The 135,409-nt window shown below is 41.7% G+C and overlaps 20 protein-coding genes, 3 long non-coding RNA genes and 2 pseudogenes across 33 annotated transcripts; 12 read left to right on the top strand and 13 right to left on the bottom strand.

The window, feature by feature from the left end:
* Positions 1-16,183: 16,183 nt before the first annotated feature.
* LOC115678889 (dual specificity protein phosphatase PHS1) lies at positions 16,184-22,622 on the bottom strand. Its single transcript, XM_030602370.2, has 11 exons — positions 22,372-22,622; positions 22,188-22,286; positions 21,957-22,105; positions 21,591-21,795; positions 20,436-20,612; positions 20,155-20,315; positions 18,752-19,829; positions 18,373-18,519; positions 18,043-18,270; positions 17,433-17,590; positions 16,184-16,876 (listed from the first exon to the last, which is right to left on the bottom strand). The coding sequence occupies exons 1-11, from the start codon at positions 22,417-22,419 to the stop codon at positions 16,516-16,518; spliced, it is 2,811 nt and encodes a 936-aa protein (XP_030458230.1). The 5' UTR covers positions 22,420-22,622; the 3' UTR covers positions 16,184-16,515.
* Positions 22,623-25,665: 3,043 nt separating this feature from the next.
* LOC115678852 (coiled-coil domain-containing protein SCD2-like) lies at positions 25,666-34,029 on the top strand. The gene is made up of 17 exons (XM_030602319.2): positions 25,666-26,081; positions 26,226-26,398; positions 27,666-27,741; positions 27,845-27,886; positions 27,972-28,034; positions 29,219-29,268; positions 29,346-29,373; positions 29,459-29,533; positions 29,633-29,743; positions 29,817-29,877; positions 30,530-30,643; positions 30,731-30,849; positions 31,114-31,174; positions 31,311-31,352; positions 31,888-31,928; positions 32,481-32,607; positions 33,617-34,029. Exons 1-17 carry the CDS (start codon positions 25,713-25,715, stop codon positions 33,757-33,759), a joined length of 1,695 nt encoding a protein of 564 aa, XP_030458179.1. The 5' UTR covers positions 25,666-25,712; the 3' UTR covers positions 33,760-34,029.
* A 432-nt stretch (positions 34,030-34,461) lies between these two features.
* On the bottom strand, positions 34,462-35,492 carry LOC130140254 (uncharacterized). The gene is made up of 3 exons (XR_008818292.1): positions 35,189-35,492; positions 34,957-35,081; positions 34,462-34,843 (listed from the first exon to the last, which is right to left on the bottom strand). It is a non-coding gene; the product is annotated as an uncharacterized LOC130140254 (long non-coding RNA).
* Positions 35,493-36,725: 1,233 nt separating this feature from the next.
* LOC115678977 (uncharacterized) lies at positions 36,726-38,866 on the bottom strand. Its single transcript, XM_056319395.1, has 3 exons — positions 37,858-38,866; positions 37,583-37,671; positions 36,726-37,457 (listed from the first exon to the last, which is right to left on the bottom strand). The coding sequence occupies exons 1-3, from the start codon at positions 38,423-38,425 to the stop codon at positions 37,188-37,190; spliced, it is 927 nt and encodes a 308-aa protein (XP_056175370.1). The 5' UTR covers positions 38,426-38,866; the 3' UTR covers positions 36,726-37,187.
* A 209-nt stretch (positions 38,867-39,075) lies between these two features.
* On the top strand, positions 39,076-40,849 carry LOC115678724 (mitochondrial import inner membrane translocase subunit TIM8). The gene is made up of 2 exons (XM_030602138.2): positions 39,076-39,236; positions 40,320-40,849. The coding sequence occupies exons 1-2, from the start codon at positions 39,189-39,191 to the stop codon at positions 40,506-40,508; spliced, it is 237 nt and encodes a 78-aa protein (XP_030457998.1). The 5' UTR covers positions 39,076-39,188; the 3' UTR covers positions 40,509-40,849.
* A 7,139-nt stretch (positions 40,850-47,988) lies between these two features.
* Positions 47,989-49,950, top strand: LOC115678850 (bidirectional sugar transporter SWEET10-like). The gene is made up of 6 exons (XM_030602316.2): positions 47,989-48,172; positions 48,562-48,598; positions 48,702-48,909; positions 48,988-49,149; positions 49,475-49,594; positions 49,684-49,950. The coding sequence occupies exons 1-6, from the start codon at positions 48,124-48,126 to the stop codon at positions 49,948-49,950; spliced, it is 843 nt and encodes a 280-aa protein (XP_030458176.1). The 5' UTR covers positions 47,989-48,123.
* Positions 49,951-50,744: 794 nt separating this feature from the next.
* On the bottom strand, positions 50,745-55,805 carry LOC115678849 (RNA pseudouridine synthase 7-like; annotated as a pseudogene).
* A 3,497-nt stretch (positions 55,806-59,302) lies between these two features.
* LOC115678847 (omega-hydroxypalmitate O-feruloyl transferase-like) lies at positions 59,303-61,399 on the bottom strand. Its single transcript, XM_030602311.2, has 3 exons — positions 61,244-61,399; positions 60,595-61,060; positions 59,303-60,331 (listed from the first exon to the last, which is right to left on the bottom strand). Exons 1-3 carry the CDS (start codon positions 61,384-61,386, stop codon positions 59,471-59,473), a joined length of 1,470 nt encoding a protein of 489 aa, XP_030458171.2. The 5' UTR covers positions 61,387-61,399; the 3' UTR covers positions 59,303-59,470.
* Positions 61,400-63,005: 1,606 nt separating this feature from the next.
* LOC115664910 (uncharacterized) lies at positions 63,006-64,787 on the bottom strand. Of its 2 annotated transcripts, none has more exons than XR_008818334.1 (4): positions 64,635-64,786; positions 64,024-64,077; positions 63,186-63,259; positions 63,006-63,072 (listed from the first exon to the last, which is right to left on the bottom strand). It is a non-coding gene; the product is annotated as an uncharacterized LOC115664910 (long non-coding RNA). The 2 variants fall into 2 exon arrangements; XR_008818333.1 differs by having other exon boundaries at positions 63,007-63,108; positions 64,635-64,787.
* Positions 64,788-75,107: 10,320 nt separating this feature from the next.
* On the bottom strand, positions 75,108-77,335 carry LOC115678848 (omega-hydroxypalmitate O-feruloyl transferase-like). The gene is made up of 3 exons (XM_056319276.1): positions 77,062-77,335; positions 76,411-76,876; positions 75,108-76,220 (listed from the first exon to the last, which is right to left on the bottom strand). Exons 2-3 carry the CDS (start codon positions 76,855-76,857, stop codon positions 75,360-75,362), a joined length of 1,308 nt encoding a protein of 435 aa, XP_056175251.1. The 5' UTR covers positions 76,858-76,876; positions 77,062-77,335; the 3' UTR covers positions 75,108-75,359.
* Positions 77,336-78,791: 1,456 nt separating this feature from the next.
* On the bottom strand, positions 78,792-79,803 carry LOC115678976 (pentatricopeptide repeat-containing protein At4g21065-like). Its single transcript, XM_030602483.1, has 2 exons — positions 79,121-79,803; positions 78,792-79,023 (listed from the first exon to the last, which is right to left on the bottom strand). Exons 1-2 carry the CDS (start codon positions 79,801-79,803, stop codon positions 78,792-78,794), a joined length of 915 nt encoding a protein of 304 aa, XP_030458343.1.
* A 1,274-nt stretch (positions 79,804-81,077) lies between these two features.
* Positions 81,078-86,329, top strand: LOC115678900 (recQ-mediated genome instability protein 1). Of its 3 annotated transcripts, XM_030602386.2 has the most exons (8): positions 81,079-81,689; positions 81,775-81,945; positions 82,228-82,373; positions 82,721-82,851; positions 83,434-83,927; positions 84,713-84,823; positions 84,919-85,047; positions 85,138-86,329. In XM_030602386.2, the coding sequence occupies exons 1-8, from the start codon at positions 81,216-81,218 to the stop codon at positions 85,267-85,269; spliced, it is 1,788 nt and encodes a 595-aa protein (XP_030458246.1). In that variant the 5' UTR covers positions 81,079-81,215; the 3' UTR covers positions 85,270-86,329. The 3 variants fall into 3 exon arrangements, with proteins under 3 accessions (XP_030458248.1, XP_030458249.1, XP_030458246.1); XM_030602388.2 differs by lacking the exon at positions 84,713-84,823 and having other exon boundaries at positions 81,078-81,689; XM_030602389.2 differs by lacking the exons at positions 84,919-85,047; positions 85,138-86,329 and having other exon boundaries at positions 81,078-81,689; positions 84,032-84,752.
* A 1,045-nt stretch (positions 86,330-87,374) lies between these two features.
* On the bottom strand, positions 87,375-93,221 carry LOC115678985 (11-beta-hydroxysteroid dehydrogenase A-like). Its single transcript, XM_030602497.2, is given in 8 exon segments — positions 87,375-87,835; positions 87,922-88,086; positions 88,170-88,263; positions 88,265-88,290; positions 88,553-88,638; positions 88,739-88,931; positions 89,023-89,112; positions 92,988-93,221. Coding segments are annotated over 8 exon segments (1,044 nt in total). The 5' UTR covers positions 93,087-93,221; the 3' UTR covers positions 87,375-87,544.
* On the bottom strand, positions 91,014-92,068 carry LOC115678983 (HVA22-like protein e). Of its 4 annotated transcripts, none has more exons than XM_056319194.1 (5): positions 91,906-92,068; positions 91,792-91,818; positions 91,574-91,696; positions 91,303-91,476; positions 91,014-91,166 (listed from the first exon to the last, which is right to left on the bottom strand). In XM_056319194.1, coding segments are annotated over exons 1-5 (372 nt in total). In that variant the 5' UTR covers positions 91,953-92,068; the 3' UTR covers positions 91,014-91,165. The 4 variants fall into 4 exon arrangements, with proteins under 4 accessions (XP_056175169.1, XP_056175168.1, XP_030458354.1 ...); XM_056319193.1 differs by having other exon boundaries at positions 91,269-91,476; positions 91,906-92,067; XM_030602494.2 differs by having other exon boundaries at positions 91,275-91,476; positions 91,906-92,067.
* Positions 93,222-94,098: 877 nt separating the features above from the next.
* Positions 94,099-95,761, bottom strand: LOC115678982 (HVA22-like protein e). Of its 2 annotated transcripts, none has more exons than XM_056318987.1 (5): positions 95,584-95,761; positions 95,447-95,473; positions 95,227-95,349; positions 94,929-95,135; positions 94,099-94,824 (listed from the first exon to the last, which is right to left on the bottom strand). In XM_056318987.1, exons 1-5 carry the CDS (start codon positions 95,628-95,630, stop codon positions 94,506-94,508), a joined length of 723 nt encoding a protein of 240 aa, XP_056174962.1. In that variant the 5' UTR covers positions 95,631-95,761; the 3' UTR covers positions 94,099-94,505. The 2 variants fall into 2 exon arrangements, with proteins under 2 accessions (XP_056174962.1, XP_030458351.1); XM_030602491.2 differs by having other exon boundaries at positions 94,679-94,830; positions 94,934-95,135; positions 95,584-95,757.
* Positions 95,762-97,498: 1,737 nt separating this feature from the next.
* On the top strand, positions 97,499-100,169 carry LOC115678980 (palmitoyl-acyl carrier protein thioesterase, chloroplastic-like). The gene is made up of 6 exons (XM_030602488.2): positions 97,499-98,278; positions 98,531-98,664; positions 98,942-99,055; positions 99,143-99,320; positions 99,396-99,464; positions 99,790-100,169. Exons 1-6 carry the CDS (start codon positions 97,826-97,828, stop codon positions 100,042-100,044), a joined length of 1,203 nt encoding a protein of 400 aa, XP_030458348.1. The 5' UTR covers positions 97,499-97,825; the 3' UTR covers positions 100,045-100,169.
* A 1,106-nt stretch (positions 100,170-101,275) lies between these two features.
* LOC115678978 (F-box/LRR-repeat protein At5g63520) lies at positions 101,276-107,063 on the top strand. Of its 2 annotated transcripts, none has more exons than XM_030602486.2 (10): positions 101,276-101,517; positions 101,632-101,739; positions 101,825-101,917; positions 102,033-102,158; positions 102,386-102,481; positions 102,579-102,618; positions 103,457-103,612; positions 104,546-104,721; positions 105,785-105,903; positions 106,464-107,063. In XM_030602486.2, the coding sequence occupies exons 1-10, from the start codon at positions 101,326-101,328 to the stop codon at positions 106,933-106,935; spliced, it is 1,578 nt and encodes a 525-aa protein (XP_030458346.2). In that variant the 5' UTR covers positions 101,276-101,325; the 3' UTR covers positions 106,936-107,063. The 2 variants fall into 2 exon arrangements, with proteins under 2 accessions (XP_030458346.2, XP_056175404.1); XM_056319429.1 differs by having other exon boundaries at positions 102,579-102,622; positions 103,461-103,612.
* Positions 107,064-107,340: 277 nt separating this feature from the next.
* On the bottom strand, positions 107,341-107,903 carry LOC115678984 (uncharacterized). The gene has a single exon (XM_030602496.2). The coding sequence runs from the start codon at positions 107,735-107,737 to the stop codon at positions 107,528-107,530; it is 210 nt and encodes a 69-aa protein (XP_030458356.1). The 5' UTR covers positions 107,738-107,903; the 3' UTR covers positions 107,341-107,527.
* A 630-nt stretch (positions 107,904-108,533) lies between these two features.
* LOC115678979 (non-specific phospholipase C6-like) lies at positions 108,534-111,358 on the top strand. The gene is made up of 3 exons (XM_030602487.2): positions 108,534-110,301; positions 110,543-110,719; positions 110,964-111,358. The coding sequence occupies exons 1-3, from the start codon at positions 109,218-109,220 to the stop codon at positions 111,260-111,262; spliced, it is 1,560 nt and encodes a 519-aa protein (XP_030458347.1). The 5' UTR covers positions 108,534-109,217; the 3' UTR covers positions 111,263-111,358.
* A 234-nt stretch (positions 111,359-111,592) lies between these two features.
* Positions 111,593-113,876, bottom strand: LOC115678981 (mediator of RNA polymerase II transcription subunit 30). Its single transcript, XM_030602489.2, has 3 exons — positions 113,360-113,876; positions 112,260-112,349; positions 111,593-111,947 (listed from the first exon to the last, which is right to left on the bottom strand). Exons 1-3 carry the CDS (start codon positions 113,717-113,719, stop codon positions 111,849-111,851), a joined length of 549 nt encoding a protein of 182 aa, XP_030458349.1. The 5' UTR covers positions 113,720-113,876; the 3' UTR covers positions 111,593-111,848.
* A 1,088-nt stretch (positions 113,877-114,964) lies between these two features.
* Positions 114,965-116,490, top strand: LOC115678736 (thylakoid lumenal 17.9 kDa protein, chloroplastic). Of its 2 annotated transcripts, none has more exons than XM_056319465.1 (4): positions 114,965-115,359; positions 115,439-115,589; positions 115,686-115,755; positions 115,921-116,490. In XM_056319465.1, exons 1-4 carry the CDS (start codon positions 115,043-115,045, stop codon positions 116,139-116,141), a joined length of 759 nt encoding a protein of 252 aa, XP_056175440.1. In that variant the 5' UTR covers positions 114,965-115,042; the 3' UTR covers positions 116,142-116,490. The 2 variants fall into 2 exon arrangements, with proteins under 2 accessions (XP_056175440.1, XP_030458015.1); XM_030602155.2 differs by having other exon boundaries at positions 114,966-115,359; positions 115,475-115,589; positions 115,921-116,367.
* Positions 116,491-118,885: 2,395 nt separating this feature from the next.
* Positions 118,886-123,260, top strand: LOC115678806 (protein NUCLEAR FUSION DEFECTIVE 4-like). Of its 2 annotated transcripts, XM_030602248.2 has the most exons (4): positions 118,886-119,142; positions 119,247-119,722; positions 121,374-122,305; positions 122,397-123,260. In XM_030602248.2, exons 2-4 carry the CDS (start codon positions 119,387-119,389, stop codon positions 122,893-122,895), a joined length of 1,767 nt encoding a protein of 588 aa, XP_030458108.1. In that variant the 5' UTR covers positions 118,886-119,142; positions 119,247-119,386; the 3' UTR covers positions 122,896-123,260. The 2 variants fall into 2 exon arrangements, with proteins under 2 accessions (XP_030458108.1, XP_030458107.1); XM_030602247.2 differs by having other exon boundaries at positions 118,886-119,722.
* Positions 123,261-123,406: 146 nt separating this feature from the next.
* Positions 123,407-127,572, top strand: LOC115678805 (uncharacterized). Its single transcript, XM_030602246.2, has 2 exons — positions 123,407-124,272; positions 124,472-127,572. The coding sequence occupies exon 2, from the start codon at positions 124,540-124,542 to the stop codon at positions 127,024-127,026; it is 2,487 nt and encodes an 828-aa protein (XP_030458106.1). The 5' UTR covers positions 123,407-124,272; positions 124,472-124,539; the 3' UTR covers positions 127,027-127,572.
* Positions 127,573-127,708: 136 nt separating this feature from the next.
* LOC115678808 (uncharacterized) lies at positions 127,709-130,452 on the top strand (annotated as a pseudogene).
* A 1,595-nt stretch (positions 130,453-132,047) lies between these two features.
* Positions 132,048-135,016, top strand: LOC130140229 (uncharacterized). Its single transcript, XR_008818247.1, has 3 exons — positions 132,048-132,938; positions 134,399-134,782; positions 134,886-135,016. It is a non-coding gene; the product is annotated as an uncharacterized LOC130140229 (long non-coding RNA).
* Positions 135,017-135,409: the final 393 nt, after the last annotated feature.

Below are 135,409 nucleotides of genomic sequence, written 5' to 3'. Positions count from 1 at the left end.
AGGATTCACCACCACAGAGCTTTTCGTTATGAGATTAAGACCAAAAACTACACAAAAGTTAAAGACTTATTTCAACTCTTGCAACTGGAATGCCAAATACTTTGAAAAAGAACCGAACAAAAACCAACAAATGACCATTTGCCACTCCAAAGAATACATCATCTATCTCAAGCAATCCCGATACTACTCCCACTCATGAGTCATAAATCATCTATCCAACACTCATCGGTATTCCACCACCCAAAAGCTTTCGTTAGGGAACCAACAAGAGAAATACATATCAATGAAGAGGAAAAGATCGAGTAACTGACTTTCAGTGACCCATCGTGGCGCAAGCATGCTTCCTCCTTTTGATTGAGGATGCCTCCATTACAATACCATTAGTGAATCAAGGGATTTTGACTGCAAAAAAAAATTGCTAACAGGTAAAGCACATATAACCATGAAAATTTCTCGGCATGTCTGACAACTGACCCCCTGACAAAACAATGAGCACTACGACAAACAGTGCCTTCGGCAATTTGAAAGCCTCTTTGATTTCCTAACTAAAAACAAAATGAAGGGGGGCGGGAGCACGTTCCACTCAATCAAGTAACCGTTTAACCTGTAGGAATTTCTTTGACCTTGCGGTCTATGCCATTTAGCGTCAAAATCACTTACCAGCGTGAATCAAGGTTTAGTGAAAGTGATAACATTCTGCAGAGTGTTACAACAAGTCCTCTGTGCATTTACTCATGCAAAAAAGTTTACTGTAAGCGCTAGCAAATATTAGTAATTTGTCCAGCAAACAGAATCCATCAGTATAAGAAACGCGAGTGTCACGAACATTTAATGCAGCAAGCCCATTAAAGATACACAAGAAAAGTATAATGCATTCATTGCTCATAAAATAAAATAAAATAACCACTCGAGTTGATATTACATATCGAGAATGCAAACTTGGTCCTCCAATTGTATATTGTGAGGAACCAAAGAGAACAAGAGGGAACAAAAAAACAAAGTTAAGACTTATCGGCATCCAGTCCACCAAATCAGAGCTAACGCAAACTAGAGAGACCACGAACACAAATACAAGCCGAAATGTCATGACCCTTTTCCCGGTGAACCACAATTATTTAAACTCCAAATTTCGTGGCAAATAACACCATTCTAGGCCAAAGGAGCGAGCTTTGGAATCGGGTGCGAATAAATGCTTCATGTGCAGAGTTTGCTTGGTTAAAACTACGTGAAGCTCACCAACATGTTAATAGCAGAGCAAGGAAAGACTGAAGAAAGACTGAAAAAACAAAGTTAAGACTCACCATCATCACAGTCCACCAAACCATAGCTGATGCAAACCAGAGAGACCACAAACACAAATACAAGCCGAAATGTCATGACCCTTTTCCCAGTGAACCACAACTATTTAAACTCCAAAATTCGTGGCAAATAACACCATTCTAGGCGAAAGGAGCGAGCTTTGGAAGCGGGTGTGAACAAATGCTTCATACGCAAAGCTTGCTTGGTCAGAACTATGTGAAGATCACCGACATGTTAATGGCAGAGCAAGGAGAGACTGAAGAAAGACTTAAAAAACAAAGTTAAGAGTCGCCATCTTCACAGTCCACCAAATCATGAACCCATCAAGCGTCAGCATGTTACAGATTTAAACGGCTCAAAATGAGAAGATCGTTTAAATTTAAGAAGAATAATGGCTACAGTACACAAATTCCGACTCAGATCCATCAATGAACCCATTCCAGTAGAGAAGTGCGAGCATTCACGCAAATGGAAACTCAAGAGGTCTAACCGAAGCCGAAAGCATAACCACCAGCCGACCTGAGCTGCTTGTTGGCCATGATGATGCCGACGGAGCTTATCACGTTCATGGCCCACGTTCCGGCATCTTCTTCTCGCTCTCCATTGTCGCACTCCTCCGTCGCGATTCTCCGATCGGGTAGGGGTGAAAAAACAAACGAGGCAGAACCGAACCGGGATAGAAGAAAAAAATTCAAACTCCAGTTGTAACTACATGGCAGCACGGAAAACGCCAACAAAGTGACGACGAAGAGGAGGAAGAAGACGAAGACGGAGACGAAATTGGTAACGCCTTCAAACTTGGACGGGCACCATCCGTCAAGCCAGAGCTGACGCAAAACAGAGAGACCACAAACACAAATACAAGCCGAAATGCCAAAACCGTTTTCCCAGTGAACCACAATGTTTTCGACTCCAAAATTCCGGCAACACCATTCTAGGCCAAAGGAGCGAACTTTGAACTCAGAGAATTAACGAATGCTCCGGAAGCAAAGCTTGGTTGGTCGACTCTACTGAAGCCCGCCGACGTGTTAATAGCAGGCGAGGAGAGAGAACAGTCTTTGTTATTCGGCGGGTCTTTGCTTTGGTGGTCATTTTGAAATAGACAGAATAAATTTTTTGGGATTTACCTTTTTCCACTAGGATATTGTGACATCTGCATACCTGAGACTGCTTCCTTTTACTCGTTCGTCTCTCTCGGCTCTCTCCATACAGAGATGGGTGCCGCTTTTCTTTTCATCGATTTTTTTCCTTTTACTGAGCATATATAATCCTTCTACTCGTTCCATCACATATTTTAGGCAGTTCCCCTACCTCTGCAGAGAGAAATTCGGTACACTGCATTTCTTTCTAATCTTTTTTTTTTCTTTTGCTGAGTGTGTAATGCTCATTACTCGCTAGCAAGTACTCCCTGATCGTTCTAGCAAAATAAAGTACTCCCTGATCGGGGATATTGTGACAGCCTCTAGTCTGACATTAGCTTTCTTTTACTCGTTCCATCACATCAATCTGGGACATTGGCCTGTACAGAGAGATGGAGTCGACTGCATACCTTTTTATCTGTACTTTCTATTTTGCTGAGCATATAATTCTCGTTACTCACGGTATGCGTTAATATCACGAAAAATATCAAATTGATATAATTATAAAAAATTTATTTCAAATTAATTTTTTGATCACAAAAAATATCAAACCAGCATAAATGTGACCAATTTACCCTCCATTAAATTTTACTATCAAACTACTAAGTTTAGCAATTGACGAATGTACCAATTTGGAGTTTTACCCTCGGTTTGTCACAAGTGAACTAATTTGTGATTTTTCGTGGTATTAATCCAATTTAACAAAAATTAACGGAGAGAAAATTTATCGCAAATTAAATTATTTTTGGGTAAATTTATCACATGTAGGTCTTTTTGCGGTCAAAAAAATATTTTGGAGTAAATTTATCATGCTTGTACTACTTTTGAATTTTCCATGGTATAAACATTATAGATAAGTCCTTACCCAAAAAAAAACATTATAGATAAGTACATTAGAATCAAACTAAAATATGGAGAGATGGAGATGGGGGAGTGCGAGAGAGAAATATTTTCGAGAGAAAAGATTAAAGTACCATGCATATTCACACCGAGGCCTCTCATCCTATTTTTGTTTTGTATGTATGTGTTGTATATGAAGCTCATATGAATTGATTATGTAAATATTCTAGAATTTGCAACAACAAAAATGAGAGGGAATCAATAAAGATTACATTGTTGCTCAGTTGGCTTTACTTTACACGTTATTAGAGGGGGCATTTATACTCTAACAACATGCATATCAAAGGAAATTAGCTATTTTAGAGAATAAAAAAATATCAACTAATAGCTTTAATATCTTACGCGTCATTGGTTGACACGTAATAGTTAACTGGCAGACCAATTTAGGTTTTACCTTCTGTTTGTCACAAGTGTATCGGTTTGTGATTTTTCGTAATATTAATCCAATTCAACACAAATTATCTGAAGTTAAATTTATCATAAATGTATCAGTTTAGAATTTTTTATAATCAAAAATTATTTTGAGGCAAAATTATCATAAATGTACCAGTTTTGGGTACTTGATAATTGAAAAATTAGTTTTAGATAAATTGTCACATATGTATCCTTTTGAGTTTTTTGTGAGATTAACTTTTCAAATTTTTTTTGTGAGATTAACTTTTCCACGTGTGCGGTTGCGGATTAGGAAATTTTCCTAATCGATCACATCTTGAAAAAATTTAGATATCTTAAATATTTTGGATATATTCAAAAGATTTTTGAAAATTCTAAATTCTATCCAAATTTGAAAAGTAATAGATATCCAAGATTTCAAAAAAAGGAAATAAAATCCTAATTGGAATAATGCTTATTATCCAAATATGCAAAATTAGATATCAATAAGCACAAATTAGGCAACCAAATATTCGAATCAAATCGGGATATGATAATTACCTGATTTGCAGATTTCTTTCCTAATTTGAATCTGCAGCGGATCGGGATTGCAGATCGGCGGTGCGTCGTGAGCGGCGGTGCGACGTCGGGAACAGTGGCGGCTAGCGACGGTGACACGACGGGAACGGCGGCGCGGCGGGCGTCTCCGGGCAGCGGCCAACAGGCGGGGACGGGCGGCTCTCCGGCGATGCGGCGGGACTCACGGCAAGTGATGGTGCCCACCGGAAATCACGACAATGGATGGATCCTTGTTGGACGTGATAGCAAGCTGGTCTTCGTGCCGAGGACGCTGATGCCGTAAGATCCTTGCTGAATTGTTGCTAGAAAGAGTGCCAAGATCGCTGAGAAACCTGAAAAAGAATAAACCAAAAGCTCGTAGGATTCGCCGGGACTTCAAGACCTCGCCAGGACGTTGAACTGGAGCTGTTGGTGGCTGCGATGGCCTTGCCTAGAACACCACAAAGTGCCGTAGTGGCACACTCGCTGGTACGAGAAGAGAGATGGCTCACTTCTCCCCTCTCTCCACGTTTTATCTCTTTTCTCTCTATTCTCTGCCGTGGCCTCTCTCTATGTAGCCAGGTCTCTCAATTGTGGCCGTGTATTTCAATATGTGTGGCTCCTCTCTCTGTGTTCTCTCTCTCTTGCTCTCGCTATTTCTCTTCTTGAAAATTGTCCCAACTCCTTTTTTCTTTTGGCTTTTCTGTGAGTGCAGAACGTGGAGACCTTTTGCTCTCCTCCTTCACTCTCGTGAGTTGAGCCTCCTGCGAAAAGAACAGAGACAATCTCTCTCTCTGACTTTTCTTTTTTGCTTTCCTATTCTCTCGATTGTGTGAAGTGAAGCCCCCTTTAATTATGACACATAACGATGTATTTATAATGTAAACTTAAGTCAATTAGCCGGGCTTTCTAGTCCTAATGGGCTTAGGCTTTAATTATCATTTAATTTCAAGTGGGCTGAATTAATGTGGGCTTTTATTTAATTAAGCATAATGGGCTAATTTAAGCTCAAATTAAGACAACCAAGCCCTTCTGACTTGTAATTTTCGGCCCTTGCCTTCCGAGTGAGCCGAGTCTCGTTCGATGTCCGAGCTCAATTTACATGACGAATTTTAAGCTCGCTTGCCACCGCCAATCCGATGCGGAATGCAATTAATCTATATGAACCTAAACTATATGGTATGCAATTTTAATATTTTTGTTTAGGGGTTAAAATTTAATCCCTAATTTTCTATGCAATTAACCACTAAATGATGCGCCGAAATTTAGGTGTCAACAGCTGCCCCTCTTTGAGTGGAAGTTCGCAGAGGTTTCGCTCAAAGACTGAGACCTAAATTTAAACTATGCAAAATGATGAATGATTTTTTTTTAAAATGTAATGATGCATGATATGTAAACAATAAGGAACATATGCTAAGGCTTCTCACTTCGTGCGGAGCGGTGAAAGAGCCTTAGATACGGATCGCACAAAAAGCGTCCGAGTGACGGAATACTTTATAATGCTTTCAATTCCCTTGATCTCCAAACTTCTAGTCAACCGGAAGTAAGGTTTTCGAGGTACTGGATTGCCTATCTCATACCGTAGTTTCCTGCGATGCGAAATAACGCATGATATGAAGAAAGAATGGGGTGTGTTGCCTATACCACTGGGCAATCACGAAAAGGGTCATGAAATGGGATGTGCTTCGTACTCCGCTTAGCAACACCAAATGAGAAACCGTACCGCCGCGTACTCCACTTGGCAACATCAAATGAGAAATTATGCCGCCGCGTACTCCACTTGGCGAACATGAAATGGGGTGTGCCGCGTACTCCACTTGGCAACACCAAATGAGAAATTATGCTGCCGCGTACTCCACTTGGCAATATAAAATGAGAAATTATGCTGCCGCGTACTCCACTTGGCAACATAAAATGGGGTGTGCCGCGTACTCCACTTGGCAACACCAAGAGATAGGGTGTGCTTCGTACTCCACTTAGCAACACCAAGAGATGAGGTATGCTTCGTACTCCACTTAGCAACACCATAAGGTGGGGTGTGCTTCGTACTCCACTTAGCAACACCAAGAGATATGTCACCTGTTCCACTTGGTAAACATATGAGAGAGATAATTTCTCCTGTTCCGGAGAGAGAAACAATGAAGAATAATTAGCAGACATACCTGAATTTTTCTTATGACGGAGCCAATGGCATCGCTCCTGTTTTTACCTGAGAAAAGGTTAAAATAACACATGCGCAGAGGCAGAGAAAACATAATTCATGAATCTGCTTGCATTACCAAGCTTCACCGGGGGATTTATCAATAAGAACAACCATCTCGTCCTTTTGACAATTTGATTACATTAGCATTACAAAGCTTCACTGGGGAGTTTATCAATAAGAACATCCATTTCGTCCTTTCGACAATTTGATCACATTAAATGAGAGATTTTTAATCAGAAAGGACTTTCCACTCACTCTCAATGAAAGGCTTTTGACCCGACCTTTGATGCGGGTATAAGAATCACTCAAACTCTCTTCGTCGTGCTTGACAAGGGTTTGGATATTCTCAAAATCAGTATAACTTAGCCAATCTGAAAGGTCTTTATAAGGACTGAAACGTGGGTTTGGTCAATGGCTTAGCAAAAGGGACTCTTCGAGTCGAGGCTATTGAAAAAATTGATATCACCAGCTGCTCCGGGTTTACAAGTCAGGAATGCTGCAAAAATGAGATAGAAAAATCTTGCTCGCACTTCTTCGAGCAACATTTATAAGCATTTGAAAGTCTACGTTAACTCAAGTGCCCTATTCTGAAGAGACTCGGTAAGGGTTGTAACGTAGGTTCGGGTAGGCTTGAAATGAATGGCTTATTTTATCAAAGGGGAGTATTATGAACATGGAGATTGGTGATCATCCAATTATGCTACTAGTACCATTGATCTATCTCTAGCAATTGCTCCACAAATGAACCTTCAAACGGTCTTTTCCTTGAAGACTGATCTTGTATGTCGACTCAGTTCTTGCTGAAGCTTTTCTTTCTCTCCTTTTTCTCTCTCTTTTTTTTTAGAGAGATTTTCTTTTCGAGAGATTTTTCCGAGAGAGAGAACTTCGATTTAATGGAGTCCTTTTGCGTCCTTTCTGACGAATTTTCTTTCGAGCTCCCATTTGCCTTGAACTTGCTTTGAGATGATTTCATTTGTTTATCACAAGGATGATCACCAATCGGGTTGAAATGAATTCACCGTTCAAATTGGGTATGCAAAGGGTATAATATGTAAGGATATAGAAAGAAATGCTCTTCGTCATATCTAAGGCACTCGAGCTAACACAGAACTTGCATGCAATAAATATACTTGAAGATTGATGCAAGTGAAAGCAAGAAAATTATAACCATTTTGAACTTTCTAAGAAATTGCCCCGGTATGGGGTTGTTCCTAACAGGGGTAAGAAATGAAACTTCGTTCAAAGGGGTTAAGCAAATGATAACCTGTAGTGTTTAGATAGAGGAAATGAATGCCTCTCATCATTTTGGTCGTCATACTTTTCGTGAGATAATCCTTTACCTTGTCAGCACGAAATTTTCACTCAACTCGCACTAGGGATTATTATTCAGAACACGTATGGAAATGTCTTGCCTTTCGTCATCTTGAAGTCTCTCATGCAATATGATCGCTTCATTAGGATAGAAACAGATTGCCAAATCAAAAGCCTTCCTCAAACAAAACTTGGTAACATAAATTGATTCATGAAATTCAACTTGATACTTGATAGAAACAAAGTCAGAATGAGTACAAATCAAGTGTAATACTTCTTCACAGAATCAGAATTAACTGGATTGGAAAAAACATGACCATCCATCTCTGCCAAAATCAAAGCACCTCCTGGAAGGACTTTCTTCACAATGTACGGGCCGCCATAATTTGGGGCGAATTTTCCTCCTGCAAGAGGAACTATTGGCAATAACTTCCGCAGGACAAGGTCACCTACCTGAAAATGTTGAGGCTTGACTTTCTTGTTGAAAGATTTAGCAACTCGTTGTTGATAGCACTGGCCATGACATAGAGCTCTAAGCCTTATTTCATCAATCATGTTCAACTGGTCCAACCTCTACTGGATCCAATCTGCTTCTGACAATTGTATCTGTGAAAGAATACGTAATAAAGGAATTTCAACCTCAACAGGTAGAACTGCTTCCATACCGTACACAAGAGAATATGGAGTTGCCCCTGTAGATGTCCGGATAGAAGTCCGATGTGCCATAAGTGCAAAAGGTAATCTCTCATGCCAATCACATATATGAGGGTCCACGATTCCCGTCCCTTCGCATGCCTCGAGATTAGTCCTGAAACATGAAAGAAAGGGATCAAAAAGACAAGACGGGGCTTAACTACATGCAATTTTTGAAAATTGTTCTTTGCTTTCGAAGACCTCGAAACGAGAATTCTTGAGAAGCCCAACCCTCAGTTCTTACCGAAGATGACAAATTTTTCAATCGTTGGTTATCGTCATCGGGTTGGTTTGGGACACTTCAACAAGATTCAAAATGCTAAAAAACGCTGTAATTTTATTGATATTGAACCAATGAATTACATCTTATTGGATTGAAAAACCTAAGTGCAACATGAATAGGAATGACAATCGAAAAGAGCAATAAAGATTCCCACGCAGGGGAGATACGAAAACTAGAAATGATTACTCTTGAGGGCTAGTGCCCATCCCTTCAAGTGGTCCTTCAGTGATTGCACCAATGAGCATGTTATTGAACAGAGCAGTGATTCCCTCCATCGCATCATCAGGATCTTTTATCACTGGAGGTGTTAGATCATCCATACCTCCCCATCCATCGGGGACGATATCACGCGGGTCAATATAGAAGCTCGGGGGAGCCGAATATTTCACGTAGTAGTCGAACTTGCCGCTCGGTTGCCCCAGGGTGTCGATCACCTCCTTCTCTTCATGTATCGTTCTTGCAGGACTCGGGGATGTGGTCTGGATGTTTGGAACTATGAGAAGATCATCTCGGCCTTGGCAGAGCCACGAAGCACGAAATGTTGATGCCCCAGTATCAAAGAGGTCCTGAACCTTGTGCTTTAGATCAACGTCGTACGACCATGGAACCATCTTGTTACTTTCATAAGCGTAGGGCTGAGGTGATGCCAGGACCAATACTTCCGAAGCATCAGGTATAATGATCCCGAGGTCATCGTCAGAGGCGTCCTCGAGAGGGGGCATGTCAGGATCCAACTTAACTTGTTCATCGGTCATCATTGCGAGTTCTTCATTCCAGTCAATGATGACTTGAGATATAGCGGCCACTACCCCGAATTCATCTGCTGTCCCAATCATCCCCTCTCTCACCAACTCATCCACTTTCTTTCTTATGTCACCGAGTGACACCACCTCACCGGTCGAAACATAACCAGCCCGGACTAAAGCATCAAACATATCTTCGAGAGGGACCCTGAAGCCTCGAACCTGCTTGACTCCCGGGCCAAGGACAACATTTGTACTGCTCGAATGATCAGGGAGTGGATTGTTCTGCACATTGGGCTTACCGGCTGGCTGTAGTGCAAACGCTCCAGTCTCGAGTAGATCCTGCACTCGATGTTTGAGCACTTGGCAATCATCTGTCGAATGCCCAACCTCACCTCTATGGTAATCGCATTTCTTCGACGGATCATACTTTGCATAGCCGGCAGCGTTAGATCTTTGTGGCTCTGAATTCAGCAAGTTCTTCTTCCTTAGCACCGCCAGTACCTGAGATAACGTCCCGGGAAGTGGAGTAAACTGGCGGGATTTGCGCTGTTGGCGTGGGTCTTGCTGGCCTTGTCGTCCATAAGAGGTCGTCTGCTGGGTGCTAAATTATAGCTTCGGGGCCTGAGCTGGCGTCTTCTGCACATAGGTCATGCTCTTTGTCCTTCTTACTAGTAAATCTCTTGCTTGATGAACTTGACTCACTGTACCATCCTTTCTTGAGCCCGGTCTCAATCTCCTCACCCATGGCTATCAGCTGGCCAAAAGATTGGGCGGCCGTTACTAACATTCGTGAACGAACCGGCTGCGGTAGAGTGGACACGAACAACTTCATTAAGTCATGTTCTGAGGGTTCAGGCATGATCTGTCCTGCCATGTTCCTCCAACGAGTGGCATACTCCTTCAGAGTCTCGCCTTTTTTCTGCTCAGCTCTCTCCAGGTCTTCCCTTGTAATAGTGACGTCAAGATTGAACTTGAAGTGCTTGACGAAAAGGTTTGCCACCTCTTCCCACGAGTCTTTCCGGTTGATCTGGTGGTTGGTATACCACCTTATTGCAGCATCCTTCAAGCTTGCTTGGAAGGTTTGGATCATTAGGGGTCCGTTAGACACATATCTTGAATTCAGGTACATATCGATGTGCTGAATTGGGTTCGAGGTGCCGTCGTACTTCTCAAAGGCTCGGCATCTTGAATTTATCGGCACTTGGACCCGGTAAAAATGGACAAATCAACAGGAACACTTTGAGTTCCCTCCACTTCACGTAACCTCGGTCGAGCTTGGCCAACAACTTGGCATTCTCATCGTTGGGGGGTGAATGAGGAACAGGGACCGACGGAGAAACACTAGTGTCGATCAAAATAGCATCATCCAGCTGAAGGGTTGGATTAGTGTTTACTGCAGGAGATTTGTCAAGGCGGAGGCCTTGACGGGTTGGAGGTGGAATCTCCGATTGGGAGGCAACATTGATCCGTCAGCTTGGCCATGAGATCACTCATCATTTTGGACATGGCACCGTGATCCGCTCATTGATTGTATTCATGTGTTCTTTCAGCTTTTCGTCAATCATGGCTGCAATCTCGGCTTGATTGGCCATCCTTCTTTTAGTCACCGATCGAGTATTATGAGGATGAGGAGGATCCGTGGCAAATTACCTGCAAAAAAGCAACGGTGGAATAAATACGAGAAGTAAGAATAACGAGTCGGTCCATGACATCCTCTAGACCCTCAAGATGAAATTTCTTTTGAATGACCGATTCGTCCAGTAAATCTCGAAATTCCAAATTGCTTTATTCAATAAAAACCTGGACTGATTCCAAAATTTACAAATTATAGCTCAACGTTTTTCATTGAATTGCTCAAAATGGAAAATGTCTCAAAAGAATTATTATAAAAATCGTTCAGCAACATTTATTACCAAAAAACATCAATAGCATGAAGTGCAAATGTAAGATAACATTCCATCCTAAAAAGAAAGGAAAACTCCCTAAACCAAACTAGAAATCAGATAATCTTCGTCTTTTTAGAGGCTACGTGATCTATAGACGAATGGGCCTTCAAGGCGCGCCGTAATCGTGCATTCTCTTCAGCTAGAGCATCTGCCTTATCCTGGGCCTTCATCGCCTTTTCTTCGCTGATTTTGATTTGGGTCTGAAGAGTATTCCGTACTGTCACGACCGGGATCTTCAGGAGTATCTCAGCCGGGATGGTATGATGCTGAATATACCGGGCCGTGGCAAAGTAACTCTTCATCCTTCCGGTGGGCTCATCCGCGGGCCAAATCAGCTTCTAAGGGGAACAATTCTGCCAAGCATCAAAATGACGCCTAAGCTCGACTCTGTAGGACTCGCCCTTCTCGAACTGGACTTGAAATTCATTGGGCCTGAGTGGAGGTGGGACATCCTACAGAACTCGAAATTGACGTGTAACCCGAAGGGGTTGATAGCAGGTTGCCCCATAAATGCCCATCAAAGGTACGGGCTTCTGATCGCCATGGTATAGTCGAGCTTCCACCTCCCGAAACCATACAGCTTGCCAAAGGAAAATCTTAGAGCTTGGATCCTTGAACAGATGGACCCATTGTGTATAGTGCAAATTCTTAGTTTGGTCTTGTATTTGCTTGAACCTTAAAATAGGGTTATCAATCATGTTCATTTCAAATACAGTCATATTTTCCCCAAATTGAGAAAGGTGTGAGAAAAACCAGATTTGTAAAAGCTCAATTGGGGCTCGAAAAACTCTATCTTTTCCTTTCTTGAATCGTGTCAATGACATGAAAGTCTCTGCCAGAATTGTGTTTATAAAACTAACTCCACCACATATTAGTTTTACCGTCCAAGCTATCATCGGGTCAATAGCATTTTAACGGAATGGAAAAACGATAAGCCCGAAAAAAGCTAAGATAAAAATCTTAGACCTCATGAGGATGGAGTTATTTTCAAAACATTCGATAAGAAAAGATAGCGGGCATGCTTGACAATTATCCTTTAACACTTTTTCAATTTCCTTTTTGGTCAAATTCAAAAATTCAGCAAGCACTACCACAGGATCTACCTTAATGGGTGGTTCGACTATATCTAACTCAATCGATTTCCCAATGGCAAAACTGTATTCTTCCAGAGTCGGTGTGAGCTCAAACTTACCTCCCAACACAAATGTGGTCGTCTCGGGGCACCAAAAATGAGCGAGTGCCTGCATGATCCCGCTCTGAACATCTATGTCCAGGATTGGCAGCATGAATCCAATGCGTTTGAGAACGTACTGCTGACTATCTGGCTTCAACTGGCTCCATAACTTCTTGAGCTCTAGCTTCGGAGTAGGCACGAAACGGATATCAAGGCGACCCATTCTTATATAGACCACGTGCCAAATGACTCAACCTAAATTCATGGACCGACTCAAAATAAGATCAAAGATAATCAAAGATAAAGCTCGAGAAATTACCGTCTTTGGGGAGAAAATGTCAATCACAGAGACATGCACATGGATCGTGAGTTTAAACCTTAATCTATCTATCCTAAAGGCTTTGGCAAAATGAAATGATGAACGGAACGACATGTCGCAGCCTCGCGCACAATCATCATGACTAGTCGCAGCCTCGCATACAATAGTCATGACTAGTCGGGTCCAATCACTTCGGCTCGGTTCGGTCGACAAGGTTAACCTCCATGCATTGTAGCCTCACGTGCATGAGGGTGACCCTTGAGACATTTTTTGAAAAATTTTCGGGATCCAAATGAGATAACCTTTAGCGAAGTCTTACCGCCAAGGTTAAAGAACCATCCAAATACCATCTTAAAACTATGGGTGTGACCCAGGTCCAGTCACAGGTTGTGTGTGGTGTAGTGCAAATACTGTAAATCATGCACAATAATTATATGCAAACACCACTTCAATAGTACAAAAATTAAATCATAATTCCACTCCACCAAGCCTGCAAAACAAAGGGTTAGCCAATCACTACTCCCCTTATAACTCCCATCCTGCAAAACCATTTAACACCTAAGAATGAGAATTCAATCAAATTTTGTTAAATCGAGTGATTTTTCCATAAAAAATTTTTGGCCTAAGTCCTCCTTAAATTTTTTTTTTAAAAAAAATTCAAGTTAATATCCCCAGCGGAGTCGCCAAGCTGTCGCGACCTAAAAAAAATCGGGTTTTCGATCTTAGGCTAATGGATTACTAGATTAATTAAATTAACTAACCTGGCTCGAGTTCTCCCAAACTCTACCAAATCGCAACTTAGATCCAATTGTGAGCATGCAAATATTTTCAACGGGAGTCGCCACTAATCATTTATGGTAGGTTGATTAGAAACCTAAATAAAATAGCGGGAGTACTATTTTATTCCTACGAACCAGAAATTATAGATTCGGGGACTTGGTTACGCTAAATTCCTTAACGCCCTTTCGGTACCAATTTCAGGAAAATACTCAATTTGACAATTTTGATAAATCTTGGCTTAGAGTTCAAAGGTGCAGAAATTTCTTTTTTTGATTTTCTTTTATTTAAATGAAAGCTAACCTATATGTAATGGCGTGCAAAAATTGACTTGCGATTAATGCAACCTATCATGCAAACTATATGTCATGCGACGACGTGACCTATTTCTAATGACGGGCATATTATTTTTTGTATTTTTTCTTTAATGAAATTCGGAATTAAAAATGCCAATTATCTAAACATGCAATTTTAAACTAAAGAAATTAACCTATTCTAGAGTAATCTTTTTGGTATTTTTTTATCGAAATTCGAAATTAAAATCAATTAAAAATATAACCGCTAAATCTTTCGAATTAAGTTTCGATCTGAAGCCTGACATATTGATCCTAAAATTCGAAATACCCGCTATGGAAATAACTCTATCTAAAGCCCGATAGATAGATTTATTTCCACGTGTGCGGTTGCGGATTAGGAAATTTTCCTAATCGATCACATCTTGAAAAAATTTAGATATCTTAAATATTTTGGATATATTCAAAAGATTTTTGAAAATTCTAAATTCTATCCAAATTTGAAAAGTAATAGATATCCAAGATTTCAAAAAAAGGAAATAAAATCCTAATTGGAATAATGCTTATTATCCAAATATGCAAAATTAGATATCAATAAGCACAAATTAGGCAACCAAATATTCGAATCAAATCGGGATATGATAATTACCTGATTTGCAGATTTCTTTCCTAATTTGAATCTGCAGCGGATCGGGATTGCAGATCGGCGGTGCGTCGTGAGCGGCGGTGCGACGTCGGGAACAGTGGCGGCTAGCGACGGTGACACGACGGGAACGGCGGCGCGGCGGGCGTCTCCGGGCAGCGGCCAACAGGCGGGGACGGGCGGCTCTCCGGCGATGCGGCGGGACTCACGGCAAGTGATGGTGCCCACCGGAAATCACGACAATGGATGGATCCTTGTTGGACGTGATAGCAAGCTGGTCTTCGTGCCGAGGACGCTGATGCCGTAAGATCCTTGCTGAATTGTTGCTAGAAAGAGTGCCAAGATCGCTGAGAAACCTGAAAAAGAATAAACCAAAAGCTCGTAGGATTCGCCGGGACTTCAAGACCTCGCCAGGACGTTGAACTGGAGCTGTTGGTGGCTGCGATGGCCTTGCCTAGAACACCACAAAGTGCCGTAGTGGCACACTCGCTGGTACGAGAAGAGAGATGGCTCACTTCTCCCCTCTCTCCACGTTTTATCTCTTTTCTCTCTATTCTCTGCCGTGGCCTCTCTCTATGTAGCCAGGTCTCTCAATTGTGGCCGTGTATTTCAATATGTGTGGCTCCTCTCTCTGTGTTCTCTCTCTCTTGCTCTCGCTATTTCTCTTCTTGAAAATTGTCCCAACTCCTTTTTTCTTTTGGCTTTTCTGTGAGTGCAGAACGTGGAGACCTTTTGCTCTCCTCCTTCACTCTCGTGAGTTGAGCCTCCTGCGAAAAGAACAGAGACAATCTCTCTCTCTGACTTTTCTTTTTTGCTTTCCTATTCTCTCGATTGTGTGAAGTGAAGCCCCCCTTTAATTATGACACATAACGATGTATTTATAATATAAACTTAGGTCAATTAGCCGGGCTTTCTAGTCCTAATGGGCTTAGGCTTTAATTATCATTTAATTTCAAGTGGGCTGAATTAATGTGGGCTTTTATTTAATTAAGCATAATGGGCTAATTTAAGCTCAAATTAAGACAACCAAGCCCTTCTGACTTGTAATTTTCGGCCCTTGCCTTCCGAGTGAGCCGAGTCTCGTTCGATGTCCGAGCTCAATTTACATGACGAATTTTAAGCTCGCTTGCCACCGCCAATCCGATGCGGAATGCAATTAATCTATATGAACCTAAACTATATGGTATGCAATTTTAATATTTTTGTTTAGGGGTTAAAATTTAATCCCTAATTTTCTATGCAATTAACCACTAAATGATGCGCCGAAATTTAGGTGTCAACAACCGCGTGTTAAAACAACACAAAATAAGGGTAAGTAAAGCCCAAGAAAATGTTAGGGGACGATCTAGTCAAGTCTTCCCTAACGACGCTGCTCCGAGCATGTCAAGGCAGAACTCTTTAAATCGTCCCAAATAAACGGCGTTAAACCTTATCTCACCATTAATCTGGAGTTCACCCTACAGAGGTTGTGTAGGGTTCAGGTTGCATGAAGCATACCTACAGTAGATCTTTGGTATAAGCCTTCCATAGTAAATTTGGAAAATTATAAGGAAGAATAATGTAGATATATACATGATAAAAATAAACATCTATAGATACTATACGCAAAGGATAAGGCACCGGTCCAATGACGGTTCCAGAAGCATGCTTCAATTGCCAATGCATCGCTTCAAGAGTACCACAATATAACCATTTGGCAGGTACATAAAAAATATAAAAAATATAAAAAAATAAAAAGAGATGCAAGCATCTATTTCAAAAATGATACTTTCATGATTTTAATTTAAGTAGTGAGAGACCTTTGAGAGAAGCAAAAGGAGTGGGCATAATCTTGGTGAGCATGTAGGAGCGTGCTTTTACTACTCATCCATTACTGCACGAGATCGTCTGCTTGTGGGGCTGACACTTCCACTTCGACTTATTTTAAGTGCTGTCAGCGCTTTTTGTATTTCCATTGTCATTGCACTATCCACACTCCCAGACGATAGCTTCTTGTGAGACTTTTGCAAATGCAGTTTGAGGGAGCTGCTGCTGAGGCCGGCATTCTTCCCACAGATGGAGCAAACTTTCATGACCGGTTTTCTTTGTTGCCATTCCATAGAGACCTTCCCATGCAACTTCCTGTCAAGATCCAGAAGGATTCTAGCAAACCCATCATTCGGTTGTGCTCGCCGATGAGCTCGTTTAAGGATATTCCATGCTTCTAACAGAGTGAAATTTCTACATAACGAGAGAATTTGCATGAGCATTCCCCTTTAAGACAATGAACACAAGCATAGAAACAAATGCTGAAAGCTTGATCATTTGCTATTGTTGGGATTCTAAAAGACCTGTACCACATTGTGCAAAAGTGAAAATATATTCACAGTAGAGATTTACGTTTGTCTTTAATAAACATGTTAATTTGTATATTCCTAAAGTTATAGACCTCACATATGAACCTAGACTTGTAAACCGAACGAGAATTGTAATAGTTAACTAGTCTGTTAGTTAAGCACTAAGATACCAGTAAAGTAGTGTCGAAAGAAGTGTAAATTGCACTGAAAAAGAAAAAGCTTGTGACTTGACTGGTTTCCAGTTTCAAATAAATGTCTATTTCACACCATGTAAACTAATGTCTGTGTTAAAAAGTTAAGATTTCTAGACTACAATCACCTCCATTTAAGATACGGATATTCTTTAATTCATTCCTGAGTCAGATCCTGATATGACTACACTTGACAAAGACAATAGTTTCATGTTCCCCTATTCCACTGTGTTAAAAGACACCACTTACTTCCTGAGCATCAAGTAAGCAATCACCATCGTGGCACTTCTGCTTCTGCCTTCAAAGCAATGAACAAGCACCTTCCCACCTATCTGCTCTACATGATCAATGAAATCGCACGCTTCAACGAAAATACTGCTGATATTGGTCTCTTCATCATCACTTATCTGTTGAAGTAGGGTAAGCAGTGTGTCATGAGAAGGCACTATGTGGACAAGAAATCCAAAACTCATGAGAAATCCAAAGGCATGCATACAGAAGCAAGCATCATGATGAAAAGTGCTTGTCCTCAGTGCTTGTGATCGTGTGTAGGAACAACATTCATCGTCCTGCAGTTGAACCACAGGCAAATACTGCCAGAAAGAAGAAAGCTTAACAGAAAAGAACGCTTTAGACTTCTGTCATTTTTTCTTGTAAAAGGAACAGAGAGTATGATAAATTAAGCAAAAAGTTTATGAGATAACTTGATACAGTGCATGAAGTAAACTTCTCAGGCTATGATAACCACTTGCCAGTAGGAAATTAAGCAATTTGATTATAAGTGATAATATCACAGTGGAGTAGTGACCCAGAGATGAAATGTCCACTCAGACTTCAAGTAAACAATTTATGTACTCACAGAGAAGTTCTTGTACTTAAACAGATCGAGATACTGAGAATCTGATTGTCCAATTTCATTGGAACACAAACATAAAACGTTGGTGATGTCTAAATGTTGCAGTGTAAAAATTGATCTTGCTGCCAAAGCCCCACCAATAAACAAGCTACTTGTAATTGAAGATGGCCTCTCCGTATTTGCTGCTTCAGAAATTAATGCTATCCTTTCAAGAATGTGTTCCAGTCTAACCTATGAGCACAACTGAGTGTATTAGAAAGAATATATGCATCAGAAAATTGATTGGAATTGAAGTACATCTCTGCGGAGGAATAAGGTGATTGTTCGTTGTACCTTCAATTCATAAGCATCAACAACACTATTATTATCATTCCCCTCAAAAAATCCTGTGTTGAAATTGTTTTCCTGACAGAGTTTTACAGCATCATTCTTAAGCATCTCATTCCAGTGCTCCAAATCCTTACTTGATTCGGCATCAACCTGAAAGACTGTGACTTGTGAGCTCAATGTTTTGCAATAGTAGAGGTGGTAATAAGAGAAGATCAATCCATTTAGCCACAGAGTGTGGACCTACTAAACATTACTGGCCGATGGTATTCATGAATTAAGATCAATTTTATCCCATTGAGAAATTGAACATTTCAGCAGAAGCTAAAGAACTGTCACCATTGTGCTTGGCCAAGTTCAACGACAAGGTTAAATGCAAACCAACCTTAGCATACTTATGAAAGTCACGTAATTTTGCCGTCAAGCGCAGGCTACGAAAGGGCTCTCCACTCCCTTTGCAAAATTTTCCATGCCAATTTTCTCGCGAAAGAGGAGAACTAGAATCCAAGCTTTCTTTATTTCCTGAAGATGACCTCAGTGCGGTTCTCTGCAACTCTGAATCACTTAAATCTGTATGGTGAGAAGTACCCCGTTCCTTATTAGACGAAGAGCTAGGAACACCAGCAGCTCCTGAGGGTGACTCAGGGACCACCAGGTCATCTTTGTCAGAATCCCCCAAAGATGTCTTGTTAATTATGTTAAAAAACGATCGTGATAAGGAATCCAGTTTTTGGTGAAGAGCAAGTAAAAAAATATGAAAACCTTGCAGGTCCCTCAGAGCAGCACGGAATCCATTGCGAAATACATGGACAACAGAGGCAACCTCAGCCAGACACATCTCGTCCATATTTTCACCATCCTGCAAAGGAGGTGACCCTAACCTGCCGCCACTTATTTCATGCAACATGTTCGAAGCGTACTCACAACTATTGAGAAGCAGCTCAACCAACTTGGGATAATTTGCTTGGTCATTTGCCCGTTTTCCATGTGGAGGTCGACGTGGCACACCAGAGTCAATTGCCACAATGTGAAAAGCAGATGATGTTGACTCATTTGACATCCCACTCTTTTGGCTCATATTGCCAGATTTTGGTGATTCAGTGATGTCAGAAAGGTCGGAAGTCTGTGATATGAGAGCAGAATTATGAGCACTCAATCTACTGTCAACAGATGTTGCCCTCCTTTCATTCTGAAGAGCTCTAAGGACCCTTGGTCTATACCTCTGGACCGCAGAATCAAAAGCCTCCTCCAATGCATCTGCCCCTGTCGAAGCCATCTTGTCAGCACATAATAGATTGGCAGGATTTCCACGCCACCGTAGCTGACGACAAGGAAGCCTGTCTTCATTTCTGATGACAAGGTCCAGCATCAAGACCCTGCCAAGAGCTGCTGCTGTCTTTTCTGCAGCTTCCCGAGACTCAAATGCAGCTGAACTCTCCAATAACGGAGACCCGTGCACATAACTGTTCAAAACAACCATCTACATCAATTTAAGGGGAAAAAATTTAATGCTGGAGGCATTCCGGAGAAATTTCATGTTATCTCATGCTTTCTCTTGTGGCCATGGGGAGGATCAAAGAAGCACATTGTGCAACTGCCATGGTATGATGGAGACCATAATCTGGTGTGATAAGATAATGAAGAACCAAAACAACTGAGACTCATATGATAAAACATATGCCCAATCTACCAAAATATCCAATAATGTGAGGTAAGCCAATAAAAGAATATTCCATAGTACAGTATGGAGGAACCTGATTAAAGATTCAAATTCAGTGTAAGGCACACCTCATCAGAAGAAGGCATCGACTGAGCTCAAGAGCTTCCAAGAGTTCTGCACATGTCACTTCACCAATTTCGTCTCCCTCTGAAATTGCTGTCGTTTTTGCTTTCTCTGCAGCTTCCTTTATTTGAAGCCATTCAGGGCTAGAATTATGAACGACTCTGGCCTGCAATACTATGATACGGTAAATTCTAGCAAGAACAGAGGTTATAAAAGATAAAGCTGCCTAGAGATCGGGAGAGATGGACTCAATGCCTAGGTGATATGTTTCATCCTACAAAACAACCTGTGGAGTTTGGATGCCCAACCACTTTGCAAATTCATAGCCAAGGCGTTCGGATTGTGTGGCCATCCTAGACGATGATATCTTTATAACAGCAACAGCTTCCTTCGCAAATGCATCACCAATACTAGGCAGATTAAATAGCCCAAAGAAGACAACTCCCCCGGAATTGACAGTCACCTGCCGCGACAAGTATTAAATTTTGAGAATAACATACAATAGAGCAAGGGAGCAGGTTAACTTTTACAAAGAGAAAAGAAGGATCCGTTCACTGTGAAAAGGCTCAAAAAGGTTCTCCTAAACATTAATAAATTTCCCAGTTCTGCATTGTTTATCATCAACTGCATTGACTAGAGGATTATGTTGAAACAAAGCCAGGAAGAAGGCATGAATGCATCCATAGTTCAACATATAAGAAACAGACAGAGGAACTCTGTAGTTTCACTAATGTATCCCACGGATGCAATTCGCATATGCCTAACAAAGGGCACTCCAATGTGAAAGGTCTATCAAGGAAGACATGACTATGTCTTGGAAATTGCTAAAAGAGCCCTGAAGACAGCGAAGTAAAATATCTACCATTGAAAACACTACTCATGAAGAGTAGCACAGCTTGTGCTCATCACGTGCTTTAGACAATAACCACTCAGAGTAAGAAGTGCGGATGATCCTTAAGCTAATCTCCAAACTTCTGTCAATTGGAAATTGATAATGGATCCTTACTGTCGAATTAACCACAGATCATGCGAAAACTGTCCAACTTTATTTATTCCAAACATCTCGTTTCTCACTATTAAAGGCATGAGATATCCGTCTGCCCACAGGGCCCACCCACAACCCATATCAAATTGTTCGTCCAGACTATAAACAGAAATACCCGGTAAAGTTTGCCACCTCACCCTGAAGACATTACACAAATCTATAATCACCGAAAGTTGCATTCTTCATAAGTAATTGTTGCAATGAAGCAACTTTCATAGCACGGTAGAACCATTCTCAGGGACTCATCTCTTTCAAACTGAAAATCAAGTAACTCAGGCATTTAGTTTAAATGTCGGCAAGTACTAGTAATCATCCTGTCATGCGTACCATACCGATATTGCAACAAAGACAACATCCATTATAACAGAACATCTCTCAATACGAGGAAGGCAGTACCTCGAGAGCTTTATTCATTTCATCCTCGGAATGTTCAGTGCTACTGCTGTGTTCAGTGTGGTGAAGAGAGGACAACATGTCCCATGAGAAAGAGCTCGACTCAATATTAAGCATTGCAGCTTTCCCTAGTCTTTCCCACAAACTAATTTCTGAGAACTGCTCGGGGGATAGACTAGAATTTGAGTCAACAGTCGAAGCTTCCGTCCTGCATGATCTAGCAGTTTGTTACTTAACACATCGGACGCTCTCGGTTTGAGACTGATACCCACTGGTAATGCACTCATATTCGTCCCTACATGTTAGCAAGAAACACTTGTTCGTCCATTAATGGAGAGATACATAAGAGAAAGGGGGTAATACGAATACCCAGATTGTGGCACGGTATCATGGATACGGTGGGGACGATGGGGGAAGCCAGAAGATGGGTAACGGCCACTGCGCTTGCGCACCAATTCCAGCCACTGGCTGAACCTGTGAGCCGGACCCGTCGTAATATCGCCCAACATATACAAAAACTGCAAGGACATAACCGGGTTGGGCATTGGGTGGAATTGGATTTAGCTTTCTTGGGAATGCGGAGTGATGAAGAAGAGTTACCCGAGAAGCGACGGTAAGGGGTGGCGGAGCCTCAGCCTCCTCCAAAGTTCCCAGATCCAACTCCTTGTCTTCCTCTTTATCCTCCGAATCCCGCACGGGCTGACAGAGCAAGATCAAAGCCACCACCACCTAAGTTTCTCGGGTATATGCATCAGAGGAAGAGGAATGTGAAGTGAGTACATACCTGGACCTGTGGTCGATGAAGATGGTCTTCCGTCTGCTCTTTAGACATCCTTCGGCTTCAGTCCCACCACCACCACCACTTTTTGCTCAGTTGAGGTCGCTGCTGAAGATGGTTTTCCTTCTGCGGGGTCTTTGGAACGAGAGAGACAACGAGGCACTCCACCTTTCTTTATTGGAAATGATGATGAAATCACGTTGCTGCGTATGTAGTACGGTTTTGCACACGACTGATGGACATGGACTCACGGTGTGCTGCTGCTTGCCCCCGTCTCCTCCTTTCTTCTCTGATTTTCGCCCCTCGGTAGCTTCATATAAAATAAAATAAAATAGTAAGGCGAGTACATATAGAGATTAATTTGCATATCTCGATAACAACTTTCTTGCTGATAACCTTCATTTAACCTCGAAGATGGCTAAAATGGAAAATTAGAAAAATTAAATCAAACTTTAAATTAAGTTTAGAGTCTTCTAACAATGAAATTAAATCGAATTAAATTAACTTCTCAAAAGCTTTAGGTTTACATAAAAATTCGGGTATTACCACGCAAAAACCCGAAACTTCTTTTATTTGTTGTCAAATGATTGAGAGATGGCCAAATGCATTGCCTTTGTATCGATAGATTTACCGAATCATAGCAAGGAATTCTTTAGGAGAAAGAAATTTAAAAGTCAGCATAATGGCGTCTAGTTGCTGGTAAAGTACCGAAGTATTTTATTGCAATGAGAAGATGAGTATTCTTACTATATACAATCCTAGTGGTATTCTTAAAGGAGGCCCTATCAGTGTTTTTCCCCTTTTGCGATGTGTAACTCCACATTCTGTGGTCCTATAGCATAAGATATGAGATCCATAAATATTGTTATATCTTATTCATTGTTTTGTGAATCACAATAATATAGCCAAATATTTTCATATCTTATCATATCCATTATTTGGCATGAACAATGTATCGATGTAAATGAACCTGCAAATTAAAAATGAAGATTGATAAGAATTTCTCATGAGTCATTGTTAAAGAAATCACAAATATACAACTAGAGTTAACCTCCATCAATCAATTCATTCAACAATAACAAGAAATGTATGTCGAATCTAGTAAAATAGAGAAAAATGATTATTCACCTTTGTGATTTCGAAATGTGTAGTACTTTTACTCTCTCGTCACTTATGTAAAACTCAAAATAAATTACCGATAAGAAGAGCTTCGGCTGTTTTGCAACTTTCGTGGACTTTTAACGTGAACTAGAGAATCATGGAGCAAAAAGAGCTTCAACTCTCTTGCTTTTTTAGTGAAGCGTTGAACAAAGAACCATGGAAGAGTCGTGAAACTTCAACATAAACTAGAGATATGTAGAAAAAGGAGACGAAGTGAATTAGAAAGATTAGTTTCAAATTTGAATTTGTTCATTTAAAATTAGGATTCTTCTACATTATTTTTATTTACTTTTCTCTAGTTATTTTTCCTCTCTTTTTTGTTTTTTTATTCCCTTCCATCACTCGTCAATAAAATTTTTATCAAATAATAAACTATACTAATTTACCTAAAATATGTAATAGATATAGATACTAAATAAATACGCATATGTAGAATATATATATATATATATATATATATTATAGAATAGAAATTCAAATATATAAATAAAAATATGAAAATAAAAAAATTTTGTTCATTATTTTTTTATTATTTTGAATTTCCGTTTTTAAATTAAAATCTAAATATTATTTTATATTTAAATATTTTTTTAAATTTAGGGTTAATATCACGAAAAATCTTAAATTGGTACGCTTGTGACAAATTACCCCAAATTAGCATTTTGACCACCAAAAACCCTAAACGGTTACACTTATGACAAATTTACTTGCTGAGTTTGATGACACGTAGCAGTTGATAAGTGTATCAATTTGAGATTTTACCCTCTGTTTGCCATAGGTATATCAGATTGTGATTTTTCATGGTATTAATACAATTTAACGGAAACTAACGGAGGGTAAATTTGTCACAAATATACCAATTTAGGGTTTTTCATGGTTAAAAAATTAATTTGGGATAAAATTGTCACAAATGTACCGATTTGAGATTTTTGGTGATAAAAAAATTAGTTTGGGGTAAATTTGTTATAAACATACAAGTTTGGAGTTTTTCGTGCTATTAACCTTTTAATATAATAAATTTGTTATTCAAGAGAAATAGATTTTATGTCATGGATATAAAAAATCCTGCCCACCTTTATTCTACCTCCCCATGAAATATTTTTACCCAAGCTATATTTCATTTATAGCCGACTTCATCCTATCTTAAACAAGAACCGAATATAATTTTTGACAAATTTTATCCTATCTCGACTTGTATCCTAGCTATCCAACATGGCCTCATCGTTTTTACTCCAAATAATCATTAGGGAAAATACCACCAAAAACCCCAAACTATGTCACTTGTGACACATTTACCCTGAACTTTTTTTTGTAACACGAAAAATCCCAAACTATGCCACTTGTGATAAATTTACCCCATAATATTTTGACCCATGGACATTTTCGTCTTTTTCCTTTGACCCATGCCGGCGAGAGCTGCCCTCGCCGGCGTCGGGCGAGGGTCACCCACGCCGGCGTCGGGCAAGGGTCACCCACGCCTGGGCGGGCAAGGGCGACCCTCGCCGGCGTTGGGCAAGGCTGCCCTCACTCGCCCAGGCGAGGGCGACCCTCGCCAAATCCGGTAAGGGCAGCCCTCCCCAACCCACCGCCGGCAAGGACTGCCCTCGCCAGCTTCCCTCGCCAGAGAAGAAAGAAAAAAAAAGGAAAAAAAAAACAGAAAAAGGAAAAAGACGAAAATGCTTATGGGTCAAAGTATTATGGGGTAAATGTGTCACAAGTGGCATAATTTGAGATTTTTCGTGTCACAAAAAAAAATTCAGGGTAAATTTGTCACAAGTGGCATAGTTTGGGGGTTTTCCGTGTTACAAAAAAAAGTTTAGAGTAAATGTGTCACAAATGGCATAGTTTATGATTTTTTGTGGTATTTTCCCAAGTCATTATGACATCTTCTTTTCTCTTTGATAATAATCCTTTATCGAAAAAAAAAAAGGGAAAAGAAGAAAAAAGGATTCGGTGCACCCAAGAGTAGCCCTCATCATGCCATCACTTATCAATCCAACGGCATTTCTCGGCCCATCATCGGATTGAGGGGTTCAGACGTGGGTCTGACTCCTAGAAGAAGAAGAGGGAAAAGCAATCGACACGGCGTCGTCTCATTGTCAACGCCGCCACCCATTTTTAACCGAATTCCACGCTCCCGCTGCCGGAGACCAGCAAGGAACCCACGACCCACCCACCCATCTCGGATGGATCGGCGGAGGACGGAGAGCCCCGTCTACTCCCGGCAGTGGAGCGGCGGCTCCAGCAGCACCGGCTCCTCCTCCCCCGCCATGTCCCCGGCGCATCCCCACTCCCGCTTCCCCCACTCTCACTCCACCATCAAGCGCACCCAGAACGTCGCCGCCAAGGCCGCTGCCCAGCGCCTCGCCCAGGTCATGGCCTCTCAATCCGTCTCCGGCGGCGATGACGACGACGACGACGACGACGACGAGGACCTCGGCATTCGGTTCAGAGCTCCCCCGCCTCCTGCTCCCTACTCCAGCAACAACAACAACGCCGCCGCCTCCTTCCCTGCGATTTCCGTCGCCAGGCCTAATAGATCTCCTTCCCCTGCGGTATGTATTTCCCCTCCGATTCCGCCCGTCTGCATCCATCCAGTCCCTGCTTCCTCGCGTCAGTTGATCTGCCTCTCTTCCGTTCCGATTGCTCGGCGAGCTTCGGAGGCGCTGATCACATTTTTCTTTTTCTGTCCTACTTAGTTAGGTCGGAACTTTGTAGATCATGCCACCTCAGTCAGGTCCACTTCAGCTGGAAGACCGTCCATGTCTGTTCGTTCCACTCCGTTGGTGCCGCCTAGCAAACCGACCCTCAGGACTCCCGTTTCCATTCCTCCTATCGAACCCCCTACCAGAAATAGCAGAGAGGGCAGAAGGTAAAGCAAATCCTTCGTATCTTACAGACTCGGATCTCTTGAGGGTAATCCAGCTCACAGTAGCTTCTCTTAATCGTGCTGTTTAAACGTGTCCTGCGCTGCGTTGTCGCTTTGTTGAAGTTATATGCAAAAGGCTCCTCCACATCTGCCATTTGCATTTGTTGTTTAGTCCTATTTGGGCTTTTGGTTCCAAAAGAATGCTATGTTATATTCATGGACTTCTTGTACTTGAAAACATTGCTGTAGTAACCTTGCACGCCCTTAATTGTGATAAGAAATCGTTATCCTAGGAATTGCTGCTTCGACCATCTTGTGCGTGTAGTCAAAACCCACAATGTTTGCCTCTACATGATATACCTTGCTGGAATCTGCTGTCCGACCCACAATGCACGAGATGACATCACGAGGAAGAATGGATTTCCTTATATTCATCAATGGCCAAATGTGTGTAGCTTATAATCTTAACATCAACCCTCACCGCGGGAACCAGAGGTCCTCTGTCTAGATCTTTCTTCAAAGTGAGACGTCAGGGTACCTAATGATGTCCTGAAACCATAAAGAAGTAACATTATGTATTGCTTACCACTATAGATGAACTGTTCGAGAGTCTCTATGAATTACTGCATAACTGTTTCCTCTTAATGTGCTTTCTGGTGTCTTTTACGGCATTGTGGTTACAGCAGTTTTGAGGTTCATCCGTTTGATTACAAAATCTCTGGAGGATGATCAATTTCTTGTTAAATTTTACCATTTCAAAAAGGGGTTATGGTGGTGAAATTCATCTTGTTGTTTTAAATGAGCAATTATTTTCTATCACCGAATGAAAGCTAATTTGCAAAAGAAGTCATCTATGACCATGTATTGCCAGTTCTTTCACCTCAAGAACTAGGGTCTGGCTTGGTGGTACAACCCAATAGGACTTGGATTCATTCCCTATCGCACTCCCCCTATGCATGCATACAAAAGAGTTCTCTCCCCTGCAAATATCTCGTCCCGTGCCATATTAAACAAAGTTCTCTCAGCTGCATGTCTCTCTCTAAGTCAAATTAGGAGGGAGTCAATTCTGAACCACTTCCTGCTCTGCATACATTTTCCCAGGGCATTGTCGATGTTGTAGAAATTTTTTCAGATAAATGTGATCCTCAATAAGTTGCCGTGTCAATAAAGCCAGTTATTCTGCAGCTAGCTAAAAGCATGTTACCATTGATTGTATTGGTTTGGTTATATGAGTTTTGTTTTTGTTTTTTGCTTTGGACTATGATTGCAGGTTTGCTTCTGATGTGGGACAAAAGAACTTAAAGGACACGGGAGATCAGCATGAAGCTTCTGCTCTTCGAGATGAAGTACATCATCTCCATCAATTTCTGTCTTTTTATGGATCAACTGCATTTTAGAAGTTATGAGATGATCTGCTTAAAGCTGATACATACTACTTTCTTTTTACAGCTCGATATATTACAAGAAGAAAATGAAATGATAGTCGACAAGGTTTTCTCTTAATCAAAATAAAATTAACCTTTTCACACTATTTCATATTTTTTATTTTCATATCGAGGCTCTCTGCTGCTTGCAGCTACGGCGTGCTGAAGAGAGACGTGAGGAAGCAGAGGCCAGAGCTAGGGAACTTGAGAAACAGGTTGCCAATGATTCTTCTTTCTTGTTTCATAGTAATTTGGTGGTTTACATGGTGAGATCATTACATCGTATCCTGCTGCCACTAAGTGCAAGTCCAAACCAACCTTATGTGAGTTTAGTAGAGTGACACACTGTCGTCAACTCTACGTAGGGAGATTAGACTTGGTGTCTATAATTGCTGAAATTATGGGTTTGCCTACAACCTTTTGGATTGACTAGAGCTATCTAGATAACATCTATAGCATTTCTTCTTCCTGGTTATGGTTGATCTGTTCATTCGTTGTTATGGGGGAAATGGGAAGGTAGAAGGAGAGACTCTTCCCAAAATGACGTTCTTAAAATCAGACAGGAGTGGCTGGTTCTGCCAGTTGAATCTGTCCCCTGTGCAGTCATAAAAACCAGTTTGGTAAAAAATTTCGGACTGAACTGTTTTGACCAAAGGTTGAATCCGTGAACCTGAAGCTTGGGCTAACTATACAAACTTTTCTCAAAATAATTGGGGCTGGACCTGGACCAGTCAAGCTCCAGCCCTTTTGGTCTAGTAGTAGCAGTCTCAAGCAAAAATCAGAACTTGAAGCAATATGATTGTCAAACCCATGACCTTGCATGGAATCAGAATGGGACTTGGGATTTGTCATGACAACTATTATGGTCATTACATGAATTGAACATGTGATGTGAGCTAGCATTGACCCGGCTGTACAATTGGACTAAGCCGTTGAAACGTGACCTGGACACTAAGCTGGTTGTTTGACATGTCCAGTTTTGAAAACATTGCCCCAGCACATGCGTAAGTGTATTTAAATGCCTTTGTAAAATGTGACTGGTGTGGAGTCTAAAGTGGTGAGTACTATTACTCACAAAATGGTGGCAAGTAGGACTGAAATAGAGGAACATAGCAGTAAGCTCTTTTCCTTTCTGTAGGTTCAATATATTAATTGGTAAGAATTAGATAGGTCAAACTTCAGATAGATGGCTTGGAGATCTTGAACAAAAACCAGCTATGCAATTTTGGCAGGCATCAAGTAGCTCTCTCCTACTCTGTCATGTGATCGGTTCGAACAGTAGCTGGTCGTTCACTGGGGCAGAGATCTGTTGTTGTAGCATCCTATGGTTGCTTTGGTGAATGCGCTGATAATTATTTTTCGAGTATGTATAGTTAATGAAATAAATCCACATTCTCAGGTTGCTGCCTTGGGTGAAGGTGTATCCCTTGAAGCTAAACTGTTGAGCAGGTATATTTTGCTCTCTTGGCTGTGTTGTTTTTGAGACACATAAGCTTCTTTTTTACTGTTTTTTAATTTGATTGTAGGAAAGAAGCAGCATTACGACAAAGAGAGGTAAGTGTTGAATATTCCAGTTCTGGGACAAACAGATCTGTTGTGCAATGTTATACCACAATCCCCCCTCTCTACAATTTTACAGGCTGCACTCAAGGCTGCAAAGCAGACAAAGGACGGAAGAGATGAGGATATTGCATCCCTTCGTTCAGAAATAGAGGCAAAAATCTCTGAGCTCTGATGGTTATAAAGTTTTTATTTTGTAAGTTTTTGATTGGTTTTAAAATTGAAATTAGTGTTAAAATGTTCATCTATGTAGAGCTTAAAAGATGAGGCAGTAGCATCTGTCGAACAACTCCGAGAAGCAGAATCTGAGGCCAAGGCTTTACGTTCAATGACTCACAGGATGGTTTTGACTCAAGAAGAGATGGTATGTTCTGCAAAGTAGTCTGCTAGATGAATGATCAAATGTTTGTACCTGATCAATTGTCTATTTCTCTCAGGAGGAAGTTGTTTTGAAAAGGTGTTGGCTAGCTCGATATTGGGGTCTAGCAGTGCAGCATGGTAATCATTTAGAGTTCCATAATTCTCCTTCCAAAAAGAATTTTCACATACATTCCAGAATCTGAATGAGTTTCTTGGTTGCGTGAAGTGAATACATCACCAGGCAGCTCAAATGTATACATTGAATTGTTTTCCAGCTCTACTGCTTAGCCATATCCTTTTATGAAGCCACCCTTGATTATGGTTAATAGTGTTCTGGTATATTGATATGGTTGAGGAGCGATAAGATATCTGTCAGGGAGAGTTTATGTCATTGTTCAATGTTCAATAAGGAAGTGGGCAGAGATCTTATAGTAGAATCTCTATATGCACCTTAAAGTTTTTTGTTAGTCTTCATATGAGGCTTGATTTAACAGTATACTCAGCTGTAGTAATATTGCTACTGCCCTGGTTCCGTACTGTTGACATGATCGTTTGTTAGTGAGGAAGAATAATGGCCAATACTATAAGAACTCTTTAATAAAATGTTCTTCGTACCAATGCCGTCGTTAGAGCACAAGCTACTGTCAATTAGTTTCCCATGAGAGACTGATATGTTCTACTTAATTCAAAAGATTTTAATCTAGATATTCTTTTATCCTTCTTTGTCATCTTCTTTTGAATGAACAACACTACATTCGGGCCCTTTTTCTCTTGGTTTATGCTTTCCCAGGTGTTTGTGCTGATATTGCACCATCAAAGCATGAGCATTGGTCATCTTTTGCCCCTCTTCCATTTGAAGTCGTCATTTCTGCAGGACAAAAGGCTAAGGAGTCTTGGAATGAAAGTTCGTCTTATTTTTTTTTAATTAGTCTATCTGGAGGTTTTAGTTGTTTCCTAGTCGTTATTTTTTTGTTCTGATGCCATTGAACAGGAGGCAGCGATCAAGAAAGGAGTAAGCATGTTCGAGATTTGAGTGATCTAACTGGAGAAGGGAATATTGAGAGCATGCTTTCTGTTGAAATGGCTTTGCGTGAACTTGCTTCTTTAAAGGTAACCCTCTAGTTTTTCAAATTATGGCTTTGTTAACTTTCTATTTATTTACATAGAGTTCTCTTGTTTCCTTCTATTAAGTTTCTGGACGCTTTCCTTGTTACAATGGATATGGATGATCTACTGCTTCATAACTTGTTTGGACAGAGTTTTGTCAAAAACGGATCCACGTAGATGACTGTTACTTTCGTGGTGGTGGAGTCTATTGATCTAAGTTAGAGGAATTTTAATAATTGCTTATATATTTTGAATGGATGTCTCAAGGTTGAGGATGCAGTCGTTCTTGCACTGGCGCGACACAGACGACCCAATTTGGTTCGTTCAGGTATGTTGGATGAGCAATCTTCTATGTACTTCATTACTTGTTTGCATTTTTGAGCTTCCTACTTTATTTGGTCCTTTTTGGTTAATCTTCTCTTCTCAGATTAGTGGGATGACATGTGGTATCTTGCGATTTTCAGATTCAAAATCTAATGTTGATCCCAAGTTTGTTGAGGCTTATGGTAAGGAGGATATTGTCCTCTTTCAGTACTCACCAATTCATCATTCACTATCATATGTTGTCTGATGATGAAATTTGAAGAATACTACCATCATGTATTATGTAGTGCTGGTGCCTTATGTGCTCCAACAGACATCCCGATCACATATGTTTTTGGTTTTCTTTACTATTTGAAGATAGAGTCTTGAGATACTAACACGTCAGCTTTTTGGTTTTCTTTCATTTGATGTGTAAATAAGACACGATGAACTGGAAAGTTTTGAGGATTTATCATTTAAGACCTTATTTTAAATACTCTCGTCATTTTTCCTACATCATTAAAAGCCTCTCTACTCTTGCACTAATAGGTGCATTTCTGTTCAATAACCCTAGTTCATCTGAGCTGTTTCCTAGTGGCTTTGTGGCTCAGTGCGCCTTGTCAAATTGATTTTAGATGACCTTGCAAAGGGAAAACAGATAATCTGCATCTGTAGATGTGCATGGATCTACGTTGATTTGTCAGTGCTTGATGAGTAATTTTTTATCCTCTTTTGCAGAACTAAGCGAGGAAGAGGCTGAGGATGTTCTTTTCAAAGAAGTACGCTATTTTCTTTTACCTTCTTTCTACTTGATTAACCATTGTTTTGGCTTTCTGATTTACTTCTTATCCGTTTGTTTTCCCTCCCTTTCTGGATCTTTGTTATAGTGGGAAGAATGGGAAGGTTCTATTATAATTTATAGCAAACTTCGTTCATGAAATAATAAAGGCAGATATCGTCTCAAGAAGCTGTAAATACCTAGGAAGCACGGACACTCTCCGGGGGCCTCCGTGTCGTGTCGGACATGTGTCGGACACCAACACTCGTCTGACACTCTTTTATTTATTATTTATTTATTTGTGGATTTGAATCAAATTAATTTGATTGAAATAATAATAAAAATGATAATTTATCATGTATATATAAAAATATACACGTAATATACAACATGTCCCAATGTGTCAAAATGCTCATTTTTTGAGAAATGACGTGTCGGCGAGTTGTGTCATGTCATGTCGCGTGTCGCGTGTCGGTGTCGGTACTACTTAGGTAAATACAATATCAGCAAGAATTCAGTAAATCCTGTCTTACAAATTTACATTGACATGCAGGCTTGGCTTACATACTTTTGGAGAAGAGCATTGACACATTGTGTTGAGGAGGATATTGCAGAAGAAAGGCTTCAGTTTTGGATCGGCCGTAGTGGGCAGTCAGCAACCTCACATGATGCTGTGGATGGTAAATTGTTCTCTCTCTCTCTCTCTCTCTCTCTCTCTCTCTCTCTCCACATGCGAGTACACTTGGGTGCGCGTTGAATCCATTTGAAGATTCTTTGATAGTTATGGAGAAGATTCATGTGATTGGATCTTGTTCACTTAATGTGATCGGTTTTTTAAGTGATTACCTATATCTGATTCAGCACAGATGATATTAGCCTTTCTTGTGAATGTATTTCCTGCCAATGTCATCGCAAGACCTCCATTGGGTGTTGCACTGCGTTGAATATCAGCACACTTACAATAATGTTGTGCTTAAACACAGTCTCGCTGTTTGACAGCATGTGATCACATGCGGTAGATTTAAATTTAATCTAATGGCAATATACAGAGGTGATATGGATGTGATATTGCACCATGTTTTTAAGGTGATATATAGTATTGGCACTTACTAGTTCTCATCAAAAGTTTTAATCTACTAGATCATAGCTTTCAACGATATAAATTTGAAATATTTAATACTTATGGGGGAGAAATTCACCTATGTAGTATGGAATAATTAACTATGTTAAGTCAAAATAGCATGAAGTATAGTGCAACAATTTTCTAATCTCTTACTGTACATTTCTTGATATACTATGGAATATACTGTACATTTGTTAGCTCATGATATGCTTCTGCGGGCAATATCTTATGATAAAGTATGCACATTTCTTGTCTAGGAAAAAAAGGGAAAAAAAGTAGGCACTGCAACAGTGTTTCGTCTCTTCATGTAATTGATGGATTTAGGTTTGAATTCTACTGAAATGTATTAGCATTTGGACATTGACCCGTGGGGGATCCTTGAGGAGATTTCTTACGTGGTAGCATAAGAAAGAACTTTTCGAGTCTGGAGATGAAAAGGATAGTGTATGAGAGGCATTCGTAGGAAATATACCGAATTGTAGAGTTTAGAAAAGAACTTTCCGAGACTGGTGTTGCAATCATCAGCAATGTGAAAGTTAAATTTTTTCCTTCTTGTTACGAGACAGTTGAACGGGGACTGTTGGAGCTTAGAAAACTGGGCATAGAGCAGCAACTTTGGGAAGCTTCTCGCAAAGAAATTGACAATCCCTCTTCCCTATCAGCAGGCAACCACAACCAGGGAACAGACTCAGAGATCTCTCATGAGTAATGTAATGAGTTCTCATGACCCATTTGTCAATTAGTTTTTCATTTGTTGTTGATTTATAGTTCTTTCGAGTTCAGCTTTCTTTTGTTTATATTGATTCGCCACATGAAGTGCCATTCTTGTGTATCTGCAAGATATTCGAATTTTGTAGTATCAAGAGCTGTGAAAACTGTACAATACCGAAAGAAAATTCATTGTAAGATGTCAAAGCTTTCTTTGATGGCTGTTGGGTTCTGTATCGATGTGATATAAATGAAAGTATTTTGTCCCTCATTATTGCATATAAGTTGAACTTGTAAAAGCGAAGAGCTTGAGGAGGGTCTTCCTAGATCTCATGGTCAGACAAGATTTGCCTGTGGTAGTTAGTGCGCATTGGCAGTACTCTCTGCTTTTCTCACTTGCAGAGGGAGCTTGGCTTCGGTGATCTGGCCTGGATATAGAGAATTGCAGGGTTGTTCTATCTTTTAAGTCACAATTTAGACTGAGCTGCTGCTGGTAATTGACCCGCCCCCGGTAATAGTCATCATCCTGTCTGTTGTCTTGAGGCATGAAAGACTGATTGAATTTAACTTTCTGAATTACGGCAGGGTGACCCGCTGTTTAAGAATCCAACTTCTGTGAGAAGGTTATATCTCTTGTAGTGTCGCTATTACAACATGTGAAGACTCACAATGTAACAGCAACATGAGGAAATGGAGGAAAAAGTAGCAATCTATGTTATGTTGGTTAACACCAAAGAAAGAAAGCGCTTTAAAAAAGTTGGCTTATTAAACTTGACGGATGACATCAACTATTATTATCCCTAAGCAGTGCATTTGAATTTGCACAACACAGGCTAACAAGTGAATGTTTAACTAGTAAGGGCTATGCTTGAGTGTTGCCGGATGTTCCATGCGGAGAGGATGGCAAGCAACATAAATAGGAACAGCGACGCATAAGCGAATGCCATGGAAGTTGTGGCTTTGCTACAGAACTTCCCCAGGTGGTCGCATATTGGCATCCAACTAGTGTGGTTGTTTCCATACTTCCCAACATATCCAACTGCCGTCGCAGCCGCACATCCCGCCAGTACTAGTGACATCATCCACTGTTATTGAAATTTTTTCGGCAAATGTAAAAATTCTTGTCCTGTCCGCAAAAACGTAATAAACAAGAGTTTGTCGAAAGAGCTTGACGAATGTGGATCCAAACAGAACATACCAAGTCGTGGAGGAACAAGAAGAAGAAGTTGGAAGGTTTCCGTGGGCCTCGAGGATGAGTGAAGACGATGAGAAGGAACAGGGGACATCATGGAGAAAGCACCCGCAATCGCAAAAGCAAAGAACCTGTTGATAGATCTATCGTCGTTAGCTTCAACAGTTTAGGACTTTAAGAGTGAAGGTATTATCTTACACTAAATGCTACTAGCTAGCACGATCGATTGAGTGGTTACTTGAAAGCCGAAGGATAGCTGTATCGGGCGCCAATCCTGATGCCAAATACTGTGATAGACTGCCGGCATGTGACCATCGCCAAAGTTGCAGCCAGTGTAGTTGCAATTGAGAAAATCCTCGAGCAAATCTGGGCAACGTAGCTCACGTTTGATGATTTACCGGCTAAATTCTGCTCGTTGACTTGATCTCTGGGATCGCCATGCTGGTTAATATGGAAATTGGATGGTGAGGTCCAGGGGGAATCCTGGCGGGCTCATTTATAGGACAAAAAGGGTTGAGGAGGCATCTTCCCAGAAATGAAGGGACGCAAAGTCATCTCTTTTTTCACCACCTTTTGACTCTCGATCCCACCGTTATAAGTGAAAGAGCTGGATAAGGATGGCATGCTGAAATCAAGCAAGGGAAACTTGGGAAATCACATGTTAACTACACTGACAAAGACTCCGGTTATGCCTAATTCATGGCGTTTGTGCATAACTTCAAGCTCGCGATTTCTTGAAATTAGAGTAGAAGCTATACTTAAAAGTGTCTGTTCCTCATTATTTAGGTGCCCATGTGATAGCATTAGACGAAAAAAGTTCGATATCTGACTTTTGATCTTGGTTATGATAAAAAGCTGTGTTAGAACCCCGCAATTTCGTATTTCTATAAAGCAATCAGATGAAACTGACTCTCGATTTGGGTTCTATCTGTGAAATAACAGACTAAAATGGGAACAAGAAATCTATTAATGACATGCTGACTTCCATGACTCTGCCATTGGCCGAACGTGAGTGCTCTTCAACTTCATCTTCTGTTGAGGTTGGCGACTATTTGAGGAGAACGGCTCCTCCATGGCCATCTCACGTAATTACATAGCTCCAAATTAAACTTTGGCATTTTCTTCATGCAGTCGTTGACTCCTTTTCAATTACTTCTCCGAAACTATCCTATTTTTTACCTCAAAATATGGGATTTTCCCGGGATTACATGACATCATTTTTGTCCGGTGCAAAATTTCTTTCTTCCAAACTACTCATGTCGAGTTTTCTCTAAGTTTAGGGAGCTCATCCACCAAATAAAATATCAGCAATCCAATAGAGAATTTAGATTAGAGGAGACTATCCCACATATATTGGCCTTTTACATGGTCCCACCTTCTTCCATCTCTCGATCCATGGTTGAGCCAAGGTGGGCAGATTTGAACTTGCAACCTCCAAATATGTCAGGAGCTCCACACAGACGCACAGATGCAGCAGAGGGGCAACATGACGAGGGTGGGAAGATGAGGTTGTTGGCGTCGGCAGGGGTTGAAGGCATGTCGATGGGGGCTTGTGGTGGTGACGAGTAGGTGTATAGGGGGCTTTGCTATCGCCACAGGGAGGAGGAACGGAGCAGGGAAAAAGAGAGAAGAAAAATGGTGAAAAAGAAATACAAAGGAAACGAAAAGAAAGTGGAAAAATAAGAATAGAATAACAAATTTGATATGTAAGTTGATCCCATGAATTTAGAGGAACATAAGAAGAGGAAGGATTCGAAACCAACAGCATTAATATATTCAAATGCTAATATGTCAGTTTGATCAATGTAATATTTCAATCCACAAATGAAATTAAGTCTACCTCACTGACTTAAAGTTCTCCCCCAGTTAACCATATACTACTAAACATCACAAAATCATGCTGTGGCATTTCTTTTCCTGGTAAATACTCGGCATATAGTGAAAGGAGGACTGTACAAAGACGCCGGTGAAAAGGCCTTCCGCCAATTGGAATTCTGCTGTCCCTAGAGATTATGCTTGGGCTTGGGATGAGCTTGACTGCCGGCTGTGGCCTTTTTTCTTTTTCTGGTGGTGGGTGGGTCTACCTGGTGCCTATACATATGCACGCAGATCATGCATCTACATGGTAAATATTGAACAGGAAACGTTAATGTAAGTGGTTCTACAGGAGGTGCAACGCGTTTCCCTCCCTGTGGAAACAATAATGTGTGACAAAACGGAGAACATGTATAAGAAGATCAAGAAGGATGTGGGGGTGCTGTGTTGGGATTCTTGGGAAGGAGACGAGTGCTATGATCAATTTGTGTGGTGGCGCAAGTCGGGATGTAGCAGCATCTAACGTTCAATGACAAGAACTGCTTCACACTCATCCCTCCCGACCCCACTTTCTTCCCAATCACTTTCCTCTGTTGCCTCCCCGTCCCTGATGACCCCCTTTTCCTGCCTCTTATTGCCACAACCTTCTTCATCTTGTTCCTCCTCTTGCCCTTGCCACCCGTGCCTCCGCCCTGATCATGTCCACATTACCAAGAGTTATACAATCATCGTTCTGCTACACATTAGTCCTCTTACTCATCATGTATATATAGTTTAGTATGGGAGACAAGCTGGTAGTTTTTTCCATATAATATACCTCCTCGCTGATACTGTTGATTGAAGTCTCCTTAGCATTACCATCACCGCCCTGAGATGTTGTGTCCTTATCCTTTTCTTCATCCTTAGCTGCATGCGTGCAAAAACAGTTAATGCATATGAGAACAATACGATATCAGCAGGGTTCAATTACGATAATGATTTGTACTGTTCAAAACCCAAGAACCGTGCATTTAGCTAAAATGGATGTTTTTGGTTGTCCCTTGTTTCGCAATGCATAGCATATAAGATGTACATTTTATCCACCAAACTTACATTGCTCAATGTCATCTTCCGATATTGACGAGATACAGTAGATTCGAAAACTTGGAGAGCCAGGATAGGCATCGAGCTCTGCATAGCCGATGAGACTTCCTCTTTCTTCTTCAAGTACCTCAATGATGTAATCATCCTCCTCCAGCTCCACCTCCGCCTCCACCAAGATGGCCTCCTCTATGGCTGCAGTCACTGCCTCCACCACCATCTTGTCTTCTGTCATGTCTTCTTCTTCACTACTCGTTAATGTTGTACTTGAAATGTTGACGCCATTCACGTTCGCAACATTGTCGTGGTAATTGGCTTCAGCTACCATCTTATCTTCTACCGCATGATGATGATGATCATGAGTGTCGGTATGTGAAGAATCGGGGGAAGAAGTTTCCTCCGAGGATTCTAAGCAACCCTTGGGAAGGAGCTGCATTGTGGAGAGGGTGGAGCAGTGTTCACTCCGTCGTTTCCTGATCCTAATGTTATTGCGTATCCGATGTCGAAGCAGGGGACGGATCCCCGAAGGCACCAAACGATCCCCGTCATCAATCCCAACTTTCGATCTCCCACATCCCATTTCAGGTCTTTTCTTCTTGAAAGGAGCAGTAGAAGGACGAGAAATGAGGAATTGTAGGCCTGGGAATTTTGGAAAGGGGAAGCAGAACGTGCATAGACAACACCCGACAGAGGAGGAAACATCCCCTTTTGTTTTTCTTGGTTGGTTTAAATTTAGCAGTCTAAAGGATCAACTCAACGCCCATTTCATAGCAACAACGATGTGCATTCAGGCGTACACATATCTTCACCAGAACCAGGCTATCCGTCGGTTGCCTTACACCTATATTTGGTGGCAATGTGGCAACCAACAGTTTCCCCCAACTTCCAGTCCCAGGTTGTTGCTTTGACGATGTCCTACTCCATCCCAACACATTGAACCTATCTGTGTTTTTCACTTTTAAGTTGTATGAAACTGCTTTGACCAACAAAAATGAAGTTGTACGAAACAACAAAGACGAAGTGTTTTTCACTTTTAAGTTGTATGAAACTGCTTTGACCAACTATTGGGAGAGCACGAGGGCATTTAAGCAATAGGACTCCGTATTCAATCTGGCTTGAAAGATTTCGGCCCTGATTGCTCAAAATTCTAGGCTTGGGCTTTTGGCCCGTCTCCCAATGTCTGGGCTTCCCGGAGTCTGATGCTGCCTCCCCCTCTTTTCCTTAAACCCTTTCCTCCTCCTTCTTCTCCTACTCTTCCTCCTTTTCTAGGGTTTTGATTTCACGGAGACATTCCGTTCACCGATTTCCACCCTCCTTTCGTTCCGGTCAACAACAAATACTCCATGGACGGCTCGGCTCTCAATTCTGCTGAATTGCAACGACTCATCTCTGTAAGGCCTTTTCCTTTCTGTCACTCTATCTGGGTCTCTCCCCTTTTGTTTCTTGGCGCTGTTTAATCTGATGTTCGAGCAGAATCGCTGCCTAATTATTTGACAGTGTCGAAGAAATCAGGAACCCTTTTCGGTGCGTATGGATATAATCTGGAAGTCGCGTGCTTTTTGTTTATTTTGTTTCCGGCCATGGAGTTTGCGCTTGCAAGTGTTGAGGGTTTAGTGCCGTAATTCCAGCTGCTTCCTATTTCCCTTGTCTGAGCTCAATTGTCTTAGGACAAAGTTCTTGAATTGTAATGTGAATGGTAACTTGAATTGTAATGTGAATGCTGTCTCTTTGGCCTATATCTCTCACGCGTGATCACTTTGTGTGTTCTCCCATTTGCACTTATTCAAGATATACAGGTCGGTCTTTGTTTAAGTGAAGAGATTTTAACTGAAGTGTCTCCCTAAACGGCAGCAGGATGGTTGTGTCTGTAACCTTTGGTTTGGTTTAGAACGTTGACAAGAAAAATGAATTATTTGAATCAAGTGATGGTAAGAATCAATTTTACCATCTTCCTCGATTAGAAAAGTTTCAACCTTTATCCAAATCCGCTTGATCAAATCATGACATGCTGAACATCTGCTCTGGCTATTGTTGGGTGCAGAATTGTTGCATTCTATCCGTTTGTCATGTTTAGTGAACTGCCATTTCTGGTCGTTTCTCTATTTTTTTCCTCCTTCGGTGAAGAGCATCTGGTACCATGAAGTTCCGCAGCTGTATATGTTATGTAAATATATGCATTGCACGAAGCTTTATTAAGTTTTTGCGTATTAATTATTGTAATCACATCAGCTTCCTCCAGATCGAAGTTGTGATCTTCTTTAGGCAATATTGTTGGTCCTATCATTCTATTAACCTGGGTAAAACCATGTAGTCGTCAATGCATTGACTCTTCTTACGTCATGTGTCATCGGTGCTTTGAAATGTTGAATTATCTTAATTAAGTGTAATTGTGCCTAATAAGTGCCGTGATAGTTAACATGACCCTTTTATGATTTATAAATCTTACTTTAGAAATCTTGTGTGGTCATTTGCAGCAAGAGAAGGAAAGGGCCATGGTCAATGAGATGGTGGCTAAGCTTACTAGTGCATGCTGGGACAAATGCATCACTGGGACACCTGGAAGTAAGTTCAGTTCTAGTGAATCAACTTGCCTCGCTAACTGTGCTCAGCGCTACATGGATATGAGCATAATTATCATGAAACGCTTTCAGTCAATGCAGTAAAATCGCGGACGTGGAAGAGGAAATTGCAGTATAATCCACAATGTCATAGCGACTCTGTTATTTTAGCAATTGTTGATTGAGAGTATCAGCATTTTTGGAATTGAGCAATGCTATCTTGTGAAGTTCTGATGAGCCATTCTCTTGAATTTTAGAAGCGTCTGTTTTTTTACCTCATTCGCAGTCCCCTCCTTTGAAGTATGCCTGTGTGCTTTCGTCCTGGTATTTTTTTCCTGCTTTCAAAAAGAATTTTCCCTTGTTACTGCAAACCCCTCTTTCCCTTTGTCCCTTGAAAATTCCGTTCTGTTCTGGTGTTTAGTAATCTGAAAGTCACCTTAAGACTAGTTACAGGCATGTGGCTAATTATCTCGTGTTCGTGTATAATGATGCCTCCAAGCCATCATCAGATAATGTAAATGGACATCTCCCCCCACGGTTGGTGCTTATAGTCCAAGATCTTACCAGGTAGACCTAATAGAGTGGCCATCTTTGAAAGCTTCTTAATGAAATGGACTAGCCTCTAGCAACGGGAAATACATTGCTTGTGGAATGAGGTGATACCTATTTCAAAAGATTGGAAAGCTCCGTTTGTAATTTACTTTAAATATTGTCTGAGCAGTCATAGATTCATGGCTGTCTTGTTGAGCTTGATATGAGTCAATTCTGTGATATTTCTAAGACATTTCAAGTCAACTTCATGGTAGTGGAGGCGTCAGAATATTAATGAGCTTAAGTGCAATTAGATGTAGTACTTGATATGTAAAACCATAAATCAACTTGATTTGATAATTGAAGATTCAGATGAAACATTCAAGCTTGAGTTGAGCTGGGTTTGGACTTGAGGGTGTGTGGGAAACCAATTGATTAGGACAATGGCCACCCGTAGTGGTTATCCATGTACGAGTACGTACTTTTTCATAATTAAAATGGTGGGGAACGGTTATATGATCAAATTGCTACAGGATATTTTGTCAGAATTATAACTTTATGGTCAACCAGGAACATAAGATTTGAGGTTGACGAGTTCATTACCGTAACTCTCGGGGTAACTCTCGGGGTGACAAAAGCCAGAAAACCTGTGAATATGAGGTAAAGAACGCTCAATGTACAAGCTGATAAAGGGTTCGCTCCAACTTAACTCGAACTTGTGGCTTTATGGATCATCCTAGGCCATCAACTATCAAGCTTGGTGGTCGATTGTACTTAACTTTGATCAGTCGGCATATAGCAAAATTACCTCAGCTGGATGTGATTTGCTTAGTCGTACGCAACTAGCGATGTGTACTTTCACATGTTCTAAAAACTTTAAGAGCTGAGAGATTGATGATGCAAACAAACTCGCTATAAATGGGTGGAAAAGAGATCACAAAAACTCGCTTGCACTAAAGATGGTGAGTTAGAGATTCTTATAATTTTGTATTCGACACTCCCGCTTGAGAGTGTCAATAGGATGATAAAGCCTCAAGCATATAAATGGCTACTACTTATAAAAGCGAAGCATGAGAATCGAATTTCAGATTGTCGGATCTGCTGGCATCTTGAAGGAACCAACTCAAAAGCCTTTGTTAGGCTGGGGCTTGTACATAAAGTCGAAATAAATCCATGAACAAACAATAGTTGCAGCTATTACATCCTCTTTCACATCCAAATTGGAATAGAAATGATTGGAAAGAGGATATGAAATTGAATGATAAGATTTCTGAGATTTCACAAGGAAAACGAGATACTGATATGATAATGTTTGCCTCCATCTAGTAGAGGTGGCAATATGAGTTGTAGGCCCACTTTTGAACTCATTATCGGTCAGGCGGTTTTGAGTTTGCTGAATTATTTATTATAGGTCTGAAAGAACTAAGAAAATGAAGCCCACTTGTATTTCGGCTAAATTGGGTCTTCTATTTTTTTTGGTCGAAAACTAAATTGGGTCTAAAGCAAACCCATTTAAGTAAAAAGAGTGAAATGGGGATCCGTTTGTCGTCATTCAAGAAAGGAAGAAGGCCCCCACACGATTTTGACCACGACCCTTTTTCTTTTCTTTGTTCAACTTTCTATTTGTTAAAATATTCGGAAATTGCTTTTAGAATTACTAATTTTATTTGCAGATCTTTCCCAAATTTATTAATTTTACTCGAACACTCGAGCTCCCTCACCGACTCGGGGAGGTGGTCCATGGAGTCGCCCATTCTTTAGTGGCGACAATTTAAGGAGAAAAATTGTTCAAATTGAAACCGGATTAGGTCAAGTCGAATCGGATATGACTTGCTAAAATTGTATTTCATAAAATGGGTCAATTATAAGCCATACCATTTTCGACCTAACTCAATGATAACTCTATTTTAGATAGAGCAATTTTACTAATTTAAGCTTGATATTTGCTAAATTTTGATAAATTTTGGGTGAATTTATTTGCTACTCATGTAATTTTATTGAATTTTGCAGGAAATATAACTTTCGGAGGCTAAAGGACCATGAGCACTATTTGTCGAACACGCCAGGACTATATGTGTAATTTTCCCATGTGTTTGTGTTGGAATTGCAAATCAGTCCCTGCGTCTTAGCATCTTCCATAATATCTCAATATCTTCCGGAATATTTTGTCTTGAAGAAAAAGCCAATTAAGACCAGAAATTTGGAGGATTTGACCATAATTGAGGTTAGGTTCAAAGAAAATCAAGAATAGGAATCTTAAGAAGGAAAATTCTTAATTTGGCGAGGAATCATGTTCAAGACCTAATGGGGGCTGACTTAGGGTAGATTTTTGGAGGCAAAATAAACCTCTCTTGTGCCGCATATTTCAGTATCCGGAGGAGTATTGGAGCCGCCACCTCTGAGGGAGATTTTAGGTTTTCTTAGTTAGCTTTTATTCTTCTATTTTGTTAGTGTAGTTGGCGCATGTCAAGGAGAGAATGAGGAGACAAACCTAAACCCCTTTGTGACTCAACTTGGTGAATTTGTTTTAATTTAGCATTGTGTTCTCTTTAATTTTTGTTGTTAGTTTAGCTTTAACTTTGTTCTAAATTTCTTTTGTTAGAGCTACAATGGATCTTAACCATGATTAATTGATTATCAAAACTTGCTCATGCAATATAGTTGTTCTGATCGTGTCATTTTCTATCATGATCTTAATGCTTTTAGAAGTTTGGCCAACTTTTAAATGATTTTCGATGTATGCATGATACCGGGTGGAGATTGCATGCATGTGCACTAGTGATATTGAACCATAAATCTAGGTCAAGGTACACTAGGTTGTTTGTGTGGTTGCGGTAGCAGATCTAGGTTGGGACTACTTAGATTAAATCTGGGAATTTCCACAAGAACTTAATGCTTTTAGGTAGTTTAAATTCACCTAAGGTTAGTGTGGGTTAACATACCTAATTAGGGATTATTAGACCAAGGTCGGCTTGTAATCTAACTTAGGGAAATTTCATCAACACAATTGGGAATTAATTTGATGCATGACAAGTTACGAAAATTGATTATGAGTGGTTAAGTGAAGTTGGATGCTCTAACACTTTGTGATCTTGGTTAAAATCTTGATAATTTGCCTTGTTAATTTTTGGTTTGATTTGGATTAGGTCTACTTTGCAATTTTAATTAGCTTTTGAATGCTTTAAGTTTCAGCTCTTTTGTATTTCAGTCATTTAATTGGTTTAGTTCACTTTTTACTTGCCTTTTCGACTTGGTTAGCTAGTTTGTTGGATTGATCACCTTCAGTAAGTAATTAGATAATTAGAGACAATCCCCGTGGAAACGATACTCACTCATCACTTTATTTCTTGTAGATATTGTGCGCTTGCAATTCACCTAACACTCAAATCCAATCAAACCTACTCATTTGACGAACCTAACATCTAGGTACTACTTAGCTCCTCCCCAGTGCGCACTAGAAGTTGAGTTTCATATAGGCTCACTGGCCACGCTCAAGTAACGATCGTCAATAAACAAATACATGTTCAATTTTGATTTTCAGTTTAGTTAACCATAGACATTGTCGTAGTTAGATAGCTCCTAACTATGCAGAGCCAAACATTGGCATGAAAATATGCCAAAACTTGGCTTCAATATATATCATGTAAGAGAATTTCCCGAGCTCATAAGAATTACGCATGTTATATCTTATATTTCATAAACTTTTCTTATATTCCTCCGCTTAATAGACTTCAAACTTAGTTACTTGGACACTTAAATAGAGTACTATACTCGGTCTCAGCATAACTTTTCATGTACAGGCAAAGAGAAATACTAAATATATACCAAACTTTTTCCAAAGTGATTTGACGAGCCATTCATTTTAACATCTAGAGCTCACTTGTTTAAGTGTTCAGAACGATGTTTCCAAATCAATGAATAAACATTGTAACAGCTCACAATGATTTTAGAGTTCCTGGCACTACTAGTAGATAGATATCTAGGGTTTACTTGAATTACATAATTACCTTAAAAGGCTATGCGTATTCTTTTGCGGTTGCGCTGTGCCTGTTCCTCCCAAAAAGAAGAAAAGGACAGATGCTTCCTGTTCTGTTTAGTCTTGTTCAAAGATCAACGAGATACCTGGCAAGAGATCTCTTCTTCCAATCAATGTGGAACTCAAATCTGGGTACCAAGAGGTAGGTTACCACTTTAGCATGGACCTCTCTTATTTAAATACAATCTCGCCACATCATCGGCATTCTATTGAATTCGATAGCTAGCACCCAATAGATGTAGTTGTAACTTCTATGTAGGATTTGTTTGTGGGTGTGAGACATGATGTGGTTACACTTGTTTTTCGAGTAATGTATGAGATTTGGGGTCTGTTTAGTAACATTTCTGTTCCAGAAACAATTTCTGTTCAGAAATAGTTTTTTCTATTTCTATTCCCTAAACGAGTTTCTGAGCAAAAAAATGCACTTAATAACTGCCCAAAATTTCTATTACCGGAATAGAAAAAGAATAGAAATGTGTTTGATAGAACACTAAAAATTTATACTCCTAATGTTTCATTTAATTATAAAATTATCGGTGGAGACTTAACGATTCATGTTTGGATAAAATTGGACTAGAAATAGAATAAGAATTTATTATGATATAGAATTAGATGACCCTAATATAATCATAAAGAAAATTATTCCTTATAGACAAAGAAAATACCTGATGGTGGTCGAGGAAATTGTAGTTTATGGGACTTGACAATTCATGTTTAGATAAAATTGGACTAGAAATAGAATAATAATATATTATGATACAGAATTGGATGACCTTAATACAATCATAAAGAAAATTACTCCTTACAGACAAAGCAAATACTTGGTGGTGGTCGAGGAAATTACAATTTAGGGTGTAGGATTATAGGATTTGGGGTTAGGGTTTTAGGATTTTGGTTTTGAGGTTTAGGGTTTGGGGTTTTAGGTTTTGGATTTTAGGGTCTAGGTTGGGGTTTAGGTTTTAGAGTTTCGGGTTTGGGGTTTAGGGTTTTCAGGTTTGGGTTTAGGGTTTTAGGGATTCGGGTTTTGGGTATTGGGGTTTGGGATTTAGGGTATAGGGTTTAGGGTTTGGAGTTTATGGTTTAGGGTTCAGGGTTTTGCGGTTTTGCATTTTAGGATTTAGGATTTGGAATTACGATTTTAGGATTTAGGTTTTAGGGTTTTTGGTTGATAGTTTTGGGGTTTAGGGTTTTGTGTTTCGAGTTTTGGGTTTGGGATTTTAGGGTTTAGGATTTGAGGTTTAGAAGGTTTAGGGTTTGGGGGATTTGGGTTTTAGGGTTTAGGGTTTTTGATTTTAGTGTTATGGGTTTTAGGGTTTGGGTATTGAGGTTTAAGGTTTTGGGGTTTAGAGTTTGAGGGTTAATATTTAGGATTTTAGGGTTTAGGATTTGGGGTTTAGGGTTTAGTATAGGAATATCTTGTGAAAGATAGAGAGTTGTCTTGTTTCTCTATTGTTTTTCTTTTTGTTTCAGAAACAAAAAAGTAGATTTTTTTTTACTTCTTATTTTTGTTCTAAATCTATTCCCTGACTACTTTTCTGTTCTGGGGAACAAAAAAACTAACTGATATTACTAAACGGATTTCTGTTCTTTTTATATTCTGGAGAACAAAAGAACAGAAAAACAGAGAAACAGAAACATTACTAAACAGGCCATTGGCTTACAGCAGAACAAAAAAGGAGTGATTCGAGATATCTGAAGAGAGAGAGAGAGAGAGAGAGAGAGAGAGAGAGAGAGAGAGAGAGAGAGAGAGAGAGAGAGAATTTGGGGTGGTTAGGACAGTAATAGCAAGATGGGGGAAAGAAAGTGGCAATGCAAAGGAAGGGAAGGAGAAGGGAATTGGGAAGTCATCTGTGGGACTAAAACATGAGTTGTAAGCCTCAAAGACCAGTTGGTGGACGACACATCAGAAAGGAGGGCAGGTGGGACCCGAGGGGGAGGATTTGCGCTGTGTACTTGGACTTGCTATCGCAGGGAAGGAGAGAGAGAGAGGGTGCTTTTGCTCTTCCCGGGGTGCAATCTAAATTTGGTTAATGCGGCCAAATGCAGAAGTAGGAGGGAGAAAGCTGTTTGGATTGTGTTAACTTAGGGCAAAAAGAAAGTTGGATCTGTCTGTGCGTGGGAACAACTGGAAAGGAATCATCTCATTCATTTTTTTTCAACCTTGTACAGTATTAAGGATGAGTATAGTTTGGGTAGGTGGTTCACACCCTAAAATCTGAAACCGCTCACTAAGGACCAGTTCCAAAAAATTGGAACCGGGAACTGCTCGTTGATTCCATGGATCTATCCGAAAACCGGACCGCTAGTCCGGTCCGGTGGTCTATAGAAACGTTCCCCAATCTCTACAGATTCACAACTAATTTACAAACATGGCAACCTAGTATACTCCCTAAAATTATCTGCTAACAAAGGCTCAAGTAAGCTCATAATTACCCGGAGTCGTAGCTAGAGCAAAAGCAAAAGGCAACAACAAACCAAAAACTAACAAATTCCAAACTAAATTTCAACATAATTTGAAGCACCTTAGGTCGGAAATCGAATTCGCCAACAATAGCAAAAAGAATGAGTACTTTTCAGTAGAAAAATTCACTCGATTGTGAGTTTGCGACTCAGTGACAGAGTTGAAGGCGTAGCTACGTGAGACTCTCATAGTGAGAGTGAGATGAGGTTAGGGTTTCTTCCTTTTGTTCTATTTTGGGATTATAGGGTAAATGACAAAAGGTATGCGAGAAAAACTCACTTTCACTTAAAGTGAGTTGGAATTTATTTATATATATATTGGTCCAGTCCGGGTGGGCGGGTGCACGACTCCACTCCTGGAATTGGAAATCGGAAACCGGACCGGTCCCTATGGGAACCGTCGGTTCTGGGCTGCTTCCTTTGCACACCCCTGTACCGTACTACTCGACTGTTCCCCATGAAAGTTGACTGAATTCGGCATTCGGCACTTGCACTCTCAGCTCTTCAGCTATATATACCCTTCTTCCTCCGCTTCTCATCTCCATTCTCAAGAAGCCTCGTTTGAGATTACACCCATTATGAGATAGAGCGCATCTAGAGAAAGTGGGGAGTGTGATCAGGGAAGTGTGTGTGAAGTAATTCATTAGGCATAATACAAAAGGCAAGCATCTCGTACGTGTGTCCTTCAGAGAGATGGCCATGCACCACGCACCCACCAGGGCTTTTGCTTTTGGCCTTCTGGGTGGGTACTCGCTCTCATCCTCCTATTACCTCTTGATCTTCATCGTCAGTCTTTCCACAAGCTACTTCTAAAATGTGCACTACTCAATATGGTTGCATGCGCTCCTTCTCAATCTTTTAAGTGATTATCGAGCCGGTTAACAGTCCCTTGTCTTTCGTACACGAATTACACAAGGGACTGTTGGTCTCGAACTTGCGAGTAGAATAACAATGCCTTAAGGGAATGAGGGCCTCCATACTAGCTAAGTCACAACAAGTCGCCAATGACATTCCATAAATCCTTTGCATTGTTTGCCTTTGCTTTGGTCAGAGAAACAAGAACTTAGAGCACGAGTCCAACAGCTTACCCTGAAAGAAGATAACTTTTGACTTCTTTCAATTGTTTTGCAGGCAACATCGTTTCCTTCATAACCTTTCTTGCTCCTCTGTAAGTTATATCATCTGCCTTTGTTCACTTACAATACAAAAAATGAGAGAGTAAATAATATCATGTCATACTAAGCTACTTAATTCGATGGTATGTGTGGCAGGCCCACTTTCTATGGAATTTACAAGAGAAAATCGACGCAAGGGTTTCAGTCAATTCCATACGTGGTATCGCTTTTGAGTGCGATGCTTCTGCTGTACTACGGACTGGTTAAGAAGGATACACTCCTCATCACCATCAATGGAATCGGCTGCGTCATTGAGACTGCTTACGTGGCTGCTTACCTCATCTATGCCTCAAAGAATGATAGGGTATGCCTTCTTGTTAATTAAGCGAATGAACGAGTTGGTATTCTTTTATGCTTAACTGAATAAACTGCAACTCTGTAGACGATGACCTTGAAGCTTTTCCTGAGCATGAACGTATTGGGGTATAGTGCGGTACTCTTTACCACTTTCTTCCTATCAAAAGGAGCAAATCGCGCACGGATTATTGGATGGATTTGCATGACATTCTCTCTAGGCGTATTTGCCGCTCCACTTTGCATCGTTGTGAGTGAGAAATTAGTTAAATCTGATGAAATTTGTAAGCATGTACATTTATAGACAGTTCACACGCATTGACATACATATTCATACGCTAATTTCATCCCTAGGTAGAAATTGTTAGTGGAGCCATAGCTGCGTTGTACAAAAAAAAACTAGCGAACGGTGACGGACTCAATTTATCAGTTTGAATCCAGACGCAATAATTTTGTCATAGTTTAATGAATGATCACTTTTGTTCTGTTCATCCTTCTGTTTTGCACTTGCTACTGTTATTGACGTCATTCCCTAAGTTGGTTACTGAAATAGAACGAACTTAAATGGGTGGCAGAGAAAAGTCATAAAAACCAAGAGCGTGGAGTTCATGCCAATAACTCTATCATTCTTTCTCACGCTTGGTGCAATCATGTGGTTCTTCTATGGCTTTCTCCACAAAGACAACTTCATTGCTGTAAGAGGAAACCTGTAGACCCCAAAATGCTTATTTCATTCCAACAAGTCTTGCTTTGTATCTGGTTAATGTATCCATACACGACACAGGTGCCAAACGTGTTGGGATTTGTATTGGGAGTGGTTCAGCCGGTGCTTTATGCAATATACAGGAAGAACGCAAAGAAAGTGGTAGTGGAGCCTAATTTGCAGCTGCAGGAATTACGGGAAGAGATCATTGACGTCGTGAAGCTGAGCGCAGCCGTGTGTCAAGAACTGAACCCGGTGTTAGCTGCACAGTTGAAGGACGTCCTCAAAGATAGTGTTGGCGAAGATGACCAAATCGTCGAGATGCCTTCCAAAGCAATCAAGGCATGAATTGCTGCTCATGGACAAAAGCTTTACCGATGCAATATCCTGAGTCAAGCACCATTCCTAATGTTACGATACTTGTATATTCATGTTGTTTAGTCTATTATCTCCTCTCTCGCTCCCCCTTAATGAATCCAGGTCTGCATGTATCAAGCAAAAAAATTACATTAACACCGCACAGTGTGCCCAATGTTTAACACTCACGAGGGCGTACAAGATGTTCTTCTCCTCTGGGGCTACAGTAGAAACCCCATCAGTCCATTCCAAGACAACTTTTGGTGTGCTCCTGCGCTTTGAGTTTTGATCGTACCTCAGTTATGGCCGAATGCTGTCATTTCACCAAAATCTCATCGGCAAGATGGGCAGGTGACGAACTCTTTCTTCCTACTTCATAAACAATCAGTGCTCAGATTCAACAAGATCATTAACTCAGAAACATATTCTGCAACTTTTTCGGTCTATGTTGGAGATCACTAAAGCAATAAAAAATATGCGATCTTCGTCCGTAAATTAAGTGGGCCAAGATTATTCTCCGTATCCGACGCTAGCAAGAAGAAAGGCATGAAGTAGACTTGTATAGTAAGACAAAACATCCAAAGGGCAATTAAAAGAATGTCAGTTCGAAGCCACAGAACCTCTGGTACTGCAGAGAGATATGTGAGGATCACAGTTTCGAGACAAAAGTAGTAGCTCGGCTGGATGGACAGACAACAAAAGAGGTGTATCGCATAAAAGTTCTAGATCACAAATTCGCGCCCAGAGTCACAGCTGCTTCATAAGGGGGGAAAAAGCATCACATATTGTAAAAATCATAATATATTTGTTGCCACAGACTCGCAGTCATCAACAATAAAGCCCGGCTTTGGTAACGATACAGATAAGTGTAGATTATAAATAAATGAATATCGGCAAGCATCTGGAAATAAGCCCCTTAGACCTTAATTCCACCTTTCACATATTTCTATGAAGGTGGAACACGTTGCAACCAGAGAGACCTTCATTCAGAACACTGACAACATACACTACATCAAAGTTAAATCACATCAATTGAAGTATCAACACATGTTTCCCCATTCAACAATCGCAAATGCATAATATGCACAGGAATCAATCGAATAGAGAAACACCCCTTTCCATGGTGGAATTAGCACTTTATCACCCTTCAAAAAGAGAAACGATAAAAAGAAGCCCCATCTCACGGGCTTCTCCTTTAGCTCAAAAATGCCCAACCTGGATATGGGCACTCATATTTCCATCCAGGTCCAGAGTATCTTACGCAATGTAGCCATAACCCCACTTCGTACTCCTCATATCTGACATTCAAGAATTGATCACGGGAGAGAAACAAAAAAGTGTCAGAATATGGGAAGGACTAAGAGATGTGACGTAAATCTTTGTCTTTGGTACACAAGCAAATCCCCTATGGAATCAGATAGATCATTTACAACACTGAGGTATGGAAAAGAGGACGACCTAATCCTGAAGGCTGTTAACCCAAAGATCAAGGGGGGAAAATTCAAAAGGCACCTTCATAAGACCCCTTTTCCAATGTCTCTTGCCATTTTTATCACATGGCACATCGTGCAGGGATGTACGGTCAATAGCATGTTTGGTGTCAAGAGTAAGACAAGAGCACCTAAACAGAGGATTCACTTCAGAATGTCAAAGAAAGTACTTCCTCGTTGAAATAAAAGTTACCTTCTCGCGTATAAGCTTAGCCATCTATAACTGGAATCTTCCTTGTACCATCAAATGAATAGGAACCATCATTTTGGCCCCCAAACTTGTCATTTTTTTCTGAGTTTATGTTTTAACTTATGCTGATACCAGGGGAGTTAGCAGATCAAATTAGAAATGTTTCTCTGTCTCTCCTTATTTTTCATTTTTTATTTTTTTAACAAACTGTAAAATGCCTACTGCAGGGGATGATCTCTAGCAATATGGCTCCAATTCAGCTAAAGAAAACCTGCCAGTCCTCCAGATCAATAAGCTCAAAAAATTTAAGAGCCCAATTCAAACAAATTTAGTTTGAGAATCAAATTAGAAAATCACAACAAGTTCAGAGAACAAAGCAGCAATTAGACCAGAAAAAAAAGCTAATTGTCATTACCCTATTGGAGCCAAATTTGGACAATGTGTGCACATGGGATCAATGCTGAAATTTTTTGCAGCAAGTCTCTTCACAATCATTAACATATGTATCATTTGTTTCTGGAATCAATGACTTGCCAGCAGCTCTATCGGCACTCATTCCTACATCTGAGCGATTATCAACATATTCAGACAGGTAAAGCATGTCGTTGGCAATTGGATGTCCTGTATACTGCAAGTGAACTCGTATCTACACCACAGCAAGGTGAACAGAGCAGGGAGGGAAGAACATTAAACATTGAAGAACAGTTAAAACCAAATGATGAGGAAAGAAAAAAAGTCCTAAAAAAACCCCTTATATCTATCATTCCAATGAAGACCTATAACTGTTCGGCCAAAATAATGCAAAGATGGATGGCACATAAGCCTAATAATATAGACATAGCTCAAAAAAGAAAATATTATAGCTTGAGATCAGAAAAAGGTGACACATGCTTAATCTGTTTGTCCCAAATTCTCCACATAAACAAGCAAACAAGAAGTTGTATATGTTAGAAATGAGGAAAAACTCATTATAATCCAAAGCTTCCCAAAAAGGATCAAGCTGAGCAAATAGCAATCATGTGATGCGAAAACTACGAATAGAATGCATCCAGGCAAGCGCACAGCCTCCGATATGAAACTGAAGAGATTTCCTATTCTTTCCATATGCCAAACATTGTCTCATTTCACATAGCTTCTAGACATCCTTACTTGATGAGTCCGTCCGGTAACTGGTTCACACAAGACAGTACTGTGAGTCCCATTGCTGCTAATCCTTGTAAATTTTGTAGAAGCTGTCTTTCCTTTTGAAGGTATATCACGACAAGAGTCACCCGCCTGCCCAACCAAATTCAACATTGGGACTGACTTTTCCAACTTAATGAAGCAATGAGATACTAATCTACACCAATCTTTAGTTTCTTTCAGGATAGACACTGACAATCAACCAAAACTCACCTCGACTGTGCTTCTTCCTTCCCGAGGATTATAATATATGCTAACATCAACTAGCAGCTGGAGGAAAAAAACAATCATATGTTACAGGATCGGTGGAGAAATATTGCATGTGCTTTCACTTGCAACTCAAACTGTAATGTACTATATCTGACCAAAAAAAAAAATGTAATGTACTATTCCCAAGAATAGTGAGCTGACTAACATTTTAGTGGGATTAAACTAAGATTTCTTGAAATTAATTAATCCAAGTTGTAGGAGAATTTTTCAAAATCATGAATGTCTTTCTTTGGCATGAGAAGACAATGTATTCATGCACGGAAAAGAATATAACAAAGTTCAAAAATCACGCATACTGGACATATTCTATTAATGATGCAACGCGGATACTTGTTAATGTGAAATATCTAACCCCGCTCCGAGTGCCGCATGTTTGTGTGACTAGATCTTAACAGGAATTAAAAGGCCTTATATATGCCTAGCTCTTTACTTTTCTTGTTCGCACTATTATATTCCTTACCAACTTAAGATAGTATACCTCTTTCTCTGGAAATATCCCAACCACCTTTGCAATATACTGTTTCTGCACCATTCCACCTTCAATCTGCAATAATTAAGCTCCCAGACAATCACACCATTTTGTCTATTAATATGATCTATGCAGTCCCCAATGATTCCCAATTTTGCAAATAGTTATGGCAGGAAGCATTTCAGATTGCGGCAAAAGCCATATAAGCATCAAGGAGTAACGGTGTATTATTACTGTTTGCAGATATAAAAGTTGTCAGTACAAAGATAAACCACAGAACACAATATTTGAAAGACCTCAAGCCTTAGGTATCTATTTTTCTAGTAAAAAAAGCTTTAGATACATAAGGATGCGTATACACATTATCCACACATGAAAAATTTTCTCTCCGACAAGACTTAGGAATCTATTTTCTAGTAAAACAAGCTTTAGATACATAACAAAGACTATACGCATTATTTATGAAGAAATTCTCCCCACATTTTCACAGATGCAACACTAACATGCCACAAAGATAAAGGGTCACCACTCAAATTAAATGTAGCCAAAAATGCAAAGTGACTCTCACCTGTTGCCTGAAAAGATCAGCTTTTGTGGCATTTCGGGCCAAGATAAGGAGCCCTGAGACAAGGCGATCCAATCTATGAACCGCTATCATGTCAAAGAAAAGATGTTTAGCCGGAGTTTCTAGAGGAAATGCAACAACATGACATTGCTGGATAACCAGAATGTCATTTAAGAGAAAGGTAAATAAGCAGTTGATCATATAAGAACATCAGAACCCATCAAAAACAATGTCCTTGCATGATTATGTAGATGCTTTCAAAGGGCTCTACATGGATACGAAACAAAGGGGCCAATCCATGCTCAGCTTGAAGAATGCCAACGACGGTATTCTTGCGATACTGGCCACATGGGTGCACCTAAAAATAAGTGGAGGAAGTCACATTAATTGCAATGCTAAAGAAGAGGAGATGAGTCCATACCCGTGATTCAATCTCCCGTAGGCGAGATTGCATGCAAAGACTTTCAGATCGAAAAGCAAAGCAAGAGATTAAAAGTTGAAGGCAACAGATCTCCTATAACAGACACAATGTACATCAAAAGAATATAGCAGTTCGTTGCAGTGGATTTCAAAGCTATTAGAGTAGTTAAGATTGTTCTTGAAACCTCATGATGAGTTATAAAGTACAACAGAACACTCTTTCACATCCAAATCTACGCCAAAGGAGGGGCAAAATGAAATATTTCAACGTGACAGAGGCACAGAGGAGCACAGAGACTTGTATCCTCACTCATCAGCATTTAGCAGGGACAGAACATCAGTGAATAGCAGGCGACTGACCAGGACAGAGGCGGGCTTGCAGACAGTCACGACGTCGGGCTCTTCGACAAGCACAGTGACATCAGAGGCCATTACAGGAGGTTCATGCCTACAAACATCGTCGCATCAATCAAACAGCTAGCCAAATGAACTCAAAGCAGCAAAAGGAAGGAGGAAAATAAGGCGGGAGAAGATGAAGGCGGATAGGATTCAACGCTTGATGAAGAAGAATAGAAGACGGTAGAATTGGAAGCAACCTGTGTAAGAAGTGGCTAATCTTCTGGGAGGGCTTGAGAATGTAAGAAACAGGGAGGTCTCTCCATCAACTTGAATGCGCCCGCATTGAACAGCGCTCACCTTAACGTGACGGTGGGCAGGTACAGACCCAAACACAACCCAACCGTGACTAAGAAACGGTGGCATGTAATACCTGAACGCAAAATCAAACAGAGGAAGATTTAAGGAAGTACATAGTACTCGAAAGATCTGCCTTTGAACTCTTGGGTGAAGAAATCAGCGATGGTTTGGCCTGCCCATCGATTCTTGACCTGTCAGGTAATCAGCAGAAGTTCAGCTCAGCCAAGAATGCCGGAAACAGTAGGCGTGGAGAAAGAGAGAGAGGGGGGAGAAGACGGACGGACATGAGAGATGAATTCGAAGTAGTAGGGCCTGACGAGACGTCTCCCTGGCACAAAAGGTAAAGCTCCAACAATCAGAACTCCACTTCGTTCACAATCTCAATTAGTGGGTCAGTCGTCAATCGATCATACCCTTTTGAAATATGTAATCTTGACGTTCCGGTGGGTTCGCCGGCGTCTGCCATACAATCTCCATCGTCTCCGTCTCCGTCTCCGTCTCTGTCTCTCTCTCGGTCTTCTTTTCCTATGATCATCATGTATGATTTTTCTCTCTTTATTTAAGCTTTCCTGGTGAATAGGTTGATCCATTCCTCGAATATCTTATTGAATATTAAACACGGAGCTCCCTTATGAATTAAGTATAATCGAGATAAATCAAGTCAAATATCTCAATTTTTTATTCCAATTTACTACTCATTCGAGTTCAAATCAATTTCAATTTTTCAGTATTGAGTATGTGAATCAGAGTCAAATCGAGCATGAGCTTGATCAGGGCAAGCTCTGCTCAAATATACCCTTAGGGTTTGTTTAGTAAAGTTTATGTTCATAGAAACAATTTCTGTTCAGAAATAGTTTTTTCTATTTCTATTCCCTAGACAAGTTTCTGAGCAAAAAAAAGTATTTAGTAACTGCAAAATTTCTATTCCCAATTTTTTCATTTAATTATAAAATTGTCGGTGGAGACTTAACAATTCATGTTTGGATAAAGAATGCCAAAGAGAGGAAACCTAAGTGAGAGGGAAGTGAAAAGAATGCCACCGTAAAACATACAGTTTGAGAAGGAATACTTCTTCTTTTTTCTTTTCTTTTATTTTTATTGTTCTGTAACTCCATTGACCATCATCGTCAACATGGTAGCCTAAGATTTGACTATGTCCTGACTTATGGGGCACATGAAAAGGGCAGTTTCATGCCAATGCTCGAGGCGACGGGTTCGGTGCGGCATCGATGGAATAAATGAAGGGGGTATGTTTTTTATGTTGCCAAAGGTGTAGGTATCAATGATTGAAAAGTGGTCCTCTCCCCGACCGACACGTGCCCCGCCAACGGAACCAACGACAACCGAAACGTGCCCAGCTACTCATTTTTCTATTCAAAGCCATTCTTTGTTTCATCTTTCTCGCGAAAATTAAAGAAATATTAGCAAAATGTGAAGTGTCCAAGTAAAAGAAAAATTAATCTTTCGCGCACAGTTTAAAAGAAAGGTATAATTTATAAACTATGAAGAGTATTTAATGATCTCAAGAGAACTCAAGCCTTCATGGTTATATGGCTTTAGGAATTCGAAGTGATCAACTTTGAACTAATGTCAAAAAAGCTCAAATGCAGGCAATTGGAAAAGGAAAATCAATTCAAATAGTCTCTCACATCATTTGGTTTGTTACTAAATACATTTTAGCAAAACAATTATTATTTAAGCAAACTGCGTCTAGATTCAACGTCCTCATCACCATAACCGTATAAAGACACTAACATTAGTATGCGGAAAGAACACATATCAAATACATGTAAAGAACTCCCACATTTATATCAAAATTTAGTTCGGAAGAGTAAAATCTCTAGATCTAGACCTAAATTTAAATCGGGAGAGGAGCACAGTCTAATCTCGAAGAGGTTGTGGAGCCATAGCACGAACATCCTTTTCGGTGGCTGTCGACTCGACGAATGGCCGAACTGATCTCCACTTCCACCCAACATCAGTTGCATAAATTTATTCACACGTACAAATTCTCAAAACCGATTGGGAGAGAAGAAAAGACAATCAAACCTGAAGTTGATAGCATGCAGTTGAGCTTCAAAAGATGGAAGAGTTTTTGGGAAATGAGGGGGTTTGCCGATAGAGAGAGAAAAGAACATTTAAGCAAACTTAAGTTGATAATATGGGGAATGGTAAAAATAGGGTTGGATGGAACTTTCAGCTTAAAAAAATTATTTATTTTCTGATTTTATCTCCAAGAACCATGTAATTCATGTGCAATCACCTTCCCAATATCCAATTTCATTTGAAATTCATCAAAAAAAAAAAAAAAAACAATCCTAATATCCATCACCTCTTATTTGAGCCTGTCTTCTAATCTTGGTGGAATTTCGCAAATTGAATTATCGGACTCTTTTGTGAGAGTGAGAGTGGGTGTCTTCAGAATATAAGCGCTCAAGGAGTATGACACAACACATCAACCTTTACTTGTTCCAAAATTAGCATGACATTAACCAAAGAAGATACCAGGTTCATTCGTTTGGATCCAAACTCAAAGGTATAAGTCGTTATCCTTTTGTTAATAACTCCATTTCTGGAAGCTTGAAGTTGAAGGCATTTGTTCATAATGAAGGATTCTAGAGTGGTTGCATCGTGGATGACGACGCCTGTTTATCACCTGTGGTCCCTGGGCAGCTTCCCTGCCAATCGTATAGTGAGAGGTCGATTGTCACCAGGACAATGGAATTAAAGACAGGCAAGATGGTTTTTCGGTGTTTCTTTGGTCTGATACGCTTAGCCTTGGCCGTCCGTTTCAATTCACACACCATCTTTGCATCTGTTCTCCTCCTGATTAGTGATTATGGACTGCTAAATGCTTGTTCCGAAAGCGTATCTCCCCGAAATGCGACCGACGTGGTCTCTTCTCTGCCTTTGATTCCCTGTATTTCTTCGCCTGCTCGTATAACCAAGCAGGATACGACGTCTCTTTCTTCTTTCACGTTCTAGGATTGTGTTTCTTTGTTCTTTCGTTCCTTATCAAACAACCCGGGGGAGAATTCTGGCGTCCAATTGACTAGAGCAATGGAAACATTTATCTTCTGCTCTCATTCTCTCTGTTTCCATGCTGAGTTCAATATGGAGCATTCGAGGCAAGACTAAGATGTCAAAGTCATCTTCATTACTCTGCCCCTGTGGTAGTTCGCTTCGTGTATCAAAACTGATTCTTGGACCCCTTTCACGCTCATGTCACGCCAAGATCTATCAAAACTTATTCTTGAATAGCTTTCACGCTCAAGTAACGTCAAGATACTATGGAAGAAAATACTGCGAAATCTAGCATCGGATATTACGTAATGGTTCGCACTCCATGTAGTAGACATCACATTGTCATTAACATTTAAATATTGACTAGGTGGCCACGGAACTACTGCGAGAGGGTGAGATAAGTGGTTGTTATGTGCTCCAACCATAAATTGATCGAATCCCGTTAATTCATCCAAGGACTTTGAGCGTGTGATATTGACAAAAAGAAATCATCTACATCACCTTCAGCACACAGTTTCATGCATTACAATGGTCATAGCATTCAGATTTTGACAGTAGTTCACATAGAAAAGGACTCCTTTCCGAGTAAGGCTTCGTGTTTCTTGGTAAAAAAGTTCCTTCTTATTGCCCATTCAGTCATGCAAAGAGTTGCCTTAAAAGTTGGAATAAACCGGTCTTCACCAATTGGTCATAATAACATGTCTAGTCAGGATGAGAGTGAAGAATGACCCAAGCAAGCAAGGTCCTTCAAATTTTGCTGGATGACGTGCATAATATCTGCCTGTGAAAACAAGAGCACCAATTATGGTGCCAAAGTTTTGGCCACTTGAGTTTTGTCATGGCTAGCTATATTGCATCAGAGTTCAATTTTTGATACAGAACTCCATCGATTGAGAGCTGCGGCATGGACTTTGCCAGCCTGGATTTATTGAAATACAAGGACTTGGCGGTGATAATTAAGAATGATAAGACTAGGATGGGCTACAAGAGGCATGTAGCTGCGCTTCCCTTTTTTTTGGTCAAAAGTTGCGCTTCCTTTTACAGAGTAGCTTCATCTTCACGTTTAACTTAGTCGGTGCAGACTACTAAGCACCAGCACACGGATACTATGTAGAGCCTAAAACCATAATCTTTCTCTACACAACAAATGACATAATTTAACACAAATTATTCAGCAGGGCAGGATAAGAAAGGAAAAATCACTTTCAGAAGTTCATCAGCTGTTCGAAGATGTTCATGGCTGACTCTGGCAACCCAAGTAGGACATTTTTGCTTTTCCTTTCGTTACCATGAGATAGGAAAAGAATGACTTCCTTCTCAGGCAAAGCCACTGGGCCAGACAGAACAGGCTCTCCCCATCCAAAGTCAGTGGTGTGGAAGGACAGCCAAGACCAATTTGTGATGAGAAGTGTTGCTGCCAGGGATGGTCTTGCTCTTGTTGTTTCAAAGTAGTCTATTGCTGACCTCATGTAGCTGTCCGTGACCATTTCATTTGCATAGTGGACCTTCCTCACTGCAAAAGACAGGGGCCTCTCCAGGAGATCACCGGCACTGCACAGAGAGTTTGTTAACACTATACCATTACCAAAGTAACCCTCAGGCAGCGGAGGCTCAAAGCGAGACCGTCCATCAACTGCAAAGAGGAGCTTCGTTTGTTGGTCAGGCTTCATTTTTAATGCTTTCGTCCGGGCTCTCCACACAAATGCCGACAAGGCTTCAAAAGTCGTGCATCTATCCAGGGCTCCATCTTCCATGGCTTTCTTCTTGAGTTGTTTGAGCTTTTCAGGGTCGAAACAGAATGATCTGTAGTGCATTGCCTCATCTACGTATAGTTTGCCAGTGTTTGAGACATCTTCAATCTGGTCAAATTCGTGATGTGTAAACTCTACCTTAGAAGGATTTCGGGCTTTGAGTATGGTTCTGTCCAGGAAAGGAGGGACTTTTAGAGTCAATCCCCTGGCAGTTTCACCCCAGGAATTCACAAATTCCATGGCAGCAATCCCATCAAACATACAGTGGTTCGCGCATAGCCCCAAAACAAACCCTCCACACTTGAATCTTGTCACCTGCACAACAAAGAGTAGAGTCCATATGAGTTCTGAAGGCGGATTTAACTCTCCAATCCGAGGGGAGGGAACAACAAAAAAGTAGCTAAGATGCAGCGAAAAAACATCAACTAACTGAGCTTCACCTAGGTAAAAAATGCCAGACACATGAATAATGGACGAACATCCATGTATTTTCATTCACCTCTGAAGATTCAACTTACAACTTTTCGACGAAAGAATGATAAGATGAGTGACATCCACTCAAGAAGTTATTATCCAACCTGAGCCACTACGGGAGGTATCTCGAGGATGTTACTGGCACCAGGAATTTCGTAAACCAGCTTTCCAAGAGTCACTGGATCAGGTTTGGTAATATCTCCAATCTCCTCAATGGCACAGTTAGCTTCGGCCTCAACCAAAACAGCACCCTCCCCCGTGCAATTCACTATGAGCTTCCCTTCGGGGCTGATAGTCAGCCTCCCCGAAAGCGGATAGTAGTGAACAAGAACCTCGGATAGACCATTCTTGATGACATCAAAAGCTTCCTCGTTGCCTTTTGAATCGGACTTGAAGCAGTAGATGGTGCGGACAATCACCGCAATGTTCTGGTCGAGGTTTGAGAGGTAGTAGAGGCCCTTCTCAGTCTCCTCAGCGGGGGGAACCAGAATAGCTTCTTGTTTCTCTACGCTGAGTTCAAGGGTGGCGCCATTATTGACAGTAGCCGCCATTAAGATTAGATTCAAAAGCCTGGTCACAACTTCATCAAGTCACGCGTGGTTCTTATAGCAGAGACAAAATTTCTCGTGGACTAATGCAGGGTATATGCACCTCAAATTATAATGAATTTTGTTTTGTTCGTCTCTTCACATCGAATAGACTGGGACTAAACTGGGACCAAACAAGACAAACGAAAAAATCAAGCAAATTTACCTGTGAGATGATCGGAGAGCAGCGGGATGAGCAACAGAGGTGTGCATAATATTCATGTGCTTAAGGAAGACACGAATTATATGAAGAAGAGGCGGCCCAAACTTTTGACTGGCAAACGTGTGGGTAAACAAATGTACCGCCATGAAAGAGACCGGTGATGGGGGCTGTCTTGTACGCAAAGCAGTATTAGATAGGGATTAATGGCAAGGAGGAGGAGAATATCATGAATTTGAGTGTTCTTCAGGAATTACAAAGATGTGGGGTTGACCTTGAAGGAGGGTAGTCGACTGCCACAGGTAAATTATTCCAAAATTAGCATGACATTAACCAAAGAAGAAACCAGGTTCATTTGTTTGGATCCAAACTCACAGGTATAAGTCGTTATCCTTTTGTTAATTACTCCATTTCACAGGAATTGTCCCCCCCCCCTCCCTACGACGTGTCGCATTCATTGATTTCTCGCCACCCCCCACCTTCCCCCTCCCAGTCAAATTAGGTGGTGCCCAAAAAAGACAAACAAGGGGAGTTTAATACCGGAATTAGCACGCAATCCCTACGGCTTGACGTATTGGAAAAGGATTGGTTAGGACTGAACTGGGCTGACGTGAGGCTTCCATGGAATCGGGAATTGCAATCGCTGCGTGCTTAAAAATCGCAGGATCGGAATTGGATATGCCGTAGATAGCGTTCGATGAACCCGAGATGTGAACGGATGGCTCCGAATCAGAAGATAGGTAAACAATTTAAAGCTTGGCTGAACGGAGAATGCTGGCCATGGAGGGCCCGTCGCAGTGTTGGTACCTCTCTTGTAGCGGTGGTCGTCTCTCTATCACTTGAAAATGAAGACCGATGGACCACGGACGGCATTCGGGATTTCGCTACGGTAAAGTGGGTAAAACTCGAAGGAGAAAGAGAAATTACTCTGGGCTCTGTTGATTTACGACGCGGTGATTTTATTGAAAAGGTTCGAAGCCGCGGTATTTATTTCACTTTGTCGGTTGTTCTAGAGTGGTTGCATCGTGGATGATGACGCCTGCTTATCATCTGCGGTTTCTGGGCAGCTTCCCTGTCAATTTGTATAGTTAGAGGTCGATTGTCACCAGGACAATGGAATTAAAGACTGGCAAAATGGTTTTTCAGTGTTTCTTTGGTCTGATACGCTTAGCTTTGGCCGTCCGTTTCAATTGACACACCATCTTTGCATCTGTTGTCCTCCTGATTAGTGATTGTGGACTGCTAAATGCTTGTTCCGAAAGCGTATCTCCCCGAAATGCGACCGACGTGGTCTCTTCTCTGCCTTTGATTCCCTGTATTTCTTCGCCTGTTCAAATAACCAAGCAGGATACGACGTCTCTTTCTTCTTTCACGTTCTATGATTGTGTTTCTTTGTTCTTTCATTCCTTATCAAACAACCCGGGAGAGAATTCCGGAGTCCAATTGACTAGAGCAATGGAACCACTTATCTTCTGCTCTTAGTCTCTCTGTTTGTCTGCTGAGTTCAATATGGAGCATTCCACGTGTTAAATTATGTCTCGATTTTGAGCCCAGAAAGGAAAGTTTACCAATTCAAGTAGATTTCCTATTTTGAATAGGTTTCCTAATTGAATGGTTTCCTAATTGGAGAAGGTTTTCTAAAAAGGGGTTTCCTAATTTGGATCCAATTCTTGCTTATAAATAAGAATGGGATGTTATTGGTGAAGATCATCAAAGATGAGCTTCTACTTGTGAAATACACCCTGAAGATATCCGAGTGTGTTGTAGCTGTCACACCCCGAATACAACCAAAACGGGATCGTAACACGGCCGTCCTTTCACCCAAAGGACGCAGCCTAAACTTAAACAAGACTCGAAAACATCAGAGCTTTCTAAAACCATCAAAAGGATATATACAAATCCAACAAAAAACTATTCCAATAGCTCAACGTCAATATGTACAACGTACCCAAAATCCCACAATCAAAAAGAAATCCTCCGACTAACGCCCGCTCACGCCCTACTTGCGGCCAGCAGAAGAACCTGAAAGGTATGTAAGATAAGGGGTGAGCTACCACGGCTCAGTGAGTAACATATTTCTTCTAAGTGGGTCGAACAATTACTGTGCAATAGCATAAAAATATCACAGCTCATAACTCAAACTCAATGTACAATATAACCAAAAATATCTCAAAGGTATAATAACTTTTCAATAAAAGTCATTCGTATCAGATTTCTCAATAAAAACTCACTTAACAACAATAGCCAATCATCAATGGTCTATCCATTGACTAGTCTCATCACATAACACGTTGATGGTCAATCCATCAACCAATCTCATGCTCGTAATCAAACTATGGTCAAGTTTAACGCCGAGACAAAGGCGACCAAGTTTAACCCTCTTGGCAAGGTCTACCACCTATTATAAGCCGGCGGTTCGGCCCAGAAGGATATCCTGACAGTATGCATACTCCCCCCTCAACGGGTTCTCAACATAGTAATACGAGCAGCAGCAACTTATAACTCAATCTAGAAATCCATAATCAACACCAATAAATCCATTTCACAAAACATTTCACAACAAGAATAGCCCTCGGCTAATCCTCTTCACAAAACCTTTAATATAAGCATTCACAAAAGCTTCATTTCAATAACGTCATCAGACTTTTCAACTCATTTCACAATCGACAAAAGGTAGTAAATGATCGATCCAATTTATGCAGAAAACATGCTCCACTGTATTAAAAATTATATCTCATTATCAAAATATGAATTTGTAAATTCATAGAAGATATAATGTCCCTCACCTGGTAATCCACAACTAACCCATATGTGATACTTGAGCCGACGGTTCCAAAATCCTATCAAACATACGGAAAAACGAATCAAAACCGAGTAATACTTACCCCTAACGCGCGACTCGAATAAGCTAAGGCTAACTAGCCAATAATCCGACACCCACGAGCCTACGACGGCTTGCTCAATGGAAAAAATCTAATGCCAACCACAATGAACAACTCGCGCGCCAAATTTCCACGCGCCATAACTTCCTCCACCGGACTCCGTTTTGCGCGCTCTTATAGTCAAAACGAAACCCATCCAGCATACTATGGATGTCCCAACACAGCGAACCCAAACAACAGCCCAAAAACAACAATCAAAGCCCTGGAAAGTACTGTTCACGAAATTCCAGATTATGCTCTCAACTTCAAAATTTGATTCCGGACAAACCGTAACTCCGAATCGATATCCGTCAAAACGCACAGCCCCACAACACCATAATCTTTCATTTTCATGGATATTTAAGACTTGACAACCCAAAAATTGGACTACGCAGCTCAAATCCACATAACTCTTATTTCCGAGCCCTAATCGAAAAATTATTCCGATAGGCCTAACGAGGGTTGCGAGTACTTACTAGTCGTTGCGTTACTTAGTCGGAACGGCTCGGCGAGGACCCGCGCGCACAAACCCTCCCTTTCTCTTCTTCCCTTTCTCCTCTCCTTTTTCCTTTTCTTCTCCTCTGTTTTTCTCTTCTGTTTTCCCGACCAGCCGCTGCTTCTTCCTTTTATCTTCACTTTTTGACTTTTCTTTTCTTTTCTTTTCTTTTTTTTTTTTCCTTCAGCCTAAGTCTTTTGACCTGGTCAAAAGAAGAGGCAAATATTACAGTAGCCGAGTAAATCTTATGGTAAGATTTGTGTATAATTCCTTCGTGAGATTGAGAGATTATTTCGTGAAGAATTGTGGGGCTAAACGCTACGTGAATTATTGAGTGTAATTGGGGCTTGGTAAATACTTAGAGTATTTGAGTGACTCGAATGTGGTTGTAATCTCTGTTGTATCGCTTGATCTATAATGAAATTTCGTGTGATCTATAATGAAATTTCGTGCTGCTTTCCCCGTGGACATAGGTCACTACGACCGAATCACGTATCTCTGGTGTCCAATTTATTTTTCTTATTCTGTCAATTTTATTGTTCGATCGCTTGGCTTCCGCAATAATTGGTATCAGAGCTCGGCTTGGCTGAGTTGAAGCGAATCGATGGCGACAGAAGAAGGAAAAGTAAAAATCGACAGATTTGATGGGAAGGATTTTAGTTTCTGGAAGATGCAAATTGAGGATTATCCATATCAAATGAAACTGCACTTGCCCCTATCTGGGAGAAGCCAGAGACGATAAAGCAAGTTGACTGGGAATTGCTGGATAGACGAGCTTTGGGTGTTATTCGGCCGACGTTGGCTCGTAGCGTCGCATTTAACATTGTGAAAGAGACGACCACTGCGGTCTGATGGAAGCCCTATCGAACATGTACGAGAAGCTCTACAATCAACAAGGTTTATTTGATGCGACGTCTGTTTAATTTGAAGATGATCGAAGGTGCGTCAGTTGTTGGTCATATTAATGAATTCAATGTGATCGTTAGTCAATTGAGTTCAATTGACATTGACTCTGAAGATAATGTGTGTGCTTTGATTCTATTATCACCATTGCCTGATAGTTGGAATACTATTGTTACAGCTGTTAGTAATTCCTCTAGGTCAACAAGTTTGACGTTTGATGGTGTTCGAGATTTAATTCTAAGTGAGGACATCCGTAGAACAGAATCTGGTGAACATATATCTGCTACTTTAGTAGGTGAAAATAGAGGAAGAACTGGTACACGTGTTAGTAGAAGTAGTGTAAACATGAATAGATGAAATCAGTCTAGAACTGGTGGTGCTGTCTGTTGGAGTTGTGGCAAGATGGGGTATCTTAGAAGGGATTGCTTTAAACTGAAAAACGATATGGGTAAGGGAATTAGAGTTGAAACTACAAATGATGTTGCTGCTATAGCTAATGGTAATTTGGATAGTGCTGATTTTGTCTTGTCTGTCACTGATTATTCATCGTTTGATGGATGGATTAAGGATTCTGATTGTTCTTTTCACGCTACACCAAACAGGAACTAGTTTACTACTTATTGTTGACACCTAAATTTTGGCTAACCATTTAATAATCAGCGCATAGAAAATCATGGATTAATCTCTAACCCCTAAACAAAAATAGTAAAATTAGATTGCATAGTATATAGTTTAGAATCATTTAGTTTAATTACATTTTGTAGGAAAGGGGGTCGAAAATTACAAGGCATAACAGGCCCAAATGAGCGGGATAAGTACAGCGCAAGTGCCATAACTTTTGTACGGAGGACACTTAAGTGCCATAACTTTTTTTTGGCTCACTTGAGTGCCATAACTTTCAAAAAAATGATCACTTAAGTGCCACTTACTAGCTGGTCGTGAGGGCCCCGAACCGCGACTTTTCCGGTCCAATGGTGACCTTGCTGGTGAGGCGAGCACCTCTAGCTTGAAGAGGGGGTGTCGATGAATCATTCCATGGCCTCCGTTCGTCTCGAAATTTCCGTTTTAGCCTCCATTGACGAAGGTAAAAATGCTTCGTAGTCACACATTTATCGAGCCGATTTGTGTGACTACGAAGCATTTTTACCTTCGTCAACGGAGGCTAAAACGGAAATTTTGAGACGAACGGATGCCATAGAATGATTCACCGACACCCCCTCTTCAATCTGGTAGTGCTCGCCTCACCAGGAAGGTCACCATTTGGCTGGACAAGCCGCAGTTTCGGGCCCTCACGACCAACCCCTCTGACAAGCTAGTCGTGAGAGCCTGAAACCACTGCTTTTCCGGTCGAACGGTGACCTTCCCGACGAGGCAAGCACCACCAGCTTGAAGAGGGGGTGTCGATGAATCATTCCATGGCCTCCGTTCATCTCGAAATTTCCGTTTTAGCCTCCGTTGACGAAGGTAAAAATGCTTCGTAGTCACACAATTTATCGAACCGATTTGTGTGACTACGAAGCATTTTTACCTTCGTCAACGGAGGCTAAAACGGAAATTTCGAGATGAACGGAGGCCATGGAATGATTCACCGACACCCCCTCTTCAAGCTGGTGGTGCTCGCCTCACCGGAAAGGTCACCGTTCGACCGGAAAAGTCGCGGTTTCGGGCCCTCACGACCAGCTTGTAAGTGGCACTTAAATAATCATTTTTTTGAAAGTTATGGCACTCAAGTGAGCCAAAAAAAGTTATGGCACTTAAGTGTTCTCCGTACAAAAGTTATGGCACTTGCGCTATACTTACCCCCAAATAAGCTCAACTTAATTATAATTCAGCCTGCTTGAGTTTAATTGCGAATTAGCCTTGGGTTATTAGAGACCATCACATTGGAAAATGGGCTTACCCGCAATAGCAAGATAAACCTAATTTGCACTATAAATAGACCTGAACTCTTCACAATTAGAGGGGGGCCACACAATTGAGAATACACGTATACAAGGGATTTTTATTTAGCAAAAAAAACGTATACAAGGGATTTTTCTTCCTATGCAAAGAGAAGACGTCCACAGGAGAAAACGCCAGAGAGAAGAAGCTATGCCCTCAACGCAGGAGACACGTGACTCTGAGCAAGTAACGCACAAAGTGCTCTCTCTCATCTCCGAGTTCATCGCTGCCGCACAACTTCTAGTCGATTCCTAGCATTCCTGCAGCGATTCCGGTGGACTTCAAGTGGATCTTAGCATCCCACAGCCCATAGTCACCGACGGTAGCCTCCACGACGGCCAATAATTCCCTGTATCGACGAAGCCAGCATTCCCGAGTTGGTCTTAGCGAAGTTCCCTGCGGTAGCTCTGCGATGGACGCCGCAATCCTTGCCGCATTGGACTAGCCCTCAACAGCTATATTGCAGGTTTTAGCCCGGTTGAGCCCTTGTTGCTACATCTCCCTTCGGTTTTGCAGGTTTCCAAAGTCGTAGCGAAACATCATCGTGGAAGTCATCAAGCTGAATCCTCATGGCCAAACCGCACCGAGACCACCGTGCACCATTGCCGGCTGAGCACTACCGTCGTGCATTGCCATCCACAGCTGAGAATCACCACGAGCCGAGCTGCTCCTCGCCGTCCACACCGAAGCACTGCTGCTGGTCTGCCACCGTCGGCCATCCCGTAATCCGTGAGTCCTATCCGAAACTGAGCCCAAATTTGGAAGCTATTTGCTAAATTAGGTAAGAATTCTTATCCAATATTGTTTCGAATATTTAATTCCTGATTTGAGTAACTTAGGTATCTTTGGTGAATTGGTTGCTATTTTTTAATGATGCATGGCATATCCGCAAGATTTTAAAATATACTAAGTTAGGGAATTTTCCTAACTTGACAACGTGCCTGGATGATTATCCGATCTCAACCACGAGATACGATACTCGGCGGCACGAAAAATATTTATTCTATCCATAACCATTTGGATACAATAATAGATTTTATTTTGTTTCTTAACTTAAACGAATAGCCTTCCATCAATATCATTATTGGGTGATAATTTCGTGGTTTGCGCACCCGCATGATCACCCCACATATTAGGAAGTAATAAAATGGATCCAAACTGCTTGCTCAAACATTTTCATGAAAAGAAAAGGTACCAAAAGGGCGTTAGAGTAATTTAGTGTAATCAAGTTCCCGTACTCATAATCTTTGATTCATAGGAATAAAGTATATCTCCCTATACTTTATTTGGGTTTCTAATTGACCCACTGTAAATAGATTAGTGGCGACTCCGAAATGAAAATCATTTGCACGTTAAGAACTTGAACCATAAGTTGCGAATTAGTAGGGCTTGGGAGAGCCCGAGTTAGGCTTAGACTTAATAATTCATTAGCCGAACCCCTAAGTGATCCACACGCCTGCGGGGAGGTAAGGTCGCGACACTTATCAGTGTACGGATAGTAGTAAAGTGCAGTTGGGGAACAATTCTGAATGCGATGTTATAGGTGTTTGTGATGTTAGAATCAGAATGCATGATGGTATTGTGCGGACATTGACTGGAGTGAGGCACGTTCTAGAGTTGAAGAAAAATCCGATTTCCTTGAGTGCCTTGGATTCAACTGGGTGTCGGTATTCTTCACAATATGGAGTTCTAAAGGTTCTTCACGGTGCCGTGGTGATAATGAAAGGAATCAAGCACAATGGCTTGTATGAGCTTCAAGGTGAGATAGTGACGGAATTCGCTGCGAAGACGTCGAATGCATCTATTCGAGAGTCTGAATTATGACATATGCGTTTAGGGCATATTAGCGAGAAAATGTGACATTCGGAAATTTCGTAATAATATGTATATGACGTTGGAAGTTTTCCATGTTCGAAAATGATACTTAGATAATAAAGCTAAGTATTATTTAAGTTAGTGTTCGTGCGGATGCATAGAAATTGTTCTTGGACCATAAATTGCGAGGCGCGAATTCGGGAATGTAATCGTTCCGAGCTCGACGTGTTTAAAATTGTAAATGTTGTTGTGTACGTTAATAGTAGTGCGGTATTAATTAATTTACCGTTGTCTTGGTGATTAGTGGGTAATATTATTAGTTAATTTTTGGTTAAGTAGTGTTAACCATTTTATTAATTTCTAATTGATGTTAAAAAAGGGGGAGATATTCTCACCAAAATATCTCTTCAGACTCTCCTCTCACGTGGCTTATGAAGGAGTAAGCTTGGCCACATGCCACTTGTCCTCTTAAGCCAAGCTTCTTGTTCTAGTTTGACACCTAGCTTTAAACAATCATTTTCCTTGGCCATTACTCCTCCCGATTAAGCCCTTGATGTCTTACACCTAGCCGTGATGGAAAGGAGAAGTGCTACCTGTGAGTGCAATGTATTTGTCCACCTCAATGTCTACTCCTCTGGCTCATTTTCATCATAGTAAATACCGAAGGGAATTTTCATCCAAACCGTAATTCCCTTCTTCACTTTCTACTTTCACCATCATCGATCCAAAATCTACGGGAGAGCTTTAACTTTTGGGTGTTCAGATTTTTGCACAAGGTAAGTGAAGACTCTACAATTAAGTTAGAAGAATCTACTTGTCACTTTTAACTTGGATGGTTGTGATATGCTTATTTGAGGTGTTACAATATTGAGAACGTGATGATCTATGCAATTGCTTGGTTGGTCTCGAGCATGTTCAAATGGATGTGTTTTGTTTCCTTAAAGTGTGTTGAAAACCGGCAAGTACAATGGTTAAAACCGAACGTGTAAATGTCATCTTTGAGGTGATTGTGGAAATTGTCTTGCTAGTTGTATGTATGTTTAAAAAGGGTAGAAAATCGTTTTACTCAAAGTGGAGTATATTAGGTGAGTGTAAATAATGATTTTGTTTACTTATGAAATGAACAGATTTTAAACTCAAATTCTGATTCTATTTACTTCTAAGCTGAACATATTTTAAACTCGAATTTTGATTTTGTTTACTTATGAGCTGAACAGATTCTAAACTTAAATTCTGATTCTGTTTACTTCTGAACTGACCAGATTTTTAGCCTAAAATTCTGGTTCTATCTATTTTTAAAACTGCATAGACTTTACGGTCAGAATTTGGACATGTCTACTTTTAAAACTGCATAGACTTTACGGTCAGAATCTGGACATGTCTACTTTTAAAACTGCACATACTTTATTTTCAAAGTCTAGACATATGTATTTTGAACTCGAGTAGATTTTATTTTCAAAGTCTGGACATATGTGTTTTTGAACTCAAGTAGACTTTATTTTCAAAGTCTGGACATATGTATTTTGAACCCTAGTAGACTTATTTTCAAAGTCTCGACATATGTATTTTGAACCTGAGTAGACTTTATTTCCAAAGTCTGGACTTATGTATTTTGAACCTGAGTAGACTTTATTTTCAAAGTCTGGACATATATATTTTTTACCCCGAGTAGACTTTATTTCCAAAGTCTGGATATATGTATTTTGAACCCGAGTAGACTTTATTTCCAAAGTCTGGACATATGTATTTTGAATCAGAGTAGACTTTATTTCCATGTATTTTGAACCCGAGTAGACTTTATTTTCAAAGTCTGAACATATGTATTTTGAGTCTGAGTAGACTTTATTTTCAAAGTTTGGACATATGTATTTTGAACTCGGGTAGACTCTATTTTCAAAGTCTGGACATATGTATTTTGAACCCGAGTAGACTTTATTTCTAAAGTCTGGACATATGTATTTTGAATCCGAGTATACTTTATTTTCAAAGCCTGGACATATGCATTTTGAACTTGAGTAAACTTTACTTTCAAAGTTTGAATAAAGGTATTTTCTAAATCGAGGAAGTTTTATCTCAAAATTTGGATATGTATACTTTCTGAACTTAAGTAAACTTTAACCTTTTGAGTCTGAACCCGTATTGCTTCATACTTATTTGCTTGAATGATGCATTTCATTGTTTTAAAGAACATGTGATATACAAAAGGTGAGTATATGCATGCAAATGCTTGGTTGTCATGGCTTGCATGAGAATAATATAAAATTCCGCCACCCATAGAATTCAACGGTGGCGATGCCCCGTGTGTCGGGATGCCCCGTTGGTCGGGATGCCCCGGGAGTGTTCAGGAGAAAGAAGTAATAAACCTAACGCATGAGCACGAATGTTTTATATCATATGCTTGTGTCTAAATAAAATTATTGTGAAATGTTGAATTGCTCAGATTTTGTGGCATATCCAGATGGAAAAAGGCATAACATTTATTCAAGTTCTATACATACTGTTTGTTATGCATGTATGTTGTTTGTACCAGGTAAAGTGGTAAGCTGATTTTCCTAACTTAAAACTAGAGATTTCATTTACTGGGCCTCGGCTCATTCCTTTATTTTTCAGACATGTAGGATGGATGTTCCACAATCTCTGCGTTTTGAAGTTCCCATATATCATGAAGCTATCTATGAAAATATGTTTGTGCCTAAGTCTAAAGAGTATATATTAAATGTAGCTCCATTGTCTAGGTCAACGTGGGTTTGGCAGAATGGGTTCCTTATCTTTTTGTTACATGGTACTTTAACCTTGATGGCGAGTTAGTTGGCCCGTTGAGGGGCTTCGACGTAGATGATGGTGGTTCCGCAACGGAGGGTGAAATCATCGATCCATGACGTCATCAGACTTTTGTTCAAACAGACTTTTGGAGTATAGTCTAGTATGGATATAAGCAACCTCGACTTACCCAGAATTTTGTTTTTGTACTTATATGATGTTTTGTCTGGGCTTGTAAATCTGACAAGTGCTGTTAATAAGAAGCAAAAGTATTTTGACTAAACTTGTGTGATATTCATGTTTAAAACTTGTTCAAACTTTGACTTCCGCTGGCCAAATTATTAATAAAGATTAGTAATAATAAAAGACTCGTGTCGTGCGTGACGTTCTGGGGCGTCACAGAAAAGCCTGAAGGTTCTAAGTGAAAAGAATTTACTATGTGGTTATGTTGCTGACGAATTGAATGTATTGAGGTTGTCGCGGTTTTCTTCAAGGAAGAGTGCTAGATTTATGCTAATAGTTGTGGATGACTACTCGAGGAAGACATGGGTATTTGTGCTTAAGCACAAGTTTGATGTTGTTGTCAGGATCAGGCAATTGAGAGCTTTGATCGAAAAGGAAACTGGTAAAAGGATCAAGCATGTGCGGATTAACAATAGTATGAAGTTTTGCTCGAAGTTGTTAAACGAATTCTGCATGAAGGGAGGCATAGTGAGACACCGCACTAGTGCTAGTGAACCACAATATGTTGCGGAATTGATGAGCAAAACATTCCTAGAGACAGCCCATAAAATGCTCTCTAGTGTTGGTATGGCTAGGAAATTGACGAATGCGCTCAGTATGGTGAGCTACCTGAAAAATAGATCCCCATCGACTGCGATTGGATGTCAGACTCCCGAAAAAGTGTGGTTAGGTAACATTGCTGATTATTCTATTTTTACAATATTTGGTTGTTCATGTTATGTTTTTGTTAGTGATGGTAAGCTCAATGAGAGGGCAAGAAAGTGCATGTTCCTAAGTTATGCACAAGGTGAGCGGATCTATCAGTTGTGGTGCCCGAAATTAAATTCATATGTTATCAGTAGAGAAGTTATATTTAACGAGTCTCCAGTACTTCTGGGTAGGAGCATTAATAGCAACGTTCATACGAATCCGAATGGTGTTCAGCTTGAGGTGGAGTTGCAATCAGAAACTCCTAAGGTAGCGGATACTAGCGGGGTAATTGACATAGATGGTGCAATTAGCGAGGTAAAGCCTCTAGAGCAACAGTTGCTGTAACTGCTGATATTGACAAGGTACATGTTTGATCTCCTAATGGATATGGATACAACGATAGTTTTGTTTTATCTATGGGAAAGGAGATTGTGTCAAAAAATCCTTATGGAGTAGTTAAAGGTGCAGATGGAGTTAGTGTCCTACTGAGGTCCACGATTATAGCGAAGTTCAAGCGAGGCTTGGACTTGAAAAATATCTGTGGCGATCGAACCCATTGGGGCTGTGGGAGAGTAGTAGCAGTGAAGTTCAAATTTTTACAAAGTGATTGTGACTTGGCTCAAACGTCGAACCAAGGTGGAGATTGTTAAATTATGTCTCGATTTTGAGTCCGAAAAGGAAAGTTTCCTAATACAAGTTGGTTTCCTATTTTGAATAGGTTTCCTAATTGAATGGTTTCCTAGTTGGAAAGGGTTTCCTAATTGGAGAAGGTTCTCTAAAAGAGGTTTCCTAATTTGAATCTAATTCTTGCCTATAAATAAGAAGGGAATGTTATTCGTGAAGATCATCAAAAAGGAGCTTCTACTTGTGAATTACACCATGAAGATATCCGAGTGTGTTGTAGCCGAGTAAATCTTATGGTAAAATTTATGTATAATTCTTACGCGGGATTGAGAGATTATTTCGTGAAGAATTGTGGGGCCAAATACTACGTGAGTTATTGGGTGTAATCGGGGTTTGGAAAACACTTAGAATGTTTGAGTGACTCGAGTATGGTTGCAATCTCCGTTGTATCGCTTAATCTATAATGGAATTGCGTGCTGTTCTCCCCTTGGACATAGGTTACTACGACCGAATCACGTAAATCTGGTATTCGATTTATTTTTCTTATTCTGTCAATTTTATTGTTTGATCGCTTGACTTCCGCAACACCAGGAGAGACTAAGATGTCAAAGTCATCTTCATTACTCTGGCCCTGTGGAAGTTCGCTTCGTGTATCAAAATTGATTCTTGAACCCCTTTCACGCTCATGTCACGTGGAGATAGTGTGGAAGAAAATACTACAAAATCTACCAAAACTAATTCTTGAATCCCTTTCACACTCATGTCACGTCAAGATCTATCAAAACTGATTCTTGAATCGCTTTCACGCTCATGTCACGTCAAGATACTATGGAAGAAAATACTGCAAAATCTAGCATCGGATATTACGTAACGGTTCGCAGTCCATGTAGTAGACATCACATTGTCATTAACATTTAAATATTGACTAGGCGGCCACGTAACTACTGCGAGAGGGTGAGATAAGTGGTTGTTATGTGCTCCAACTATCAATTGATCGAATCCCATTAATTCATCCAAGGACTTTGAGCGTGTGATATTGACAAAAAGAAATCATCTACCTCACCTTCGGCGCACAGTTTCATGCATTACAATGGTCATAGATTCAGATTTTGACAGTAGTTCACATAGAAAAGGACTCCTTTCCGAGTAAGGCTTCGTGTTTCTTGGTAAAAAAGTTCCTTCTTATTGCCCATTCAGTCATGCAAAGAGTTGCCTTAAAAGTTAGAATAAGCCGGTCTTTACCAATTGGTCATAATAACATGTCTAGTCAGAATGAGAGTGAAGAATGAACCAAGCAAGCAAGGTCCTTCAAATTTTGCTGCATGATGTGCATAATATCTGCCCGAGACAACAAGAGCACTAATTATGGTGGCAAACTTTGGCCACTTGATCATGGCTAGCTATATTGCATCAGAGTTCAATTTTGATTCAGAACTATATCAATCAAGAGCTGTGGCATGGACTTTGCCAGCCTGTATTTATCGAAATACAAGGACTTGCGGTGATTATTAAGAATGATAATACTGGGATGGGCTACAAGAGGCATGTGGTTGCGCTTCCTTTTACAGAGTAGCTTCATCTTCACCTTTAACTTAGTTGGTGCTGACTACTAAGCACCAGCACAAGGATACCATGTAGAGCCTTAAACCATAATCTTTCTCTACACAACAAATGACATAATTTAACATAAATTATCGAGCAGGGCAGGGTAAGACAGGAAAAATCACTTTCAGAAGTTCATCAGCTGTTCGAAGATGTTCATGGCTGACTCTGGCAACCCAAGTAGCACATTTATGCTTTTCCTTTCTTTACCATGAGATAGGAAAAGAATGACTTCCTTCTCAGGCAAAGCCACTGGGCCAGACAGAACAGGCTCTCCCCATCCAAAGTCAGTGGTGTGGAAGGACAGCCTAGACCAAGTTGTGATGAGAAGTGTGGCTGCTAGGGATGGTCTTGCTCTTGTTGTTTCAAAGTAGTCTATTGCTGACCTCATGTAGCTGTCCGTGACCATTTCAATTGCATAGTGGACCTTCCTCACCGCAAAAGACAGGGGGCTCTCCAGGAGATTGCCGGCACTGCACAGAGAGTTTGTTAACACTATACCATTACCAAAGTAACCCTCAGGCAGCGGAGGCTCAAAGCGAGACCGTCCATCAACTGCAAAGAGGAGCTTCGTTTGTTGGTCAGGCTCCATTTTTAATGCTTTCGTCCGGGCTCTCCACACAAATGCCGACAAGGCTTCAAAAGTCGTGCATCTATCCAGGGCTCCATCTTCCATGGCTTTCTTCTTGAGTTGTTCGAGCTTTTCAGGACCGAAACAGAATGATCTGTAGTGCATTACCTCATCTTCGTATAGTTTGCCAGTGTTTGAGACATCTTCAATCTGGTCAAATTCGTGATGTGCAAACTCTACCTTAGGAGGATTTTGGGCTTTGAGTATGGTTCTGTCCAGGAAAGGAGGGACTTTTAGAGTCAATCCCCTGGCAGTTTCACCCCAGGAATTCACAAATTCCATCGCAGCAATCCCATCAAACATACAGTGGTTCATGCATAGCCCCAAAACAAACCCTCCACACTTGAATCGTGTCACCTGCATAACAAAGAGTAGAGTCCATATGAGTTCCAAAGGTGGATTTAACTCTCCAATCCGAGGGGAGGGAACAACACAAAAGTAGCTAAGATGCAGCAAAAAAACATCAACTAACTAAGCTTCACCTAGGTAAAAAATGCCAGACACATGAATAATGGACGGACATCCACTAAAGAAATTATTATCCAACCTGAGCCACTAAGGGAGGTATCTCGAGGATGTTACTGGCACCAGGAATGTCGTAAACCAGCTTTCCAAGAGTCACTGGATCAGGTTTGGTAATGTCTCCAATCTCCTCAATGGTACAGTTAGCTTTGGCCTCAACCAAAACAGCACCCTCCCCCGTGCAATTCACTATGAGCTTCCCTTCGGGGCTGATAGTCAGCCTCCCCGAAAGCGGATAGTAGTGAACAAGAACCTCGGAGAGACCATTCTTGATGACATCAAAAGCTTCCTCGTTGCCTTTTGAATCGGACTTGAAGCAGTAGATGGTGCGGACAATCACCGCAATGTTCTGGTCGAGGTTTGAGAGGTAGTAGAGGCCCTTCTCAGTCTCCTCAGCGGGGGGAACCAGAATAGCTTCTTGTTTCTCTACGCTGAGTTCAAGGGTGGCGCCATTATTGACAGTAGCCGCCATTAAGATTAGATTCAAAAGCCTGGTCACAACTTCATCAAGTCACGCATGGTTCTTATAGCAGAGGCACAAAATTTCTCGTGGACTAATGCATGGCATATGCACCTCAAATTATAATGAATTTTGTTTTGTTCGTCTCTTCACATCGAATAGACTGGGACCAAATTGGGACCAAACAAGACAAACGAAAAAATCAAGCAAATTTACCTGTGAGATGATCAGAGAGCAGCGGGATGAGCAACAGAGGTGTGCATAATATTCATGTGCTTAAGGAAGACACGAATTATATGAAGAAGAGGTGGCCCAAACTTTTGACAGAAAAACGTGTGGGTAAACAAATGTACCGCCATGAAAGAGACCGGTGATGGGGGCTGTCTTGTACGCAAAGCAGTATTAGTGGAGGGATTAATGGCAAGGAGAAGGAGAATATCATGAATTTGAGTGATCTTCAGGAATTGCACAGATGTGGGGTTGAACTTGAAGGAGGGGTAGGCTACTGCCACTGCCCAATGGGCCTTACCAAAACACTACCAGCCGAATAAAGGGTGGCGTGTGACTGAATTTGATACCATTTGAGGCTTGGTTGGTGGGGTAGGCGTCCAATTCTTGGTTTCTTGATCTAATTATACAAAGATTATGTTGCTTTTACAGACGATACTGAATGTTGGTTCCCACCTTCCTTCTCTTCGCTCATCTCTCTTGGCCTTCCCTTCTCCCCCCGTTTCTCAACCATACAGACAAGGTCCTTCCAAGACAAATCCGGGCCATGATGCAGCATATTAATATGTGAAGTCCTTCCGTGAACATTCATTTAATCATCCATATCCATTTGACAACCTTGTTGTATCATTTGTCTATAGCACGACTTTTGCGGCCTCTTTTTCGGATGGTCCAAAGCAGGAAAGCGATTGTTTAAATTACAGCACTTTTAATACTAGTAGGTTCAAAGATCCAATTCCATTTAAAAGTGGAAAAGAAAATTGTATTTGGATCTAATGAAAATCGCCATCAGAAGTACCCCGTCTCTGTCTAGGGCAATCTGAATATACGTATAGCTATATCAAGTACACTGATTGGGATGGAAAGGAACATTAACACATGCAGTACATGAAGTGTGTCCTGCAACATTGTTCTAATAGGATATGGTTTTTTGACGATGTATTACTGGTCAATTAAGTGTATTGCATTTCTATGATTTTGTCTATTGTACGATGTTCAAATCCCAATAAGCTGGATGATTGATTAGTCATATCGCGTTAGTTGCATGTTATCACCAATACAAAATATATTTATCCAACGCTTCACCATAATAAGATAATTATCCTCGTCTCCGAGCCTGCACTTTCTATTTCTGTCTTCTTCTCTCTCTTTAAAGCTTTCTCTCTGACTCTCTGTCTAAAAGTAACGTTACAAAGGAGATCCTCCGTTTCCCGAATCTGAAGTTTCCCCCCAATTAATCTTTGAACTGAGTACGAAAAACAACAAACGCTTAAATGAAACGTGAACTGATAGCCACTTGGCTTTGGTCTCATGTAGGACATTTACTTTTAGTCTTTCCTTTTCATGTCCCATACCAGCACAAAATCTCTGTACTTGTGAGACCAACAGCGGCTTGCATATCACCAAAAGTAGAGACAATAATACCTACTTGTTACCAACAAGACCTTGATATAATTTGCCGTTTTCAACTTAAGAACATGGACTGATAATTGTACCTCCCACCATGTAACTACATCAAAAACTGTCTGAAGCATATCTTGCGCAATATCACTATCCTCTGTTTAGCTAATTGTCATCACCAAATCTTCTAATGTAGAGTCAATCTCTCCTGGAAATGGGTGCTTTAAGTCTGCAACCATGAACTCATGCACTATGTTATCGACCTCAATCAAACTAAGACCAGGGTTCTTGATGATCTGCATGTCTTTCACGAGTCTTCAGACCTTGCCAACATCATTCCACTGTCTGTTAGCAGCGTAAACGTTTGACATGAGAGCGTAGTTTCCATCGTTGAATGGCTCCAACTCAACGAGCTTTTCCATGGCACTCTCAGCTAACAAAACATTACCACTGCGAGTGCATGCATTGAGCAGAGCTCCCCAGACGAACTCATTGCGTTCAATGGGCATATCTATCATGACCTGGTAAGCCTCCTCTATTCGGCCTGCCCTGCACAAGAGATCTACCAAACACCCAAAATGCTTGATATTAGGTTGAATCCCACAGTCTCCTCTCATGGAATAGAATATCTCCTGGCCTTCCCCACCAGTCCTGAATGGCTGCAAGCAGATAACAAGGCAATGAAGGTAACATAACATCATCCGGTTTTGTTCCATCCATTTGCATTTGCTGGAACCTCTCCAAGGTCTCCCTTCCATTACCATGAATAGCAAGTCCACCGATGAGAGAATCCCAAGTCGAAACGCTCTTTAGAGGTGCCGTTTGGAAGACTCGAGAGGCTTTGTCCATGTGCCCACATTTTGCATACATGTCGATAAGCGCAGCAGCGAGTAAAGGGTTAAGAGGAACACGATTCCGGTGGATGTAACAATGCAACCGTCTACCCACGTCAAGGGCTCCGAGATGAGCACAAGCCGACAGTACACTGACCAATGTCAACTCATTTATATCTACCCCGGAAAGCAGCATTTCTCGAGACAAGGCCAGTCCCTCCTCATACCTCATGTGCTTGGTACAGCCAGAAATCATGGCCGTCCACGAAACCAGATTCTTGTGGGTCATTCTGTCGAACAGGGAACGTGCAGAGCCGAGATCACCGCACCTGCAGTAGAAAGCAACCAAAGAAGTCAAAGCATGCAGGTGGGAGCTGAGCACGTCGTGCTTGAGGACGAGGGAGTGGACTGCTTTCCCTTGACCAAGATCGGACCAAAGCTTCAGAAGAAACGGGTAGGTGTAAGCGTCGGGCTCCACGTCCAGGAGCCTCCTCATTCGATGATAGACACGGATCCCTCGGTCGCCCGAGCCATGGAGAGCACAGGCTCCCAACAGCGTGTTGCAAAGGAAGGCGGAGGGATGACGGGCTATTTGATCGAACACGGCGCGGGCGTAATCCGGGTGGGGTTGGCGGGGGGGGGGCCCGGACCCAGCAACGACCGAACGAGCTGGGTGAGGTCGGAGTCCGTGCGATGGTGATGATGGGGCTTCTTGAGGATGTGGGCATGGAGGATTTGCTTGAATTGGATGAGATGGGTGCACTCAGCGAGCAGAGGAGGAAGAGGGCGAAGCGATGAGGTCCTGAGCGACCGCCGGTATTACGATTTGGTAAGGGTTGGGTCGTCGGGTAGTAGTTGGCCAAGGTGTTCATGTTCTTACCACTCTAAAAAACGTCTTGAGATTTTAGCAGTGGCCCAGGCCGAGAACATCTGTCTGGATATGAAGCTCGCTCGACCGTCTGTCCCCATCCGTCCTCCCTCTGGTTCAACCCGTAACAAGAAGCACGGAAGAAAACCATGGATGCTTCGGAATAGTTTTGGGGAAAATTGTCCAAAAAATTCTCTCGAACCTATTGCACTTTTACTAATTGAGTCTCAAACCTTTTAATTTTATCAATTAAGTCATAAACCTTTTTTATTTATTACCAATTGAGTCATAAACATTTTTACTTCTTATCAATTGAGTCTACTCGTCTAATTTTGACTAGAAATCTCTAATACGGATGACGTCCGTCTTGCGTGGTGTTGACGAGGATAATTTTTAATAATATATATATTAGTATTTTTCAATTTTTTATTTTTATTTTTATTTCTTTCCCACTTTTCCTTTTTCTTTTGTTTTTTTCTCCTTTGGTCACAAGGCATCGGCAACTGACCAAAGGGGAGGCTCGGTGAGTTCGACCTCGGGCTAGCCTTGCCCCTGCCGGTAAGGGCAAGCCTTGCCATCGCTGGGCGAGGTCAGCCTTGCCAACCCTCTCCTTTGGCCGGTTGCTGACGCTCGGCCAAAGAGGAGAAGTTAAAAGATTTAGGACCTTTAGGTCAAAATTATTAAAAATTATCTACGTTAGTGTCACATAGATTGGCTATTGTCTATATCGACACTTTCGGATCAAAATTAATCGGATGGATTTAATTGGAAAGAAGTGAAATGTTTGGAAAAATTGAAAGATTTAGAATTGAATCGGCAAAAATACAATAAGTGTTTAGAACTCAATTAAGAGGGGCTTCGTTACCTGTAGAAGTACTGACTGGGCCTCAGCAGTTTCGGACCTTCGGGCCTCGTTTTGCCCATCATCTCCTTCCTCGACATCAGAAATCTGGGGGGCAAGAAGCTCCACACTCGCTCTGTAAAAGTTGCGACCTGCAAACCGCAGATCCCAATTTTTCCAGGCGAAAAATCAGAGAAAGATGCGCAGGCGACGCCTTCGACTCGCCTGTTCCTCCTCCTCCGACGACGACGACGACGAAAATGGAGGAGCTGCCTCCGCCGCTCCCGACCCTACGCCGCATCCTCCTGTTCCCCCTGCCGCGGTTGAGATTTCCGACGACGAAGTTGGCGAAGCCTTCATCGACGTCTCCGAGAGCCTCTCCTCCCCATCTCATTCCCCTCCGCCGCCGCCGCCGCCGACGACGCCTCCGTCTCCGGTGGCGGAGCTTCTGCAGGGGATGGGGTTGAGGCTGAGGAGGGAATGGCTCGACTCCTGCCTGGACGCCCTCCGCGCCTCCCTTCCCCATTTCTCCTCCCTCGACCCTCCCTCCGTCGCCAAGCTCTGCTTTCAGCACTTCTTGCTCTCCGACATGAACTCCTCCGGCGCCGGCGTTCTCCCCCCGGATGTCCACGCCATGCACCTCGCTCATCTCCCCGGGCCCTTCGTCTTGCAGGTCGGTTCCCTCCATTTTAACTAGTGCGACGCTTCTTTTGTTCGATGTTGTAGCTTTTCTCATGCTGGGCTGCAACTCTCTCCAGGTAGATGAGATTGTTAACATCAGTTGTCCTCTTCGAGGCAGGTACCAGAATGCACCTGCTGGCCTCAAGAGGTGCCTCAAGTTGTCCATGACCGACGGTGTTCAACGTGTTTTCGGCATGGAATACCGCCCCCTTCAGGATCTCCACGCTTTGGCCCCTTCTGGATTTAAGGTCTCTCTCTCTTCCTCTCTCTCTCTCTCTCTCTCTCTTTGTCTGAATGTGGCTTTTGATGAAGAAGTAGTTTTTCAGTTCACATCTTTGATCAATTGTATAGGTCACAGCTGAACTGAAACAATAGTGTCATCCGAGTGTGAGCTTGATGATTTATTCTTGTTTTTCCCTTTGGGTGTGGGGGTGCAGGACATCTAGATTACCCCAATTGTCGGTTCATCTTCTTGGTTAAGCAAATTACTTTTGTCTAAGACGGATGAATCTTGCTATCACGCGCTGCAGATTGCTCTTTGTAATGTCCATATACGTCATGGCCTTCTGATGTTGGTCCCTGAAGCTCTTGAGGTCTTAGGAGGAGTTGTCGATGAGTTGGAAGCAGCACGTCAGCGGCTTGTTGAAGAAGTAAATAAACCTCCGAGAGGGAGAAGGTATATTTCGACACCTAATTTGAGAGGTCTGCTGAACACTTCTTTCAGCTGCAGCATATGCTTTTATTGCATCAAGAACATTATTTTTGTCGATTTTACGTGACCTGAAATCACAAAACGTTTATATCATGCCTTTTCCGCTTAGGTCTTTTGTTTCCCTTCTTTAGTTCGCAATGTGGTGTCAAAGAAAAGGACAAGTCTAACAATTTGGTTGCATCTTTTGTACTCTTTTAATGTATAGTGGTCTTTGCTTCCTTTCCTGGACACCCACTGATTTTTTACTGTCTGGCTTTTGACAAGTTCTATGATATTGATCACTTCACTTTAATTTGTGGATTCTTTGTCAGAACGAGGTCCGGAGCCACTCCTTCATTAGCAAACAGAGCAACACTTGCCGCCTGGTCACCTAATGTTGATGATGCGGCACAAAATGGTAGTGTTACAGCACAAGATTCATCTACTTCCTTGACGAGCAGAGGTACTTCTAATCTGGAACGAGATGCAAATTTTCCGTTAGTTATATAGCATTATGAGAGGATATTAAAGATGCATGATCCCTTATGTCAAATGACTGGAAAACCTTTGGACATGAAAAATAAATCAGCTCAAGCATCTGGTTATCCTCTTTCTGCTTCATAAAAAGTGTCTTTTTCCCGCTCTTAATACTATCCAAGATAAAATGGGTTGACAAGATTCATCATAATTGTTAAAAGACTCCTTTTACTCGAAGATGCTAATATTTTCTCTGTTTCGCTTGAGTTTGAAAAGTTTAATGAGGCCACAATGGTTAGATCGTGTTTTTTCGCATCTTTTCTTTACTGTATGTATGATTGGATTTCCTGTGTAACTCTGTCTGGTGATGTTAGGATTTATATTTTGCTCTGGACAATTTTATTTAGTCGTAGTTGTTAGTTTCTCAAAATTTGGCAGGAATCTGGCGTTGATATTTTCGCATTTTTAATGAGAATATGAAAATTATAAACCAGAATATAGCTTCAGTTTGTGTTTTTTTTCCTCTGAGATTCCTTTACTTTTGGGTTTTCTTTTTGTGGTTCTTTAGGCATTAATTTGGCACCAACTGAATCGGGTAATGATGTAAGGAGCTCGGTGCCGTCTGCTGTTCCTGCTAGTGTGCAGGATGCAGTGCCTAGCCCATCACCGAACTTCATCTCAGAATTTGAAGAAATGCATGTGGATGCTGTTCCAATGAGTAACATGCAGACCGCCTCCCGTTCTTCAACAAATGTTGCAGCAAACTCTGTGGATTCCTTTTCTAATGCGATGCCATACATGGTTTCTGACTTCTCACATGGCATGGTTTCATCTGTCGAGGAGTTGGATCCTGATGTTGAGACCTTGGACAGAGCAGGTTCCGTACCCAATCCTTCTTCAGATGTTGCATCATATGTGCATGACATTGAAATGGTCGATGAGATTGAACATCCTCGCATATTATCTGGAGATCGAGAAAGCCCATTCACGTACTTAGCTAGCTTATCCACAAAGTGGGCTGCAATGAAAGATAAAGCATCTTCCGTACAAGGAAAAGTCAAGGTACGGATTGCTGGTCCTCCTCTTTCTTATTCTCCAACTTTTATCATTTTCACTTGTAAGCACAGATATACTTGGTAGAATGATTCTGGTTTCAAGGTACATAGGATCACAAAATGAGGTTGCTACCCTTGGAATGAGCAAAGGAATCTCCAGAATGTGGAAATAACATGTTGACCTGCCCAGAGGCACTGATTGTGGAAGTGGATTGTATATGGTTCCCGATGGTAAAGATGCCAACTGCGTCACCATCTATCATAGTTTTGTAAATTGTAGAGGGAATAGGCTTCAATGAAAGGGCTCACGCTGTCATGCTTACAGCGGAAAGGAATACTACTACTTAGATAGGGGGAATTTTTGTGTGGAGTTGTTCTTTTGAATGAAGTTTGCCATATCAAAGCAGATATGTTATCTTTCATCGATGACCAAGTAAAATGGATAAGCAAATGTCATCTACTTTAATATAAAAACACAACTATGGTTTGCATCTATTGTTCACATGTTCTTCTTACTTTTCTGTGCTTTTCTGATGTTCTCTTGCTTTGCCTTTTATCTCTAGTCTACATTTGTATATTCTTGATTGGCATCATTGCTCTTCTTTCTCCGTCCTACTCCTGGAAGAGCTACATGACCAATATTTTTATCCATTGGCGATTATAACACTTTACTGGGAACTTGTATACCATGGCTGAAAACTAAGAGCCCATAGCTGTTAGTGAGCATGGAACTTAGGGTAGGTTCTGACGAACTCCTTTACATGCTTCTTTCCATGAATGCATATATTGCAGTGCTTTTTGACTGGTGTGAAGGGATTCCAGTACAAGCAAAGGACAACATACGAGCTTCAAGTTTATGTTGATGATGGAAGCCTCATATCTGATATACTGATCAGTAATAATGTGCGTTTTGATTGATTGCTGATCCCAGAACTTCTTACGTATCTGTTTCTTTTATCTGAGAATTGGACATGCTGACCAGTTGCGCATACTATCAGGTCGTGCTCAAGGGAATTGGGCATTCTCCAGAGGAGGTTACTGCAGCTCTTTCTTCTACAGACAAGACAATAGTCAGTGCCATGAAGGAGACATTAAGAAAATTTCAATATTTTCTAGTGAATTTTGAGGTAATATTTCCAGCAATCCATTAACGGCAACTCAACTGCTACTATGTTTTCTAGCTTTTATGCTTATATTGTGGCATCACTGTATATCAGGGAATCATGCTTGTGGAGATCAATGGAACTTCTCCGTTTCCAATCGCGATTGAGATGGATGAAGGTTGTAATACGTCTGATGCATGGCAGCTCCTGAGAAGACTCAAGTCCTTTACCTCGGCTCAGGAATAACGCTCATCATCAAATTCTGTCGATGTATCCCCTTGATTGTCCAGGCATGAATTGCTTCCTATTGGCAAAGGACGTGCCGAGCTCTGAAAATTGATAATAATAAATTGAGCAGACAGTGCAAAGAACATGAGGGACTTGTTTCAAGCATAAACTTCCTGCAAGTTGGATAAGCCTGTCTGCCACTGCTTCAAGTGCCAAGTATGAGCTAATTTTGGAAGATGTTTCTTGGGTGAAAGATTAGTTGCAGTGCAGACTATCCAAAGTACTTGCATTCACAATACGAAGGCTTATATCTTGAGAAAGAACATTTGGAACATTTTGTTTCTATGCAGAAAACCATTTTCAAGTAGTCTTCGATTGATTACGTTTTAAACGAGAGCGTTTTCAATATGAGTGTGTTGCAGTTCAATCAGAAATGCAAGATGAAAAAGGAAACATCTTTTCAAATGGGGAATGCGAGTGTGCTGCCAAACAAACGCTAAGAGAAGAAAGGAGAACCTGATTGCTGATCAAGTTCCTTGAGATCTCTTTGAAGATCATTTTGTCATATTGGGAGTGTTCAATGGCTCTTAAAAGGAAGACTTTGGAGTTTGTCCTCTCGAAGGCAAAAGATATGGGAGATAATGAAGAAGTTGGTGTTTGCAGTCCCGAAGACAAAGGAGGTGGTTTATTTCCAGGTGAGGAGGCTGACTGGATCAATCTTCTTCATGTTTATGCTATCTTTCAAACTCCTCCGTTAATATCGGGATTTGACTATTCTAGTCCTTTGTTTAACTTCCTTCTTTGCAGTCTTTAATTATTAGAAGTGCAGTAGAACTAGGAAAACAAAGGAGAGCTCAAGCGATTGTAAATAACTATTCATTGTTAACATTTTTAGAGTGACCTGTTGAAGCGGAGTAAAAGCGAAATGGGCAAAGCGAAGAGCTTTGCTGTTGTCAGTACGCAGTTGCAATCTCTCATGCGTAAATCTTCAGCATAACATTATTTCTGAATTTTTATTCAGTGCCATCAACATTAGCTAAATTACTGTTCCATGAGCCCTTTTCGGGTATTTCTTTCATGCTCTTGTTGCTTCATGTGTGATCTCATTCAGTTGAAGAAAAGACTCATCTCGAATGTCGCATGCAAATGTTGGCTTTAGGAGATAATGTTAGAGTTTGGTTTCTTGACTAATGTTTAGTTACACCCGACGTTAAAGTGCCCCGGCTAGAAAGTAGGAAGTCTCAGGAGAAATAGGTTTCTTTCAGTTTCTTCTGTAATGGGATATGGTCGGGCTCGACTTTCACCATTTTGAATCTTCAGATCTGGCAAACCTTTCCAAGGGTAAAAGAATGTGATACATTGTATCAGACTATCAGCGTATGCTTTACAAGATGTTCCTTGGAGCTTTTACATCCTAGCGGCGTTCCTTCCAACCGGGTCACGTTGCACACGACATTGTGTGCGCGAATTGGACTAGCCTGGGACGTTGTGGTAGCCCGTCGCGTGCGGTGGTCATCAGAAATCATTGTAAGGTTTCTTCCCTGAAGAAGACCGGAGTTGTCAGTTGATGATGCACTCTTGTCGTGCGCAGCAAATTAGGAAAGGAAAGCTTATTTCCTTTTCTATTTTTTTAATAAAAGGATTTGATGCAGAGATCTGGATGTGCATTGCCAGGTTTGCATTGGCGTTGTTTTAGACTTTCCAGCGACCATTCCCTCATTGGTGGTCACAGGCCTTGGCACCACCTCCGCCATCGTGATGGTCATTGATTCCCCACTCCCTCGCTCAACCTCTCTCTATACCTGGCCAGTCTCCTGATGAGGGCCACATTGACGGCCACGCACATCGCAAGCCACAGACTTCTCTTATTACAGTTCTCTTCCTAGGTCCTAAATTTGTAGCGACCCGCATGCTACCTGACCCACCCGGATGTTACCTGACCCGTTAAATCCGACTCAATAGAGTCAAATCGGTAGTAGACTAATTTTGCCACATATATTAACAGCACATGCAGAATGGCCAAGAAAATTACGTGAAATCAAGAAAGTACTGGAATAAGGAGGACCAGTACGTAGATCCAATGACCTCCTTGGCATGAACATCATGGAGGCTTTGCGACGGAATAAAAGAATGTCCGGGCAATTTGTGACCAGATCAGGGCAACGAAAGGTCTGTGGTTCCTTTTATTTGCAGTTCCATTTACAAAAGAGTAACTTTTCCTGATACGACAACATACAGACTATGCACATGGTAGGCGGGACAAGATAGAAACGGAGTGGAACTGGAAAAGGGGCTACTCAGTTTTGATTTGGGGTGTCTGAATGGTGCTTGGGTAGACCAGCTTCTTGGCGCCGGGGAGATCCACCAACTTCTTGCTGGGTGCTTCCGTTGGGGGTTCTCCGGGGCCAGCCAGATACAGGAGCCGGTACGTCCACTCTATGATCTCAGGGCAGAATGCCTTCCAGAGGTAGGTCATCTTAAACCATGCTGGCTCAGTCAAGTACCTGTCCCCTCTACATGCGCTGTTCACTATCGCTTTCGCACATCCTTGTGCTGACACCACCGGGATCATGCTCACTTGGACCTGCATCATCGTCATTTGCATTGTTACCGACTCTCCTTACACTATACTTTTTTCTTCATTGGTTTCCATAAAATGCTGAAGCTTACATCTCTCAAGTCTTGATCCACCTCCAGCTTGCCTTCCTTGGTGAAGTGTTTCCCTTTAGTCAGCTCCGATTCTATGAATCCAGGCGTGACGATGGTTATACCAATGTCAGGACCCAGCTCCACCATCAATGTCTCGAACATGCTCAGCAGGGCTGCTTTGCTTGCCTGTGATGAGATTCGAATGTCTGTGAGTGAGACTGAATCCGAACTGAATACATGCGTTGATCAGAAAGCAAGCACGAGCTTACATTGTAGAAACTCATTCGGGGCTTAGGCAACCAGGAGAAAGAGGAAGAAAGCACTATGATCTTGCCTCTGCTGTTCCTTAGGTATGGAACTGCGAACCACCGAACCCCAGTAGTTAGTGTCCTGCATCATTCAATTCAATAGTCAGAAACCTTGGCCACCACCTGCACTCTACCAAATCAAGTTTCTGATTCTAAGCCCATGTGTTCCCTTCCATCCAGGGAAAGGAAAACGACCTAGTTCAATTGATAGGAGTCCCTGTATCCCATCCATTGTATGTTCCTCATGTGCCACTACCCATTCAGATCCATTCTCTCTCTTGTACCTGATTAAACATGCTGATGCCCCGTAAATCATAATCTCAGACAAAGTGGGTGTGAATTACCATGACAGCTCTAAAATTGGTGATGTCCCCTGCATCTTCAAAATTGCAGATGGAATTAATCCCGGCGTTGTTGACCAGATGGTCCACTGCAATCCATCGCGACGTAGTACGAGCGTGCATCAAATCATTAAATCTAATTATGCAAAGCAACAAAACGAGAAAAACAGAGAAACAAGAACAAGGTACGCCTTTGGAAGTGATTCATGGTCTCATTGACGAGGCGCCTGCAGTCGTCAACTTGGGTAACAGCGGCCTGAATGACTATGACTTCTGGAGAGCCCAACTCCCTCGCCCTCTCCGCCACTTCCCGCAGCGAGATCTCCCGCCGGGCCACCAGAGCCAAGCACGCACCCCTCCTCGCATACTCATAAGCCAGGTGCTGCACGCAACATAAAATTTAACTTAAACAGCACAACATGTCAGGTCATTTCGGACGAATAAGACGGTCGCAAAGCAACGGCGACACGTACCTCTCCGATGCCGGAGGAAGCACCAGTGATGAGGACAACCTTACCTTCGACGCTCTCGCTGAAGACGGAGCTCAATGTGGAGAGGAAGAACTTGAAAGCGTAGAAAGGGGGCAAGAAGAGGCAGAGGAAAAGAAAGTGAAAGGAGTAGCCTCCAGATTCAGGAACTTGTGGATCAAATCCATGTCTTGACAGCCTCACTTCTCTCCAGTTTCTCTTGCTCGCTTTGCTGCCTGCCTGTGCGGGAGTTCCCGAGAAGAGAGAGCGAGAAGTGATGATATGGGAGAGAGAGATAAGCGGTGGAGGAGGTGGAGCGATGGCAGCTTCTGCATGGGGCGAACACGCTACGAACGTAATTGTTGCTCCACTTGAACTGTGGTGCACGGTCGCACTTGTCTGTCTCTCGTATCCCTTTGATCTTTTCTCCTTTTGTTTGTTTTGTCCACCGTCTTGACCACTAGCACCGACTGATTGTCCTCGCTTAAATTGCACAATATCCAGTCTATATATCCGCTACAATTGAGGCTTAGATAAGAACCCTGTGCTCCTCAAATGAATCTACCTCTGTAAAACAAAGTGGGATCCTCTAAGACAGTCCTTCTCGAGTCGATTCGACACGTTAAGATTCTTCCGACATGTGCACCGGATAAAGGAATGAACAGGGTTTCCAACAGGACACTGCTGCATTGAGGAGCCGTTTTAGCGACGTCGGTACCTTAAAAGGCATGGATCATGACTTGCTGTTGAAGGTTCTACCGTATCTGGAAGTCCCTCTAAATGATCCTGTGGGCAAGAATTTATGCGTGACTAGACATGTTCACACCATCAAATGACCAAGTCTTTACAATCGATATGGCGCCGATTTGAATGAGCATAGAACTTGGTGCTTACTTGGATTTGGTTATCATTAAGTTGTTGATAATAGAAACACTTTATTGATGTTCACGATGGTGTATCGATGATCATGAAATAGAGCTATCGACGCATGATGGGGAATGGTCAGTGGACATATCAATTGGATGATGAAGCCAACATATAGCCAATGTTAAAATGAATTAATTAATGGTTGATGGACATATATGATTGGATGACAAAACCAACACATGGGCAATGTTAATATGAATTTGGTAAGTTTTTGGATGCAGGGAAGTAAAGAGAGGAGATGAAGTGAAGATGTCGATTGAAGACAAAAATACCAAACTCGGTTGCATTTAATGAGTTGTAACCACTTATGGAGAAATGTCGACGTGCAATCATGAGACCTTAAGTTACGAAAATGCAATTATGACCATCGTTTATATAAGGCAATGTGAAATTGTTGTAAAAAGATGCAAAGTCCAATTATACTTTACAATTTATCAATATATATTTCAATTTTCAGTACTTGCATTTCTTCCTTTAAGCTTATTGTTCTTCGTCCTTGTAACGCATATTCAATTCCCCTCCGAGTTGCCACTTCACCTCTTTAATTGCTACGAACCCCCATTTCTAGTGAAACAAGATGTGAATGTCACGAGGGTCTTAGGCAACAACACTAAAATCAGGTAAGGGGATTATCTCTTGGGAGTTCCCATTCAATTTGGGGACCACAGAAATATAGTCAACATCAGAGTTAAAGCTTTGTGGCTCGCCCCTTTCCACATTACTTTTTTACTAATTGGAGGAAGCTTTTTAGATAGTGAGGTATTGTCAAGAATGGACTAGCATTAAGGGGGACCATCTGTCTGCATATCTTGCATTCTCACAGCTTTGTAGATTTGCCTGAATTCCACTGCTTTTATCGTTTCCGCTTTGCTGTCGATGTCGAGAGGTATAGCCACAGTTTTACCAATCATGTATAGTCGAATTCGTAGCGCAGAAAATCATAACCTTACTGCCCTGTTCATGCGAATTGTTTGTGCTGTTTTGAGATCCTTGTGTGGTGACAAAACCGCAGCATTTCTCAGTGATTTTAAGCATACAAAAGCAAAGAGAAAGAAAGAAGATGTGGCGAATCATCGAAGAAGCTGAGGTACTATTAAAGCCTTTCGATCAGTAGAGCTGTACAGGATGCATAACATAAAAAGCACAGCAAGCTCTCGCGTGTAAAGGACAGAATCGCTGGGAATCCGAGACACCTACTCCAATCAATACGCCCCTTGCTCCCCCTGGCCAAGGCAAACTTGCACACTTTCGGTTAGCAAAAGCTGTATATATATATATGAAAGTAGAAAAGGGGAAAGAAGGCAGAGGCCGTGATGTTAAAAGACTTTTACTTTCTTGTGGGTGATGAAGTCGACGAACTAGTTCTCGGACTTGGGTTTGCCAATGGGGGAGGAGGTAAGGGAGGAGGGCTTGGGGTGCCTCTTCAGGATGCGCTCTCGCACGAGTTTCTTGTACAGGAAAGCCGCGCCATTAAACTGAGGTAGGACCAGCCACGCCACCAAGATGAGCTTCACATCGTACCATACGGGTACCCTGATGACGATGAAGAAGAGGATGATGATTCATCATCTCAGTAATCCCCTCCATCAATCATCAAGCACACAGCAAGAGATGATTCATCACCACTTACCACTCAAGAAGAGACCGGAAGAGCATCTCGACGAGGGTGAGGAAGGAATAGAGGATCCAGTAAGCCAGCCACTGCTCATCTTCTCCTTTGGAGGTGCTCTCTATGGCCATCACAGACGCGTACCTGCCCAGAGAAAACGCACCACCATCAAACCCACAATCTCCCCTGCCTTGACCTACATAGCAAGCATCATGGGAAGAAAGGACAGGGAATCTTACAGAGGATAGAGCAGCATCAGCACCGGCCTGCGCGAATTCCATCAAAGATCGTTTAGGCACGCAGGTCGTTCAATATATGTTGAAGAAGAAGAAGAAGAAGAGGAGGAGGAGTACCCGGCGAGGGAGTGAGCGTGCGTGAGGACAGTCCACAGATGACCCATTGCTCTGCCGAACCGGATGGGCGGAAGGGAGTTTAATCAGTAGAGAAAACTCTAATGGGGAGATGAGAACAGAGGAATCGAGTGCAGATTCTCGGACGGACGTTGTAAGAAAGAAAGAAAGAAACGCCCGTATAAGAAGGCCTTAGCGCGGGTGGACACGTGGCAGCCTCGAGATTCGAAAGCGAGGTTGATTGATTGATTGATCGATCGGATCACCGGTCCCCCGTTGTCTCCCTTTATCTGTACAAAGTACGTGCTCGCACTTCCTTCCTTTTCGATCTCGCGCACCTGAATCTTTGCTTCTATCCATGTGACGACAAGTTCCCCTCTCGTTTTTCTTGGAATAATGACAAATATTATTCCTATAAATTTTTAATTTATTCAATCTGATTTCTGAACTCTTGATCCACGTGTTAAATTAATTTATTAATTATATGAAAATATTCGATATTGTTCCCGAACTTCGATTTAATTGAATGATAATATTGAATATTTACATATCGTCCGAGGATCATATTGAAAAAATTAAAAGTCTAGGAATCACTTTGTGTATTGAGCTAACATTCAGATACCATATTGTATATTTGATCAAAGTTGAGGGGCATCCGTGTCATTTCCCTCTTCTTTTTTAATCTTTTGTCATTTTTCTCTTCTTGGGCTTTTGAGCGTTCGCGGGCCGACTGCTTCTGCGTGTCTCGGCCAGAGAAGTTGAGAGAATGAGGACCCAAATTACTCAAATGAGCTCCACTTGGTCCTCTTTAGTTGGGGTCCCTGTAAAGAGCGCACCACATCTTTGATCCTGATTTATCAAAATGCTAGATTCCAACAACACCCTTTTTTGATCTCGGACTCGGAGACCACCAGAGCCAAGCAGGCACCCCTCCTCGCATACTCATGAGCCAGGTACTGCACGCAACATAAAATTTAACTTAAACAGCACAACATGTTGGTCATTTCGGACGCATAAGATGGTCACAAAGCGACGGCGACATGTACCTCTCCAATGCCGGAGGAAGCACCCGTGATGAGGACGACCTTACCTTTGAAAGCGTAGAAAGGGGGCAAGAAGAGGCAGAGGGAAAAGAAAGTGAAAGGAGGAGCCACCAGGTTCAGGAACTTGTGGATCAAATCCATGTCTTAACAGCCTCACTTCTCTCCAGTTTCTCTTGCTCGCTTTGCTGCCTGCCGGCGCGGGAGCTCCCGAGAAGAGAGAGCGAGAAGTGATGATATGCGAGAGAGAGATAATAAGCGGTAGAGGAGGTGCAGGGATGGCAGTTTCTGCATGGGGCGAACACGCCCCGTCCGAAATTGTTGCTCCGCTTGAACTGCGGTGAACGGTCACACCTGTCTCTCCTTTCCCTTCTATCTTTTTTTCCTTTTGTTTGTTTTGTCCACCGTCACGATCACTCGCACCGACTTGATCGTCCTCGCTGAAGTTGCACAGTGTCCAGTCTATATATCCGCTAGAATTGAGGCTTATAGATAAGAACCGTGTGCTCCTCCAATGAATCTACCTCTGTAAAACAAAGTGGGGTCTCTAAGACAGGAGTCGATTCGACACGTTAAGATTCTTCCGACATGCCCACCGGGACAAAGGAATGAACAGGGTCTCCAACAGTACACTACTACATTGAGGAGCTGTTTTGGCGACGTCGGTACCTTAAAAGGCATGGATCATGACTTGCTATTGAAGGTTCTACCATGTCTGGAAGTCCCTCTAAATGATCTTGTGGGCAAGAATTTATGCATGACATAGACGTGTTCACGCCAAAAAATGGCCAAGTCCTTGCAATCGATATGGGGCCAATTTAAATTAGTATAGAACTTGGTTTTAAGTTGGATTTGGTTATTGGTAGGCTATTGATAATAGAAACACTTATCGATAACCATGAAATAGAGCTATCGATGCACGATGGTGAATAATCGACGGACATATTGATTGGATGATGGAGCCAACACATAATCGACGTCCGATCATACGACCAAAACAAATTCTTATTGTATTTGCAATTTATCAATATATTTTCAGATTTCAGTACTTGCATTTCTTCCTTTAAGCTCATCGTTCTTCGTCCTTGTCATGCATATTCAATTCCCATCCGAATCGCCACTAAACCCGCTTAATAAAAAAATCAAAGGGTCAACCTTTGGTGAAAGATATTTCACTAATCGGGACAGACCTCTATTTGTAGTGAAACAAGATGTAAATGTCACGAGGGTCCCTTGGGCAATAAGACTAAAATCAGGTGAGGGAATAATATCTTGGGTGTTCCCATTCAATTCGGGGACCACAGAAATATAGTCAACATCAGAGTTAAGCTTTGTGGCTCACCCCCTTCCACGTTACTTTTGACTAATTGGAGGAAGCTTCGTAGGTAGTGAGGTATTGTCAATGTCAAGAATCGACTAGCATTATGGGGACCATCTGTCTGCGTATCTTGCGTTTGCCCAGCTTTGTAGCTTGCCTGAATTCCACTGCTGTTGTCGTTTCCGCTCTGCCGTCGATGTCGAGAGCTATAGCTAAGGTGAACCGACCAACCTAACTAGTTCCGTTTAGCAATCATGTATGGTTGAATTCGTAGCGCAGCGAATCATGACCTTACTGCCCTGTTCATGCGAATTGTTTGTGCTGTTTTGAGAATTCTTGCGTGGCAGCAAAAACTGCAGCTTTTTCTCGGTGATTTCAAGTATATACAAGCAGAAAGAAAGAAAGAAGATGTGGGGAATCAAGGAAGAAGCTGTGGTACCATTAAAGCCTTTTCGATCAGGAGCCGTACAGGATGTATAACATAAAAAACACAGCATGCTCTCGCGTGTAAAAGACAGAATTGCCGGGAATCCGAGACACCTCCTCCGATCAATACGCCCCGTGCTCTCCCTGGCCAAGGCAAAGTTGCACACTTTCGGTTAGCAAAAGCTGTATATATATATGAAAGTAGAAAAGGGACAGGAGGCAGAGGCCTGATGTTAAAAGACTTCACTTTCTTGTGGGTGATGAAGTCGACGAACTTGTTCTTGGACTTGGGTTTGCCATTCGGGGACGAGGTAGGGGAGGAGGACTTGGGGTGCCTCTTCAGGATGCGCTCTCGCACGAGTTTCTCGTACAGGAAAGCCGCGCCTTTGAACTGAGGGAGGACCAGCCACGCTGCCAAGATGAGCTTCACATCGTACCATATGGTTACCCTGATGATGATGAAGAGGATGATCCATCATCTCAGTAGCCCATCGATTCAATCATCAAGCACACAACAAGATATGATTCATCACCACTTACCACTCAAAAAGAGGCTGGAGGAGCATCTCGACGAGGGTGAGGAACGAATACAGAATCCAGTAAGCCAGCCACTGCTCATCGTCTACCTTGGACGGGCTCTCTATGGCCATCACAGACGCGTACCTGCCCAAAGAAAGCACACCCCCATCAAACCCCAATCTCCCCTGCTTAATTGGCCTACATAGTAAGCATCATGGGAAGAAAGAGGTGGGAATCTTACAGAGGATAGAGCAGCATCAGCACCGGCCTGCGCGAATCCCATCAAGATCGTTAAGCCACGCAAGTCCTTCAATAAATGTTGAAGAAGAGCAAGAAGAAGAAGAAGAAGAACAAGAACAAGAACAAGAACAAGTGTACCCGGCGAGGGAGTGAGCGTGCGTGAGGACAGTCCACAGATTACCCATTGCTTTGCCGAATCGGATGGGCGGAAGGGATTCAGAGAAACTCTAATGGGGAGATGAGAACAGAGGAATCGAGTGCAGGAAGAAGAAAGAAAGAAAGAGAGAAACGATGCGATCCGGCAGGAGGGAAGAAGAAACGCCCCTATAAGAAGGCCAAGCGCGAGGGGACACGTGGCAGCCCCGCGAGGCTTTGGGCGTTCCACGTGTCGGGAATCCATCTTCGAAGCGAGGTTTATTGATCACGGTCCACTGTCGCCCTTTATCTATACAAATTCGGTACAACTCTTCGATCTCCCGCACCTGAATCTTCGCTTTTGTCCATGATCAAAGCTGGGTATTATATTTGGGGCAGTCGGTGACACGTGTCCCGGCCACGTGCCGACAAGTTGCCCCCCTTTTTTTTTCTTTGAGATAACAACACCAACGGTTCGTCAACTTTGATTTAATGTGCAATGTGATCTTTAAATTTTAACTCAATATGTAACGTGATCCTTAAACTTTTAATTTATTCAATGTGATCCATGAATTTATGGTACATATTCAAATTAATGCATGAACTATATGAAAAAAATTCAATGTTATCATGTTATTCAATATTCATTGACCATATTGAACAAATTAAAAGTTTATAGATCACATTACATATTGGGCTAACGTTCAGGGATCATATTAAATAAATTAAAAATTCATGGATCACATTGCACATTAAATTAAAAGTTTAGAGATCGTTTGTCTCGTTCCCCCCCTCCTTTTTTTTATTCTTTTGTCATTTTTCTCTTCTTGGGCTTTTGAGTGTCCGCGGGCCGAGCTGCTTCTGCATGTCTCGGCCAGAAAAGTTGAGAAAACGAGGACCCAAATTTTACTCAAATGAGCTCCACTTGGTCCTCTTAGTTGGGGTCCCTGTAAAGAGCGCACCACTCCGTCCGTGATCCTGAATATCAAAATGCAAATTCCAACATCACCCTTTTGATCTCAGACTCGGAGAAATTTCAAACGGAGATAAAGAGTGCCATGGATTCTGTCATGAGCAGAAGATTTTGACAGCAATGAAGGGCTAATTCCAAAAAAAAAAAACACAAACTTTAGGTCGGGTGATAATTCTGATCCCAATTTTCTTTTGTCTCATAAAAAAAAAACACAAAATTTAGGTCAAGTAGACCATTCTAGGCCCAACTTTTTTTTGCCTCATAAAAAATCACAAACTTTCATCCTTATCCCAAATCTGGCCCTCCGTTGACTCTCTCTCTCTCTCGGAAGTCACCCTTGTTTGAGAATAAAAGTTATGGTCGTGAGCTTGGCGGATCTTGTCCATGGCGTCTGTCGACGGGCCGTGGTCTACAATTTCATATTATGACAAAACGACGAAATCTGACCAGAGATATTCAATATGGAGATCTTTTTGACTTGCCGGTGAAGTGAATGAGACGAATAGTTTCGCTGTTATTCTTCAAGCTGTGGCTCAGAGATTTATGATTTAAATGAAAGTTAGTGATTTTTTATGAGACAAAAAAAGTTGTAGCTAAAATTGTCACTCGACCTAAAATTGATGTATTTTTACAAAATAAAAAATATTGAAATCAGAATTGTCACTCGATCCATAACAATGAAATTTTTTGAAATTAGGCCCAGCAATGAACCATTCAAAGCACCACTTTTTGAGCCTCCACTGACACCGACAGGTTCTGCAAGATCAGAAGGGGGGGAAGGGACTGATTTGGGTTGGGGGGGGGGGGGAGATGTTCATTGCCCTCCAACTCCTCCAGGGATTGTCGGTCAGGGTACAGTGATGGGCTAATTTGAGTTAGCTTGGTCACGAGAGCAAAATCTGATTTCTAAATTTAGGAGGACACCGGAGAGGTCCATTCAAAAGGAGGACCGAGGGAAGCATCGACAATCGCGTGCTGGCGTGCAATCCGGGCGGGGACCTCCCCCCATTTTCTCTCCCACCCCGTTAAAAGTGGTTGAGCTACGTTCATCTCTTCTCTCGTTTGACCCCCTCAATTCTCCTTCCCTACGCGCCCCTGCAAATCTCCTTATGCCTTCATCGCTGCGTATTATTAGTTGCACCTACTATAGTGAGTCTTCATTTCTTCCTTGAAACAGTGCCATCATGGGCTACAAGCTACACCTGCTTATACTTTTCTCGCCCCCTCGTTTTTCTTGCATTGTTTGATCATAACGCCCCTTCTTCCTGCAAAATGAACGACTCTCTGTCGATGAAAATCATGGCCGGGACGTGCGACTTCCCTGCATGGCCTCCCGGTGGCTCCTTAGGGGGCAGGGGAGAGAAGAACAATGCCGTGGTCATGGCAAGGATTGGATTTTGCTCTCGGAGGTGCAGGGACAGTGCATCGAGGTCCCCTCAGAAACTGTTGGTGACCGCCGGTCTGGACAGAGATCAGATGGTTGGGATGATCAATGGGAAAAAGATCAATGGGGTTTATATAAATGAAGCTCCATTGTACAACGCCGCCACGAGCAATCCGGATAAGTTGGTAAAAGAATGTGGGGCTGATTCGCTGCCGCATGCGTGCCTGGTCGGCAGGTTTGTTGATGACCGGTTTGTGTACAGGCAAACTTTCATTATCAGGTCGTATGAAATTGGACCTGACAAAACTGCCACCATGGAGACCCTTATGAATCTCCTTCAGGTCAGTTCCTCGCTTCGTCCGCATTGCGTTCCAGGTTAATCAATTGCATAGGTTACGAATAGGAATTGGGATGGTCTTGCCTACGCCCTGATCATGGTGGATTGGACTGTCCGAGTTGTCGGATCTTATGGATCCCGCAAGCCTGACGACCACGATCATCCGGTCCACCTTGTACCCAATGCAGGGAAGAAATTTTCCTAGGTAAAACATAAAAGGACTCAATGGCTCACTCTTTGTCAATGGTTAGCGCAGGAGACAGCCCTCAACCATGTAACCAGCTCCGGCCTTGCTGGCAATGGATTTGGCGCTACTCGGGAGATGAGTCTTCGGAAACTGATCTGGGTTGTCACCCGCATCCATGTACAAGTACAGAGATACAGTTCTTGGTATATTTCACATTCAATCAGTCTCTCCCATAGCCTATGAAAATAAATTTTCATCTTGACATCAAGAGACTTGTCTAACCAGTTCTATTTTATTTTCCTCTCGCACATTTCACCACGTTTTATCAGAAGAATCTGACAAACGAGAATTTCAATTTGATAATAGCTTGAATGAACCACCATAATGAAAAGTTACCTTCTCTTCTCGAGCCTAGCACTCATTTCTGTGATTGAAATGTCCTTTCGCTTTGAAGAGTAGCATTATCAATATCTGTGACAGGGGGGATGTTGTGGAGATCGACACCTGGGTCGATGCAGCGGGAAAGAATGGAATGCGGAGAGACTGGATTATCCGTGATTACAACACTCAGGAGACCATAACAAGAGCGACCAGGTGCGCGCTGCATCTCCCTGGTTTGAAGCTCTAACACTCAGTTGTCCTCTGTTCTCATTATTGCCTAAACCAATTGTTACCGTGCAGCACATGGGTGATAATGAACAGAGAGACCAGAAGATTATCCAAGATCCCTGATCAAGTTAGACAAGAAGTCATACCTTTCTACCTGAACAAATTGGCAATTCCCGCAGAAGAAAATGATACTGATAAAATAGACAAGCTCACCGATGCAACGGCGGAGAGAATTCGCTCGGGCTTAGCTGTAAGTTTCTGATTATCCTAATTCTCCCTTATTTACTCTGGGTCCTTCGTTTCATGTTTAACCCTTGCCTTTCAGCCAAGATGGAATGACATGGATGCCAACCAGCATGTAAACAATGTAAAATACATTGGATGGATTTTAGAGGTACTTAACTAAACTTTCCTGTGTTACATGAACCGAATTTAGTGAACTTGGAAAATTATGACTATGAAGACTGAAAAGACGTGTATCTCCTTTATCTGCACTGTACTGTATGATGACTTTTAGTATCTGCAGAAGCTTATATCAGAGTCCACTAAGTTTAGGTGAGATTTATAATGCACGACAAGAAAGAGCGAAAACCGTAGACCTGATTTTCCACCATTTTCTGAACTACCATACCAAGAAGCAAATTTGCCTCCTCCCCTGAAAATCGAGATTGCCGTCTTTTTCACGTTCTTAACTCTCCCTGGCATGTCATTTTCTGCAGAGCGTGCCAATTAATGTATTGGAGGCTTTCAGTCTAACAAGCATGACACTGGAATATCGGCGCGAATGCCGACAATCAAATTTGCTGGAGTCTTTAACCAGCGCAACTGCGAGCATTGTCGTAGACTCTGATACTGACCCTCCTCATAAAACTGGCTGCTGTCCGGAGCTAGAATTCACTCATCTTCTCCGGATGCAAGCAGACAAGGCAGAGATCGTTCGTGCGAGAACAGAATGGCATTCCAAGGCTAAATGATACCAGCTTGTAGTGTTCCTTGATTGTTTTCCTGAGGGAACTTCTTAATCGATATTTTCTGTATTTATTGTGCGTTTTAGTTGTTGAGGAGTTTGATTTTTGAATAAAATATTCAATTTGGCCCATTTTTAGTTTGTCCCGTTGGAGCAAATCTCAAGAAATAAGCAGGAAGTACTGAGCATCTGGCTGTGAGAAACTATATGAAAACAAAGCAGCGAGCTTCTGTGTAGTAGCTGTGAAGTAGGCACATGCATATGCACAAATGAAAGGCATAAGTGAGAGTGACCCTTCACATGACATGACACGACACGTACATTCTCCCTTTCGGTCCAACTATAGGAGCAGTCAATAAGGAAAATGCACAGCGAATATCTCATAATTTTTCCTTCTTTTGATTTAAATTCCTCATTCTGGTATAACAATCCAAAAGGCAATTCCAAGAATAACGCATGCCATTCCATGAAGAGAGACATGAGGCTCATCCAAACGATAAGTGGATGTAAAATGGAGACTTTTGGATATTGAAGGAGAAGCAAAGCACAGTCGTGACGAAATCGATCCATTCATTCACCACCTTTCCGTCCGTCCTGTAACGGCATTTCTCTAGAAAAATATGAACACGTAAACCCTTCAAGCAAGCAAGAAAGAAAGAAGAGAACGGACAATCTTTGGATGGCAAATATAGAGGCGACACTAAGAAAAAAAACACTCTTGTAATGGTATCATTTACATAGATAGATACAGCGCTATTTATTGCCCTCTATTGCATATTCATTTTAGTTTTCTGCTTAAAAGAAGCATTTGACTTGCGTAAAGAGGGAACTATATATAGGGTTAATATCATGAAAAATCCTTAAATCGATATATTTGTGATAAATTTACTTCAAAACTGGTACATATGTGATAAATTTATCCAAATCTAATTTTTTAAGCACTAAAAACCTCAAACTGGTACATTTATAATAAATTAACCATCCGTTAGTTCTCGAAAAATCACAAACTGGTATACCTGTAATAAACAGATGATAAAATCGAGACTGGTATATCCGTTGGTTGACACGTGTTATCCAACAAATAAATTAAGAGAGAGAGAGTTAATTTGTGATAACCGTATCAGTTTAAGATTTTTTATAATTAATAAAAAAAAATAGTTCTGAGGATTGGATTTTTCGTGGTATTAATCAGCTCGATGGAAAGCTAACATCCATAACCCCATATAATGGTCGACAAGAAACAGGGTGGCGAACGGTGGTAAGGGAGGAGTAGGAGGAGGAGAGGAGGATGGGGAGCAGGAGAGAGCGCAGCGGCATGGCGTCGATGAGCGAGGACCTCGTGGCCAACATCGTGGGGAGGCTGCCGGCGGTCTCCTTCGCGTCGGCGGCGTGCGTCTGCAAGTCGTGGCGGCGAGTCTGCTCCCAAGTCCTCTCTCGCCCCAAGCTCGCCTCTGCCCTCTCCCTCAATCCTTCCGCTACCGTACGTCTCGTCATCGATATCTACTCCCCACTTCTTCTTCCTCTTCTTCTTCGATTATTTCTTTTTGATGTTAAAGGTCGCTCTTTTACTGCCTTTTCCTCCTCCTTCTACCAGATTGCTTTGCAAGAAGTTGTCGACAAGGTCCTGTCCCAGCCCATTTTCCCGCATTTTGCCATTGTCCACGCGGCCCAAGGTTTTAGCTTGGCGGTTGCTCTTCGATATGTATGTATGAATGCGTGCTCGTGGATTCCGAATGAGCTTAGCGTTTCACTTGTTTTGGGTTCATCAATTTTGTTTGATGATCCAGATTGGTCGCAAGTTGGGGGCTCGAACTCCTGTGATTGTGTCTCGCGATGCTGGGATCATTGGAATAGATGCCGCTACCAATGAAGTCAAAGAGGTTATTTGAATCGTCTTAAATTCCCTTTTCCCTTTTGGAATCAAAGGCTTTCTTGTTCTTGTTCTTTTTCTTTTGCGCCCTTCTTGCTCTCTTTCTGAAAACTGATGAACTGCAGGTCGAATGGGAAGATGATAGTGAGGATGAGGTAATTGAAATCAACAGAAATCATGGCATTGTCCTGACCGTGGGATTTGTACCTGGACTCAAAGTTGATTGCATCCCACTCGTGCGGCTGGCGGAGGTAAAAAGAACTGGACTTGAAACACGACCCCCGATTTGTCTGGTATATGGGACTTGTCACCCAATTCGACCCCTTTGGTACACGGATTCACATAGCAGCACAACTGGTGAAAATTGAAAAACTGTCGGGACTTCTGGGGCTTGTAATTCATAGTACTTCAGACCCTTTTTTTGATGATCTAGAATTTCATATGCGAAATGACATAGGAAAGTTTCTGTCACTGTCAGGGAACTGCAATGGTTGACAAGTTCATCATGGACATAAGAGAATATTCGACTTCTATCTCTGGTTGCGCAGCGCCAGTTGGACTGATCATGTTCGGAGTATGTTTGCAACTTCATTTATTCCTTCGCTTTGCACGTTTATTCATCAAAACTGCTCTTCCTCTCAGATAGCTTGACTCTGTTTTACTGGTTGTAGAATGAAAGTGCTGATATCAAATATGCTGTAGAGAAACTAGGTAAGTTTATTCTTCGTCTTCTTTTCTACAAGGGATCTCTCCATGGCTTTTTTCATTCTTGTCATTATCTTGCGAAAGAAATGACTTCAACTTGTATACAAGAGATGTTTTTCTTATGATCAACCAGGTCATAATTGCATTTTACTGCACATTTGAAAATCTCTTGAGAAGGAGGCGATTGTTAAACTCTAGATTCATGATACCATGTGCCTTTACCTCGATATATATTGAGAAGGAGAAGTGTTGTTGGGGAACCCTAAGCTAACCGACTTATCTCCTTTTGCTGTATAGAAAATTAAGGGGAAGTCCTTAATTTTACTCTTGTCCAAGTCCTTTCATATGGTAGGACAGAAGTAAAGTTTTTAATGCTGGGAGACAATGATGAAGGAAGTGAATTTGAGCCTAAAAGAGAGGGTTTTCCCTTTGTCCAACTCTCAGGAGACAGTCTTATCTGTCAGTCTTCTGTTTAGAAAACTTCAAACAACTCAAACGAGGGTTATTTGCAGTTCCAAAAGTTATAATCTTTATGCCAATTCTTTTACAGAATAGTAAATATAGCATATGCATTCAGCAGTCTGCAATTTCATTCATTGTGTTTTTAATGAGTGTCTGCCGTATACTACATCTCTTTTGTGAGGCAGTAGTATATCTATTCTCAACTGTTGTTGCTGTTCGTCATGCTCCAACTGCTTTTTTTGTACAGTTGGTAGGAATTGAAGGTATCGTATTACCTGAATGTATAAATGCATGTTATATTGATTGCTACTTTGGCTCATCTGCTCATGAAGGTTGATTGGACTTTTCTTCATCAGATGTTTTAAATGATTGTGCATCGCAGATAGTGCAATGCCTGTGGAAACTGCAATTGTGGGTGATGAGAGAGGCACGTGTCTGTACAGAACTGTGAATGATTTGAGAAATGTCCATGGGAGTCAGGAATGTTACACTGATGCCGTTGCTCTTGTATTTGCCAAAGAAAGGAATAGCTCTCCTGGTAGTCATTCCTCCTTTGTATATCTCTTTGGCTTCCAGAGAAGGATGTAACAATTAAGATAGTTGTTCTTTCGGTAGACATTTGCTTTGGTTGCACAAGTAATTATCTGCTGTGGTTATCATTACTATGCTGTGTTGAGTAAAGGGAAAAAATGATTATGAGATTATATGGGTTTTGCAGTAATTGATTCTCTCTCAAGCAATGTGGTAGGAGCTGAATGCATCATTTCTAAGTGGAATTCTTTTGCGTAATATTCGGAACTTGTCGTAGTTCCTTGGACTGTTTGTGTTTGATCCGCACAGTGGATCTATAATATGCGGGAAAGAAAACTTAGGCAAGAACATTTTGCATGCTCCTCTCTATGTTTTTCACTAATTTCTCATGAAAGCTCTTTTTTTCTTCTAGTGCTTTAAAATCGTCTAGTAATTGTTGGTAGAATGGAGAGTCCAGCGCAGCCATTCTTATTTATATTTTATATATTCGAAATTGTCTAGTAATCTTATGTGCTTTACTTCTTCTGCGACTCAAACCTCATCAATACCTTTGAGTTAGGTCTTGCGACCATACTTCTCGGGTGGAGTGTTTCACACGTTAGCCATCTCTTTCTGCTATTTGCACTTTCCTTCTAACATTATGATTTGTGTGGTTCATATGCTCGATCTTCCTCATTGTCTTGCTTACCATGTGAATCCTTCCCTCTCAAAGTCAACACACATTACCTTGCTTATTTGATGGTTTACGTGGTCCTGATTGTATAGCATATGCCATATGAGAAATAGTCCATTTATGCAGCATGTCCATGGTCTTCTGGTGCGCTAATCTTTCTTTTATTGACAGCATGTTGCACAGTCATAGTGGGCATCAATTTACTTTTTGTTGCCTTTGTCTTCATAATATTTGGATCTTTTTTGATGCCTTGTTTTGAATGAGCAGCTGTTGGTGAAATCAGATTTCATGTGGTGCTATCAGATGGAGTTTCAGTGGTAGGTCCAAGGTACAGGGCCGTTTCTGTTAGGACCCGTGATGATGTTACCTGGTTAACTGCTAGAAGAGAAGGACAAACAGAAGTTCTTGACGGGGAAAGCATTCTCAATGAAATCTATGACGAGGTATGGTTGTACATGGAAGGTTGTGGTTGTTTCATATCTTCAAAATCGTAAATGGTAATGTAAGTTTTGTTCTGCCTTTTCTCCATATAATGATTAATACTTTACTGGGTGTAAAATGGATTGTTATCTAGGTCTAAAGGAACCGACACGCGCCCTGAACCGAGATTGTGATTTTATATTTTATTTCCTTATTTCTGAGATTCTTAGGATTCAGGTGATATGGTTCATCTCTTTAAGAACCTGTGTTTTTTAGTTTATCAGTTTAAACTACAGAGTTTCCAGATATAAATAGAACATTAATTGGCCTCTTTGATGAATCCGTTACTTTAAAGGTTTTCCTTGGCCTTTTGAACGTTCGAGTGTGTACTTGTGAGTTCTGCTCATGTTGCAAATTTAGCATTATGTAGATAGGGGTTATTCTTCTTTCAACTGCATTCCCTTCGGATGCGGTGAAATGTTGAGAAATTCACGAGCTGGCCTAGCTTTTTGGTTGCGTGGACATCCCGGAGCATGGAAAGGTAAAGATAGTGAAGTCTACATTGTACGGGAGATCATTCTGACGGTGGGAAAGATTGAGAATCGTTTTGTTATCGTGGCTTCCATCATGTGTTTCTGAGTTTTGCTCGTGTTGTGAATTAAGTGTAATACAGCCTTGTGTTTGCCCTCGTTTGCCACTGTGTCAGCATGTTTACTGACGAAAAACCCATAGATGGAAAATACTCTAGAAGGAGAAAAGAAGTTGAATGAAGGTAAAAGAAAGAAAGAAAATTAAACACTTGACCATCTTCGACTTTTCTTCTACATTGCTTCAACGAAGGATGATCATATGAAATTCTCATCAAATCTTTAATCAGGCAGAGAATTAAGATTTGCTTAGTTTATAGTTGAGCTCAAAGTTATGTTACCTTTAATTTCCCCGTAAATTAGCCACACTTTTTTCCGTATAGGAATTCACCTCACCCTATGTGCAGAGTTTGAGTGGCTAGGCAATGGAACTATGCTTGCAGGGATGCTGCCTGACTTATTAAATGTTTATCATTGCCTCTCATTTACACTTTCCCAGATGGACAATCGTGTCGAGTACCCTGAACTTTATATCAGAGTTACCAAAAGAAGAAAACATGCCATTGGGGCAGAGAAGGCAAAGCTGATTACCTCTTTGTCATTTCATCTGGTGCACAGGTGAGCCTTGGTTCTTCTTTTTTGCCCCGATCTCGATCTGTGTACCATAAGTTTTTGTTGTCCTGTGAGAATCTGGAATTCCAAAGGGAACACCTGGGGTATCACTTCTTTGGCATGTCTTTTGAGATCGCAATCATGAAGCTCCATTGCCTAATTCTTTGGATGTTGGCTCTATTAAAATGTACAACGGGTTCCTGATTGGAAAGAACAAATGGTCTGATGATCTCTTTTAACAGCGACCTGCAGTTCAATCTTTTTGAGTAATTCAGATGACCCCATTATGAGTGGTTGATATTTTCTTTCAACAATGACCTGATCGTAGTTGATAATTTCTTGTCATTTAGATTACAACCCATTTGGATTTACAGCGACAGAGGGCCTTAATTATCTTTTGTTCTCTATGAATGAACTGACCGCCGACTTTAAAAAGAAGTAAAGCCTAAAGGTTCTTCTTGACGATATCTGTCTGACTACATTTTTCTGACATAGGACTTTTCTAAATTCGTTCTAGTTTTCTGTTTTACTTCCTGAGCATGAGACGCTTTTGGGGTTTATGACAGAGGGGATGAGGAATATCTATATGTCAATGGGGCCAGCATTAAAACTGGCGATTACTTTCAGTTTTACTATGCGGATCCCGCTGCTGCAGTCGCCTCATGCAATGAAGTCAGCACGAGTCTAAGAAGTTTGAACCTGGGATGCAATTCCAAGAGCTCTTATCAGGCAGCGGGCAGCGCTGGTAATGCGGATAAAGCTGAAGTTTTTGGAGGGTTAATGTTTGCTTGTTGTGGACGTGGAGCAGCATTCTTTGGTCGCCCCAATGTCGATAGCTCGCCATTCGTGGAGAACTTTCCTGGAGCTCCATTGGCAGGAATATTTTGTGGCGGGGAGATCGGCTGTTGCTCAATGAGGTCGGGTGACCAAGGTAGCCGAGGAGGGAGCTCTACCCACCATTGTTGCCATGTATATAGCACCGTTTATCTTGTAATGTCATACACGCCAGCGCCTTCGGGGACCACCCTTAGATGCTAGAGCATGACCAGGGGTTTATATGCAGCATTCATGGATTTTGTGCTGAACTTTGGTTTGGCGCATTATGTAATGGTATGAATGGCGATGGAACAGGTGTTAACCAACAGTCAATCAAGGAGTGTTTTTTATATTGGCACTCTTTGCTTTTTGCTATAATCCAATGGTTAGAGAGACTTATCGCAACACCCACCAATGATTTTAGCAGCAGGTAGAGAACCTGCTCACACGTAACAGGATCACCACCATGGATCTTGTCATCTGGGTGGGTAAGAACAAGCATTAGTCTAACCCGTTACCAGTGAAGACAGGCGCAGCCAACTTTCTTATGCTCCACTTGACTAGCATTAGCAAATGTCATCAAATGGCATTTAACACTCCCATCTTTATCACTACTTGGAATGGAAATTACTCGAAATCACTGGCAATTCGCAATCGGAAGAACCCGACATCCAACTCCGATACATAACCAAAATATAACATTGCTCAGAACGCGTAAGAGCACATACAAATGCTTAGGCGCATCACGAGAGCAGAGTCGAGGAGAATACAAGCAGACACCTGACTCCAATGTACAGGATCACAGGAGAGAGCTTTAGCCCGTGTAGATGTGGACGCCGATGGCGATGAGGAAGATGGTGATGAGGCCGAAGTAGATGATGGCGTGGACGAGAATGGAGGCCCCGCTCGTCTCCATGTTGCCGAACTCCACGACTCGGTGCCTCCCGGGGATCTGGAACAGCAAGCCCGGGGTCAACAGCACGAACAGCACCACCGCTATCAACACCGGTCCCCAGTCTGCCATGCTTCCTTCTCCTCCTCCTCCTTCCAACTTTTTCTTGAACTTGAATTGACTGCTACACGAACACTGGGGTTTCGTTTCTTGAATTTAAATCGACAGTGACAGACACTGGGGTGTGGGGATAAGGAACTTTCTCGGGAGCGGGACACGTTGTCGGAGACACGAAGCACCTTCTGCGTCCTTCCAAGGGAGATCTTGGGCTTGGCCCGCTTCATCGTTACGCTCTCAGACCAGCCATTCCTCCGATCGGCCCACCCTCGAATTCCACACATATCTTTGTGCATTCATAATCATCCTTGGAGACCAAGAGGCTTTTGACGTGTAGTGGCAACTTGTAGGAGAACGTTCAATCCAAGAAAACATTCCACACCGATCAGAATCTGTTTACGTATAAAGTAGTAATCTCGGTGAATCAGCTTAATCTGCATGGTTCTACCTCTTTAACCGCGACGCACAGAAGCTGAGATTGTCGGTGAGAATTGCCAATACAAAAACCAGAGACCACCGTCCAATTTGTGGGCAGGCCCATGTGGATGTGGCCATCAAATTCAAGGGGCTCACTGTCCTCGTCCCGACCATCATTAATGATGCCTTCGACATTATTCAACATTCGTGTTGCTTCTTGGTTTTGCTTTTCGAGAAATGAAATTTGCCTCTGCAACAGTTCTGTCATTTGAAATAAACCGAGCGAGCGATCCTGTGACGCAGCTGACTCCATGTCCGGCTTGCCAGAACGATTCATGCAACCGCAGTGGGAAAGAGAGGAGGGGGGTTGGGGGTTGATCCGGAAGCAAAAGCTTGGGTTGCCGTCAAAGATCTGGCCACTCTTTGTCGTCTTCTGGGTTCACATGCTTCCATCCGCATTTGACAGGATGATTTCCCATTGCTTGCCAGCACCAAGCTTGTTGTCCTCCTCTCTCTCGGAACTGGTGAAAAAATAATATAAATTCCAGCCGGTGGAGAGTGAGGCTGCTTCTTCCTTCCAAAATCTTTCCCCATTCTCGCTTGTGCTTCGAATTGCTTATGTGTACTAGCCTCTCATCCTTGTCCATTGCATGATTCTTCTGAGGGTGTAGGCATTGACAGTTGGACCTCCCAGTCTACCACTCGGCTTAAAGATAAAAGGTGATTGGATTGAAGTTGACCTCCCCACTTTGACGCTCTTGCCTAAATATCTCCTTTGTATTGCTTACCAAACCGGATGCTTCTAAATCTGTGACTGTAGCTCATGCCGCACTACAGTGCCACTGCCACTGTGCTCTCCCTACTGACCCTACTCTTCTCTGCGGATTCACTATCTGAAGAATCAGCTAGCCAACGCTGCAAGTCCATGATTCCTAATAAGCATTCTTCCCAAGACACTTAGATAGCCACTTCACTCGATTCTCTCAATCTACCGCACTATAAGAACCCTCACCCAAGCAAATCCTCCTGGAAAGCACCACAAACCCATCTTCCCAAAGCTCCCTCCTCCCAGCTGCAGATGAAAGGAAAGCCAACTAGAATGCCATCCCCATTTTCCTTCCTCTTCTGGCTCTTTCTCTCTCTCTCCCACGTCTCCTCAGCCTCACAGCAGCAGCAACCCATAAAGACCATTGTGGTTTTGGTGCTGGAGAACCGGTCTTTCGACCACATGCTCGGATGGATGAAGAAAGCCATCAACCCCATGATAAATGGCGTCACGGGAGATGAGTGCAATCCTGTCTCCACCAACAACTCAAAGCCCGAGACAATTTGCTTCACTGACGATGCTGAATTCGTGGATCTTGATCCGGGGCATTCCTTTGAGGATGTGGCTGAACAAGTGTTCGGCTCCGGGGACATTCCTTCCATGTCTGGTTTCGTGGAGCAGGCGCTGTCTGTGTCAGAAAACCTCTCCGAGATTGTCATGAGAGGATTCAGCCCGGAATCAATCCCGATATATACTGCTCTTGTCAAGGAATTCGCAGTCTTCGATAGGTGGTTCTCTTCGATTCCGGGACCAACGCAACCCAATAGGCTCTTCGTGTACTCTGCCACTTCTCATGGATCAACCAGTCACATTGTGAGGCAACTAGCTGTAGGGTACCCGCAAAAGACCATCTTTGATTCTCTTTATGAGAATGGTTTGGACTTTGGCATCTACTTCCAGAACATACCCAGCACTCTGTTCTACAGGAATTTGCGGAAATTGAAGTACATCTCCAACTTTCACCTGTATGATTTTAAGTTCAAGAGAGACGCCAGAAATGGCAAATTGCCCAGCTTGACTGTGATTGAGCCGAGGTACTTTGATCTCAAGGGCCTGCCGGCCAACGATGATCATCCGGCACATGATGTTGCTAATGGGCAGAAGCTCGTGAAGGAGGTTTATGAAACATTGAGGGCAAGTCCTCAATGGAATGAGACCCTTTTGATCATCACATATGACGAGCATGGTGGGTTCTATGACCATGTCAGAACTCCATACGTTGACGTTCCTAACCCGGATGGTAATATTGGCCCTGCCCCCTTTTTCTTCAAGTTTGATCGACTTGGTGTTCGTGTGCCAACCATTATGGTCTCTCCTTGGATTAAAAAAGGAACACGTGAGTTCTCTTTCTCTTGCGTGATGCTTCATCCTTTTCCAGAGAGAAAGTAAAGGGGAGTTGAGAATTGATAAAACTTCTAGCATCACATGATCCTATTGACATTGATTGGAAATGAATTGTGTTTCTACTATCTTCATCACTCAATTGAGGAAGCTGTTGCAGCTGGCTGTGAGATGAAGTTCTATTGATATGTCTAGAAAGGCGGTTATCTGATCCCAGTTCTGCCTTTGTTTTGCAGTGATAAGTTCCCCCACAGGACCAGTTCCGAACTCAGAGTACGAGCACTCCTCCATTCCTGCAACCATAAAGAAAATGTTCAACCTCACCTCCAATTTCTTAACTCACCGAGATGCATGGGCCGGGACATTCGAGCATATTGTCGGGGAATTACAATCTCCCAGAACCGATTGCCCAGGTATTCATCTTACATTCAAAACCAACTATTAGCTAGTCCTACAATCTGATAACTCATTCACTCACCGTAAGCATTGCTCCATTGGAGCATCTGTTTTAACGTGGGAGAGGAAGCATAACTAACTAAGAAGTAAGGACCTCACAAATGTTTTATCGGCCAAGGAAAAAAAAAATCAAATTTGCATCAGTCTTGCTTGGTTCTGAGTGGAGGTGGCTGAACGCCTGCTTCTTTAAATATATGGCAGAGACATTACCCAATGTTACACCGCTGAGGAGCTCCGAAGCCAAAGAAAACGGTAGATTATCTGAGTTTCAGAGTGAGATTGTCCAGTTAGCTGCTGTTCTCAATGGGGACCATTTCCTAACCAGTTTCCGCGATGAGAAGAGCAAGGACATGAGTGTGAAGGAAGCTCATGATTACGTGAAAGGTGCTGTTTCCAGGTTCATTAGAGCAAGCAAAGAGGCTATCAGAATGGGTGCCAATGGATCTGCTATTGTTGACATGCGCTCATCACTCACTACGAGATCTTCGATTCGAAATTGATTCATTTGTTACGTTGTCTCTGTTGGTTATGGTCAATGTCCATGTGTAGAACTGTGAATTCCTAAGACACTACTAAAGAGAAATGTTTAACTAGTATCAGATGAGCAGGGCAACTGCTCTGCCAGCTATTGCATTTAATGGATCAAACGACTGAACAGGAACCTTAGACCAATTACAAAACCTGAACTTTTCATTCTGTCAGCGTTTTAGAAAGCAAACATATGATGATGTTTAATGATAAAGCCGCCGTATCATATGAAAGGCAACAGAACCTGAGTTTCTTCGATCAGCCAAAAGAACGAAAAAAATCTGAATGCGTCTTTCTCTAGGCAAAGAAGCATATTCTTTAGATAAAATATCAAGACTAATAAAAGTCAGCATCCCCACAACTACTAGCATCTAACAAGAAAGCCTCGACGGCTGTACATGGTAATACAAAGAGCGGTTGAACCTTCGGATGGGAAGAGACTGTTGCGCTAAGAGAACATGATCTGAAAGGGGAAACATCTTCCACAGGACACTTTTACGTTGAAACTTATTGAGGCGGTCATTTACTCCTCTCATGTTTACCCAGATTCAGTCAGCATTAAACCGAACATGGACTTTGCCAAGTAGATACATCGACGATAAGTTCCCGCAGCTGATCTATGAGAAGCTTCAGGTGCTTGTTCTTCTCAACCAGCTCCTACATTATGGAAACAAGAGCTAGTTAGAACTATAGAGAAAAGAGCTGGAGATTTCTGAAACTGACAATGCATAGACTCATACAAGACCAAAATGCCATCGTTGCATTAAGGTGTAAGAAGAAAAAGAGGACAATTTGACAGTGTGACCTGTCAAAGAAGGAACAATACCCTAGCTGCAACTTAGAAAGACTCACAGAAAATAACCTCCAAAACAAGTTCTAAACGAAGCAAAAACTAGCTATATCATAGAGTGATTATTGGATGATCTCGAAACTACTTGAAAACGAAAAAAGAAGTAAATTCCCAGATACCTTTCTTAGATTCGAGGCTTGTTCTTCTAACCTCTCCATTTCGACTTGGTCAACAAGCATTATAGAAGTGCCAGGATCAAATGATTTAGTCTGCAAGTAGAAGACATGGGTGAGTCAAACAAAACTAAAATGCTTTGGCTGGCTGAACGATACAGCAGAAATCTTACCCCTCCCTCCCTCCCTCCCTCTCTCTCTCTCCAGTGATTAGCAAGGCAAAAATACCTGATCTTCCTTTCCTCAGGAACATACGATACGATATAATCAAACTTCTCTGAAGTTAATATGACCATTCTTAAAGGATTGAATTTCTTAGATAGTTTCTTTTTCCTGATTTTACTCTTTAAGATATCTAGCAACTGAAATTGTGAACATTTTCTTTACACGAGTATTTCGGATGATTTTCCGCATATACACATAAAGAACAGTACTCAAATGCTGCTTCTACAAAGACTGGAGCGATCTGCTGATCCTTCCAGAGTCCACCAGACATCATCGTCTAAACCTAAGATTGTGATAGGAATAACCCAAGCACCCCACAACATAACCAAGAAGCAGCAACCATCTTCTACACCCATCAGTCAATTTCTCACTGTTACATCTGCACCAACTCTTTTCTCACCCTTTTGCTAATATGCACCATAGAAATGCAACGGCAGAGGAAAGCACAGACGAAATCGAGTTGGTCTCGGAAAATGCACAGGAGATCATTGGCAGATAAACTGGTCAGTCCGACCAAGGATGCACGGTCCAGTGACATCAATCCAGAGGTCAAAGGCCTGATCCTATGATCCTAAGACACGAAAGTGCGAAATTGAAGCGGTCATTCCTCAAAATCTAGATCCTTAAGTTCCTATCTGATAGTGTCTAACAGATTCAGTCATCAAATTGAGTGAATACACAAGGCAATACACATTCGTTGGTTTTTCTTTCTTTCTCCCGGCAGACCGATCCCTCTCCAGATGAACAAGTCGGCGACTTTCGACAAACCCTAAATGCTTTGGAAAAGTCCGCGATCCAAACAATGTCACCGGGAACTAGTCCCCTAGAAGATGCGCAGAGAGGGGGACAAAGGAAAAAGGGAGAACAGAAGGCGAGGGAACCTTGTGAGAGGTGGGGATGGCGGCGAGAATGGTGCGGAGGGAAGCGACGGAGCTCTTGTAGCGGAGGCGAGCCTCGTCGAGGGCGCCGCCGCCGCCGCCGGAGCCGGCGAAGTCCAGGTGGTGAGAGGAATCGGAGGAGGAGTCGCCGTTGAGGAGGAGGGGCCCGTTGGAGGCGGAGGCGGAGGCGGAGGAGGGGGCGGGGGCGGACCAGAGGGAGGGGTTGCAGAGCTCGTCGTTCATGGAGGAGAGAATGTGGAAGGCGGATTCGATGGTGTCCTCGAGATGCTTCTGGCCTTCCACGGCCAGCTCCTGCGTGGACTTCGGGCTCGCCGCCGTCGGGTTCCCGGTTCTCTCCTCCATCTCAGGGAGGCGTTCCGGCCACCGTCTGAAGCGGTAGCCGCCGGACGGAACCACCCGTTGTCAGCGACTGGCGCAAGGAATGCAAGAGGTACGGCGGCAGAGCAGACTCCCGGAAGAGGCTCGAATTCGAATGGTCTCAACGCCGAAGTTTGCTGCTTTTCTTTTGTTTTCTTTTGTTTTTTTTTAAGATATGTGCACTAAAAGTCCTAAAACTTATTAAATTGATTCAATCGAGTCCTAAAACTTATCAAATTAGTTCAATCGAGTCCTAAAGTTAATAACATCTAATTTACTAACGAAAAATACTGACTTAGCTTTTGTTGGACGCCACATGTCTCAAGAAAAGTAATAAAATAAAACACCTTAAAATTAGATGTTGTTAACTTTAGAACTCGATTGAGTCAATTTGACAAGTTTTAGGACTCGATTGCACCTTTAGTAGGTCTTAAGACTCAATTGCATTTTTTGTGATAAGTTTTAAGACTTGTAGTGAACATATCCCTTTTTTTATTCTTCTTTTGGTAAATGGAAATCAAGTAAATTCTCAATTCAATCTAATAATATACCTCAATTACGTAGGTCTTTTTTTTTTTTTCTACATTGGTTCTTGGTTAAAATTTGAATGGTTGACATGAAAAATAAGAGAGGCTAAGGCTATGTTTTTTTCGTGAAAAAAAATGAATGATTTAAAAATTATATTTTTAAAAAATATCATTTGATATCACTTGAAATAAATCAGTAGATGAAAAATATTTTCGTTATCAAACAATAATTCATGTCTAAACACTTTCGAGGACTATGAAAATATTTTTCATTCATTCATTTTCGCAAGCGACACATGTGATCATTTTTGAAGAAATATCTTTTCGAATTATTCATTTTCCACTAAACAAAAATGCCCTAAATGTCATGCCAATATTCTAAGTATATATGATCAAGGAGCGAGGACCCTTCTAAGTGATTTTATTTTCACTTGATTCGTTTATTTTGCAGGAAATTAATGATTGTAATAATATTTTCCTAATAGTCGGTAAAAACTATTTTTATTTTTGTATTTACTCATTTTCGTAAGTGATACAAGCGATCATGCAAATGTGTCGTTCGAGTGAAAATTTAGGATTTTCGATATCACAAAATAAAAAGTTAGGGATGAATGTGTTGGCAACGGGCACACGTATGACGTTACTGACCATTCATTCATTCATCTTCCGAACTTACAAAATCTATGCTGACATGTTTCTTTGCTAAAAGGTCGATCGTGTGTGCAGGTTACAAAAGGAGAGATGAGCGGGATCCGCAGCACCACACCAGAATCCACGTGAGATGATTGGGTGGCGGTGCTGCGGCTGCTGGAGTGGGACTCGTCCTCCCATTATCATCCTCGGCCCTGTCCCTTCTGCCTCCGCCTCTGCCTCCGCCTCCGCCTCAGCCTCCGGCGAACCAAAGGCAAAGCCCCGGAAGAATCGCCTTCACATTGCAGGGCTCGTTCCATTAGCTCTGTCCCTGACCTTCACCTTCAACTCCCCCACACCATCCCTGGCCATCCCTTCCCTCAGCTCCCCCTTTCCTTCTTCACCTTCCCTCCCCGCCACCCCTTTCTCTCAGTCCAAGGACCTCCCTCTGGGCCTCCAAGATGATGGGTAATTTGTTTGCCAGTAGTGCCTGCCTCCTCTTCTCCTCCTCTCCTTTCCTCTGTTTTCTCACTGCCGCTGCTCAAAGTGGGTCTGTTGTTGTTTCTTGTGTGTTTTCTCGCAGGAAAATCAGGCCTTGCCCCTCTGTCAATCCCGGCTGCATATCTTCCAACCCCAAGTCGTCCTCTTTTGCCTTCCCCTGGAGGATCCCCGACTCTTCCTCCGACGACCCCCTCCTGGTTTCTCTTTCTTATCCCCTCTACCTTTCACTTTCACTCCTCTTGCTATAGTTGCATTTCAGCTTTTTTTTATCCTACTTCGCTGTTTTCTTGCAGAAATTAAAAGAAGCCATCCTCCAAACTCAGAAAAATCCCAAGTTTCTGGTCATTCAAGATACCCCTTATGGTACTCCCTACTCTGCCTGCATTCACCTGCCCTGTAGCAATGCTTCTAACGTATCATTTAGTAAACACGCTACCACTTGGCACATAATTCAATGCCCTCTCATCTCATCTCTGCATTTCATCCAAAGCATTGCGCCTTTGACGAATTGACCTCTCCTTAACACAGGCCAATATTTGCAAGCTGAGGTTGATGGAGGATTTGGCCGGGATGTGCTGGAGTTCCTGGTAAAAGGAGATGTGGTTGCTTACAGGTGTATGGCCGCTAAAGTAACCTATGTCTATCCCTTCACTACCGCTTTTGGGGATTCAAAGGGGCAAGAAGAAAGATTGAAGAAAATCACCGACGAGTTGGGATGGTATGCTCCCAGTTTTGATTCCATGGATTAGGAGATTCCAAGAGATTGTTTGTTCAAACCATTCTTTTTACGTCCCACTCTGTGGGCGGAATCAATATCCAGTCAACTTAAGCCTCTCTCTGCACATCGTTTTTCATGTTTAATTTTGTTGTATTTATGCTTCCAAGGCAGGGCAGATCCTGAGCTCAATTATACGATTGTAAAGGTGGAATTTTTTTTTCTCCCTCAAGGAGAAGTCGCCTTCTCTGCATTGTTCACTATCCGCATTGCATCTGCCTCTTGCATACCACCAAATTATCTTTTCTCCTTACATTGTCCTGAGGACCTTTACTCAACTAAGATGGTATATTTAACAAGCATAGAAGACTTGTTTGTAGTTAGGAATGATTGTTGAGTTAAAAAGCCAGGTCATGGCCGTCTGATTTAGAACAAGAACTGCCGTGTTTGCAGCGTTTCACCCTGCAATTTTTGTTGCTTTCAATTGATCGCTTCTTTAAGATGAAATGAGGCTAAAGTTTGGTTCGGGTGGTTCATAATTACTCTCATCTGTGAATGCACTTAGCTGAGATGGTACCATTTGCTAAACTTGATGAAGTTGGAACAGTTTGGATAAACTCTGAGGATTAATGCTACTCCATGTTACCTTACCAAAAAAAAAAAAATGCTACTCCATGTTCATGTCTTTGAGTCCTCATGTTGTAAATCTCAGAGTTGCCACTTGTTACAAATGATTCCATGTTACGTTGATTTCTTTGGCGCGGAGGGAAGAAGTATCTAAGAAAGCAGGACTTTCCGACATTCTAGACGGGAGGGACAGAGTGAATGTTTAAGGGTCTTTCTTAAATTTTGAGTTAGAGACTTGTCTTTGCTGCACCCTTTCAGGAAAATTAGGCTTATTCCTTGGTTGTCTGTATCACTGTGGCTGAAACCATTTGCAAACAAGCCCACCATATGTTCTATCCTGGCTTTCCCCTCCACCTCAGCTGGACTTTCACTTCGGCGTGCCTGTAGCTCATTGTCTGCATGCATAGTTGTGACTGTAGCATTTGTGCAGATGCACTCTTCCTTGAGTGATTGAATTAGGGTTGGCAGTTGGGGAGAGAGAAAGAGAGAGAGAGAGATTACAGTCCAGCAAGTGATTCAGCTATTGGCTTAAATATAACCAGGTAGTTCCGTGTGTCTATGCGATGGAAGAAGGGAATATCAGATTGCTCTGGGTGTTAGCAAGCAAACAATTGTTTTGTCATATCTTTAACTCCCAATGCATTGTGAACTAACATATTCAATGTTGGAATTATGGATGAATGAAAGATGGTAGGCTCACGCTTCCACCTGTTCTTCCAATGCCCTGTAACACGAAGCTTTATGGAGCTGTGGACCTCGGAGTCTCAGTATAGAGAGTTAGCCTATGGAGAACATAGAAGACATGGTCACCATTTTCCTCAACCGGACCTTTGATATGCTTGGAGACCATGTCAGCGGGGTCGAAATCAACGCCTTTGCAGCAGTGACGTGTTCGAGTCTTTGCAAGGTAAGGAATGAATGCGCCCACAGAGAATGTAGTGCCTGCATATTGAAGGTCTCTGGAGAGGTGAACCAACTCTTTAAGGAGCAATTCTGATGCGGTCAAAGAAAGGGCATAGCAAGGCCTGGCGGTGCTACCGCGTCGAAGATACAGTTTCGGGCTCCACCTCCGCCGGGACATCTATAGAGCTTTGATTGCAATGCCCATTTGTTAACAAGGAGAGAGTCTGTACTTGGTATATGCCGGGGAGGGATGAACAGGGAGGATCGATCTGGGCTGGGACCAAGAAAATGAGTTGGGAAGGATCCACTCTACATGCACAAAACGGAGGCAATTGCCCCTTCCTTTGAAGATAATCCAAGCAAACAACTGCTGCTGCTCGGGTCATCATAGAAGGAGATTGCAAGAGTTTCATAGATTAATTAGTTGCATTTCTTAATCAAATTTGTACCCAAGAAATTTAAGTAAATTTAAAAAAAAAAATTGATTCCTGGGTGACTTCTTGAAGAGCATTGGCAATCTTTGTGTCAAAGGGAGATGATCCTTTAGTCCATCTTCGCTTTCGAGTGGTGGACTCACTTTCTTCGACGAAACCTAGACAAGGCACGGGCTTTTGGTCGCAAGATTCAGATTAAATAAAAGATAAAAAGCGAAAATCAATCCGGACAGCTCTTGAAACATTTCTTTTACTCTCTTCACATTAGACTGGGGACGCATGCACGTACCTAGTTAAACGTGAAAATCCACGTATGAATCCGCATGCTGCGGTACGAATTTAATATGAGATTAAATAGAAGAGGATGGGCGTCGAGATGATAAGCTGCGTTGAAATTTCTTCACGAATGGGGGTTGAGAAAGGTGGGCATCGTTGCTCCCAAAATATGCAGCCCACGTGAAAACGACATGTCCTGTCAAAAATGCCCGACAAGCGCAACAAAGACAAAGAAGAACGGCTCACTTACGTGCGTGGATGGATACGTATCAGCACGAGCTGATACGGTCTGATCTGATCTGATTCCCTATTTCCTCGGAGTGCCTGTATCTAAATCAAAGCCCAAGTCAAGATGAGCAGCAGCCAGATGGGTTATCTGGGAAAATGGACAATGTGAGCCGAGCCGACTCGTATCCGTCGTTAGATCGTGCAGATTCCATATGAGGCTCACAACGTCCGCCAATACGTTCATGGGGCCCACGTACCCGACGCGCAGCTATGATTTTTTTATATTTTTCCTTTTGAGAAGCGGGTTGGTCTGGGAAAGTGTGAAGGGGGTCGTGCCAATTATTTATCTTTGTCTTGGCAGATGTAAAACGCGGTTCGTGGAGTCTCTCAGACTATAGTGGAGACAGGCAGGCTGGGGCAACTCTTCTTCTGCTTGGGTGGTGAAAGGTTATCAAACAAGGCCGACGCTCAGATCACAGTTGCTCCTGTCTGGGTTGGACAGGATGATGTAAAATAACGTGGAGTTTGCCATTTGTGCATGTGGGTCGTGTAATAAATTACTGCCAGGTTAGCCTGAAAAGATCTCCTTCGTTTCAATCATGCCGAGTTCACCGGTTCCCCCCAAGAGATTTCTCTGTGGAGGTAAACAGACCATCATCATCATCGTCCAGGGCAGGAATGTCTCCATGAAAGTGACTACTCGTTGACTCCATCTCACTCCTCTCCTCTCTTCCTCACCATCGTCTATCTTCATCTCATTTACGTATGCTCACGCTCGTCTCCACTTATCTCGATCTCCCTGACTGCGTCGATGATGCGGGTGTACGACAAGTTGAACGAGTTCTACAGCAACAGATGGCTGGTGTTCGTGTGCGCCATGTGGATCCAGTCGTGTGCCGGGGTGGGCTACTTGTTCGGCAGCATCTCCCCGGTGATCAAGAGCACCATGGGGTATACCCAGCGAGAGGTGGCCATTCTTGGGGTGGCCAAGGACTTGGGGGATGCGATTGGGTTCGTGGCTGGTTGTCTGTGTGAAGTGTTGCCGATTTGGGCGCTATTGGCCATTGGGGTGGTTCAGAACTTCCTTGGGTATGGCTTGCTCTGGCTCATTGTCATTGGTGTCTTGCCTTCTTTGCCTCTCTGGGTGGTCAGTCTCTCCCCTTTCATCTTCTTTTCACTTCTCTTTCTTATCTTTGTGGTGTTGGCTCATCACTTTGATTTCTCGCTTGCTGTAATTCTTGTTCCTTGCGATCTAATCCCCTGTAATTGTTGGGTTTTCCTTCTCTTGAATGGCCACATATCCCAGATACTGTTGCTTAATTCCTTGCTGACCTAGAGGTGTAACTTGCTATTTCGTTAAAATTGATTTTTGGCTGCTAAAACTAAGATGAATTCCGGGACTATGTAGTTGAGTGCTCTACTGAGAGTGTGATCCTCCAAGGCATTCCTCTTCAGGACATTAGAACTGTGCTTAGTTCAGATCCAGCATAGAGGTGCATTGTTTCAATGACATATTGACCGCAATGACGCCCTGTTGATTGTATCATGGACGGTCAGTGCATTTGGCATCCTTTAAGGTAGATCTTTGTGCTTTCCACACTGTCTTGATGCTCAGTTTCCTGGGACACATGATCTGGAAAGCTATATAGCAGACGACGGATGCAAACTTAGAAGCCTGATTGCTATCGAATCAAAATGCTGAAGTTTCTTTATAAGTATACTTTTTGGAAAGTTTAAAGCCCAACTCCCTTGGCTTATTGGTTGAGGCTATCTTTGCACCATGGATTAGTTTACTCCTTCCACCATCCATGGTTCAACTTGTCCTGGCAATATTGATCTACGTTCCCGAGAGTTGTTTACTGGACTAATCCTTGGAAAAAGGCTTTACTTTTCCTACTTATAAAAGGTTTTTTAGGCATGTTGCAACTGTAAGAGACGTCTACTCTAAGTAAATGGTAGATGTTTCCTATGATGTGTTGTTGATGGCATGTTGGTAGATTCTATGTCTGTAATGATGGCTCGACAAATTTAATCTGAAAGACTGATGAAAATGGTCATTGAAAACAGATGCATCTTGCGTACAGTGTCCTACTGTTAGAACTACATCAAGGAAGAAAAGATTTATTTTTTCTATTTCCTGTAGTTGATAAAATGCTGGTACCATGAGAAGCTAACGATGGCTAGCTGCTTAAGCAGCTCACTGAAATTTGCAGCTGCATTGTGCTAGTTCAAGTGTCTGGATGATACATCTGCATGCATCATATCAGTGAAGGACCTTTTTCTTTTGTCTGGGCTTCTGATCCTATAGTATAACTATGCCCTCCATCCCCCCTTCAGTAACCAATTTCTGAACTCTATTTCAGTATGTTGTGAGTGAAGATTCCTAGCATCACCAACGATGATTAGTTCAGAAACTTAATCCATGTCTCTGCCTTAAACTGCAAATCTTTTAGTTTTAGCTTTTTCTAGGAACAATTGTCTGTGAGATCTAGGCTGTCTCGCTTTCTGTTTACAATATTCTCTGTACATGTTTTGCGAGGCATAAATATTCATACTGGTGGTCGAGCGTGGATTGATCATGGACGTAACTATTTATATATTTCTCGCAGTAAAAGGACATCTGTGATTCCATTTGGAAGACACTGTCGTTTCTTCACTATTATTGTCAGGTTGACTGTCTTATTCTCATATAAGTTAAAAATAAGTAAAAACATCGCCCACGAACTGAGTAATTCGAGATCTTTGAAGTTATGTTCATATGCCTTTCTAAATGTCATTGACCAAGTCTTATTTTGCAGCTATGCGTCTGTGTATTTGTGGGAACAAATGGCGAGACCTACTTCAATACAGGAGCTCTCGTTTCATGTGTTCAGAACTTCCCCAAAAGTAGAGGTCCTGTTGTGGGGATACTAAAGGGATTTGCTGGGTTGAGTGGCGCAATTTTGTCTCAGATATATTTGATGATTAATGCATCCAGTGAAGCGTCACTAATTTTTATGATTGCAGTTGGGCCATCAATAGTTGTCATTGCCCTGATGTTCATAGTTAGGCCCGTGGGAGGTCATAAACAAATCAGAGCTTCTGATGGTTTAAGCTTTTCATTCATCTATAGTATTTGCCTCCTCCTGGCAGCTTATATATTGGGGATCTTGCTGGTCGAGGATCTAGTTGATATCAGTCAAACTGTAATCACCTTATTTGTGGTGATTCTTATCATTGTGATCCTCCTACCTGTTACTATACCTGTTTTGTTGGTTTTCTTCTCTGAGCGAATTCCTTCATCAGAGGAGAGCCTTCTCGCAGGGCAAGAGAAACCAGAACCCAGTAAATCTGAGCAAGATGGAACTGAGGTCATTCTTAGTGAGGTTGAAGATGAGAAACCTGAGGAAGTAGACCTGCTGCCGGCATCAGAAAGGCAAAAACGAATTGCTCAATTGCAGGCAAAACTTTTCCAGGCAGCTGCAGAAGGAGCTGTGCGGGTAAAACGGAAGAAAGGCCCACGCAGAGGAGAGGATTTCACCTTACTACAGGCACTCAAAAAGGCTGACTTTTGGCTTATCTTTTTGTCACTTGTACTGTCCGCTGGTTCTGGCGTGACTGTTATTGATAACCTTGGTCAGATTTGCGAATCAATTGGGTATAATGACTCCAGTATATTTGTTTCTATGATAAGCATCTGGAACTTCCTTGGTCGGGTCGGTGGGGGCTACTTATCTGAGATCGCTGTAAGGTCTGTTTTATCTGTTATTTAAGCTAGTTTTCCTTTCAGTGTTCTCATTATTGTCCCGTACACTACTTACTCGTTTTGCTCCATTTACCAGAAAATTCTCCCTCCCAAGACCAGTGGCTATGGCTATATTCCAGGTTGTTATGGCAATTGGACTCTTTTACTATGCTATGGGTTTTGCTGGAGAGATTTACGTTTTAACCGTGCTAACAGGACTCGGATATGGTGCCCAGTGGGCAATAGTGCCAGCTTCTGCGTCAGAGCTGTTCGGTTTGAAGAGTTTCGGTGCTTTGTATAATTTTCTTGCTTTGGCAAGTCCTGCTGGTTCTCTAATTTTCTCTGGTGTCATTGCCAGCGGTATATACGACTACTATGCAGATAAACAAGCTGCTCTTAGGAAGCTGACTCTGGGATCTATGCTTCCGATTTCTCTTCAGGACGATGACTCACTTTCCTGCTCCGGTAACATATGTTACTCTCTCACGTTTGGCATCTTGTCAGGACTTTGCATTGTTGCAATGGTCTTGAGCTTAGTCGTTGTTTACCGGACAAGGAGTGTCTATGCCCAACTTTATGGAAATTCTGGCAGTTGAGTTTGTCCGATTCTTGGCCGCTCTCGCTTATGTTTGTGGAGAGTTCTCGTTCTTCGTTGATGGACAGAAGAAGGCTCGAGTTGACAGTTCAAGTGCATATCCATCGTTACGGATTTAGGGTTCTGCCACAAACCGTGCTGTTCTAAGTTCATTTTTTTTCAGCTCCTGCACTTCTGAGGCCTTAGGCTCACATTGGGCTGAGATTTTCTCGGTGTAGTTTGTTATATGATTTTCTTTTGAGATCAATAAGAAACTTCAATTAGTTCATGGACTAGAAGTTGAAGCATTATTTTCTGCCCTTTTATCTGGAACAGGCTCCTCTGATTCTTCTTGGGAAATAAATACCTTGTTAAACTCTCCTTTAATTTCTGATCCTTGTCTTTTCATTGCTTTTGTCTAATCAGTAGATGTTAGAGGCAGATGAGTCTGCAGAAACTTCAAATGTTTCACTGAATATGCCAGGTCTCGGCTTTTTGGGGCTGTGATTGATCTCATAACTGCTTACTTCCTATCAAACAAAGTTGCTGCTTCAAGCTACAATTTACTTTTGAGAAATTTATGGAACAAGTGTTTCCACAAATATCTTAGGATGGAACTTGGGTAGGCGACCCGTTGCATCTCATGAAGCTTATGCTTCAATTAACAATACTTGCGGTATGTATCAGAAATCGGATTTTGGATCTCCTTGTAGTGTCGAAAACTTCAGATGACAGTTCAAGTGCTCAACGCAAGCAAAATCATCTACGACATCGAATCTCTATCAGTTGTTGTCCGGCTAGAGCTTGCACTGATGACAGCATTAGCACTCACTCGAAGAATCTGATCTTTTCATGCTCCCGGACTTCAAATGTCTCCTCTGTTGCTAAACTGCTAAAAAGGAGTCCACATATATTATGTTCGAGTTATTAATGAGAAGAGACATCCGATTAGACCTGCAAACACATACATTCTCCTCTAAACAACTCGACCCAATTGGTATTCAATCAACAATGCTATCTGGCGCCTATACATAATGATCAGCAAGATCCTGGTGGACATAAGTCGTACCATTCGCTTGTGCAGGTTCCATGATGATTATGAAGAGGCACCATCCATCTTTATATCTGCACGGGCAGTTGCTCATCTGCAACTGAGCTGTCACGTCATAGTCTCGTGTCCGGTCCCTCACGCGCGTCTTCTCACGGCAAGAACCGGGGGAGGCGATTTGATCACGTCAATCATCAGCTTGCCTATCCGAACGATGGTAATAGGTAGTTAGACGAACATGCACCGGTGCATTTAAGGCCGGACATCGAGAGGAACATGGTCACGACGTGCTCAGTGAATCATAATAACGGGCGAGATAATCTCATAAGGATGAAACAACAGACATTGTATGTATATATCAATGCCTGTGGAGTGAATTCAATGATGTTTTGAGTATTCTCAAGGATTGTATGTTCCAAGAAATGAGCCTGCTGCACTATGAACAATATTACTCTTGTTTTTAATTATTATTATTATTATTATTACTATTATTAATTAACAGTTTTGCATTAGCTAATAAATTGGTTATATATATATTTTAATATTTAAGGGTCGCATAAAGGAAGGGAAGAACCAGCGATGTTGATAGGGCTAACCTCCCCCCCTCTGAGATGAGAGATGGAATGCAACAAGGAGGAAGCTCTCCGGGCGAAGGAGATCGCCGAGCAGAAGCTGGCGGCGTCCGACGTCGACGGCGCCCGCAGGTTCGCCGCCAAGGCCCGGAGCCTCTACGCCGGCCTCGACGGCCTCTCCCAGCTGGCGGCCACCCTCGACGTCTACGTCGCCGCCCAGAGGACGATCGCCGGCGAGGCGGACTGGTACGGGGTCCTCGGCGTCGATCCCTCCGCCGGCGACGACGCGATCCGGCGGAGCTACCGGAGGCTCGCGCTGCTCCTCCATCCCGACAAGAACAAGGCGGTGGGCGCCGATGGCGCTTTCAAGATCCTCTCCGAGGCCTGGAGCTTGCTGTCCGATAAGGCGAAGAGGTTCGCGTACGACCTGAAGCGCAATTCGAGGGCTTGCAACGGGGCATTCCCGACGCCGGGCCGTCAGAATGGAGTCCGCGGTTTTCCAGGTACGCAGCAGAATTGCAAGGCGGGGGATTGGAGGAGCGCTTCGACTTCTCCTTATCAGAATGCGAATGGTAGGGATTGGAGCGGCAGTGCTGCTCACGGGGTTCACGCTTCGGCTTATCCCCATCGGGATTACAGCGCCAGGGACTGGAAGAGTGCTGCCGACGCTAATTATGCTTCGGCCTCTCCTCGGAAGTCCTTTTGGACGCAGTGCAGTGCTTGCCGGATGAAGTACGAATACCTGATCCGCTACCTAAATCAGCAAATTCTCTGCCCCAGTCCCGGCTGCCGTAAACCCTTCGTGGCCGTCGAGATTCCACCTCCACCGGTAGATGGACATAGGTCATCTGATTCACGGGCTTTCTTTGAAGCACAACAACAGTATCCTTATAGAATTAGAAATCACGGGAATGCATCGGTCAGGGGGCAGACTTCTTGCCCCAATGCAGGTTCAACAAGTTTCCATGGTACTCAGTTGCCGCCAAAGTTTGCTTCTTCCTTTGGCACATTACCCAAATTCGCAAGTGATAGAAGTGCCCCTGCACCTGCATCATATGCTCCTCAAGCTTCAGGTTTGTTTGAGCCTCTATTTCGGCACCGGAAGAGAGGCCGTGGAGAGGCAGCAGCTGCGGTCCAAGAGAAGTACGGGGAGATGATTCAAATGTCTAAGAAGGCTCGAAGTGGTTCAGTGAGCTTGTCGGCTGATGTCAGTTCTCTAGGAACTGATTGGATGGAAAAAGGGGAAGTTGATGAAGGCGGCATGAATAAGAAATTCTCAGAGGGTGCAAGGCAAGCAGCATTTGCAAGTAGTAGAGGAGTCGTAACAGGAACTACGTCTGGACATCAAAAGGGACCGCTGGATCGGGGGAGGTTTAGTTTCAGTTCAATTAATCGGTTTAACAGCTCGAGGGATCTTACTCTGCTAGAATCGCGAAATATGCTGATACATAAAGCCAAAAAAGATATTTGTAAGAAGCTTGATGAGTGGAGAGTTGACAAAGAACCTTCAGATGGACGAAATTCATTGCAAGAGGAGGTCAAGGAGAAGTACGGGAAAGTGCAGAAGGCTCCTGCAAGTGGTGCTAAGATCGCTCCCATTAAGCATAGTGAGCCTGTGGATGGTAAGGACAGAGTTCAGATGACAAATTCTTCCCATGCTATTTCCAATGTCGTATCTGAAGCATCTGAAGCGGAAAACTTTGTCCCTACGCAAATGCTCGTTACAGACCCAGATTTTTATAATTTTGACAACGATCGGACAGAGGATTCATTTGCTGATAATCAAGTCTGGGCTGCTTATGATGACGACGATGGGATGCCCCGTTACTACGCTTTGATCAACACTGTCATATCATTGAAACCATTCAAGATGCGCATAAGTTGGCTTAGTTCCAAAAGTAACCAAGAACTTGGCCCTATGCGTTGGGTTGGATCTGGCTTTGCCAAGACCTGTGGGTATCTGCAAATAGGGAAATCTGTTGTCGATGACTCCCTTAATGCTTTCTCGCATAGGATGAAGTGGACGAAAGGCCCAAGGGGATTAATTCAGATTTATCCCTTGAAGGGAGATGTTTGGGCTCTATATAGGAACTGGTCTTCTGATTGGAACGAGTTAACTCCAGATGAGATAATACACAGCTATGATATGGTTGAAGTGATTGAAGATTATAGCGATGAGCTTGGTGTTACTGTTGCTCCACTCATCAAAGTTTGTGGCTTCAAGACTGTGTTTCAGAAGCATCCAGATCCTAGGAAATTATGGACGATTCCAGGGGAGGAAATGTTCCGATTCTCTCATCAGGTCCCTGCTCACTTGCTTACAGGTCAAGAAGGTGCAAATGCTCCTAAAGGATGCTGGGAGCTTGATCCTGCATCCACACCTTTGGAACTTCTTCAAGTGGTAACAACTGATGGCACAGGAATGGATGCCAAAGCGGACGACAATATGGCCAATGTTATGGTGAAGGGGATGAAAGCCAAGGAAGAAGTGATGCTGGTGTACGAGCGCAGACTAAGAGGGAAGCGGTCATGACGCATTTAGTCATCTTTTTGCATGCTTTTGGACCATTTCAGCTGGTTAGATTGGACAGATTGACATGTAGTTTTGGAGTCGAGGAGATGGAGGAGGAGAAGGGGAAGCACTGAGACGACAACAATCTGAACTAATCCTCTAAGGAGTGTTCTGTTTCTACTATCTTATTCAGCATTGTTCAGATAGCCATTTGATATCGGTAGTTAGTAGTTATTCCGCAAATTCGGCTGGTAACTATTGGTTGAAGGAAATTCACGATTTTGTTCAAGGTCAGAGATCTTCAGAAGACAAATTTTCCGCTTTATAGTAACTTTGAGGATAGTTTGATTTCTTTACTAGGATTAGCTCATTAGTTGCTTTTCTTGTGAAGATATCTGATTTCCCTTGTGAATGCTTTCTTAGAGGAACAAGGATAACAAAGTTGGCCAAATCTGTATAAACTGGCTTAACCTTTACTTCTTAACCTTTTTTTTGTATTCATGTCGCTGAACTATAAGATTCCGATGTATAGATATTCATTATATATATGACATTTTCCCTTCCTCCTCCTGGCAGCTTATATACTGTGGATCTTGCTGATCGGTCAAGCCTACTTTTGCACCATTCATTAATGTATTCTTTCCACCATCTCTGGTTCTACTTGTTGTGTTGTTGCTGATCCAAATTCTCAAGGACAGACTAACGTACTAATTCATGGAAAGTGCTGACTTTATGCACTAATAAAAGGTACTTTTGGTGTGTTGAATGAGATGGATTTCTACTATTAAAGTTAATGGTAAGTCCTTCTTATAATGTGATCGTGTCGGCATTTCATTAAGCTTAATATGTTCGACCATAGTTAAAATGCACAATTGATGAAGGTCACTCAAATTTGATAAATTTCACAGACAACTTTCCGCCTGTTGTGATTCCATTGAAAGCATTCACTGGAAAGACAGAACGCCTCACATCGGAACAATAATATATGTATTGGCTAATTTGTCACATAGCCTCAGTATAAATTGTTTCCGCTTGTTAGTTCCTGCAGTTTCCATTAGCTAAAATCAACCTCCAGGATGTAAGTCAAATCTTTTTTAAATTATCTCCTGCATCAAGTTCTTTAAGCTGGTAAATTCTTGAACTCTTTTGGCAAGCATCATGGCACTGCAAGACTTGTTTTGTCCAGGCTTTTAATTCTACAGTACATTGATGCGCTTTGCCCGTTAATTTACCATTTTCTTACTCCATTTCAGTATGTTGTAAGATAAGATGCGTAGCACATTAGTTCATAAACTTAGCCTGCTTATCTGCCTTAAAGCACATATCTTTTCGCTGTAGCTGTTTTACGGACTGTTTAACTGTGAGATCCTAGGCCGTGCTTGTTTCTGCCAATGTTTTGCAACGCACAACTGTTGATACTATCAGGTGAGGGTGCAGCTTATTCACCTATTCTTGCTGGAGAAGGAAGCCTTTGCTTCCAATTAGAAGGGCATGTTGTTTCTTCTTTATTGGAAGGTTTACTGTCTGATTTTCATAAAAACTAGATAAAAATAAGTAAGAATGTGTTAATTTAAGATCTGAAGTTACTTCATATGCTGTTATGTGTCAAAGAACCAAGTCTTGTTTTGCAGATCTGCCTGTGTGTATTTGTGGGATAGATGTTGAGGCCTACTTCGATCCAGCGGCTCTTGTTATATTCATGCAGAACTTCCCAAAGATAGAGATCCTCTTGTAGGGACACTAAAAAATTTTGCTGGGTCGAGCGGCCTGATTTTGTCTCAGATATTTTTGATGATCGACACCCCCGGCGAAGCATCCCTAATTTTTACAGTTGCTGTTGGGCCCTATTCTGGTCCATGCCCCGATGTTCATCATTTCACCTGCAGAGGGTTATAATCATAACAAGTTAGACCTGATGGTTCGTAGACCCGATGGTTCATGCTTCTCATTTACCTATATCATTTGCCTCCTCCTGGCAGCTTATATATTGGGAATCTTGCTGGTGGAGGATCTAGTTGATATTAGTCAAACTGTGATCACATTATTTCTGGTGATTCTTATCATTAAGATTCTGCTTAGCTGGTTTTCTTCTCCGAGCCAATTCCTTCAGCAGCACTTCTCTTAGGCCAAGAGAACAAAAACCGAGTAAATCTGAGCAAGAAGGAAATGAGGTCGTTCTTAGTTAGGTCGAAGATGAGAAACCTGAGAAGTGGACCAGCTGCTGGCATCACAGAGGCAAAAACGAATTGTGATGCAGGCAAAACGTTTCCTGGAAACTGCAGGGGCAGCATCAAGAGTAAAACGGAAGAAGGGCCCATGTGGAGGAGAGGATTTCACCTTACGACAGGCGCTCATAGAGGCTGTTTTTTGGCTTTTATGTATTTGTTACTAGTAGTGGCCTCTGGTTCTGGTGTGACTAATAATCTTGGTAAGATTTGTGAATCATTGGGGTTCAGTGACTAGTATTTTGTTTCTATGATAAACATCTGGATCTTCATCGGTTGAGTCAGGGGGCGCTACTTAGCTGAGAACCATAAGGTGCTTTCAAAATCTCTGTTTTATCAGTCACTTAAAGCTAGTTTCCCATTGTGCTCTTCATACCCTGAACTCTAGTTACCTGTTTTTGTTCCATTTACCAGAAAATTCTCCCTCTTAAGGCCAGTGGCTATGGCTGTAGTCCGGTTGTTATGGCAATTGGACTCTTTTACCATGTTATTTGTTTGCCCGGCAAGATTTATGTTCCAACTGTTTTAATAGGAACTGTGGATATGGTGCCCACTGGGCAATAGTGCCAGCTTTTGTGTCAGAGATATTTAGCTTGAACAGTTTCGATGCTTTGCGTGATTTCCTCACTTTAGCAAGTCCTTCTGGTTCTCTAATATTCTCTGGTGTCATTGCCATCGGTATATGCAACTTCTATGCAGATAAGCAAGCCGCTCTTAATCGGAAGACTTCAAGATCTATGCTTTGCATCTCTTCAGAACGACGACTCTCCTGCTCTGGTAACATGTGTACTCTCTCACCTTTGGCATATTGTTAGGACTTCACATTGACTAATGGTCTTGAACTGAGTTGTTGGATACTGGACCAAGAACATCTGTGCCCGACATTATGGAAAGTTTTGCAGTTTAGTTTCTTCAATTCTTGTCCAATCTCACTCATGTTTGTGAAGAGTTCCCGTTATACATTGATGGGCAGAAGCATTGTGGGGGACTGCAACAAAGCACGCCGTTCTAAATACATTTTATAGCCCCAGTGCGTTGAGGCTTTTGGCTCATTTTGGGCTGAGATTTCTGTTACGTACCTTATCTTATAGAATCTTTTGAGAGCAATAAGTATAAGTTAAAGTATTATTTTATGCTTTCCCACCAGTAGATACTTAGCTAAGTTTAATAGAGGGATAATGACTCAAACAGTCTTTGAACTTTGACCCAATGTGCAATTTAGTCTCGGAACTTTTAATTTGTTCAATATAGTCTCTGAACTTTAGCCTAATGTTCAATTCAGTCCCTCAACTTTTAATTTGTTTAATGTGGTCTCTGGACTTTTAGTACATGTTCAATTTAGTCCCTGAATTATATGAAAATATTCAATGTAGTCTCTGAACTTGAATTAATGGAAGAACTATATTGAACATGTTCATATAGTTCAGGGACTAAATTAAACATGTACTAAAAGTTCAGGGACCACATTGAACAAATTAAAAGTTCAGAGATCACATTGCACATTGGGTTAAAGTTCAGGGACTACTTTGAATAAATTAAAAGTTCAGAGACAACATTGCATATTGAGCCAAAGTTCAGGGACTGTTTGTGTCAATTTCCCTTTAATAGAGGAATATTTTTGCTGATGATATTAAATATAGAAAAACAATTAAATTTTAATAAGTGACTCAAATGAAAGTATGTGATCCAAAACTAATTGGTATTTTAATTTGACAAAAGTTGATAATTACTTTTATTTAAGTTGGTAATTTCATATAAGAGTAAATTACTTCAAAGCATTGGTAAGTTATACAAATAAAAGTTGGTAAGTTAGTACGTACAATAATCGCCAATTTTACAAATTATCAAAAGAGCTGGTAATTGTGTAAAAGGGTTAGTAATTTACCAACGTTATCCAAAAGAAGTCACTTGGCATTATATCTGCCAATAGTTTTTTGATATTTACAGTTAGTTATTGAAATTTATTAGCACGAAAAAATAATTGTATGAAACAATGGAACTCTGCTGCCTAATAACTGGGCAATTGCTCATCTGCAATTGAGGGTTATCTCATAGTTTTGAGTCCCAAAAGCAAGTCTTGTCGCGATGGATGGATGTGCATTTTTCTCATCTTATAACGCCTGCAAAACATAAGCAAGAGACATAGTCTTGCATATCGTCATCTTGTATACTTGGCCTGGAATGGTTCTAAGCCGCTGCCTAATATAAAACTCGGGAAAATTATCAAAAAGTTCTTAACCCATTGTAAGGATTCAAATTCAGTTCTAAACTTTTTCATTTAGTCAATTTAATCCTAAATCTTATGACAATGTTAGCCAATTTGGGCCGAAATTCGCCGACGTAGACATCGTTTGTCCTATGTGGCATGGTTCGCACTTACGTGGATAATTTTTGCAATTTTCTTATGTTTTATTATTATTTTTTTCTTTTTTCTTTTTTCCCATTCTTCCTCCTTCGGTCATCGAGTCTTGATGATGGCCAGCGACCAACCACAAGCGAGGGTTGGCGAGGGGCGATCTCGCCAAACCTTGCCAGAAGCTAGTGAGGCCGACCCTTGCCAGTCCTCGCCTATGGCTAGTCGTCAGGCACCGCGGAGGCCAGAAAATAGACGGAAGAAGGGAAAAGAAAAGAAAAGAAAAGAAATTTTTTATAAAAATATAAAAAAATTCAAAAAAAGTTAAAAATTGGTACACGTTAGCGTTGACCGTGTCATGTAGGACGGCTGGCAATCATGTTAGCGATTTTCGGCAAAAATTGGCTAAAAGGACTATATTATTAAATTATCAAAATGTTTATATTTAAATTAGCCAAATTAAAATATTTAGGATTAAATTGGTATTCGTCCAATTAGTTTTGGACTTTTTTTTTGTAATTTTTCCATAAAAATCTTATCCTTCGCTGTGTGAGTATAAGTAATTATAGTATCCATGTGATTATAAATTACATTGCGTTTACGAAATCATGCCACAGTCTGGCTTAAATGAATAGGTTTTTGAAAGAGAGATTTTCATAAATATGAGAAAAGCATAAGCATTGCATTTATTGAGCTTCCCATTTCACCCAAATCCTGATTTTGACCGTCTTAACTAATGCAATCTCAATCCAAGGGCTAAAGAAACTTACCCAGTTCACTTTTTTTTTTTTTTGGTTGTTTTCTCGAGAAACAAGTTATTGGCTACAATAGGAAAATTGCACTGTCTTTAGTACTTATCATGCCATACATGCAAATAGTATCTCATGTCATTTATATTTGGCTTTTGGTTGACCAAAAAATGGTTTTTTTTTGGGACCCTTTCAAAAAACACATAAGCCACTCATCTGATGTAATTGGACCCTCTTGAATAGGAAAATGAGTAGGGTAAACAAAGGGAGAAGATCATTAAAGAGGGTTTTTCGCTTTTTTAGCCAAGACTTTAAATGATGGCCTGAAAAAATCTGTACTAATTAATCTGCCTATTTTGTCAATGTTAATCATGGTTGACAAATAACCAGGGGTACGGTATCTATCCTGTTAATTGTAAAAGAAAAATATTTAAATACAGCTTCATCATACATTGCTTTTGTCTTTCCGGATCCACGAGACAAGCAACGCACTTTCAGAGATAACCATTCCATGGGAGATTGCAACTGGTTGGCAGATCGAAGTAATCACAGAAATTGATAGAGAAAAAAGAAAAATCTAGTGTTGCCTCCCAAGTCCAAGAGCAGGTAAAAATTCAATCTTTGAAATAGGAGTCTTTAATTTTGTTTGTTAGTTGAAATGATGCAAAATTTTTTAATGTGAAAAATAATCTTCCTATAGTTTCTCTTCTAAATTTCTAGATTATTGTGGCGTCATCTGCCATGAGTACAAGAATGCTTTGGGATTTCCAGGGCATTATTATGGCTTTTCAACTATCATCCCATTACAGCTTGTTTGTGAGTCTATCTTCTTATTTTGTCACGGTCTTGGTTAGGAGATATAATTTTGCTATATCTGAATTCCTACCCATTAAAGCAGAGTTCCTTGATGCCCTTGTAGGCAATCATAGTTCATGAGGTAACTTGTGGCAATGTGACCCGTTTTGTTCAATTTGCTATCGTGGCAAGAAACCAGTCAATTTGGTCATTGTTGCAAGCTTTCTGTTGCGTAACTTTTTAGGATGGGAAGTTATGTTGATGGAAATTCTAAACCTTTTTAATGGTTGATTGTGTTTTAGCCCAATTGTTATGAATATTTTTGCAAGTCTGTTGCTCTTTTATGTGGACGTGTATAGATGATATGGAACTGCGAACTGTTTGATTATGGATTGTGTTTTATCTCAATGATCATGCTTATGATGGAAGTTCGTTGCTCGTTCATATGGATTGTGCTGATAGAATTATAATTCCCTTTTATTTGATCATTTATGTGGATGTAATGGAATCATAATTCATTAAAATGGGCAGATCCAAACTGTTATGCTTATTGTGGAAGTTTCTCGCTTGATTATAAGGATGTATCATTTGATCGTTTATGTGGATATATGCGGATGGAATCATAATTCATAAAAAAACAATGGATCATACTTTATCCTTAACGTAATTCTTGTGGAAATTTGTCGCTTGTATGAGTGGGTCTACATCATTTTCTCGTCTATGAGGACAGTATGCAGATGTAACTATAATTCGTTAATAACTGTGGCCATGCTTTATCCTGTCCATTTTGCTTTTTATAGGAGTTCGTGGTGTGTATACGTGGATTTACATCACTTGATCATATCACGTTTGGTCATTTGGACATCATTCGGTTGTATTTTGTTTGGCAACTTACATGTTACTCTATGTGTATGTAAGTGCGTTAAAGGAGCATAATCTGGCATGTTTGGTCATATCACATTTGGTCATTTGGACATCATTCGGTTGTATTTTGTTCGGCAACTTACATGTTACTCTATGTGTATGTAAGTGCGTTAAAGGAGCATAATCTGGCACGTTAGAATTATTACAAATGTTTGGAATCATTCTTGTGATATTAGACATATAGTTTGGCATAAATTTGGGGTTTTTCTGTGGTATATTTCTACCGGTTTTCTGTTGGTCTAAGGCGGATTTATCCTCTTGACAGTCCATGTAACATAGTGGGTTGTGTATCTAGATTTTTGGCCAACTGTATTGTTTTGATATTAAGTTATTTTGACTGTACAAAGGAGGTATACATGAGAAAAGAAGATTCGGCGGTATTTAGAGCAAGGATCAACTAAACCCCTGAGAGATGGAATGCAATAACGATTTCAACACTAGGGGTGGTAAGAGTGCAGCCGATGCCAATTGTGCTCCAGCCCCTCCTCGTCCTATCAAGATGTCATCTTGGACACAGTGCAGTGCTTGCCGAATGAAGTTTGAGTACTTAATCTGCTACATAAACAAGCGACTTCATTACCGCAGTCCCAGCTGCCGTAAACCCTATGTTGCTATCGAGATTCCACCTGCACCAATAGATGGGAATAATTCGAAGGCTTTGTCTGAAGTACAACAATATCCTGATATGGCGAACGCATCAGTCAGAGGGCAGATTTCTGCCACCAATGCAGGTTTGACTAGCTTCTCTGGTATTCAGTTGCTTTATATGGCACATTAACCAAATTTGCAAGTAATAAAAGTTGCCCTGCTTTTGCATTATATTCTCCTCCTCAGGAGTGTTTGTGCCTGTATTTCGGCATCGGAAGAGGTGTCATGAAGAGACAGCAGCTGCAGCCAGAGAGGAGTGCTTGGAGATGATTCAAATGTCTAAGAAAGCTCTTAGTAGAGGAGTTGGTGCAGGAAATTAAAGGCACTGATTTATCAATTAAGGAAGAAAAATCTGGAGATTCTAGAGATATCAATCAAAATCACGAGATGATTTATGGATATGCTAGAATCAAGTGATCGACAACTCTTGTAATATAATAATTTTTTCATTTATTATTTTCCATTGTTGTATTGTTTCCTTACGAAGTGTAACATTTGTAATACCTATATATAATGAAAATCATCTCAACAATGGTACGTTGAGATTAAGAATCAAACCTCTTTGTTCTTTTATGGTATCAGAGCATATCTTCAAAAGAAATCGATCATTAACCATGGCTTCCACCAATCCTAAGTATCCATACCCCTCATCTTTGAACATTAGCAATTTTGTGTCACTGAAACTGACACAAACAAACTATTCTTATTGG

Source organism: Syzygium oleosum, unplaced genomic scaffold (assembly GCF_021117445.2).
Source record: "Syzygium oleosum isolate NSW1041296 unplaced genomic scaffold, Sole_v2.1 Sole_v2.17, whole genome shotgun sequence".
In the NCBI taxonomy this organism is placed as follows: domain Eukaryota; kingdom Viridiplantae; phylum Streptophyta; class Magnoliopsida; order Myrtales; family Myrtaceae; genus Syzygium; species Syzygium oleosum.
Note: the sequence above shows the minus strand (reverse complement) of the source record. Positions and strands in the feature narration are given on the sequence as shown.

Bases quoted from the DNA above. Each gene is read 5' to 3' on its own strand.
- LOC115678982 (XM_056318987.1), bottom strand. From the start codon at position 95,630: ATGGGTAATCTGTGGACTGTCCTCACGCACGCTCACTCCCTCGCCGG. The intron at 95,350-95,446 runs GTAAGATTCCCA...TTCTTTGGGCAG, and splicing joins CTGATGCTGCTCTATCCTCT to GTACGCGTCTGTGATGGCCA. The intron at 95,136-95,226 runs GTAAGTGGTGAT...CATCATCATCAG, and splicing joins CTCCAGCCTCTTTTTGAGTG to GGTAACCATATGGTACGATG.
- LOC115678850 (XM_030602316.2), top strand. From the start codon at position 48,124: ATGGCCATGCACCACGCACCCACCAGGGCTTTTGCTTTTGGCCTTCTG. The intron at 48,910-48,987 runs GTATGCCTTCTT...GCAACTCTGTAG, and splicing joins ATGCCTCAAAGAATGATAGG to ACGATGACCTTGAAGCTTTT. The intron at 49,150-49,474 runs GTGAGTGAGAAA...AATGGGTGGCAG, and splicing joins CCGCTCCACTTTGCATCGTT to AGAAAAGTCATAAAAACCAA.
- LOC115678847 (XM_030602311.2), bottom strand. From the start codon at position 61,386: ATGGCGGTACATTTGTTTACCCACACGTTTGCCAGTCAAAAGTTTGGG. The intron at 61,061-61,243 runs GTAAATTTGCTT...AGTTGTGACCAG, and splicing joins GCTCTCCGATCATCTCACAG to GCTTTTGAATCTAATCTTAA. The intron at 60,332-60,594 runs GTTGGATAATAA...TTTGTTGTGCAG, and splicing joins TACCTCCCGTAGTGGCTCAG to GTGACAAGATTCAAGTGTGG.
- LOC115678980 (XM_030602488.2), top strand. From the start codon at position 97,826: ATGAACGACTCTCTGTCGATGAAAATCATGGCCGGGACGTGCGACTTC. The intron at 98,279-98,530 runs GTCAGTTCCTCG...TGGTTAGCGCAG, and splicing joins CCCTTATGAATCTCCTTCAG to GAGACAGCCCTCAACCATGT. The intron at 99,321-99,395 runs GTAAGTTTCTGA...CTTGCCTTTCAG, and splicing joins GAATTCGCTCGGGCTTAGCT to CCAAGATGGAATGACATGGA.
- LOC115678736 (XM_056319465.1), top strand. From the start codon at position 115,043: ATGATTGGGTGGCGGTGCTGCGGCTGCTGGAGTGGGACTCGTCCTCCC. The intron at 115,590-115,685 runs GTTTCTCTTTCT...GTTTTCTTGCAG, and splicing joins CCTCCGACGACCCCCTCCTG to AAATTAAAAGAAGCCATCCT. The intron at 115,756-115,920 runs GTACTCCCTACT...TCCTTAACACAG, and splicing joins CATTCAAGATACCCCTTATG to GCCAATATTTGCAAGCTGAG.
- LOC115678983 (XM_056319194.1), bottom strand. From the start codon at position 91,952: ATGGGTCATCTGTGGACTGTCCTCACGCACGCTCACTCCCTCGCCGG. The intron at 91,819-91,905 runs GTACTCCTCCTC...GAATTCGCGCAG, and splicing joins CACGCTCACTCCCTCGCCGG to GCCGGTGCTGATGCTGCTCT. The intron at 91,697-91,791 runs GTAAGATTCCCT...TTCTCTGGGCAG, and splicing joins CTGATGCTGCTCTATCCTCT to GTACGCGTCTGTGATGGCCA.
- LOC115678889 (XM_030602370.2), bottom strand. From the start codon at position 22,419: ATGTCTAAAGAGCAGACGGAAGACCATCTTCATCGACCACAGGTCCAG. The intron at 22,106-22,187 runs GTAACTCTTCTT...ATGTCCTTGCAG, and splicing joins CCCTTACCGTCGCTTCTCGG to TTTTTGTATATGTTGGGCGA. The intron at 17,591-18,042 runs GTGAGTACATAA...CTACTTCAACAG, and splicing joins TTAAGTACAAGAACTTCTCT to ATAAGTGATGATGAAGAGAC.
- LOC115678852 (XM_030602319.2), top strand. From the start codon at position 25,713: ATGGATCGGCGGAGGACGGAGAGCCCCGTCTACTCCCGGCAGTGGAGC. The intron at 28,035-29,218 runs GTTGCCAATGAT...CCACATTCTCAG, and splicing joins CTAGGGAACTTGAGAAACAG to GTTGCTGCCTTGGGTGAAGG. The intron at 29,878-30,529 runs GTAATCATTTAG...ATGCTTTCCCAG, and splicing joins GGGTCTAGCAGTGCAGCATG to GTGTTTGTGCTGATATTGCA.
- LOC115678806 (XM_030602248.2), top strand. From the start codon at position 119,387: ATGATGCGGGTGTACGACAAGTTGAACGAGTTCTACAGCAACAGATGG. The intron at 119,723-121,373 runs GTCAGTCTCTCC...CTTATTTTGCAG, and splicing joins CTTCTTTGCCTCTCTGGGTG to CTATGCGTCTGTGTATTTGT. The intron at 122,306-122,396 runs GTCTGTTTTATC...TCCATTTACCAG, and splicing joins TTATCTGAGATCGCTGTAAG to AAAATTCTCCCTCCCAAGAC.
- LOC115678976 (XM_030602483.1), bottom strand. From the start codon at position 79,803: ATGAGGAGGCTCCTGGACGTGGAGCCCGACGCTTACACCTACCCGTTT. The intron at 79,024-79,120 runs GTGGGGAAGGCC...TCTCTTGTGCAG, and splicing joins CTTGCAGCCATTCAGGACTG to GGCAGGCCGAATAGAGGAGG.
- LOC115678900 (XM_030602386.2), top strand. From the start codon at position 81,216: ATGCGCAGGCGACGCCTTCGACTCGCCTGTTCCTCCTCCTCCGACGAC. The intron at 84,824-84,918 runs GTGCGTTTTGAT...GCATACTATCAG, and splicing joins ATATACTGATCAGTAATAAT to GTCGTGCTCAAGGGAATTGG. The intron at 85,048-85,137 runs GTAATATTTCCA...ACTGTATATCAG, and splicing joins ATTTTCTAGTGAATTTTGAG to GGAATCATGCTTGTGGAGAT.
- LOC115678984 (XM_030602496.2), bottom strand. From the start codon at position 107,737: ATGGCAGACTGGGGACCGGTGTTGATAGCGGTGGTGCTGTTCGTGCTG.
- LOC115678978 (XM_030602486.2), top strand. From the start codon at position 101,326: ATGGGGAGCAGGAGAGAGCGCAGCGGCATGGCGTCGATGAGCGAGGAC. The intron at 101,740-101,824 runs GTATGTATGAAT...TTGATGATCCAG, and splicing joins TGGCGGTTGCTCTTCGATAT to ATTGGTCGCAAGTTGGGGGC. The intron at 103,613-104,545 runs GTAGTCATTCCT...TTGAATGAGCAG, and splicing joins AGAAAGGAATAGCTCTCCTG to CTGTTGGTGAAATCAGATTT.
- LOC115678977 (XM_056319395.1), bottom strand. From the start codon at position 38,425: ATGGGATGTGGGAGATCGAAAGTTGGGATTGATGACGGGGATCGTTTG. The intron at 37,672-37,857 runs GTAAGTTTGGTG...GCACGCATGCAG, and splicing joins GGAAGATGACATTGAGCAAT to CTAAGGATGAAGAAAAGGAT. The intron at 37,458-37,582 runs GTATATTATATG...GGACATGATCAG, and splicing joins TCAACAGTATCAGCGAGGAG to GGCGGAGGCACGGGTGGCAA.
- LOC115678981 (XM_030602489.2), bottom strand. From the start codon at position 113,719: ATGGAGGAGAGAACCGGGAACCCGACGGCGGCGAGCCCGAAGTCCACG. The intron at 112,350-113,359 runs GTTCCCTCGCCT...TTCTACTTGCAG, and splicing joins CCATCCCCACCTCTCACAAG to ACTAAATCATTTGATCCTGG. The intron at 111,948-112,259 runs GTATCTGGGAAT...TCCATAATGTAG, and splicing joins AAGCCTCGAATCTAAGAAAG to GAGCTGGTTGAGAAGAACAA.
- LOC115678805 (XM_030602246.2), top strand. From the start codon at position 124,540: ATGGAATGCAACAAGGAGGAAGCTCTCCGGGCGAAGGAGATCGCCGAG.
- LOC115678979 (XM_030602487.2), top strand. From the start codon at position 109,218: ATGAAAGGAAAGCCAACTAGAATGCCATCCCCATTTTCCTTCCTCTTC. The intron at 110,302-110,542 runs GTGAGTTCTCTT...TTTGTTTTGCAG, and splicing joins TTGGATTAAAAAAGGAACAC to TGATAAGTTCCCCCACAGGA. The intron at 110,720-110,963 runs GTATTCATCTTA...AATATATGGCAG, and splicing joins TCCCAGAACCGATTGCCCAG to AGACATTACCCAATGTTACA.
- LOC115678848 (XM_056319276.1), bottom strand. From the start codon at position 76,857: ATGGCGGCTACTGTCAATAATGGCGCCACCCTTGAACTCAGCGTAGAG. The intron at 76,221-76,410 runs GTTGGATAATAA...TTTGTTATGCAG, and splicing joins TACCTCCCTTAGTGGCTCAG to GTGACACGATTCAAGTGTGG.
- LOC115678724 (XM_030602138.2), top strand. From the start codon at position 39,189: ATGGACGGCTCGGCTCTCAATTCTGCTGAATTGCAACGACTCATCTCT. The intron at 39,237-40,319 runs GTAAGGCCTTTT...GGTCATTTGCAG, and splicing joins AATTGCAACGACTCATCTCT to CAAGAGAAGGAAAGGGCCAT.